Source organism: Haliotis rubra, unplaced genomic scaffold, assembly GCF_003918875.1.
Source record: "Haliotis rubra isolate DU_JTF1 unplaced genomic scaffold, ASM391887v1 Scf11, whole genome shotgun sequence".
Taxonomy (NCBI): domain Eukaryota; kingdom Metazoa; phylum Mollusca; class Gastropoda; order Lepetellida; family Haliotidae; genus Haliotis; species Haliotis rubra.
Window position 1 is genome coordinate 4,343,349 of NW_025765003.1, and position 105,070 is coordinate 4,448,418.

The 105,070-nt window shown below is 40.1% G+C and overlaps 3 protein-coding genes across 5 annotated transcripts; 2 read left to right on the plus strand and 1 right to left on the minus strand.

Moving 5' to 3' along the window:
* Positions 1-5,114: 5,114 nt before the first annotated feature.
* LOC124285567 (HEAT repeat-containing protein 3-like) lies at positions 5,115-32,184 on the plus strand. The gene is given in 21 exon segments (XM_046721821.1): positions 5,115-5,379; positions 7,171-7,343; positions 8,345-8,432; positions 9,215-9,318; positions 10,027-10,048; positions 10,050-10,137; positions 13,485-13,631; positions 14,728-15,105; positions 17,513-17,653; positions 18,141-18,271; positions 19,181-19,225; positions 19,916-20,012; positions 23,300-23,391; positions 24,603-24,665; positions 24,905-24,987; positions 25,547-25,683; positions 26,935-27,020; positions 27,367-27,428; positions 27,430-27,517; positions 27,771-27,944; positions 29,648-32,184. Coding segments are annotated over 21 exon segments (2,436 nt in total). The 5' UTR covers positions 5,115-5,241; the 3' UTR covers positions 29,747-32,184.
* Positions 32,185-33,591: 1,407 nt separating this feature from the next.
* LOC124285150 (exocyst complex component 2-like) lies at positions 33,592-68,594 on the minus strand. 3 transcript variants are annotated; one of them, XM_046721332.1, is made up of 29 exons: positions 68,531-68,594; positions 64,560-64,712; positions 64,052-64,222; positions 63,308-63,443; positions 61,694-61,737; positions 60,342-60,411; positions 56,662-56,786; positions 54,701-54,772; positions 53,944-54,089; positions 53,483-53,564; positions 52,565-52,667; positions 51,727-51,839; positions 50,093-50,170; positions 49,434-49,478; positions 48,271-48,401; positions 46,131-46,181; positions 45,228-45,397; positions 44,652-44,773; positions 43,773-43,846; positions 43,105-43,188; positions 42,349-42,473; positions 41,688-41,760; positions 41,278-41,394; positions 40,087-40,228; positions 39,174-39,229; positions 38,386-38,508; positions 35,921-35,982; positions 35,149-35,205; positions 33,592-34,696 (listed from the first exon to the last, which is right to left on the minus strand). In XM_046721332.1, the coding sequence occupies exons 2-29, from the start codon at positions 64,672-64,674 to the stop codon at positions 34,594-34,596; spliced, it is 2,790 nt and encodes a 929-aa protein (XP_046577288.1). In that variant the 5' UTR covers positions 64,675-64,712; positions 68,531-68,594; the 3' UTR covers positions 33,592-34,593. The 3 variants fall into 3 exon arrangements, with proteins under 3 accessions (XP_046577288.1, XP_046577295.1, XP_046577278.1); XM_046721339.1 differs by having other exon boundaries at positions 68,516-68,581; XM_046721322.1 differs by lacking the exon at positions 68,531-68,594 and adding an exon at positions 68,185-68,427.
* Positions 68,595-69,874: 1,280 nt separating this feature from the next.
* Positions 69,875-82,981, plus strand: LOC124285167 (ras-related protein Rab-2). Its single transcript, XM_046721352.1, has 8 exons — positions 69,875-69,975; positions 73,447-73,518; positions 74,446-74,513; positions 79,221-79,303; positions 79,812-79,904; positions 80,139-80,250; positions 80,420-80,488; positions 80,983-82,981. Exons 1-8 carry the CDS (start codon positions 69,930-69,932, stop codon positions 81,076-81,078), a joined length of 639 nt encoding a protein of 212 aa, XP_046577308.1. The 5' UTR covers positions 69,875-69,929; the 3' UTR covers positions 81,079-82,981.
* Positions 82,982-105,070: the final 22,089 nt, after the last annotated feature.

Sequence of the window (105,070 nt, forward strand, 5' to 3'; positions counted from 1 at the left end):
AATCAACATTATCACACTTTTATAGGCTTAACTGGGAATGGGTCAATGTTTTTACATGTGGAATTAAACCACCCCTTTTCCTCCATTGCAGTGTAGAATGTTAGTAAAAACCTGTGAAAACCAGTTGAGCACAATCTGTAGGTAGTTTGTTTTTGGTTACAAATTTTTATGTCTTTCATTTCTGTGTTATTGGATGATCTTATCACTGACTCAATGATGTTTCCTTTTGACATCGTTATGGTATGGCCAGACCAATTTCATTTCTTGTTTTACGGATCTGCCTGTTGTATTTTTTCAAGAATAAGAAAAAAAATTAAAATTAATTTTCCCAGCTCAAAAAATAAAATCATAAAATCCAAAAATGTAAACTTACAAAAAAAGTTTTTTAGATTGTTTTTGTCCCCATTTACACTTCATAAATTGCCAAAAGTAAAATACTTTGAGTACTTAGAAGGAATATTACTTTGACTGGTGATTTTATTTTTATTTTTTTTCCCTCCTGCCTTTAGGTTTTCTAAGGACAAAAATCTGTAAAACAAGAAATAAAATTGGCCTGGCCTATGATTTGATTTACATGTGTTTAGAAATCATTCATTGCTTTTAATGATTCCCTACATGCTTTGTCGTAACTAGTCCTAAAGATATTATGTACTTACAGCAAGAGGTATAGTGTGGATGATCACCCATACCCTGAAATTAAGTTCAGAGGAAGACTGTATTCCGAGGTGGAATTGGGGATTGTGCAGGGTAGCAACAGCAAGAGTGGGTTAAGAGTAATCACCCAATTGATTAGCAAATACTTTTGTCACACTTTACACAAGCTTCAAGTATTTGACAACAGATGTATCACCCAAGTCTTCAGTTTTTCACATGGTATCATAAATGGTTTTTTTCATGCTTGTAAAAATAATTACTGTACACAATGTATTTAGTGCCCTCATGTTGATGAGTGCCCCCACCCCTCTCCCTCTCTCCTTCCCTCCCTCCCTCTCCTTCCCCCTCCCCCTCTCTCTCTCTCTGTCTCTCTCTGTGTCTCTCTCTTAATCAATGCCCCTCACTCAAAACGCTAATTACATTAAATATGGTAATGTATGCTTTTTCATCACCCTGCTAGAAGCATGATTGACAATGAAATACAGACTAAAGTTGGCAAATGATGTTAAAATAATGGAGAAAAAGGTGTACAGTTCTCCCAGAATAAATGCACTTTTGATAATTATAGTGATGATAATTCTGCTTAGTAGTGCACTAAGTCTAAATGATGTATTTAATCGTAAATGGACTGTATCATTTATGAAATTCTGTGAATCAAGTCTAAAATCGAAGACATGTAGCAGAATATTTGGTTGAGCCTCCCATTTGTTCAGTGTTTGAGGAAGAACATATAGTACTGAATGTCAAGAACACAAGAACAGCCCAGAACACCTTAGTTTTGGAAGGTATTAGATCATTAATCACATTTTGTTTAACCTCATAAAACCCAGAATGGCGGAATACCTAGAAGTCATTTAGTGTATCCGGGATATAATCAGTAAACTTGTATTTCCGATGTGAGTTTTCTATTTTCCATTTGCCAAAATGCTGTGAGGAAAAAAAATATGTTGTAATGAAATCAATGTAACACTAAAATTTCAGCATTGAGTATAATTTTGAAAATGACTTCATTGTGCTACTTACATAATTTATAAAAAGAAATTTCTGAAATGAGATACAGGAAGGGGCATGAAATAAACATTCTTTTAGCAAGTTAATTCATTACCTGTTTTCAATTGTATACATTTATGTGCAACATCTCTGGACAGGTGCATCTGTATAGGAGTGATCTTTACGAGAGAAAAAATGACATAATTATGAAAACATACTTTGAATATTTGTCTTCCTGAAATTCTTAAAATACAAAAGATTCAAGTTTCAGTTTCCTAAAGTATTGCACAATATGATTTATGCAGGAGCGATATTTTTAGAAACTAATGACAAAATTTGTTTTGTTTTTGAGTATTTGTCTTCTTACCATCTAAAGATACTAATATTTCTTGTTTCAATTTGAAACAGTGTTGCACAATATGTTTTATGATGATGAAGGCTTACATAGATCATGGAATGCTGGAAATGGCATGGAAATTCAATTTGAATTTCCTGGGCCTGGAACCATTTTAGGAAATAGAAATTTATTGTAAAGACATTGAAAATACCATTTTAGGGTATTACCGGTAATAGTTTCTGTGGTGATATATTAGTTACGTTAAATGCTTTGAGCAAAGTGAACAAACGTTCGAATTAACTAAGTTTGTTTCATTCTTATTTTCCTGATATAATATCATGTAATATTGGCATTATTCCCTGGAAAATTCATGGATATTTTCAGGCTAATAATGTATCCAAACATCTGAACTGGTCCTTGAATGAATACTTATCCTTCCAGTAGATTAAGAACATAAACAGATAATACAAATAAGAAATCTCCTTCGGTCCATTGCAGTGCATTATGAACGGGGACCAGGGTATATGCCAAAACATCCATGCCAGCATAACTGCTAGCATTGAGTAAGTGTAGAATTTTCTTCAACATGCTTTACTGGATTAAAAGTATGTCAACAAAACCCAAATTTCTTGATAAGAATATAGACACCACAAAGATATATGACACACACCTGCATGGTAAGTACAAGCTTGCACTATTTTACATCCTTATAGTTTCAACATAAAGCTTCATTAGGTTCGTGCTTGAAAGGAATCATTACTGTCATCTTGAGATGAAGTAATATGAAGGGTTTTTAATACAATTGTTAGCACTATATGTATATTATTCAAATGTGTTCAATAAAGAATTATTTTCATACTTATTACTTTTTGTGTTTTGTGTTAGAATACTTCCAGTGGAGTTGAGAATGAAAATATGGCATTGAAGTATGTCTACACAAGGTAAGATAGTGTAGATGCCAACATTGGTTCTGATGCTTCATACACAAGGCTACAGTGTCAGTTTTGGCATCAAGTTTACCCCATTGAAGAATTATTTTCATACTTATTACTTTTTGTGTTTTGTGTTCGAATACTTCCAGTGGAGTTGAGAATGAAAATATGGCATTGAAGTATGTCTACACAAGGTAAGATAGTGTAGATGCCAACATTGGTTCTGATGCTTCATACACAAGGCTACAGTATCAGTTTTGGCATCAAGTTTACCCCAGCCACTTAGGGGCCGTTCATAATTTATGGCTAGGGGATGATGATGATTTTAAGGGGGGCCACCCATTTTGTTCTGGGGAGCTAGGGGGGTCATCAATTTTGTGGACACGTACTGGTGGGAGTCAGCAATTTTGTACATAAAATGTTTAAAATTATGCTTAGAAATTATGGGAAGGGGAGGGGGGTGATTGATTTTGTACATAAATTTTAGGGGGGGGGTCATTCACATTGTACATGCGTTTCCATAAAAATCATCATCACTCCCCCTAGCCATAAATTATTAACGGTCCCTTATATCAGTTGGTCTAACAAAACTTCCAAAATGCTTTCTTGGACAATCTCGCTTTTTCTTAGCAAGTGAATGAGTTCCATATTCCAGCTATATGGAGACAGTCTGTACATAATCGAGTCTGGACCAGACAATCCAGTGATCAGCAGCATGAGCATCGATCTACACAATTGGGATACAGTGACATGTCATCCAAGTCAGCAAGCCTGACCACTGCCTCTTACAAGTATGGGTTGCTGAAGACCAATTCTAACCCAGATCTTCATGTGTACTGTCAAGTTATGAGTCAGTAGTGTCCATGTAAGGCATCCATGCTTCGTGAGTGGGCTAGCCTTGTAAACACATGACAAGCAGTCACACGATCATGCACTTCCCTACACATGAGCTTTAATAATGAACCCAACATGAAAGCCTATTCGCCAAAAGGAGGGAACAGGTGGCCCACTTGTAACAGTGTAAAACAATACAGTCAGACTGAACAGAAGGTCTAAATAACCATTAATAACTAGTTCTACATCCACAAGAAAGGAGAAAAGAAAAGTTTCTTGAAGTCATTATTTACTGAAAGGAAGTCTAGTTCAGAACTGTGGAATTTTTATTGACAGGTTAAAAAACATCTCTTTACACAGAATTTATTATCAAAGGTTACTTTTCACACACAGCCATATAGATGGAAAGAACGTAGTAAAAGAGAATTGTTGAAATTAAACTGACTGGGCACCTATCTACCGATTTATCTTGGCGCTGGCAGCCTACAGAGAGAAGAGATGCCGATTTTGTCGGCAAAGATTGCATTGGGGAAGAAATGAGTGGGATAATGTGATTTTTAGTGATGAGACACAGGTCCAGATCGGGAAAGACAGAATAGTTATGTGTGGAGAGTCGGATGAGCGGTTGCGACCCGATTGTTTGGGGATTCGTACCGATCATGAAATTCGGACGAAATTCGAAGTTTTCAGTGATGTTGGGGGGTGTCGGCGTATGGAGTATGTTGATGGCAACATGAACACTTATAAGTACAATTGTTATTCTTGATAACCATTTGTGGCCTGTAGTTGCCAGGCATTTTGTCAACCGCAAATGGATTTTCCAAGAAGACAATGCCCCCTGTCATGTGTCCGTTCGGGCTAACCGTTGGAAACAGGAAAATCATATTCGGACTTTGCCGGACCTTTGGAAACAGGAAAATCATATTCGGACTTTGCCGGACCGTTGGAAACAGGAAAATCATATTCGGACTTTGCCGTGCCCTCCTCCCCAACACACACACACCTCAATATCCTTGAAAATGTATGGAAAACTGTTAAATATCAACTCAAAGCCAGATTAGGTGACATTAACTCGAGACAAGATCTCATTCGTGTGGTGAATGACATAGTTGGACTGGGCTTAGTCCCGTTTACATTCGTCGTCTATAATGACAGTTTGCCAAGACGACTCCGGGATGTCTTAAGAGCACAGGGTCATATCTCTAAATTCTGAAAATTTGAGGTGAGTACCTTTATTATTTGCATAGATACGCGAATTTTAAAAGGGGACCCGACTCCGCTAGAAATAGCCGTGACGTCACCGGTGCGAACAGACTTTTGGACACTGACTGTAGTTCAAAACTGCGGCTTGTTTACAGAAGTCCGCTCTGCATTACGGTCCTTTTACGTCAGGAAGATGGCGGCCACCAGCTGTCCATGTGCTTGTTTATAAACATGAAATGACATTTGGACATTTTCTAAACCCTGTCATGCAAGTTAGTGATCATATAGAAAATGGGAAAGTCGAAGAAAAAGAAATTCAGGGCTGCTAAAGCCGAACCAACGGGATTAACAAGCGTAAAGGAGATAGAAACGCAAATTGAGAATTTTGTTCCGAATGCACATGGCACAGTTTCGGATGTTATAGAACAGGTGGGTAACTAAGTAAAAGAATTGATGGAGACTGTTTTTGGTAGGCCTTGCGTAGGACTGTTGGAAATGCCATTGATACATCGATGAACTATGACACAGTCTGTAACTTGAAGATGAATGTAGTGTCAAGGACGGATCCATGCATTCACGGAAGCCGAGAGCCGCGATTGTTTCTACAGTCATGTTCCATGTCTTGTGTTGGAGCCAATGACGGCTCACGGCTAGTGAACCTTAGCAGGGGAGGATACAGCTTTTTGAGAAAGGGGGGGTGCACACTATTGAGAAAAGGGTGGGGTGCACACTTCATTTCCACCCGAGTTTCAATGGTCATATAACAAACTTTCGGGACAAAAGGAGGGGTGCGCACCCCTGCACCCCCCCTCTCGATCCGCCTATGCTTAGGTCTATTCCAGGTTAACAAGTATTTGTTGTACATGGCAATTTAAGGTACCTGTCAAAGTATTATGCATATCTGACAACTGATTTGCAGTATTTCATTTTGTCACTATTTCTGAGTTTAAATGATTATCAGGGTTTTTTTTAAACTGATACAAGTATCCTGGGCGAATACAAGAGCGAGCTGAGAATGTTTTCATCTACCTTCCTGTTAATTATTCCATCCCTCATGAACATGTTGGAGGTGGGGTAACCAATGGTGTCCACCATCATGATATTGCAGGAATATTGCTAATATTGGCATACAACCATACTCATTCACGGACTCATGAACTTGCTACAAGTGGCTGATGACATACCAGGGGAATCAAGTCAGATGGAAGGGGTGATTAGGGTGGTCCAAGGAGATTTGCTGCAGTTCACAACTTAATCAAGAAAATATTTAAACAGATTGGGCTTTTGGGTATTTTTCTGTATTTTATCAGGTTTTTGGCTAAGCATCCATGAATTAACAGGAAATAGTTCCAACCACTGAGAAAAACACACACGTTATGTAGAATCATAATATTATGTCAGTACTAACTATTAAAATAAAACACATTGCCATTCTTCTCCAGTCAAGACTTATTATTTGGCATGAATCTGTTTGGGTTGGAGAGATTATTCACTTCAGAACCAGTGTATGAAATAAGCCAAAACCCCAGCCAGACATCAGGGCTGTAACTTCAAAATGTTACTAGTCCAAAATGGATTTAACCAGACCAGACACCAAGATATGACTGAGATGTATATAACATCTAAATTTTTACCAGACCATCAGGCTGGCTAGCTGTAATTCTAGACCGTCCGTCTGAAATCTAACCCATCTCGGGCGGTAGGACAGGCCTTATTTCATACACTGTCAGAACAAATGAGAATTGTAAACAACTGAACAGATTAGCAGCCTGTCTGTTCTGGTTTTGAGACTAGATGTAATTCATACAGGGGTTATCTGTCCACATCACTTGCTGTTCAATAGACTGCACGTGCATAAATGATGACTATACCTGCGTCATCATCCTGTAGGTTACTGCTTTGTAGCAGGCTGTACCAGTGGTTTAGTGTTGGCGCTTTCCTCTGAAGACCCAGGTTTGATTCTCCGCCAGACTAAAAAGTGTGATGCTCCTTAGCATTCTCCATTATAACATGCAAGACTATAGTGGGAGGCAGTAAAAAAGAACCCTCTGTTCGGATTCAGTATTACTACTGGGTTATAAAATCAGGATTTGCCTGTCTATAGAGTTATCTCCCCTTAGTGCCATTCATAATCTGAGCACTTTATATGAGAATCCAGCTAGACTCTCAGAGACATTTGTCTTGATTGTTCATCATGTTCATTCATATTGGTTGTTGCAGCTTCAGAGTGTGAACGTTGAGACCCGAGAATGTGGCTGTTCCACCCTAGCCAACCTGGTCAGCCAGCCGGAGGTTATTCCTCTACTCCTACAACACAACATTGTCAAGATCGTCGGTCCCTTGATAGTAGATCCTAGTCCCCACATCAGACATGTATCACTGGGAGCTTTGAGGTAAGACATATGTTCTGTATACCACCATGTGTTCTTTATTCCAAGATATTAATCATGTTAATGAAAAGTAGTGAGAATAAACTTACATGTTACCATGGTTACAATATAAACATTGATTATGAGTAAATTATATAACTTTGCATGACATTTTCTGTACTAAGAGCTTTGAGGTAAGACTTGTCAGAGAGAGTTCTATGCTCAATAAAGTGTTCATTATTCTGAAATAAATTAAAAGTAATAAGACTAAACTTACATGTTACCATGGTTACATGCTGAACATTGGTTATGAGTAAGTAAATACTTTTATATGACATTGCATGCACTAGGAGCTTTAAGGTACCTTGACATGTGTCAGAGAGCGTTTGGGATACAATCAAGTGTTCATTATTCCAAGATAAATGAAAAGTAATAAGACAAAATTTACATGGTTATATTCTCCATATTGATCATGAGTATATAACATGCCTGAGTTCTATATACCCGTGAAGGTCCGGGTTAGAATGAACCTTCAGTGACCCATGCTTGTCGTAAGAGGCGACTTACGGGATCGGGTGGTCAGGCTCGCTTGCTTGGTTGTCACATGTCATCGGTTCCCAATAGCGCAGATCAATGCTCATGCTGTTGATCACTGGATTGTCTGGTCCAGACTCGATTATTTACAGACCGCCGCCATATAGCTGGAATATTGCTGAGTGCGGCGTAAAACTAAACTCACTCACTCACTCACTCTGAGTTCTATGTACAATCAAGCTTTCATTATTCTGAGATAAATGAAGGTAATAAGATCAAATTTACATGTTACCATGGTTACATTCTCCATATTGATTATGAGTATATAACATGTCTGAGTTCTATATACAACCAAGTGTTTATTATTCTAAGATAAATGAAGGTAATAAGACCAGATTTACATGTTACCATGATTACATTCTGAACATTGATTATTAAGGCCTTATAGGACACTTTGACATGTTCAGTTTTGATATTTTATGTATGTGTAGAAACCTGAGTGTAAGCGGCAGCCATGAGGTCTGTGAGGAGATGGTACAGAAGGATGTCCTTACACCACTTGTCGCACTCTTCCAGAAGGTGAGCCACACTTCATTCATTATGTCCTCAACTTGTGATGTGAAGACCCGGGTTAGAACTGGCCTCGATTTCTCAAAACAAACTGAAGGTTTTACTCAAATTTCAAACTGAGTTTGACAATTTGAAAAAGCTGAATTTTTAACTCAGCTGCTTTTTTAAAATAAAAATGACCAAACAACTTAAGTAATCTATCCACCAAACTCAACTTGTCTACTATGTTAGAGTTTAATATCGATTTCAGTTCATTCTGGAAAATGCATTTTCTGGCATTTTCTCTAATTTGAGTAAAAACTCTAACTTAAGTCAAAACTTAGACTTAAATTTGTTTTGAGAAATCGGGGTTTGGTCTTCAGCAACCTGTACTTTTGAAAGGCGACTAACAATATCAGGTGGTCAGACTTGCTGACTTGGTTGACACATGTCATCGTATCCAACTTGCATAAATCGATGCTTATGCTGTTGATCACTGGACTGTCTCGTCCAGATTTGATTATTTACAGACTGCTGGAATATAGCTGAGTGCAGCATTCTACAACAAAGAAACAAATATTATGTTCTGAACTCCCAACATTTTGTTCAAGGGCCCCTCAACATCAGTTTTTGTCTGAAGTGACACATGTTCACGTATTGTATTACGGACATTATTTGGTCACAGCTTATCTAGAAAATTAGAAAAACCACTCCCATTTGTCGCAATTACCACAAAACATGATCCCAACATTGCTTTTGATGCATCCATGCCTATGAGAATGTCCTTAGTACACATGGATGTCTGTCTTCAGTATGGTGTAGGCTGGCTGCCAAACAAGAAGGAGAAGAATGTCAAACATAACGACACTCCAGAGAACATCTACACAGAGGCAGTGCACCTGCTGTGGAACCTTTGGTAAGATGTCTCACATAGTTATTGGATTCTATTTTAAGAGTAAACCTAAACAGGACATATGTTCCCAATAGCTCCTAGAAGCCATGATACCACCTGTGCCCCTTAAATGTTTATTGGGGCGGTGGGGTAGCCTAGGGGTTAAGGCGTTCGCTCATCACGCTGAAAACCCAGGTACGATTCCCCACATGGGCACAATGTGTTAAGTCCATTTCTGGTGTCCCCCGCCGTGATATTGCTGGGATATTGCTAAAAGCGGCGTAAAACTAAACTCACTCACTCACTTAAATGTTTATCATACCTGTAGGTAGAGATATATATGTATAGAAGTATGTTTTATCTTTTGTCATGTTTTTACAAGCAATGAAAGCATTGAAACATGATCTGTCATCGTAAAATGTTCTCTGAACATTGTCATCTACTAACTATTTGGACTTGAAATGTACCAGCTTTGACGGAATTACAGTGATGCTAAACATTACTGCTTTGGATAATAGATGCAGGACGGTGGGTTAGCCTCGTCGTTAAAGCGTTCACTCATCACGTCGAGGACTCAGGTTCAATCACACACATGGGTACAATGTGTGAAGCCCATTTCTGATGCCCCAGCCATGATATCGCTGGACTATTGCGAAAAGTGGTGTAAAACCAAATTCATTCCCTCGCTCATAAGAGGTACAGTTTTTAGCCTGTTCAGGTTCATGTTTACAGTGAGAGCAGCGACATGGCAGTGAAGCGTGTTCAACAAGGAAACTCTAGTACAGTACCTGCTGCCATGTCTACAGCATGAACTGTATGGCTTCTCTACAGCCATAGCAGTAGGTAGGTACATCGTCAAAGTCCATAGTTAAGTCTAAATAGGCAATTTGTATATCATTGTGGTGAACGCCATGCAGGCAGTTTATATGCTTTGATATTCCAAGGTTTATATACCTTCTTATTCCCAAGGGGTTATATGCCTTCAGATTCTCAGGGGGTTATATACCTTCATGTTCCCAGGGGATTATATTCCTTCATATGCCCAGGGGGCTATATTCCTTCATATTCTCAGGGGGTTATATACCTACATGTTCCCAGGGGGTTATCACGATATGGCTGAAATATTGCTGATGTGACGTTAAATATTAACTCACTCACTCACTCCCAGGGGGTTATATACCTTCATATTCCCAGTGTTATATATCTTCATATTCCACGTTTTATAAACCTTCATATTCCCAGTGTTATATACCTTCATATACTCAACTGCCAGTTTAACATATTCAAGGAATACATGCCCCTCAGATTGAAAAGGTGGTGGGGTAACCTAGAGGTTAAAGCATTCGTTCATCATCTAGAAGACCCGGGTCCATTTCCTCACATTTCTGGTGTCCCCTGAATGCCATGTTCAGATTCTGAAAGGCACCAAACTCTGAGTATGTTTCTACAATTTTGTTTGATAATTTTCTCACCAAATCTGTGACTCACCATGAGGGTCCTTAAATATGAAAAAATTTAAACTTATCCTGTCTCATGGTATGCACCTCTCTTCTTCTTCTATGACCATGTGTGGAAACGTGCTGTAGGTTAAGTTGAATCAAAGCTTTCTGGCCTCTAACCACCTGACATCTGCCCCCACTCCGATAGCATGACCTGTCAATCATCTCATAAGCATGCCGGTTGCTCAGATGATCACATGACGCTCTGTGCCTGTCATTCTCTTTCATGTCGCTACACCGAGTGGACGTGTGTTGTTCTCTCAGTTAGACATTACTTGATTGTCAATATGGGCAAATCGAATCGAAGTTCTTCTAAGAAACGCAAGCATTGTGATAAGTGCAACAGAAAAATGTTTCTGTTGCAGATCCACAGACTTTGTGTGTGGATTGTATGGGGTCGCATCAGTGTTCTGTTTGTTCACACCTGAATGATGATGATTTTTCTGAATATCGACGGGTCGCATCTTCAACTTCTAAACGTGCTAAATCTGAACGCCGTTCAAAGAGAGCAGTTCATCGATCTAAATCACCGTCCCCGGACAAAGATATTTTAGAGGTGGCCTCAGACTCTTACTTGAGTGAGAATCTCCGTCGTCTCTTCCATCCTCAAACGTCCAGTCCCGTCTCCAGACAAGATTTTTCTCCTCAGAGACTGGTAGTGCTAACAACCTCTGCAGTGCAGTCTCGACCTTCTACATTGGTGACGATTTCACAGACCCCTAGTTTGCCTCCGGTGGTTGTTTCCAGTGCACCGCTTTGGTTGGGTGCTCCACCCCCCTCTGCTATGGTGGGTGCGCTTGGTCAAAGCGTTCACTCTCATTTGGCAAGTGCAGTAAGTTCAGCGCTTTCTACCACAGGGATCAGTTCGGCGCTTTCAACCTATGCGCCGCTTGCTTCCAATGCTGTGCTTTGTTCCAGTTCGGCACTCTCATGTCCTCCTGTTGTGGCTCCAGGCATGCCGATAGTATCCAATGCAGCGCTTTCTACACCTTTCCCGCACATCGCCCCACCTGCCTATGGACCGCTGCTTACTTCCAGTGCGCCGCTTGCTACCAGAGTGATGCTTGCCTTCCATTCATCGCTTACTTCCAATTCGCTGCTTACTTTCAATGCGCCGCTTACTTCCAATGTGCCGCTTGTATTCAATGTGTCGCTCTTACATGGACCACCGTTGCCTCCTTTGCCTGGTTATCCTGTATCACATAACCTCCCTCTACAGTGGCGGGTGTGAGTTCGGCGCTCTCTCTTTCTGTGGGGATCTTCACTAGTGAACTACCTTTTGTTGAATACACGGTCTACCACCTAGTGCGCCACTTGCTACCAATGTGGTGCTTCCTTCCTATGCGCCGCTTACAACTACGAAAGGGGTATTTCGTGCTTCATGATGAACATGATCAATTATACCTCCTGTATATTCCGGTATCTACGTCTACGGCTCCTTCCAAGCCTATTTAACCGGTATCATGGAATCCATCATCCGATGTTACAGCATCTCAGCCTTTTGATTTTGATTCCATTGTTTGGGCATTGGCCTAAGCACTGGGTCAGCTACTTCCAGTTCCGGCTACGAGCGCTCAATCAGCTGGCCCTCCGACCATGCCTGTTCAATCTCTTGATGTAGTCCTCCCGTCAGCTATGCCTTCTTCTACTTCGGATGGTACTTTAACATCCAAGGTTAGTGTTGATTCTGTCGAATCGTCTCAGTTGCTGATTTGGATTGCTGATAAACTCTGTCTACCTCGAAGTAATTCGCCAGTGGACTGGGTGATTTCGGTTCCATTACATTTCCTCCTCATCCCTGTATTACCCAGCTTGCTGCTTCTCTAGATGAGGCGTTTGACAACCTTCGGAAAGTCAAGGATGTTTTTTCTGCACCTCGTTTAAACTTGGCGTCTTCTCATTTCCATGGATTCTCCACTTTGATTGCATTCCCGCCTGTGGATGATGACATTGCTTTTTTGGGAAAGAAACCAAGAGCGTATTCTCCCTTTTTGGTGGAAGACCGAGAATTGTCGCATTTGGATGGCGCCATTTGCAAGATTTTGGCGCCCCTCAACATGGTGTAAACAGCAACGGAAGCGATGGCCATGTCTGTATCCAATGCAGTCTCTCCTCAACAAGCTTATGTTCAGGCCTCGATGGTTTTATTGCAAGGTCAATTTCAATTCGGCATAGGGGTCCTCTTCACTTATCCTCCTGGGAGGATAGGTTTTGCACGGATCTCTTCCGCCAACCCTGGTCTGGCAGGTCGCTCAATGGGGCTATACGTGAGGTAGCAACCAAGGTCGGACTGGATGCTCATCTTCAAGTCTCTGTGGAGCTGTTAAAGTTCCAGCGTTTACAAGCGTCCAGCCCGATATGTTCCTAACAACCCAGACTTGTGATCAGGACCTTCCAGTTCCTTTGGAGGGAGAGGCTCGTTCAGAGGGCGTGGCGGTCGTCTTCTCGACCAGCTCCCGGATCCGAGCAGTCCTCCGCGATGAGAGCCGACAAACATTGACTTACAGATATTTCAGCACGACTGGGTCCTTCCACCTCCAGTCGTGCCTGTCAAGGATTCCCTCGTAGGCGGAAGACTTGGGGTTTATGCCTGCAATTTGACTATCTTTGACAACCCTTATGTGCTTTCCACTTTGTCCAAGGGATTTCGACTTCTGGTAATAGGCAACTCGCCTCTTACTCTGCTTCCAGACCGCAGGACGTATCCCGCTTCTCAGACAGCTGTCCTACAGTCCACCATAGAGACTCTTGCGATGGAATCCCTAGGTCCGGCTCCTGACCACCCGGGGTTCTCTCACAAGGCCATCTATGGCCGACAAGTGAGTATGATTGCCGATGGTTTGGGGGAAAATGTCTGCATACTGTCGAGGAAATGATTTGTAGATGTTGCAATAAGTTTTTAGACCAGTGGAATGGCGCTACCGATCGAATCTAGCCCTATATAGGTGCTGTCAACGTGGCTGAAATTAATAAACGAATTAAAAAGGTGAGTTTTCGCTGTCTTGGGTGATCCATGATTTTGGCTTGGAATTGCGGAAGTTGCTGTTTTCGGTGAGTCGTGGCGTATAACTTTTGAAATAATGATCCGATTGTGACCATTTTTAGCTCATTTTGTAGGGAAATCAACTCGCTTTTGATCCGTAGGCCTCGACGGGGCCGTAAAAATAGTTTACGTGGTGAAATCTAACTTAGATTGAGGAGGGGTGGTTCCGTCGTTACATCCCTTTCCTTTTAAATAGTACTAGGGTAGGGTCTATATACCTATATGTCTTTCAAACGCTGTTTCTAAGCATGACACGCCCCAGTGGCTTTATCAAGATTTGGCGGTTATTTCCCCTTGCACTCGCGCAACCCAGGACTCTTCGTCAATGGCAAGAACTCCTGGGTCTACTGACGTCGGCCCAGGCCCTCAGGGCTCAACTCTTCACTTGTTTCTGGCTCCACACATGGTGGGCGATCCGCTTGCTCTGATCGTCCTACCTCTGGCACTCCATCCACATCTCCAATGGTGGATGGAAGAATTGAACAACTGCGGTGGAGTTTGTTTGAGGCCGTTCGTCCCGACTCACCACCTGTACGTGGACGCGTCTCTACATGGGTGGGGCTGCTCACCTTCTCGATCAGCAAGTGGCAGGGCAGGGCAGGGAAGACCACGCCTGTCACATCAACTTATTGGAGCTCAGGGCCGTGATTCTAGCAATCACGCATTGGCAACACCTTCTACAGTCAGCCACACTAATGGTTTGATCAGACAATGTGGTAGTCGTATGGACACATCAATCGGATGGGGTCTACAGGGTCTCCTCAACTCCTACAATGGACAAAACGGCTTTTCCAGTTGTTGGACTCTCTCAACATCACAGTTCGGGCCAACCACATCCCAGGAGTGAAGAACGTGATTCAGCGCTCTCATATCCTCCTGTGGTGGCTCCAGGCATGCCGGTAGTATCCAATGCAGCGCTTTCTACACCTTTCCCCTACATCGCTCCACCTGCCTATGGACCGCCGCTTCTCCTTCATCCATCCCCGAAGGAGTGGAAACTGCATCCGCAGGTGTTCCAGACTTTGTGCTTTCTGATGACGAACCAGACAGTGGATCTGTTCGCCACTCGCTTCAACCACCAGCTGCCTCTGTTTGTGTCTCCGATTCTGGATCCGTTGGCTTGGGGACATGACGCTGTAGCCATTCCATGGGATGACCAAAACGCGTACACGTTTCTGCCAGTGGCCCAAATTCCACACATACTACTGAAACTATGCACGACGCAGAGGATAACACTGCTTTTGGTCGCGCCATACTGGCCGGAAGTTGGTTTGTAGATCTACAAGGATTGGCCGATCCAAGTCCGGCACCACTTCCGATCGCGCAGATCTACTGATTAATTCTCACTCCAATCAGCTGCATTGGTCTCTGCTCACACTCCATCTTCACGCCTGACGCATTTACAGAAGGCGCTAACTGCTAAGGGATATTCCAAGCGAGTCGCTACAGCTATCACCACGGCGCATCGAACTTCCACCCGGTCACTCTATGATAACAAGTGGAAGAATTTTTAGGCGTATTGCAAAACGAAGGGTATAACATCTCCTACTATACTACTGCTTCACCACAGATGGTTGCGGAATGCCTGCAACATCTTCGAACTACAAAGAAGCTGAAAGGTTCTACATTATCTACATACCTGGTCGCCCTTAACACCCTTATTGCACCGGCTTCAGGCGTGAAGGTGTCTACTATCCCTGAGCTCCAGTCTCTCCTCAGATCTTACAAAGTTGCTGACCAATCCCGGAATTTCCGACCGCCAGCTTTGGACCGTTCCGTGGTGCTGAACCATCTTACGTCAGCGGACTATGAGCCCTTGGAGGAGAAGAACTTTGAACATGTCACCTTTAAGACTTCTTTCTCATGGCTTTGGCTACTGCTGCTCGCATCTCCGAGTTACACGCCCTAGATGTCTCTAGGGTGCGTTTTGAGAGGTCCAGACATGCTCAAGTATTTCTTAGTTTGCGGTGGGATTTTGTCGCCAAGAACTAATTGCCAGGACAGCCAGAGCGCACTTAACGATCCCGCCGCTGTCCACTATCTTGGGTCCTGACGAACATTTGTCACTTTGTCATGTTCGGGCATTACGGATATACTTGGATGCTTCCAAGGACCAATGTAGTTTGCGTAAAAGATTCTTTATTCCGCTGTCTACTGCCTCCAATTCTGCCTCCAAGTTTCTCGCACCACTCTGGCGTTTTTATGCGTTCCACCATCTTGCGCAGACCTTCCTCGACCCATGACGGCGAATCCTCACGAGACCCGGGCCTTAGCTTCTACCATGGCGCTCCATAGGAACTGCTCCCTTGCTGCCATCATGGGGAGATGTTTTTGGAGATCGGACACAGTCTTCACCTCCCACTATCTTTGAGATCTCTCAGTTACGGACGTGGAAGGTCTGCACCAGTTCGGTCCTCTGGTCTTGGCTCAGCAGCTGTCGTCGACCCGTACTCGCAGATGAGAAGCAATCCTTCCTCCCGTCGGCTTGCTCTATGTACATAAATAAAAGATATCGATGTTATCCAGATCTTGGTACTTTTTTCATTTTGGCATAGACCACCTCACCTAGGGAACTAGGCCGTGTCTGCACTGTCATAGATATGACTGGATAGACTGAGAGGCCAGTCTTGTGCTACATGCAGATGTGGTCAACACTCCGCTTACTGACCTCTACTCTCTGAGCAATTACGTCAGTGAAATGTTGATTTCCGATTACCTGGTAAGTTACCTGTGGTAAGTTAGGGGGATTGGTACTGAACGTTAAACGAGTTGAGCAACCGGGCTGTTCCTTCTTTCACCACCTTCCAGCGTGTGTCTGTGGAGGATAGTTTCGAAGCAGGGGCTGTCCAGATTAATGTCTTCGACTTCAATTTACTGGGGCCACTTGATAAATCACAGGGAGGCGAGGTCTACTTGCCAAACTGCGTCCGTTTGCTTGTGAAAAGTTGCAGCTCACGTTAAGCCGGGACTGCCCACTCCCTAGACTTTTTGTGCTGTGTAAGCTAAGGGGTTATCAGAAGCGGCCCATTGCAAGTTCGGAGTTAGCATATCGGGAGTTGGTGCTTTCTCCTGGCCTCCTTGTGTTATGCGACCTCACGGTTGTAGAGTTGGCACAGGGTAATCTGCGGCCCTCCATTCAACTGTGGGATAATGCATACCGTGAGATGGGATAAGTTTAAAAATTTGGAAATTTTAACTATAAATTGTATGTTTATATACTTATCCTATCTCACGCCATGGATACCCACCTGACCTGCCCCACATCACAGATTACTGGAAGCTCCAAGATGAGAATGACAGGCACAGAGCGTCATGTGATCATCTGAGCAACCGGCCCGTTTATGAGATGATTGACAGGTCGTGCTATCGGAGTGGGGGCAGAGATCAGGTGGTTAGAGTCCAGAAAGCTTTGATTCAATTTACCCTACAGCACGTTTCCACACATGGGCGTAGAAGAAGATAGGTGCATACCATGAGACAGGATAAGTGTGTAAATATATACAGTTGATAGTTAACATTTCTAACTTTGAGTAAGGAAAGTTTGCTGTTGCTCTGTAGATCATTAGTTATCAATGTGTGAGTAACTACGTACACACAGACACACACGCACATGCGCGAATGGCATTCCATAGGTAACTAATTACACAAAATAAAAATAATATGATGGTGTTTTCAGCTCAATGTCTCCATGCAGTAACAGAAAACAACAAGATGGCTGCCGAGTATTGTCAGACAGGCAATACATTAGCACTGCTCAGCCAGTTGATAACACCAGTTGAATCGGCTGATAGTATCCAGCTCAGCACACTTGTAACAGGTCAGTGGATATCTAGGCAGCAAAGCTTTGAAGGCAGCCCTGTTGAAAAAGCCATGGCTGTTATTGTTCAAATTGTAATGAAATGTTTGGATGAGTGTTTTTTACTCATTACAGTGCTCCTGTTTTCAAGATAATTAACTTTGTGCATTTAGCTTGCTGCATCTCTGCCCTTAGCCAATACTACCCTCATTAGACATCCTTTTGCCTTTAGACTCTGGAGGGGCAGTGGGGTAGCCTAGTGGTTAAAGCGTTGGCTTGTCACGCCTAAGACCAGGGTTCGAATCCCCACATGGGTACAATGTGTGAAGCCCATTTCTGGTGTCCCCTGCCGTGATGTTGCTGGAATATTGCTAAAAGCGGCGTAAAACCAAACTCAGTCAGTCAGTTAGACTCTGGACCAGGTTCTGAAATTCTTTGAAAATATGTTTCCTCACATAGTAAACTATCATTAGCAACCAGAGATGCAGTTGCACTTGAATCATTGCAGGAATCCTGATCAATATCAGCGACCCGCAGCAACCCCAGACCCCGATAGCATCCCTCGTCCACACACTAGCCACTGTCCTGTCAGTTGACGTCACAAACCTGATCGGGGAGGCGACACAGAATGGAAGTCTGGTAGGTGATGCTGTGTCTACTTGTGGCCCTTTTCTGGGGTCCCCCGCCGTGATATTGCTGGAATATTGCGAAAAGCGGCGGAAAACTAAACACACTCACTACTTGTGGCTATGCAGACCCGTGAAGATCCGGGTTAGAATTGATGTTCAGTAACCCATGCTTGTCAGAAGAGGCGACTAACGGGATCGGGTGGTCAGGCTCGCTGACTTGGTTGACACATGTCATCGTATCCCAATTGCGTAGATTGATGCTCATACTGTTAATCACTGGATTGTCTGGTCCAGACTGCCGCCGTATAGCTGGAATATTGCTGAGTGCGGCATAAAACTAAACTCACTCACTCAATGATCAAGTGATAAACATGGATCCATACCCAGGACCCTTCTGCCGCCAATGTTCATGTTAAGGTTTCAATTTGAATGTCAGTTCTAGGGTGCTCTCTTGAAGCGGCAATGTATCTCTCATGTAGTCAACTTGTCATGTTTCACACAGTCATGCATACGACACAGGATGCCCGGTAGCATAACCATGATAAAGTCTGTTCCCGTTATCTCAATACTCTGACTTTGCTACTAGCCCAATGGTTAAAGTGTTTGTTTGTCATACGAAAATCCAAGTTCGATTCCTCACATGGGTACAATGTGCGAAGCCCTTTTCTGGGGTCTCCCAATGTGATATTACTATCTTATTGTTTAAAGCTGTGTAAAACACTCACTCACTCACTCTGGCAAGGTTTTAACAGATACAAAATATTCATTCAATATACATAAACAAAACTGTAAGTAGACATAGATAATTTGCACTGCAAGTGGAAATGTGTAAAAGTGTGGTCAGTTTCAATATTTAGAAATAATTGAACTTGCAGGATGTGCCTGACAACTACCGATATACTGTGTTCTCATATTGCAGAGTGATTCTGGTGTTAGTGATGAAGCCAGCGTTGCACACCAAAGGGTAACTAACAATAAGTTATAGATGATCATGTGTAATGATTTAAAGACACTGTATGTCTGTGTCCCCCTGTCTGTCTGTCCAATATGGGTTGACATAGTTATTATCCCCCGCAACGCGTTTTGCAGGGGGTATTAAAATGGACTCTGTCTGTCCGTCCATCCGTCCGTCCGTCCATCCGTGCACATTTGTCTTTTCCGGAGCAGAACTCTAAAACCATTCACTATTTCTTCACCAAACTTGGCACATAGATTGGTCTGGTGGTGTACTGGTGCCTTTTGGTAGTTTTGGAATTCTGAATAAAATATTTTTGGCTTTTCCATGGCAACAAGTTTGACTTAGCCTGAAATTGGTGGTAGTGTTTTTTTCCCGAGCTGAACTTTAAAACCCTTTCAATACTCTCCTTCCACTTTTCTATATACACACCTTAATATTTGACATAATCATAACTCGAAGACATAATCATGAAGAGTATTTTGCCATTGCGGGGGATATTGATGACTTTGTCTTCTTGTCAAATCTAATTCTGAATCCCCAAAGGAAGTTGTGGCAGTAAGATGATGCCTTTTATCAACATTCAGTATTTATGATAGAGAACTAAAGGACAACTCAGCCTAGACTGATGTGAAAATATGACTACAATATGACTTGGAAGCTTGTTGAACATATCCTGCATGCCATATTTGTTGTCAGGGTGCCGAGCCTCAAGGCAAGCTGAAGGAGGTGAATCAGATTGTCTCCGCCCAGCAGACCAGCCTAGAAATTATTGCCAACCTGTGCTGTGTTGGGGGTAAGTTTAGCCAGATATTTAGTTGTTCCAGTGTCAGTTAGTTTCATTTTCCAGATGATTAATCGGTCAATGAAGGATGACATGGTGATGATGTTATTTCATTTCTGTTGGAGAATACATTGACTGGCTTATTATCCTGTTCCCACCATTGTGTTGCCAGGGTCATGTTTTCATCATTCTGTTCCTAAGGTCATGCTCCTGGCATTCTGTTCAAAGGACCATGTTCCTATCATTGTGTTCCTAGGACCATGTTCCTATCATTGTGTTCCAAGGACCATGTTCCTATCATTGTGTTCCAAGGACCATGTTCCTATCATTGTGTTCCAAGGACCATGTTCCTATCATTGTGTTCCAAGGACCATGTTCCTATCATTGTGTTCCAAGGACCATGTTCCTATCATTGTGTTCCCAGGATCATGTTCCTATCATGATGTTCCTAGGACCATGTTCCTATCATTGTGTTCCTAGGACCATGTTCCTATCATTGTGTTCCTAGGACCATGTTCCTATCATTGTGTTCCTAAGACCATGTTCCTATCATTGTGTTCCTAGGACCATCTTCCTATCATTGTGTTCCTAGGACCATGTTCCTATCATTGTGTTCCTAGGACCATGTTCCTATCATTGTGTTCCAAGGACCATCTTCCTATCATAGTGTTCCTAGGACCATGTTCCTATCATGGTTTTCCTAGGGCCTTGTTCTTATCATGGTGTTCCTAGGACATGTTCCTATCATTGTGTTCCTAGGACCATGTTCTGATCATTGTGTTCCAAGGACCATGTTCCTATCATTGTGTTCCAAGGACCATGTTCCTATCTTTGTGTTCCTAAGACCATGTTCCTATCATTGTGTTCCTAGGACCATGTTCCTATCATTGTGTTCCTAGGACCATGTTCCTATCATTGTGTTCCTAGGACCATGTTCCTATCATTGTTGTTGTGTTCCTAAGACCATGTTCCTATCTTTGTGTTCAGAGGGACCATGTTCCTATCATTGTGTTCTGTAGGGACCATGTTCCTATCTTTGTGTTCCTAAGACCATGTTCGATCTTTTTGTTCCAAGGACCATCTTCCTATCATTGTGTTCCAAGGACCATCTTCCTATCATTGTGTTCCAAGGACCATGTTCCTATCATTGTGTTCCTAAGACCATGTTCCTATCATTGTGTTCCAAGGACCATGTTCCTATCATTGTGTTCCTAGGACCATGTTCCTATCATTGTGTTCCGAGGACCATGTTCCTATCATTGTGTTCCTAAGACCATGTTCCTATCATTGTGTTCCAAGGACCATGTTCCTATCATTGTGTTCCAAGGACCATGTTCCTATCTTTGTGTTCCTAAGATCATGTTCCTATCATTTGTCTTCCAAGGACCATCTTCCTATCATTGTGTTCGAGGTGGTGGGGTAGCCTAGTGGTTAAAGCGTTATTTCGTCACGAAGGCCGGGTTCGATTCCCCACATTAGTACAATTTGAAGCCCTTTTCTGGTGTCCCCGGCCGTGATATTGCTGGAATATTGCTTAAAAGCGGCAGAAAAACCATACTCAGTCAGTATCATTGTGTTCCTAGGACCATGTTCCTATCATTGTTTTCCTAGGGCCTTGTTCTTATCATGGTGTTCCTAGGACATGTTCCTATCATGGTGTTCCTAGGACCATGTTCTGATCATTGTGTTCCAAGGACCATGTTCCTATCATTTTGTTCCTAAGACCATGTTCCTATCATTGTGTTCCGAGGGACCATGTTCCTATCATGGTGTTCCGAGGACCTTGTTCCTATCATTATGTTCCAAGGACCATGTTCCTATCATTGTGTTCCTAAGATCATGTTCCTATCATGGTGTTCCAAGGATCATGTTCCTATCATGGTGTTCCTAGGACCATGTTCCTATCATGGTGTTCCTAAGACCTTGTTCCTATCATTGTGTTCCAAGGACAATGTTCCTATCATGGTGTTCCAAAGATCATGTTCCTATCATTGTGTTCCGAGGACCATCTTCCTATCATTGTGTTCCAAGGACCATGTTCCTATCATTGTGTTCCTAAGACCATGTTCCTATCATTGTGTTCCAAGGACCATCTTCCTATCATTGTGTTCCTAGGACCATGTTCCTATCATTGTGTTCCAAGGACCATGTTCCTATCATTGTGTTCCTAAGACCATGTTCCTATCATTGTGTTCCAAGGACCATCTTCCTATCATTGTGTTCCAAGGACCATGTTCCTATCATTGTGTTCCAAAGACCATGTTCCTATCATTGTGTTCCTAGGACCATCTTCCTATCATTGTGTTCCAAGGACCATGTTCCTATCATTGTGTTCCTAGGACCATGTTCCTATCATTGTGTTCCAAGGACCATCTTCCTATCATTGTGTTCCAAGGACCATCTTTCCTATCATGGTGTTCCTAGGATCATGTTCCTATCATGGTTTTCCTAGGGCCTTGTTCTTATCATGGTGTTCCTATCATGGTGTTTCTAGGACCATGTTCTGATCATTGTGTTCCAAGGACCATGTTCCTATCATTGTGTTCCTAGGACCATCTTCCTATCATTGTGTTCCTAGGACCATGTTCCTATCATTGTGTTCCAAGGACCATGTTCCTATCATTGTGTTCCTAGGACCATCTTCCTATCATTGTGTTCCCAGGACCATCTTCCTATCATGGTGTTCGAGAACCATGTTTCTATAATGGTGTTCCTTGGACCTTGTTCCTATCATTATGTTCCAAGGACCATGTTCCTATCATGATGTTCCTAGGACCATGATCCTATCATTGTGTTCCCAGGACCATGTTCCTATCATGATGTTCGAGGGACCATGTTCCTATCATTGTGTTCCAAGGACCATGTTCCTATCATGATGTTCCTAGGACCATGTTCCTATCATTGTGTTTCTAGGACCTTGTTGCTATCTTTTGTTCCCAGGACCATCTTCCTACCATTGTGTTCCCAGGACCATGTTCCTATCATTGTGTTCCAAGGACCATGTTCCTATCATTGTGTTCCTAGGACCATGTGCTGATCATTGTGTTCCAAGGACCATCTTCCTATCATTGTGTTCCTAGGACCATGTGCTGATCATTGTGTTCCAAGGACCATGTTCTGATCATTGTGTTCCAAGGACCATCTTCCTATCATTGTGTTCCTAGGACCATGTTCTGATCATTGTGTTCCAAGGACCATGTTCCTATCATTGTGTTCCTGGAGTTGTTCCCAGTGTTCCCAGCAGGTTTTCCTCAGAGGCATGTTCAACACATTGCTCAATGTTCTGTCTTTCCACACAGATGATGACTGGGAGGATGTCAGCATCGACTCAGGCTCATCTGATGACATGGCTGTTGACATGAACATGGGGGAGGACGTCAGTGAGGAATTTGTAAGTATATTAACTTACAGGTACTAATTCTACTTTACCCAACGTAAATACGAGGGTCTTTTTTGTAGAGATCAGTAACACAAAGTCAGCTTATAGATAAGTATTTCAACATGTACCTTCTTTACGTGTCTTTCAGTGACATTAAATAAGCTGATGGAAGTAATTTATAGATATCAAATTCTGCAACATTTGAGTAAATTGTTTCTCCATCATCAGGTGAATGGGTGCTAGGATACAGATAGCTTATGTATGTAATGTAGCAACAACAAAAAGTAATGATAATGTACAGTCTAAGTAAACTTAGGCTCAGTATTATTCATTACACTGCAATACTGAGTCTAACAAAACCTTGTGGAAGGTCGTGTCAGGTAACCTTTTCAATGGACCAATCAGAACACAGCTTACCAAATCGTGACAGTTGACATTTGCACATACCTTTTGAACTTTTACCTTGAAAAGGTTTGTACCCGAGCGATTCGAGATGCTATTTTTCTGTATGATCGCTTCCAAGTGATGCACATGGAGCACGCCACAAGAGTGAGTAAACAGTCGCTGAGGAATAGCGTTTTGTCAGTATTCAAGGATGTCAGCTTGCGGAAATATTAGCTAATGATAGCCATGTCAACAGAAGCTCAAAAGCGTATATTCTGCAGGTCCTATATCTGTGTTTTATCGTGTTTTCATTTGTTATTAGATCAGTGTTGGCAATGGTAATGGGCGAAGAGAATATCCATTTTGTAAGTCCCGGCCAAACCCAAAATAGTAGCCGTTGTCTGATTGGTTAAATATGTTCATCCGTCTAAGCGTTTGATTGAATTTGGTCATAGGTCGCTCAAAGGTTACCTGGACGTGACCTTCAACAGTTTTTTGTTAGACTCAGTATAGCAGTGTAACGAGATAATACTGAGCCTAAGTTCTTAGACTGTGATAATGTAGGTCATACTAACAAGTCAATTGTTAATTAGTACTCACTATAGATTTTCAGGGCGATGGGGTTGCCTAGTGGTTAAAGCATTTGCTTGTCATGCCAAAGACCGGGTTTGATTCCCCACATGGCCCAATGTGTGAAGCCCATTTGTGGTGTCTCCTGCTGTGATATTGCTGGAATATTGCTAAAAGATGCGTAAAACTAAACTCACTCATTCACCCACTCACCCTATAGGTTTCAGACAGGCTCCAAAGATTATATGTGCATGTATTGTTTGTGCCAGAGTCCGGTTTGCGTGCCAACAGAAATCCAGGGCGCCCTGCTGAACGAAGATATCCTCACAAAGGTAAGCATACCCTTGGAGACGTCACCATGTGTTGGTCAACTTGCAGCAAAATGACCATCACAAGATCGCAGTGATTTGAGTGCCAAGATCTAGGACTAATTTCTGTCATAACATAATAACATGTAAGATTTCAATGATTATGATTGCGATAATGAAGTCCATCTGTTGGTGATGATTGACTGAGTGAATATGCTGGTGTAATTAATTTGCGCATAAATTTGTTGATGTTGATTTGTCAGGTTTTGAACAAGGCCCAACCTGTAGAGGAGAGCAAACAGATTGTGCTCAACAACTGTGTCGGGGGCAAGAAAATAGCAAACAGGTAGTTTAAATAACATTTTTGCAATATTCTGTATATTCTGAAAAACATCAGGACATTTCTGGTCTTTGAATAGCTGACCTTGATTGACAAGGTCAAATTCACTTGAAAAGACTTAAGACAGTTTCATTATATTTTGTCAGATACCTGGTTCCAGCCAGGTTCATGATTCTCGCTTGACAGCTGTGAATGATGGTGTAAAGCTTCGGGTTCGTATTGGTCTTCAGCAACCCATGCTTGCCGTAAGAGGCGACTAACATGGTTCACGGACTTGTTTAACACAAGTTGCATAGATCGATGCATATGATGTTGATCACTGGATTGTCTGGTCCAGACTTGATTATTAACAGACTGCCACCATATAGCTGGAATATTTCTGAGTGCAGCTTTAAACAACAAACACAACAACTGAAATAGACTTCAATGAGTAATCAACATTGATAATGGCTAGCAAGGTCCCTTGAAAATGACTGCTGATAGTATCAATGATAGCATTTTCCAGCAGAGTTACCGTTATGCGTCTGCTAGACAAGACGATGATACAGTGTGGTGTTTTGTGTAGTCTGCTGCGAGTCCAGACCCATGCCCTGCTATGCCTCAACAACATCCTCAACACAATGTCTGCCGATGCTCTGGGTGGGCTCCTACCGCTGCACAAGATGTGGGACGGGCTGGTGCAGCTCTCCAACTCAACACAAGGTGGGTAGCACTCACTGGGTAGTTCTTGGTGGAGGGTATGAGGTGTGAAGCCCATTTCTAGTGTCCCTTGCAGTGGCTTTGCTGAATATTGCTAAAACTAAACTCATTCATTCACTCACTGACTCGTCATATCAATCACTGGTTGATCTGGTCCACTGAAATTTCAGTACAAAACAACTGAAAGAATTAACCGAGACAGCAACTGCTTGTTTGCTATTCTCGAAGTATATGAATGAGTAAGAGAAAAGTAGAACTCTCTGGATAACAACTTCTTGTTTATTGCAATAGTGACATCGCTAAGTTCTCATACTCAACTACGTGTTGCTTATATTGAATGGAAAACACATATACTGTGAGACCTCGGATACCCGGATCCCAGATATCCGGAAACCTCGCCTTCCGGTCAATTTTTAGAGAAAACCAATCTCTTATGTCATAAAAGTGACTGTCTATAATGGATATTCGGTTTCCGTTTCCCGGACCCTATATTTTACAAACCAACCGGCTAAATCAACACAAAATTTACTCGCTTATCCGCATGAAGCTTTGATCTAACGCTGACCGTGTGAAGGGTCCCAGGTGTTTTGACACGAGACATAGTCTGCTATTCCGGATTAATGATCGGTCAGCAAGGTATTGGTGGTGATTAGTAGGCCTAGCTGACACATTGAGTTCTAACTGTTAAGTTGTTTATTCAGTCAAAGCAATAAAAGTGCAGTGTCTCGATATTCAAGTCAAAATGTCCGTCGTGTTGCAAAGCAGCGGCGCCCAGTGTAAGCAGTCCTCAATGAAAGACTTTTTCAAAACTGAATAATTGTAAAGGTATGATTGTTATGTTGTGATGCTGTTTTTTAATGTCTATACATGTACAATAAAGGCTTGACGATCATAAACATTTTGGATTATCCTAAACGTGTATGAAAACCAAAAATCCAGATATCTGGATGATTTACGTAAAAACAAATGTGTCCGGATATCAGGTCTCACTGTACACATTATGTGTGTGCAATAATTTTAAAAGCAACTTCAAACCCCTCATCACATGATCTATACTGAATGATATGCGACGTATCACACTCTCTGTTTCAGCCAAGTCTCACCTTGAGTTCAAACCCCTTATCACATGATCTATACTGAATGATATGTGACGTATCACACTCTCTGTTTCAGCCAAGTCTCACCTTGAGTTCAAACCCCTTATCACATGATCTCTACTGAATGATATGCGACGTATCACACTCTCTGTTTCAGCCAAGTCTCACCTTGAGCTGCTGGAGGCAGTGACCAGCGCCATGAGAGCAGTCATACAGAAACTGGCCCAGCTTCAGTCCCCCAAGGTGATGATAGTCTCAACATTACGTCTCACTTGTGTCAGTCTACATCAGCTTGTATTGTTTGGCAAAGACTTGATTGTTATAAGTTATGTAACATGGTGATAGGGCTGGAAGACTGGTGACAATGTGTGAAGCCGATTTCAATGTGTGTCTCCACCGTGATATTGCTGGAATATTGCTAAAAGCGTTGTAAAAGCATACTCAATCACTGGTGACTGTTGCATGAAGCAAATTCCACTCACTCGCTCACTCACTCACTCACTCACTCACTCACTCACTCACTCACTCACTCACTCACTCACTCACTCACTCACTCACTCACTCACTCACTCACTCACTGTTGTTTCAGTTCTCGGAGGTCACAATCGCTGACCTGCAGTTCCTGTTTGCCCTGAGCCACCAGGGCCGGGAACGCCAATGTCCGGGTGAACGCTGTTCGCTGCGTGGCCACTATAGGTGGACTTCTGGCCAAACTAACAACACCACACCCACTGCTGAAGGTAAGACCTAGCACTGAAGCAGTTGCAACTCCCATCCCCATCCACTGACTTAGCAACATAGTGCTGTGGTCAATTTGTGTAGGTGAAAGAATAGTTTGGTTCTGTAGCTAGAAGAAGCATAAAGGTTTGTAAATTAATTTGAAATTACTTGGTTAATTGCTTGGTTATGACTAAATTTGATTGTAAACAATCATTCATTCCCTCACTCATACACTCAAGATGGATTAATATGACTGATCTTTGCTATTGCCAGGACATAGGGCACTTCCTGTTGGAGGTGATTGGACGTGACTCAGAACTGTGGGTAGTGGCAGAGGCCTTGGACTCTGTGTTTGACGTCTTCGCAGAGGATCATATTGACCCAATCGTACGAGAGATAGCCCTGGTTGAAAAGCTGAAAAACTTCAGACCAATGCTAATATCACGGGTAAATATCTTAACAATAAAACAAATAAACCAAACCTGATTATTTACAGGCTTTGGAATATAGCTTAAATACCACTGAAAATTGATAGTGGTAATAACGGTACAGTGGCACATGTAACGTCACTTGCCCTTATAATTTTCCCACTATACCGACCGCTTTCTTGCTGATTTTTTAAATAAACAACATAATTAACATTTGAAAGTCAACTGGACACCAGTACAGTGTGATATACAAATTTGCTTGCCCGACAGAAAACAACGACTGGACTCGGACGTCGGGCAATGCGTTATTTCCACCCCTGCAGGGGTTAGAACATCTCCCATTTTCCCCGACTGGCAAGATTGACTGGTGCCTGATAGCAACTGATGTTGTTAGACAATAAATGTTCTCATTTCTTTCGAAATATTTGTTCCCAGACCAAGTTTGGTATAAAAACTTTCAATGTATCTGAATTTCTGGTTCCTACTATACATATCCTGCAAATATAGTTTAAAAGAGCCTTGTCTTGATTATGCTGACTCGGTGAAACAAAAACAGCCTTCAGAGCCAGAAGTAAGCATGACCTGTCAACACACAAAATGGTGCCATGTGCTCTAGTGCTATATGCTTATGCATTGTATACAAAAATATTGGGACACTCATTTTGATTACAAATTTAGGGACTGAACAAGTTCTTCCCATATGCATGCCAAAATCCAGTGATCACATGGTCAATTCCCAGATTCTGATCACTGGGTCATTCCCAGATTCAAACACTGACCATATTCTAGGTGTCAGCACTATACCATGCTGGTCAGTGTCACCAAGGTCGTAAACGTCAAGGAAATCAATTCAGGCCTCCCCTCCACATTAAGCTGAAATATAGTTCAAAACATGGTTAAAACTTACAAATGCTTGTTCACTTGTTAAAGTATGTACCATCATTAATGACACATAATGTGAGCGATTCCAGGTTAGTATTGGTCACAGGGGCTTGTAACCCTAAAAACTGCCATCAAGGTATATACTGTCACTGACGGGGTCTTAGCACTATATAAAAGGAAAGGGATGTAACGAGGTCAACACACCAGGTTCGTTTCAGGGCGAATTCAACAATACTCACTGTATTTATCCCATTTAAAGTTGCACACATTTCAAGCCAATAGATTTACCTACAAAATGACACATACAGCACAAAAATCAAAGCAGTACTTTGGGAGCTAGGGTCTTCGAAAGCTCGAAAAATCGTGAGTTCTCTATTCCGAGCCAAAATCCCCGCTCAGAATTTGTAGCGGTAACTCACCAATTTTCTTGTTAATTCACAGTATACACATACGACATTCAGCAAAACATGTTGACCTGATGGCACCTGTCAGCACGCCAGTCACCATTCTTTCGGAGATACTTACATCTCACTGTCATAATGAGTTTACGTACATTTATTCATCGCAAACAGAATTGTGTCATGCCCGTTTGCCATTGACGACCTTGGCCTTAAAGTGCCCCGCACTGAAAAGAGTCAGCGATTTGATGGGACATATTTTATTTTTAGCCAATGTGCTCCCTTGCTCTTTTAAGTGCAGGGCATACAGCTGGAATATTGCGGTGTTAGGCAGTAGACAACAACCAAACCAAAACAACAAATATAATGAATTGCTCTGTGAGGTTACAGCTGTAATGGAGGTGGTGATCTTGGTCCTCTATGTCTTTGTTTTCTGCTGCAGATAAACAGCGAACGAGGGAGACTGGGAGAACACGTAGCCCTCATCAGCATGGTGCGCACAAACCTGAAGCGATTTATTGACTACAAGGCCTCTCATTGAAACATCGCAGTTGGGTCTTTTGATGCATAACAAACTTTATTGCAGACTTTTACTTATCTTCTGTAAATGTATGGTACCAATGCCAGGATTTTCCCAAACACAGGCCAACAGTTTCATTGCATCTGTAATTGTTTTGAAAGAGTTTATTGTAATATAAGAAAATTATAAATATATCCAGTTAAAGGTTTTTAAAGGGCTCTTCATTATGTGCTGAAAGTAATGATATGGACAGTGGTGACTTCAGGGGCTGCATATTTGCTTTGAAATATTTATTAAGAAACGTAATACTATATATCTGAGCGTCAGCAAATCTGTTATGTAGCTTTTTCCTTTTTAAAAGACAAAGGTTATGAAGTCATTAAATGATCTCAGTTATGTCAATGATGTTAAGTTGTGTGCCTAAATAGAGCTTTCATTGATGTAAGATCCAACCAAGTGCTGCCTCACAAACATGTACATTTAGAGATGTAGTGTGTTTCTAATCGTCCGACTGAGAGGTATGCATAATACTTAAGGGCCCGTTTCACAAAGTTCTCAGAAGCCCAAGATCTCTAAACTTTTCTCATAGCATTCGTACTTCCTATGTTACAGCATATAAGGTACGAATGCTACGAGATAAGTTACAAGATCTTAGGCTTACGAGAGCTTTGTGAAACTGAGCCCAGTCACCCATTCAACAAAGCTGTCTTGTATGTTAACATGGACAGCCATTGTTTAGTGGAGGGAGAGAGCCAGAACCTGTAAGTGTTGGGAGTAGAGGGGTGGGGGGGATAGTGGTCAATGTTTCTAGATCCATCTGAATGACGAGTTGGTCAAAGTTAGTGAGTTGAAACGACATCAGGTTCAAGATTAATGAATAAATCTAATAATAATAATAATACATGCATTTATAAAGTGCAGCAATTCACAAATATGATGAGCTCTGTGCGCTAGCTGAGAATTCATCGCTGGAACTTGTAGTCCTGATCAAACAAGTATGTCTTTAGCCGTGATTTAAAAGAAGAGACAGTGAAGGCAGTTTTGATGGTATCTGGAAGACAGTTCCTGATTAGATGCAGCTGTGAAGGAAAAGCATCTTTTTCCAAAAGTAGACGATTTGATCTGAACAGAGAAGAAATGTTGACATACATGCTCATGTATGTGGCTGCTGGTATTAGCCTAAGCCCGATCCACAAAGTGATATTAGCACTAAGGTGATCGTAAATTCCATACTATTACACACACTTACGATTGTTGTAGCACTATGATCGCTGTGTGGGACGTGACCCTGGGCTAGTGCTGGTATTTGGTGCTGGCGCACTTGAGATACAACTTTGCAGTTCAACATGTATACACCATCAGACGCAGTATACTGACTTCAATGACCTTGTGTTATTCCCTAAATGCAAGCAGACGGCAGGTTAAAAAATGCCATCTGTTTAAATCTTGGGTATGATGCAGACGGGAGTTTGAACCACCAAATTCCAGTCTTAGGGCAGACACTCTGACCCACAGACCATGAGGCGGTCCATTGAGAGATAGTAATATGGCATTCTGCACACAGGATCACATGTCATAATTGTCCATAGTTGCCTTACATGCCGATCAGGGAAACAGTGCCGATACATACAGGACACTATTCTGTTTGGGGGCGGTGGGGTAGTCTAGTGGTTAATGCGTTCGCTTGTCACGCCAAAGACCTGGATTCGATTCCCCACACTCACTATTCTGTTTGTTTCCTATGATTTCAGTGAAAGCATGGACAAATGCATGTTGGGACATTTGTACAGGAAGGGCATTAATCATTGTATAATTATTCTATCATTCTGAAAAAATCTCCTATGAAATTGCTTTGCAGTCAAACTTCCAAGAATGTATTACAATGTGGGTTGACTGTTTTACAATTTTATCTTGTTGGTATTGTTTTAATGTATACAGTCAGAATGTGATTTGAGGGAATGCCTCAGTGTCCAAATGTTTACAGCTCTGAAACCAAATTTGGCAGTTCATATCTTAGAATTGGTCTAAGGGTTCTTAGACTCTGAAATTCACTTTGTTTTTATGTAGATTTACTTGTTTGGACAGCATTTTGGGGTATGAATAACACTTTAACTGCAGAACAGATGAGGCAGGCTCAACTAACACTCACTGTTTCTTAAGGTATTTTGTGTCCTGCCAACCAGGATTTGTTTTCTTAAACCAGGAAGTTGAGGAGGTCACGTCTTGTACTTCTCAGTGATGTCTTTGTTGTCAGACATGCATGGTCTGAGTGTGTCCTATGTACATGTACAAGCAAGTGGTACTAACACTGTGCTAGGAGGATGCCATGTAAGGTTGAAAGTTCAGTTAAGTGAAGAGGTAGGGGTGTTGTCATTCCCTTGTCGAGCATTACACCAAATTCTTTATACATGAACCATGTATAGGAATTGTTACATGAATGCAATAAAACCTTTCCCAATGTTGTGTTTTCTATCGTCTCATTGGCACATTGATGACCCTTCCAAATTGATACCGTGAAAATCTGGGTTGGAATAGGTCTTAAGCAACCCATGCTTGTTGTAAGTGGCAACATACAAGATCAGGTTCAAGCCAGCTTGGTTGACACATGTCATCGTATCCCAAGCAATGGTCATAATGTTGATCACTGGATTGTCTGGTCCAGACTTGCTTATTTACAGACCGGAGCCATATAGCTGGAATATTACTGAGTGCGTCGTTAAACAGAAAAACTTCCAATTGAGTTTCCATTATCACATGACACATGGATCCTCATGATGTTGATCACTGGATTGTCTGGTCCAGACTTGATTGCCACCATTTAGCTGGAATATTGCTGTTCCAACTGAGTTTCCATTGACATTAATGGCCCATCCACATTGAGTTTCCATTGTCTCATGGATGCTCATGATGTTGATCACTAGATTGTCTGGTCCAGACTTTTTACATACAGGAACATCGAATAAACAAACCTTGCCATGTGGATGACCTTTCCAGGTTGAATTTCCATTGTCCTATTCACATTGATGACCTGGAATGTGAACAGATTAATATCTGCAGCATTATTACAGACCAGCTCCTAGAAGCCTATGGTTATTGCAAAAGTAACCCAATGAGAACTGTGGTCATGCCGAGTCTCTTGGGTGAATGCCGGCAGGATTCATGCTCATAATATCAATTGACCCGTGAAGATCCGGGGTAGAATAGGTCTTCAGCAACCCATGCTTGCCACAAAAGGCGACTATGCTTATCGTAACGGGATCGGGTGGTCAGGCTCGCTGACTTGGTTGACACGTCATCGGTTCCCAATTGCGCAGATCGATGCTGATGCTGTTGATCACTTGATTGTCTGGTTCAGACTCTCTTATTTACAGACCGCCGCCATATAGCTTGAATATTGCTGAGTGCGGTGTAAAACTTCGCTCATAATATCAATCACTGACAAGTCTGGTCCAGATGTGATTATTTACAGACCAGGGCCCCGTTTCACAAAGTGATCCTTGCGCTACTTAGGTGATCGCAACTCCCATACTATAACATAGACTTACGACAGTCGTAACGCTACGATTGCTTTGTGAAACGGGCCCCAGCATCATAGATGGAATGTTGCTGACTGGGAGGTTAAGCAACCAACTGTTTTGCGATGATGTGTCATTATTCACCCATCAGTACCAACTAGACACACATTTATACATTCGAGGGTATATCTCAGACAAACAGTCAAATACTCTCATCATGTCTGGTCCAGACCCAGTTCTGTACAAGCAACCTTTGGATTAGCGGTAAGTGTGGCATTAAACAACAACACAAACATGTCAAGTAAACAAACAGTGGAAGCCCTGAAGTGAACAATGACAAAGAAGTATGAATGGCAATGAATATATGAATGTTTATTTATAGTGTTGATATTGCACATGTCCACACTGACACAGTATATTTACATTTTTGATCAAATTCTTTCAAACAAAGTCAGTCTGAAGTATGAGACGAGGAAAGTCAGTTGTGACCACCATTACAACAGGTGGGAATCGGTGTACGTAACATCGGAATGTGAATGACACACTTGCAGACCACTGACAAAAGCATGGCTTCCTTTGATGCAGCAGATGAAGTAGCACATACATTAACATTATAATGAGGCCACACTTTCACAGATCTTTTTTTTTCATGTTCAACCTACAATAGCTACAAAATTAGGATATATTTATATTTGCCATCTGCATTTGCTCAAATGCACTGTACATGGGAACAAAACCTTTAAGTCGCCTATAAATGTTACTCTACTGAAGACCTTGTATTTATTATGAAAATAGGCATTTTCTCTTTCTCTGACAATACCAAATGATCCAAAAGTTCATGGAATAATGAACAAGCTTGAATAAAACAATATGTTTCTTTTTTTTCCAAAATTGTCATCTGCTGGTTTTTGTAAATCATCCACAATATTCTTAAGAAATTATGGACTGTCGTCTAAATGTTTGGACTAAGTTGGGGCACTATGAAGATTATACAGAGACTGGCCTAGAAGAATGGCACTTGGGCCTGAACTAAAACAGGGCACTTTTTGTGTTGAAAATACAAGAATCTGCAAACCATAAAAAAGAAACAGTATGGCCTCATGGAACGAAACATAACAAGGAACAAAGCAATTGATTCCAGGCTGTCAGTAAAGCAATTATACAAGGACTGTACTTACTGTCTCACCAGATTGGAACAATAACATTCAGGATACATACACAATGTGTACAAAGCAAGGACTTCCTGTTCTATTTTGTTCCTTATTTGTTACAAACAGTATGTCATAGTTCTATCAAGTGAATGGCACATAAAACTGTTCTCCATCTCATGAACGTTTTGTATGTCAGCTCGTATCAATCGTAGATCATTGAGGACCCCACTGTACTTTCATTTTGAAAACACATCAAATGGAACTTCATGTGCGATTTGAATTTGTTCAGCAGTTCTTCCATGAATCTGAAACAGAAAAACATCAGATAGGATGATCATGTGACAAATTCAAATGTTGAATTTTTAAGTTCAGTGTGAAGAGGATTCAGTATATAGAGTCTGACATTTTAACATGTTGTCTAAGTCAGAAGACAGAGTGGTGGTTGTGTGAACTGAATCAATTGCAAGGTTGAGAGCAAGTTTAACTGATCAGTAACACTCCCATGAAGATTAGAACTGGTCTTCAGCAACCATGCTTGTCATAAAAGTCAACCAAAGGGATCAGATGGTCACGCTTCCTGACTCTCATGATATGAGTCACTATATCTCATTTGCCTAGATTGATACTCATGATGTAAATCACTTGATTGTGTGGTCCAGACTCAATTACTTACACACTTAGAGGTTGAATACTGCTTAGTGTGTCATTAAACAACATATACAATCTGCTCCACATTACATTGTCACATGCTACTCACTTCTTATCTTGTCCAGACAGCTGGGGAACACAGGCAAGGGCTTCCTTGAAACTGTTGCTGTTGGAATGAAAAAAAGACTGACTGAGTTTGGTTTTAAGCCGCTTTTAGCAATATTCCAGCAACATCACGGTGGGGGGACACCAGAAATGGACTTCACACATTGTACCCATGTGGGGATTCGAACCCAGGTCTTCGGCGTGACGAGCCAACGCTTTAACCATTAGGCTACCCCACCGCCCCGGAATGAAAAGAAGGGCAATAAGTAGACTAACATAAATTATGCATAATGCCAAACAAAATAAATCTAGCAGCCCTAAAGTTCATGAAACCGAGGCAAGTATGCAATGCTTCAGTTGATAAGGTGATGGTTTTCTCTAATACAAACTCCAGAGTCTGGTGTCACTTTCACTTCCTACAGTTCCAATGTCTGTCGGAACATTTGAGAATTCCTGCAGAAACTCTGTTATTTGTTAAACTGACATAACTTTCTAATAGGTATGAATCCAAGTGACAATACCCATGGAATTAAGAGATGTATGAAAAATACTGCATATGGTCTAATCTTTTTCACAGAAAACCTGATATGGGTGAAGAAACAAACAGTTGCTTCTGCAGAGAGAGTACTGTTTTACACTGGTTGAAACAATACTGGGGGAGGCCAATGTCAGTTAAGGCTTTGAACACTGGTACATCGCACTGTTTGCAAAACAGAAATGATTTCAGTTGAAGCTAACCACCAAGTAACATGGCATGGCCTCATGACATCTCCTACCTGATCTTCTCATTCTTGTATACAGCCACTGTGTCTTGAAGGGCATATAACTCCAGTCTTGCCTGAAACAAGTTGACAAAAACTTGATTTAAGGCTCGGGTTCAAATGTAAGTTTATGCAGCTTGCAGAAACTGGCTACGAGACAAGTTTATTACCTGTATGGACATCGCGAGACTAAGGGAGATAACCGCGCTATACATGTTAGTTAAGTTTTCACATACACAAGACTTGATGCATTGCAGAAACTCTTTAGAGGCCGTATTTTTACCGCCCAGGCTTATTTTTGTAATTCCAGACCGCACTTTTGTTAGTGAAGCTGCTCTTGTTAGAATTGTTAGTGAGCTTTTTATTAGAGGAAATATGGTTTACAGATATGTCACTGATAATGGGCAGACATGGCTGCAATACACAAAAGATGGGAAGAGCAAAGCATGAACATCTGAACAAAATCATCAGTAAAGTAAACATGGCTTGATCTTTCTCAAGCTGAAATCTTGAATCCATATCAGAGGTCTCATATTAATCATTTAACCAAATTCCTACTATATAGCATACATGTAATTTGTTTGTTGCTGAACACACAGCAATATGACAGCTGGCCTATAGAGAATGAAAGCTGGAGCAGGCAAACCAGTGTTTGATGTGAGCTACTTCCCACACCATCTGGGGTACACTGATCAGCTGATTCATTCAGTTACTCCACTGTTGGAGCTACACTAAACCCTAATCCAGACAGTGTGTGAGTGAGTCTAGTTTTACGCCGCTTTTAGCAATATTCCAGTAATATGACGGCAGGGGACACTAGAAATGAGCTTCACACATTGTACCCATGTGGGGAATTGAACCCGGGTCTTCGGTGTGACGAGCGAACGCTTTTACCACTAGGCTACCCCACCGCCCCTAATCCAGACAGAAACCATTAGGCAAATATTCATTGTCATGAGAGGCCTGATGTGCTAAGACCTTATATTATTGTTTGGTTGGTTTCTGATATCAACAAACCAAAACAACCTGAATTAAAGTGAGTGAGTTTAGTTTTACACCGCACTCAGTAATATTCCAGCTATATGGCGGTGGTCTGTAAGTAACTGAGTCTAGATCAGACAATCCAGTGATCAACAGCATGAAGATCGATCTGAGCAATTGGGAACCGATGACATGTGTCAACCAAGCCAGCGAGCCTGACCACCCAATCCCGTTAGTCGCCTTTTACCCTGAATTGCCAAATGGTATAAGAATTTATACCGAAACATCACCATTGTCAAAATAAAGAAGTTGATCATCCATAAAGTCTTGTCATCCCTGTACCACCAACCTCTAGAATCCCACTCAAAAAAATCAAACAAATTGTAAACCAAAAAAAAACAAGCATTGTCACTAAGGTGACATAATCCCCCGCCGCAAATTATCAAATCAAACTTATAAAGTAATGAAAGTTTAAGTTAAATGTCAACAAAAACATGACCAGTCAACCTCTCTTGATAGCTTGTTTTTTAGGTGTTCAAACACACACATATTTTCAAGACTGACTTTGACCTTGACATGAATGTCATAGTGTATGAAATATGCAAAAATAGTACTAAAGAAATTGCTTATTGAAAAACATTTAAGTGAAGTCTTGAAAGTCTGAAGAAAATCCAGTGAACCATTCTTGAAATATCTTGCTGACAATTCAGGTTAACATGCTGAAATCTTCAAAGTGTCGCTGTGACCCTGGATGAAGCTTGGTGTCAAATATGAAGAAACTCCAGTGAATGGTTCTTTAGGTATCTCGCTGACAAGCATAACCTGCAGGTTAATATGCTGAAATCTTCAAAGTGTCTCTGTGACCTTGAAAATTAAGTGAAGGTCACCAAAATTAACTGGGCGCTGCACCTTCACTAGATAAAGCTTTGTATTGAATATGAAGAAAATCCAGTGAACGGTTCTTGAGATAGTTTAACATGCAATTTTACATGCTGAAATCTTCAAAGTGTCGCCATGACCTTGAAAATTACGTGAAGGTCACCAAAATCGACTGGGCCCTGTGCCTTCCCTAGATAAAGCTTTGTATTGAATATGAAGAAAATCCAGTGAACGGTTCTTGAGATAGCTTAACATGCAGGTAAAACGTGAAAATTCCCATGTGACCTTGAAATGAAGGTCAAGGTCACCAAACCTGACTTGGACCTTTCTTAAACTGTGATGAACCTAGGTACCAAATATGAAAAGAATCTAGAGAACAGTTCTTAAGATATTCCAATTCGTACGTAGGGACGGATGGACGGAGCCTAATACTATATCCCCCGCTTCGCACTAAACGCGCGGCGGGGGATAATAATGTAATATGAAAGGCCTAATGTTGCTGATTCCTGGTCCACATTACAGGACTCTCTGACACAGAAAATTGCTGACATTAAAAAACAGCTACATTAATCCACCCATCAATCGTTCCTTCCTTCTCTACAAAGCACAGCAAGTGTTACCTGTATAGCCCCGTTGTTGTTGAAGCCTGGGCTACAGTGGATGAGCCTGGACATCTCCTCACACACAGACTCGGCAATCTTCGTCATCACTCGCAACACGAATATCGGAGATATACTGAACACCTGCAAACGTCACATCAGTGATCAGTAATAAATAATAAATAAACTTCATATCTATGTAGCATCTGTTCCAAAAAATTGATCAGAGATGCTCAGCTTAGTGAGGTGAGGTGAAATTGGGTTTAACGTCGTGCTTGAGAATATTTCGCTCATATGCATGCGTCTGTATGTGTATGTGTGGCTGGTTTTATAGTGCCAGACCACTGAGATACCATGCCGCAGTGAAGCATGAATACTCCACTCAGACACATTATACTGACTCCGAGCCGACCAGTCCTTGTTGTACCCATTAATTTCGAGCGCCAGGCAGGGACCAACAAGTACCATATTTTAACGTCCTTTGGTATGACGCGGTCAGGGATCGAACCCGCAACCTTCCGCTCTACGGGCGGACGCTCTAACTACTACACCACGGAGGCGGTCTCTCAGTTTAGTCATCTTGATCATTACAGACAAATTCCGACAGACATTTTTACAGCTTTATCATAACATGTTACAACAACTTGAGTTACGTTTCTGGTCCTCCTTTCACAAAGCACTAAGGTGATCGTAAGTCACTAAGGTAACCTTAGTGCAATGTTAAAGAATGGGAGTTAAGGTTAACCTTAGTAAAGGTTGCTTCGTGAAAGGAGCCCCTGGTAGCATAAGGTAGATCAGGGATTACTCACCTCTGCATGTACTTCAATCATACTCATTAGAATTTCCTTCAGGTAATGCCTCACACCTGCAACACAATCACATACACCTGAACATGTGTCAGAATCTCATCAACTTGACAAACTCTCTACATTGTTGCCACATACTGACCCTGGCATAAAACAATATGTTCTACAGCACTTCACTTGTCTGAACTGGGTAAATGGTATATATATCATCTTTTCAAAGGACACCTTGATATAAAAACTGTGATTAATAACTGTGTATATAGGAACCATTCATACTTTATGGCTAGCGGGGTGGTGATGTTTATGGAGAAGCATGTACAATGTGAATGATCCCCCCTAAAATTTTTGTACAAAGTAAGTGACACCCCAGCCCTCCTCCCCAACCGGCCCCTGCATGTCATGTACAAAATCAATGACAACCCCCCTAGTACATGTGTACAAAATTGATGAGCCTCCCTACCTCCCCAGAACAAAATGGGTGATCCCCTTAAAACCCTCATCACCCCCCAACCCCACCCTCAGCCATAAATTATGAAAAGTCCCTTAGAGCCTTTGATACAAATGTCAGCTGGAAATATCAGCACTGAAAATATATTAAGCCTCCATAGGAGTTTGTTGATTTTTCTGTGATTACTACAAGCATTCACATACTTGTGCTTCCTGTAGCCGTGCCAAGGGAGAGCACTCATTCCACATGAGCACTGCACCACTAAAGTACTTATCTCCAACATCATGAAATTAATGCAAAACATGCAAGCCTCACTAGTTCATATTAATACAGTGACTTGCAGCTTATCTCAACACATTGGAGTACTGGATTTTATAAGTCCACCAAAAAGCCTACCCAAAGTAACGATAAGCAAACCATTATTTTGAAACTTAAGTATAATACATCCTAAATATATGAATGACAAACTTGTTGGTCTTTTCCAGTGCTTCCATTCGAAGCCCCCACGGTACATGTTTGGTTCCATAGCTCCCACTATAGGGTCGGACTTCTGCTCAATGTATGCCTCAAACAGCTTTCTATCCAGGTCACGATACGTCTCCTGTGCAGCCTGCATAATATTGCAAGATATAACATTACCACAAGCATACTTGGGTCTGTGACTGGGACCCACATGGTCCACTATACACACAGTGAGTGAGTTTAGTTTTACGCCGTACTCAGCAATATTCCAGCTATATGCCGGGGGTCTGTAAATAATCGAGTCTGGACCAGACAATCCAGTGATCAACAGCATGAGCATCAATCTACGCAATTGGGAACCGAAGGCATGTGTCAACCAAGTCAGTGAGCCTGACCACCGATCCCGTTAGTCGTCTCGTACGACAAGCATGGGTTACTGAACATCAATATTCTAACCCGGATCTTCACGGCTACAATACACACAGGCAATGACAAAGCAGCAATGTGACAACAATGATCTTTGCAGGGATGACAGCTGCACTGAAATGATCATGAATGCCAGCCTGTGTATGCTTTGTAACAGACACTTTTGGTAGGGATATCTATATCTGCTTGTCTAATTATCTCTATCAAAAGTGGAGCAGTACACCTTGCACTTATATATTGCACATATTGTCCTGTAGTATATATTTCACATATTACCAATGGCATTTATTGCACATCAACCCTATATTATATATTGTACATAAACCTTATGGTATATATTGTACATAAACCCTATAATACCGGTATATATTGCACATATACCCTATAGTATATATTGTACATATGCCCTACAGCATACATTGCTCATATGCCCTATAGTATATATTGCACATATTACCTATAGTATATATTGCACATATTACCTCAAGTATATATTGCACATATACCCTATAGTATATATTGCACATATACCCAATAGCATATATTGCACATATACCCTATAGTATATATTGCACATATACCCTATAGCATATATTGCACATATACCCTATAGCATATATTGCACATATACCCTAAAGCATATATTGCACATATACCCTATAGTATATATTGCACATATACCCAATAATATTTATTGCACAGTGGTGACAGCCACAGGAGCATGCCTTCACATCTGGGTACATTCTATGCTGATGATGCTCAAGATTCTACCTTCGAGGCCTTCTCCATTTCCACATAGCCGTGTTTGTTGAGATTCTCTGTGATCCTAGGAATGACCCTCTCACATGTGTGGATGCAGTTACTCAACATGATCACCAGACGCTTGTCCTGCAACAGGATTCAATAATACTTACACTGCAAATAACACCCTATGTTACACTTAAACATGATCTCAATGCTTTTGGCACAGCAATATTCCAGCAATATCTTTACACAATGTGCCCACACTGAGAATTGAACCCAGGTCTTTGGTGTGATGGGCAAACACGTTACCCACTAGGCTACCACAACACCCCTTAAGTCAAATAAGTAACTTTCAATTAAAGAATGCTACTATCATCCAAAAGCAAACACTAGAAAGCATTACATCAAAGTGACCATATCTCAAAGAATCCACTCACTAGTGAAGGGATTGGATCTTCAAATTGTTCCAGCATCAAGTCCAGGCCAGTGGGATTCTTCATCTTTGTCATACTGTTGGATAAGACCACATTGTCAAAAGCAGCAATGGTGTGTCTGTTTATTTAGTGTGTACACTCTGAACCATCACTATGACTCACTTCTGTCCATGATCTTGAGACACTGACTCACATCTACACTCTGAACCATCACTATGACTCACATATCTGTCCATGATATTGAGACACTGACTCACATCTACACTCTGAACCATCACTATGACTCACATGTCTGTCCATGATATTGAGACCCTGACTCACATCTACACTCTGAACCATCACTATGACTCATATCTGTCCATGATATTGAGACACTGACTCACATCTACACTCTGAACCATCACTATGACTCACTTTGTCATGTCCATGATATTGAGACACTGACTCACATTTACACTCTGAACCATCACTATGACTCACTTCTGTCCATGATCTTGAGACACTGACTCACATCTACACTCTGAACCATCACTATGACTCACATGTGTATCCATGATGTTGAGACACTGACTCACATCTACACTCTGAACCATCACTATGACTCACATCAGTGTCCCTGATGTTGAGACACCAACTCACATCTACACTCCCCACTAATACCCACCTGTGTGTCTCCATCTTGTGCAGTGGGGGACTGAAGGCGAGTTGCTCCATACACTGGGAGAAGGCCTGCAGCAGTTGAGTACAAAGGGAGGTGGCTTCCTTCTGGATTGGCCGCTGACTGAATATCTACAACACATGGCATCAGTCCAGGGAGTGAAAGACAGTAGTGAGTGATTTGGGTTGTAGCAATATTCCTGCAATATCAAGGTGGGGACACCAGAAATGGGCTTCACACATTGTACCCATGTGGGAAATCGAACACGGGCCTTTGACGTGACGAGCAAATGCAGTAACAACTAGGCTACTCCACTGCCCCGTGTAAAGAGTAACTGTAACCAACACCTATCACAACATGGACTCCAACAGAAAGGGACTGCAAGATTATCTCCAACACCCCATCCAGTTATCAGAAGCAGGAAGTATTTTCGCACACTTACATATTTAAGGATCACCAATCTTTGCTCATGAATAACATTGAGCAGTCTCAAAAAAAAAAAATAAATAAAAAACACTTCTAATTTCTTTCTCAGTTTCTGTTTTGAATCCCCTTGCCCAACGTGGTTAAAAACATAAACAGACAAAATACAGTGTACATAGTCCATGCTTGCCACACAACTAGTTAAACATATTTGTGTATATATTAATAATAATAATAGTTCATTTATAAAGCGCATATTTCCATGCACAATGCATGCTCAAAGCGCTGAATACTGCAACCTCAGTGTACACAGTCCCTGTTTGAGTAGAATCTGCCTACCTCTGGCTCTCCCGGCTTGTTGAGAACGACCACCTCATGTAGATGTTGCACTGCCTCATTCACGATGTTCTCAAACAAGGCAGGCTGAAACAAACATTTCACAGCTCACACTACCTTGTTTCCCTTTGACAAACAGACCTGTTCGTTTCAACTTTTCAACAATATTTCATGCAAACTGAAATAGATACAGTACTGAAGATAGAAAATATGAGTGGAAGTACCTACTTATATAGTTCATGAACAACAGTCGAAGTATAGGTTTTATCTGCATGTACATTGTGTCACTAACACATCTGTAAATCTACCATGCACCTCAACTGTCCTACCTTAACACTGGCTTACAACAGGCATATCACTAACTGACTGAGTATTGTTTCAACACTGCTTTTTGAGGAATATTCCAGCAATATCATGGTGGGGCAAAACAATAATGTACCTATCCTGTACCCATGTGTGGAATCAAACCCAGACCACCATGGTGAAGAATGAACACTTTCACCACTAGGCCACCTGTCCACATAAGTCATAGAAAAAGACTGCACGGATCTTTCATACAAATAGATACACACTTTTATGACTAACACAAAGCAACTATATTGTCCCGTGAGCCATACAGTTAGTTATGTTATAAATTAACACACAATCCTGACAAGATGTCTTCTTCTTACCAACTGGGTTGTGCCACCGTACTCATCGTCAGTGTCCACTGCCCACACTTCCTTCGTGTGCAGCAACTTCACATCTGTAACATGTGCGTATAGAGGTCTTTGACAGGCATTCAAAAAGTTTCCACATGTAATGATCATGAAACATGGTGTCTTTATTTGTTTGTTTAATTTTGCACTCAACAATATTCCAACTCTATGATGCTGGCCAGTAGTTGATCAAGGCTGGACCAAAAAATCCAGTGATTCATACTGACTGACTGACTGAGTTTAGTTTTATGCCGCTTTAAGCAATATTCCAGCAATATCATGGCGGGGGACACCAGAAATGGGCTTCACACATTATGCCCATGTGGGGAATCGAACCCGGGTATTCGGCGTGACGAGCCAACGCTTTAACCACTAGGCTACCCCACCGCCCCAGTGATTCATACTGTGAATGATTCCCATTACCATGATTACTGGGTCACACAATTAAGCAAGTCAACCAGTTTGATACATTTGGTGGCCTCTTAGAATGAACAAAGAATAATAGGGACCACTTCTAATTTGAATCACCATGGTGATGAGTGAGTATGGTTTTATGAATTCTTGTAACATTACAGAGGAGAATACCAGAAATGGGCTTCACAGGTCTTGCAATAATGAGTAGTGCCACTGAAAAAGTAGGTTGATGAAGAATATGGCAACAGCAATAGACACAAGTATATGTTAGGGACTTCAAGGATGGGCTTAACAGTCAGTTCCCAGTCACTGTACCCAGTTCTCATTGATTAGGCTTTGTAGAAATGTAGGTTGTAAACAAGTCCCTGCATTCACGCTAATCCTGACACATTACACAGTAAACACTAGACACAGATTCAGACACGCTCACACACGCACCTGATATAGCCTGTTTGAGTAGGGTGAACATGCAGTTGGTTCGGAGGTCAAAGGCCAGTTCTTGTAGTGAGTTCATTGAGTTCCCAAGAGTGTCCAGGTTGGAGAGAGATGATGCACAAGACCTGAAACAGTCAGACACTGAGTGAAACAGTTGGATACAGAGTGAAAGAGTCAGACACTATGAAATGGTTGGACACAGTGTAAAACAGTTCGATACAGAGTGAAAATGTAAGACATGGTGAGAACCAATTGGAAACAGTGTGAAACAGTCAGACACAGAGGGAAACAGTCAGACACAGAGGGAAAGAGTCATATACAGAGGGAAACATATATAGAGTGAGACCTTCAGACACAGTGTGATACAGTGATATACAGTGTTAAACCAATACTCAAATACTGTCGGCACATTCAAGCATGAAACACCTTAGAAGGAATATACAATTGTAAAAACATATTAGCACTAGAATGTCAATACTGTTGTATATGTTTAAACTGATACTGTTGCATTGATAATGCATGTATTCCAAATATACCTTCCTAGGCATCAACTAATATGTACAGAAATCTCATAGCTACCTGATTTGCCTGACACTGTGAGGCAGCCACGCCCCTGGGACGTTGAGGGGTGTGACAGACCACACCCCAAATGTCTCCCGCTCTGTCTTGCCAAAACTCTCTAGGGATCCAGGTAGGAATGCAGCTCGGACGAGGTTGGCAAACAGCCCTATAATTTCTGCAATCATTTGCTGCAAAACAAATAAGTCGTTACCTGAAACTCCTTCCAATAGAGGATACCTGTGTCCTACTTGACAAAACTTCTTTGAGAGGCATTTTAGAAGTTGTAAAGAGGAAGGAAAACCAAGTTCTATGGATAGTCAACTTCTTTATTGCAATGAATGCGACGTTTCGGTGTAGGTACTAGCACCGTTATCAAGCATCACTGGCTTGATAACGGTGTTAGTACCTACGCCCAAACGTCTCACTCATTGCAAAAAAGAAGTTGACTATCCATAGCACTTGGTTTTTTACTTCACAACAGAAAATTGATGTGTTAAACTAAAGACTGACTGACTGACTGAGTTTGGTTTTACGCCGCTTTTAGCAATATTCCAGCAACATCACGGCGGGGGACACCAGAAATGGGCTTCACACATTGTGCCCATGTGGGGATTCGAACCCGGGTCTTCGGCGTGACGAGCCAACGCTTTAACCATTAGGCTACCCCACCGGCCCTGTTAAACTAAAGAAATGGATTACAGGTATGAAGCCATTTTTTGCACCTTTACAATGTAAATGCAAACCCTTTCCATTAGCCTAACTGATGAATTATGAACATATATGTCTAAAGTCATTAATATTGTCAAAGTTATCACCTTAAAAGCATAGTACATCAAAAGTTTTAATGACCTCAGATCTTAGAACCTTTCAATCTGCTTGGCTATGAAACTGGACCTGTGCTTAGACCTAGTGGAAACTTACCTTCAATTTTGAATGTTTACTTGTATCTATCTTGAACCCTTTCTCCGAACTCTGAAATGAATTCGTACTTCATTATAAGACTTATTTTGTTGGTTGTTTGATGCTGCAGTCGACAGTATTGTAGCTATATGAAGGCGGCCTGTACATGATCGACAAACAAGTGGTTGCATTTGACGAGTTAAGTCCAACACTGCTGGGGCGCATTGACACGTGGTTAAACAGGACACTGATCCTGAATGTCTGATCTGATTTACTTGTTTCCAACGATAAGTAGGACAAGCAGCCGTGACCTGGGACCTAGATTTTCGAAGCTCCCTTTGCGCTAAGATAGTCGTAAGTGCCATACATTAACATTAACTTACGACTACCTTAGCGTTAAGAGAGCGTCGAAAATCCAGGCCCTGGGACCTAGCCTAGCCTGAGTTGCCATTTTGTCATGATAAATTCAACTTATAAAAGTAACATTGCAAAGTCATGCCAACATTTATCAATTTCAAGACAGGGTTGAAATTCTGGGCAATATTTCTATCTCCCATCCCCCTCCTGCAAACACCCAAATTCCAAGAACATGGAACAACTGTGATGTTCTACCACTTTTAACGTCTACCACGGCTGAGTGAGAATGAGTTTGGTATGAAACAGTTTTCAACTGTATTGTAGCCACACCACAACACATCAGCATAATGTGGGAGAAAAGCTTGAAGTGATGCAAATGTCCGATGCTTACCACTTTAATAAAACCTTACAAAGCATGGCTATGGTGCTGATACACTTAATTTAGGGTGAATCTCAGATTTGAAGTCATAGGGTTCTGGCAAGCCTATGGGCAACAACTCTGCACAGCAAATTTTGGTTCCTGTAAGGACTAGACCACTTCTGCACTGCTACCAGTGAGTGAGTTTAGTTTTATGCCGCTTATAGCAATATTCCAACTATATCACAGAGGGGGACACCAGAAATATGCTTCACAAATTGAATCCATGTGGGGAATCAAACCCGGGTGTTTGGCGTGACGAGCAAACGCTTTAACCACTAGGCTACCCCACGCCCCTGCACTGCTACCAAGGAGTATCAGTTAAAGTCAGATTGCAATACACATGGACTACAACACAGTATGTAGTGATATGTGACTTGCCTAAACAGAAATGGCCACAACATACTCAAAACAGACAAACAGCATTTGTACACTGTATCACAGACTTTATAGAGACTGTATTGTTGTACGCGACCAAGCATCATACAAAAAACATGAGGACAGGTGAGGTGAAATTGGGTTTAACGTCGTGCTTGAGAATATTTCGCTCATATGACGACGTGCATGCGCGTGTATGTGTATGTGCGGCTGCTTGTACTAGCCCAGACTAAAGCTGGTTTTATAGTGCTAGCCTACTGAGAAACCATACCGCAGTGAAGTATGAATGAGTGAGTGAGTGAGTGAGTTTAGTTTTACGCCGCACTCAGCAATATTCCAGCTATATGGCGGCGGTCTGTAAATAATCGAGTCTGGACCAGACAATCCAGTGATCAACAGCATGAACATCGATCTGCGCAATTGGGAACCGATGACATTTGTCAATCAAGTCAGCGAAACTGACCACCCGATCCCGTTAGTCGCCTCTTACGACAAGATAGTCGCCTTGTTATGGCAAGCACATGGGTTGCTGAAGACCTATTCTACCCCGGATCTGCACGGGTCTGAAGTATGAATACCCCACTCAGACACATTATACTGACTCCGAGCCGACCAGTCCTTGTTGTACCCATTAATGCCGAGAGCCAGGCAGGGACCAACAAGTACCATATTTTAACGTCTTTTGGTATGACGTGGTCGGGGATCGAACCCGCAACCTTCCACTCTCCGGGCGGACGCTCTAACCACTACACCACGGAGGCGGTCAACATGAGGACACAAACACATTCTTATTACAAATACAGGGATTCATGTATGATGATATCCTTTGCTCAGGGATAGGTTATAGATGGAGTATATAAATTAGCATTGATTTTGAAGGTTTGTACACATTTGGATGCATTTAACATAGGGTCAGCATACAGTATGTGTTCTCTGACCGTATATAAAACATGGTGACAAATGAAAGGAATGGATTTTTATAACTGAATCTGCTGGTAACATTCCTACCTCCAGCTTCAGCATAAAATCTCCTGTGAAATATGCCTGTCCAAGTTTCCAGAAGTCGGGGAAGTTGTCCATCATGATGTCTGTGAGGTCCTCAATGTACAACACCTTCTGGGGGGTTCTGAACTTGACACCTGACAAAAGGCAAGGTCATCATGGGAGGTCACCACTGATCAAACAGCGACACTGTACACAACAGGAACTATTTCTTAATAAGGCCACTTATATGGCACTGAACCCTGTGCCACACAGGCATACCCTAAGCACATATAACTAGAAAAGATGAAAAAAGCATCAGCAATGAAGGAAGAGATGATCTTAAGGCCACATTTAAAGGCAGTCAAGGAAAGAGCACATCTGAGGTGAAGGGGAAGAGAGTTCTACAGCAGCAGAGTGTTTGAAGGATCTGGCACCAAATGTTTTCTGCTATTAGGGAGGTACAGAACAGAGGAGTTTGTCAGCTGAACAAATGTATGTTGACAACATACAATGGATTATAAAACTACAACTACAATACTGAACTGACTGAGTTTGGTTTTACGCCGCTTTTAGCAATATTCTAGCAACATCACGGCGGGGGACACCAGAAATGGGCTTCACACATTGTACTCATGTGGGGATTCGAACCCGGGTCTTCGGCGTGACGAGCCAATGCTTTAACCACTAGACTACCCCACCGCCCACTACAATACTGTAACAATTGTGAAATTATTCAGACTTAACAAACAAACTAACAGTAATGAAGCATCAGTGGTTTGTTCAATGGCTAATGATAACGCTGATGATACTTTGGTACTCTAAAAACAAATAATGCATCAGTCCAGTGCTCAAAGTAACAGCTATGCATCAAGACTTTGAAAGTCTTTAAAAACATTCACCCAATGAAGGAACAAGAAATCTCTGAAATTTCATGACAAAGAATAAAAGAAGATGTTATCCATACAAAGGTGTCATGTATTCAAGCTATGCATCAGTTTATCAAATATACATCTCATCTAACTTCTACGTGGCTTACCCTACCTTGACTCTGAGACAGACACACAGACAGACAGATGACAAGACCATGTTATGATTATGTATAAAGAGAAAAGATTTCAATATTGTTTGATCAAAACTGTAAAACAAATCTCCCAATTAACTAATATAACTTTTGACACAAGCTTTACCTGGTTGATCGGATGAGGAAGTGAAGCTGGACTCTCTGGACACACCTGTAACACATCATCACCGTTCATCACATCACAAGCATACAAGACAATCATATCTCTAAATTCTATGTCCTAATACCCTTGCCCCATCTTACCCCATTGATTCCTGGTGAAATTACTGTGCATCAATACTTAAGAACACATGCAAAAAGATTTATTCCTTCATTAGTAGATAACTGAATAGTTCAAACACATTTCTGGAACAATGTCTTTTTTCAAAGCATTCAAAGGAATGAATACACAATGCCATTTAGAAAGTGTAACATATGTTATATTTGGGATTACACTTTCTTAGTAAAGAACAGATTCTAGTACTTTTGTTGGGTTGAGTCCCATCCAGGATTCGAACCCACACACCCCAGAGTCAGGCATCTAATCGCCAGCACACAAAGGCAGCCACCTAACCCTCTCAGCCACCGTGGCTTCCACAAAGGAATGTTGACAGTTTCATCACAATGTTTCAGATAGGAATATTTCTGCTTGCCACATGCCATTCAAATTTGGCAGATTGTTTGGGGTGAGTTAAAGAGGGGCTAACAATTCCTGATAGCTGAGAGAAAACACAGTAGCCATAGACTAAGAAGCAATAGCTGGGTAGTTAGCATGTCATAACTTACTGGACTTGAAGTTGGAAGTACCAAGGGGAACGCGTAGTCTGCCAGACGACATATCCATGTCCCAGTCAGAAGCCTTGTCTGAAGGATAAAAATAATTCTATTTGCTCTATCATTTGTTTTAATCAACCATAAAGGTTTTGAGTTTATTGGCAGAATTATGTTTATCTTGTCTAGAGATACTGTATTTGTTCACAGGATACTGCATGTCTGAACAACCAGACCACGATGAGTAATGATAATGGCTAGCAAGGTCCCTTAAGGATGACTGTATCTGATAATTCTTTTAGGGATTTTTTCCATGGTTCATCTTCACAAGTATACTGAAAGCATACTGGCATCAGTATGCAGACACAAGGACCAGCACACAAGGACAAGCTTTTACCAGTGTGGCCCCAGTGTACAGACACAAGACCAGGCTTACAACAGTGTGGTACCTACCTGCCTCTAGGTGGTCCTCCTTACACAGACACAAGGCCAGGCTTACACCAGTGTGGTACCTACCTGCCTCTAGGTGGTCCTCCTTACACAGACACAAGGCCAGGCTTACACCAGTGTGGTACCTACCTGCCTCCAGGTGGTCCTCCTTACACAGACACAAGGCCAGGCTTACACCAGTGTGGTACCTACCTGCCTCCAGGTGGTCCTCCATACACAGACACAAGGCCAGGCTTACACCAGTGTGGTACCTACCTGCCTCCAGGTGGTCCTCCTTACACAGACACAAGGCCAGGCTTACACCAGTGTGGTACCTACCTGCCTCCAGGTGGTCCTCCTTACACAGACACAAGGCCAGGCTTACAACAGTGTGGTACCTACCTGCCTCTACACCAGGTGGTCCTACCTGCCTCCTTACACAGACACAAGGCCAGGCTTACACCAGTGTGGTACCTACCTGCCTCCAGGTGGTCCTCCTTACACAGACACAAGGCCAGGCTTACACCAGTGTGGTACCTACCTGCCTCCAGGTGGTCCTCCATACACAGACACAAGGCCAGGCTTACACCAGTGTGGTACCTACCTGCCTCCAGGTGGTCCTCCATACACAGACACAAGGCCAGGCTTACACCAGTGTGGTACCTACCTGCCTCCAGGTGGTCCTCCCCACACACAGACACAAGGCCAGGCTTACACCAGTGTGGTACCTACCTGCCTCCAGGTGGTCCTCCTTACACAGACACAAGGCCAGGCTTACACCAGTGTGGTCCAGGTGGTCCTCCCTACACAGACACCTACTTACACCTGTACCTACCTGGCTCCAGGTGGTCCTCCTTACACAGACACAAGGCCAGGCTTACACCAGTGTGTGGTACCTACCTGCCTCCAGGTGGTCCTCCTTACACAGACACAAGGCCAGGCTTACACCAGTGTGGTACCTACCTGCCTCCAGGTGGTCCTCACATACACAGACACAAGGCCAGGCTTACACCAGTGTGGTACCTGCCTACCTGCCTCCAGGTGGTCCTCCTTACACAGACACAAGGCCAGGCTTACACCAGTGTGGTACCTACCTGCCTCCAGGTGGTCCTCCTTACACAGACACAAGGCCAGGCTTACACCAGTGTGGTACCTACCTGCCTCCAGGTGGTCCTCCTTACACAGACACAAGGCCAGGCTTACAACAGTGTGGTACCTACCTGCCTCCAGGTGGTCCTCCTTACACTCATGCAGCAGCCCAATCAGCCACTTCTGCTGCTTCACCAGACACTCCCAGGCTGGGTCGCCATTATACTCAAGGCTGATCAGGTATCTGTGATAGTATAGATTCTATATTAGTGACTGAACAGCACAAAAACACCAGTCTCCTCTCCACCACCCACACATGATACTCCTTGCATTTGAATTTATTGGTTAGTGACTTTTCAAGCATGGATGTGTCTTGTCTTCTTTGGAGTTATGTATTACTAGATGATTTTGCTATAGTGTTGTAATATGTAAGTATGACCAATCACTATACTGTACTGTACTGCCAACCTGAATCCCTACAGAAATGCACACATGAGGTATGGGGATCTTGATTCCTAGCCATACACCTCAACACACCTCTCCACTACAGAGACATGCATGACATACTCCAGTTGAGTGAAGGGGTATGGGCTGACCCCCACATCCAACACCCCCCTCCTCCACAGAGACATGCATGACATACTCTAGTTGAGTGAAGGGGTATGGGCTGACCCCCACATCCAACACACCCCTCCTCTACAGAGACATGCATGACATACTCCAGTTGGGTAAAAGGGTATGGACTGACCCCCACCCAACACACCCTTCCCCTAGAGAGACATGCATGACATACTCCAGTTGGGTAAAAGGGTATGGACTGACCCCCACCCAACACACCCCTCCTCTACAGACATGCATGACATACTCTAGTTGGGTGAAGGGGTATGGGCTGACCCCCACCCAACACACCCCTCCCCTAGAGAGACATGCATGACCTACTCTAGTTAGGGTAAAGGGGTATGGACTGACCTGATCAGCTTCTTCTGCTCCTCCAAGCTGATGGTGGGTTCCAGCAGCTTGTTGTGCAGCATGCCCCGGAACTCACTGATCCTTTGCTCCACCTGCTGGTACACTAAACAACACAGACAAACGTGGTGTTTCACATCAGGTAGACAGGCAGAACAGGGCATCACATCAACAGACAGTTGTGTCACATCAACCGACAGAACAGTGCAGATAACAGAATAACTCCTAAAAACCAACATTTATCAAAGCCTTCATCACAATAGATGCTTAGGGTACGGTTACACTGAGCCATGACCCAGCTACGATCGTGAGTGAGTGAATTTACTTTTACGCCGCACTCAGCAATGTTCCAGCTATATGGGAGCAGTCTGTAAATAATCAGGTCTGGACCAGACAATCCAGTGATTAACAGAATGAGCATCAGTCTGCGCAACTGGGGCTATGATTGTGAACTCACAGAGGGTCGCAGTGAGTCATTCCCTTGATTGCCATTTGCGGTTACACCAAAAATCATTTGCAACTGAATTGCGACTGATAACAGAAAATTCCCCAGTTTTACTGCGACCTGATTATGAAACCACTTTCATTGGTTTTGTGACCTGTGCGATCCCATTGTCACCATATTTGAGACCTCTTGCGACTGTCATCAGTTGCACAACTTTTGACTGCCCAAAACACTCGCAAACCCCTTTGTGACTGATGGAGAGCAATTGCGACCAAAGAGACCATGTCTGAGACCATGGAGACCGCGTTGAGATTAATTTGCGTCCGTATTGCGAAGCTTATCGAGTGAACAGAGGCCAATTTCCACTCCAACCAAAATGCTGACAAGCTTTACAACTACCAACGTTTGCATAATAACAGAAGTATTTACAAAACCTATCCCAGCATTAATGTGATGATACACAATAGGAACATTACCTTTCTTAAACACACCAACTTCAGTGTCTGCAAACAGAGATTTAGCCTTCTCATAGTCGTTGATCACAATATTGTAGTCGCCCTGATGGTAAAAACAATAAATGTCAGTATTATCCCTGCATATGTCTCCATAGCAACAATACCATGCAATCATCTTACCACTGTCTTCATAGTGTGTGTGTGTGTGTGTGTGTGTGTGTGTTTATGTCGTTGATTTCCTACATGAAATGCAAAAGGGGGGTTGTTGTCATATTGTACATGCTACTCCATAAACATCATCATCACCCCTCCCTCCTGGACATTAATTATGAACGGTCCCCTAAATCATACTTTCTGACCATGCATTGTACAGGCTTGTTGGAGTATCCTGAGTAACGTTTTTGAGTAGCATTTAGAAGTTGGAACATACAATATTGAACAAACTTTATGGATAACAACTTTTTTATTTCGTGAGTGCCTACCCTTTGAATGTTTCTCTCAATGTTGAGTGGCAGATAGAAGAGGAATTTGAACTTCTGCAGGACACTGAGGGCGTTCCTGGTCGAGTCAGCCTTGTCCTTCCTCCCCAACACCTCCTGGAACAGCCCGTCGGCATACGACTTGGCCTCTGGAGTCAAACATCAACAGTCATGGCTCTGAATACTGTTTTAGGGTGATGTTTGCAGTATTACAGTTATATTATGCTAGCTTGTAAAAAATATGTTTGCAAAAAAAGAAAGGCATGCCCATCAAAGCAGACTACTTTCCTTGTCAGAGAATCCCACTTACAATCAAGGGAATTCCCTTTCTGTTCAGCAACATTTTAGCAACATTCATACATATTCAGGATCACGTACACCACCCTTCGATACCCGAAGCTGGGAATACAGTTTCCGATTCATACCTCAATGAACTGAAATAATACACAGTCAATCCTCAAGTGAAGCGTACTGGGAAACTGTTCTCCCCATGAATCCACACATTGAGTGTCCAAAGTTTTCAAAGCCACTGGGAAGATTTCTGAGCATTACTTAATTCTAATATTATGATTAATCTGAACTTGTGCTCCAGAACAATATTTTCATTTACATTTTCATATCAGATTACTGGTATAGACTTGATTATTGAGTGTGCACTGTCATATGTCATATGCCACTTTCCAAGTACATGACAGTCTAGGCAGCTGGGGACCTATTTAGTTTGAAATCCTAACGGAATATATCTGTATGAAGTACTCACGCATCAGCAGCACAGCATAGGAATTCATACAGTCACCACGAATATCATCTGTCGAAAATTTCTCATACATGGCTGAAACACAGTGGTGAGTGAGTGAGTATAGTTTTTTACGCCGCTTTCAGCAATATTCCAGCAACATCACGGCGGGGGACACCAGAAATGGGCTTCACACATTGTACTCTCAGAATAAGAGTCAATACAGTCTTCTTATTTTTCACCTCACTTCACTACAAATGCTGGTCATGTATTGTTACAATAACACTATGTTTGATTAGCTTCCTATATAAACATAGGACCGTAGGAAAGGTATCTTCCCATTCTGCAATGTACCAGTACTAACATATACTTTTCGTATTATCAACAATTCCAAAATTAGTGCCCTTTGCTGGCAAACTGGTAAAAACATGAATTTTTTTTTAAATTGTTCTTATTCTTAAAATCACTATTTGGTCCAAAGTTCTTTTTTCCTTTTAACAGATGAAGTTTAGGACAGCATTCAGTGCAGTATACTCAAACTAAAGCATCTTCCTGCATACTTGTCTACATATATTGTCCCTTGAGCAAGCCCATACAGATTTCTGTTTACCAACTTGGACACATCCCAAAACATTTCCGGTCTTGGATGTCCATGCTATCAAGTGCTAGAATTGCTCTTTCCCCATGTTATCCTTTATATAAACAAAAGCACTTTATATAAAAACCAAACAAAAAACAAAATCGTAAACCAGCCGATTTGTAGGAAATTGTCATACAGTGTGCAAGCAAAGATCATGGGGGGTGGGGGGTGGGGGGGGGTTTAAGTGTAGGTAGACTGTCAGGACATGACAGTGTTCAGATTTCCCTGGACAACAGAATAACCAAAACAATCAATGTAATCAACTACATAATTCCCCTATCTCACTACCAGCTACAGCAGGGAACTGCAGAGTGTCACCAGGTGTGAGACAGGTAGATCAATGGCTGATTGCATTAGTATCGGACATTACACAGGTGTGACAAAAGACCACAAAGTCGGTTGTTCACACCAGACAGATGGTCTCCACAGGTGGCCACTGCTGCAGGTGACATGAATATTCAAGAGGTCAGCCTCCCAACTACCATCCTAATCACCTACCACGACTAGCATGGGGGCCTACTTAACAAAGGGTTACCCAGAGGGCATTGTAATACAGGGTTTTACCAGGACAAGAAGCATGTGATTATTCATGAATACAGATTGAGCATAAATGCAAAATTTTACAGTGAGTGTCTAGTGGGACAGCAGCAATTATTGGTGTTTGTATCATAAATTTAGCCAAATTGTAGCTACAGTCTTACAAACTTATACATTTTCAGTGAATGAGTTTAGTTTTATGCTGCACGGTTACACTGAGCCATGACCCAGCTACGATCATGAGTGAGTGAATTTATTTCTACGCCGCAGTCGCTATTCTGCTATATGGCAGCGGTCTGTAAATAATCGAGTCTGGACCAGACAATCCAGTGATCGCCAGCATGAGCATCAATCTACGCAATTGGGATACGATGACATGTCAACCCAGTCAGCAAGCCTGAGCACCCAATCCCCTTAGTCGCCTCTTACGACAAGCATGGGTTACTGAAGATCAATTCTAACCTGAATCTTCATGGGTACATTTTCAGTATGATACTTAAGAAACATACTTGAGGTTCAAAGTAATAATGGTCGAGCTTCTTCAGTCTGATATTGAAATCACTATAGGTAATAGGCTTAAGGCTTCTGACCATGGGCAGTGACATTACGTCAGTTATATTCTTGGAAATCAAGTGAAGCAGGCCACATACACCAGCCTCTAATACCCTTGTTATGGCCTTGCATTTTCAAAATGTGAACCTAAGACGGCCTTGAACTCAAAACTAAACAGACACTCATAAATCTCTGACTACACGAAGAACACATAGAACCATACACACACCGCTCAGTTTTACTGTTACCCACTTACATGACAAACTTTCCAGGCAGTCTAAGATGGCAGTCAGGTTGGATCGAACAATTGCGATTGGTCCCTCTGATCTCTGGCTAGCTTTACGCTGCATATGAGCTAGCCCTGCCTTCAGGTCTTCAAAACTAACAAGGACAAATTAAATAAAGACATGTACAGTGTACCTACAAATTTAGTATACATTCAATTTCAGAATGAAGACTTAAACAAAGAAGTTTTAATTGCAGCTGTTCTGTTTCACATACACAAATAAATATACTGAATTATCAATAATAGTTCCAGATGTAAGTTTATGTACAGAATAAATAAGGTTTAATTGTAGAAAGATTATTTTCACATCAACATTTTTGCCAGTATTCATCAAATAGAATAAAGAAGGGCTGGCTATCAAAATAGTTCATAGAGATCAATAATGATTAACTAACTATCGATCGATTATCAATAAATATCAGAAAAGTAACTTTGAGCAAAAATGCCCAAAAAAGTGAGGTGAGGTGAAATTGGGTTTTACGTCGTGCTTGAGAATATTTCGCTCATATGACGACGTGGGTGCGTGTGTATGTGTATGTGAGGCTGCTTGTACTAGCCCAGACTTAAGCTGGTTTTATAGTGCTAGCCCACTGAGATACCATGCCGTAGTGAAGCATGAATACCCCACTCAGACACATTATACTGACTCCGAGCCGTCCAGTCCTTGTTGTACCCATTAATGCCGAGTGCCAGGTAGGGACCAACAAGTACCATATTTTAACGTCTTTTTGGTATGATGCGGTCGGGGATCGAACCCGCGACCTTCTCTCCGGGCGGACGCTCTAACCACTACACCACGGAGGCGGTCCCCAAAAAAGTCTTTAAAAATGAATATATTTAATATCACTGGTGAGTGGTGACATGTTTAAAGGTCACATAAACCCTAGGGGGTAAAAATACATCAATCACTAACTGGCATCGTTATAAATGAAACCCCGTCATTAAAACTACTCATTTCGACCTTTAATTGACTTAAATCGACCTTTTTGACAACAGTGCACAATTCTCACCCGCGAACGAAATTTCAACCAATCAGAGCGGCGCGCGTCTGTGACGTCATATGAGGAATAGCTTTGAGGGCCGATGCAGAATTCATCTACATTTTAGGGTTAAATGATCTTGTTTACAGGCTTGTATAAACCTGAAATCGCGTGACAATTGTTGTGGAAAATAAAAGCTATATGTTCTCACAATCTACTGTCATTTAATTTTGTCTCCTGCTTTGCCTAGTTTCCGAAGTTACAACTTGTTTTCATAGAGCGATTCTGTCAAAATCGATTGGTGTCGTTAGGCCCTATTTGTATAATGACTGATCTAAATTGATCCCATTTCTGTATTTTTTTTACCTCGATATTTAATCATGTCATGTAAAAATCTGTTTGTATTCTCAAAACAGTGTCGGCCCATACGTTTTCACATGCAATACAGTAATTAATACTCCCTTGTTGTAACCCGTGTTAGGTGGTATAAACCCACACATGTTATTTGTCATCATTCACTTGATGGTCAGTTAATGAATTTATAACAGGTATAATTAGTGGTAACACACTTAGATTACCCGACAAAGGTTCCCATTTGGCATTTCTTGTGTCTGGAGTAAATATTCAACATTATAAACATCGCATCAAAGGATTAACCGATAACACGCTGATTGATTAATTACTTTTATCTTACACAGCGGAATTGTCAAAAGGTAGTGTTTATGTATGTAGATTTACTAATCTATACTGAATACACTCTGTCGTGTCGGTGTTCGCGTAAAACAACGCCCTTCTTTCAAAGGACTAACCGGCAATACATTGATTGATTGCCCATTATTGGCTAACTAAATTACTGTTTTAAAGAAAGGACATTATGCAATTAGTTGCCAGGTGTGCTATCTTGGGTGACCAATGAGACTATACACCAATACCTGAAAAGATTTATCACTTTTCAGTATATTAAACTGTTAAAAGACACATCATTTGGAACAGTTTTGTGGATATTGATGGATACATTCCTCGAACAAGGTAATGGCCTGATATTGTTCCTATAACTTTAATCTGTTTTAATTTTAATATTTGCATTTTGATTTTATTCATTTGTCGTAGCATTCAACAGAATCATTGTGTAATGAGTCAGACAACATGCACTAGGGTGTGTGTGCTAATTATGATTCACATTGGCAAACTATAAAATGTCTAGATATTACAGTTCTGTTATAAATTCACTATAAGTATCAGCAGATCGCCTGCTTTTTATTATTTTATTTAGTTTCAAAATGGATACAAGTATGATAATAAACTAATTAGGATTATAAGACCAAATATAAAGACACACATTGACTAGTATCTACATACTGGTGAGTGGACATTAACCATGGGAATGTAGCAAGAAATTTATCGCCAAGAGTATTGTGACTTCGATTCCCCCACCTCGCCTCCGTGGAAGAAATCGTTATGTTATAAGTTGTGTCATGCAAAATCCGTTTGGTTATGATTCCAATACATATTTAACTACACAGTAGAAAGTAGTCTTGATTATCTAACTTGATGAAAACAAACTATAATCTCATTAATTCTAACAGATTTGTTTATTTTTAAAATGGCGGCACTCTGTCGGGAACATCCGCCAGTCTGAGGATAAATGGTATTTAGGTTTGTTTTCACCGAAGTTACAAAATCAAAACTACTTTCTACTGGTAGTAAAATATGTATTTTATTGATGGCCAATAGGATTTTGCATGACATATGCGTATAACATAACAATTTCTCTCGTGGCAGCGTAGGTGGGTGTCAATATAATACTACTTACAATATTATTGTTACTTCGACCACAACCTCACTTCCGAGGAAGAAATCGTTATGTTACAAGTTGTGTCATAGAAAATCTTTATGGTCATCAATCATATGCATATTTTACAACAACTAGTAAGTAGTTTTGATTCTATAACTTCAGTGAAGCGATCTGAACACAAGTAAGATATCGCTTCAGGCTTCCACAACGCCGCTTCAAGACTCACAAACATAACCGATTTAGCACTTAACCGCGGGTCCTGTGGAAATCTGCTCATGGGGACACCATCGCCTCGACCCCTAGGAGCAATTGACGACAAAGCAACGATTCGGCATGTCATCGTTGATGCCGAAATCATCAAAATGATGAGCGTGCTACACATTTTCTATACAACTAACTGAAAATCGTTCCTCATATGACGTCACTGCAGTGCTCTGGCGACAGAGTTACGTAACCTGTCTGTGGTTTCGTTGGCGGGCTAGAGGGAAGCAGGCGACTTTTTGGCCACTTTTAATCGCTCGGTATTAATTAACCACAAGTTTTTAAAGAATAAATTTGGTGTTCCGCATAAGACTAACCACAAATCTTTCATATGTAATGGTTAAAAGAGTAACAAAAAACAAAGTTTAGTGGTTCTTTAACAAAACAGCATCCTGAACAGAACTTAGAAGCATCCCATCAATAAAGACCTAACTTTGTATATTGTGAAAGCAAATTAAAAACTTATTCTATTACAAATGTTAATGTACAATATTCATAAATAGCACAATGTTCATATTGATAATCATTAATACTTTTTCCTATCAACAATATTTCTGATTATAACTAATTTTAGCCTTCCTTAGAGTAAAGATACTGTATAGCTACAACAATACCTTGCATTTTGGTGGTTTTCCAGCAAGTACCACTCCGGTGTAAAGTTCTCCAATGAAATATTCCCAGATGCTGAATTGAAAAGAAGCACTAATAAAGTACCTATGTCCTTAAAATCTTCTACGGTTATGTAATCACTATATTAACCATGTGTGAATAATGTAGGATATAAGCAAGGATATATGCTCTCGAATCTGACAAAGACTAAAACAATGAACTATAAGAAAATGTTATTGTAATATTAGCAATATAAAAGCAATATCAAGCTGGTGTTAATAAATAGTTTTTAATGTTGAATATATTACAAATGACCTACATTGTTGATGTAGACACACAGACCCATGTACCGTACTATAACTATAAGGGACCCTTCATAACTTACGGCTAGGGGCAGTGATGATGATTTTTATTGAGAAGCATGTACAATGTAAATGACACCCCCCTAAAATTTATGTACAAAGTAAGTGACCCCCCTGCATGCCATGTACAAAATCAATGACCCCCCCCCAATTTTTAAGTATTATTTCTTAATATTTTTATGTACAAAATTGATTAACCCTCCCATAACATAATGAGTGGAAAACCAACCCCCACCCCACCCTTAAAATCATCATCACCCCAAGCCATAAATTAAGAACTGTCCCTACTATTCGCAAGTTTGATTATATAGAGAATCTCACCCAAGTGTCTACTGATATCAATTATATCAACACAAGTTGATAAAGTTACAATACCCAAAGCTTGCCAAGAATATTTTTACTTTTATCAAAAAGTGTCGATATATTTGATATCAGAAGACACGAGGATGAGATTCTATTTATCATCAAAACTCACTCTTCATTAGTTTTCAATAAAATATTTACATCTCTGAACATGGTATTGCAGTGCAACAATGTCATAGCATTGTGACGTCATCAAGTTCAAGACGTCATAGCATTGTCAGGGCATTGTACAAAATCTACTGTCAAAACGATATCTCCAGTTTTGGATGATAAATTACAATCTCCTTAAAACTGTTTTGTCTGATGGACCCTGAGCAAACCTTGGCCACAGAATTTAAAAAATGAAAGATGCTTTCTAAAACAATTCAGTTTAACGTCTTTCCCTCCTTGTTTTGGAAATTATGATGACAGTGAAACAAAACTGCCCCAGAACACAGATATACCCTCGATAGTACACGCTCCTGGGTGCAGATGTCATGGCACTAAGAGTGAGTGAGTGAGTATGGTTTTACCGCTTTTAGCAATATTCCAGCAATATCACGGCAGGGACACCAGAAATGGGCTTCATCATGTCACTAAGAAATAACATGATGTATACAAAATCAACAACAACATGAAGATAGGTTACTCACCTTCAGGAAACATCTCCAACAGGTCTTCCTCAGAAATCTTGCCCCTGAAATAGATTCACGTGTAAGTGGACAGGGTTATGTATCAGGGTTTATTCTACCTGCTGTAAAGGTGTGTCTGTTCAGTGTTCATCCTAGTAAACAAATACAGACAATTATTGAAGAAAAACTGGGAGGAAGTGGGCAAACAGTTACAGTAACAAAGGCATAAACTTTTCTCGTAACGGACAGTCTCATATGAGTGAGTGAACAAATATTGCATAATGCTGCATCAGCAATCTTGCAGATATTCCAAGCAATCCAGTCCCATATGATCCAAGGCGTAAAGACAAGCTGAAGAGCTGTCATCACTTGTAGCTTGATGTGCAGAATCATGGATCATTTGAAGTCTGCAGTTCAAGTATAGTACCTGACAATGTAATATTCCAATCAATTTTCACATGAGCCAGAGATTGGCAAAGGCAGGAGCCATGGGCCATTTTGCACATTAGAATAAAAAATGGCCCATTGAAATTTGGATGTTTACTATTGATACAAGGGCAGTGGCCCATTCTAAATTCAGAAATTGGCTAATAATCCTGAAAATGGCCCATTGTCAAAGTTCTCTATCCCAATCCCTGTGAGCCATCTTTTTCTACAGTTTTGTTTGGAAAGAATAATAAAAAATACCATAAACACTTTCCATTTGTCAAAGATCCAGCTGTAAGCGGTCAGCTTTGTCACTACTAACATAACAAGTGGTGCAATTAAAGCAAAATGTAACATAATCTGTAAGTGATAAGAGCCAAGCCAACCTGCAAGCTTCTTGTATCATCTGCTGTAGCATATCCCAGAATGATAGACTTCAAAATTCTTTACAGGTAGCAACTCTAACCACCCAAACTGGGCTTCTTTGCGAAAATACATTCGTTATGCACTGCTTGTGACCCTTAAAAATAACAAACCGCCGCCGAAAGGCAAGCCAAAGCCAAAGCCTAAACCCAATGGCAAGGATGGCAAAAAGAATAAAAAAACTCACAGCTACCAAGACGAGGGCTACCCAAACTCTAGTCCGTTTGGGTTCAAATGAGAACAATGAATGATTATATATCTCAAAATAGGGATAAGTGCACAAAACATAAATAAGACACATGGTCCTGAAACCTCTGTACCCAACAGGATCTGAATCTGATGTGTTATGATCGATCTTGGAAAAAGTTGTTTAAGAAACCATCATGTAATATTGTGCTTTTTCACGCTTCACACCAAGGGGTGACAAATGTCTGGTGGAACAGCACCTGACTGGCTGGAGTTGCACCTGAATGCGTGCTGGTGCTGTTCCACCAGAGGTTTCAGGACCATGTGTCTAATTTATGTTTTGTGCACTTATCCTAATTTTGAGTTATTTAATCATATGTCGTTTTCATTTGAACCCAAACGGACTATAGATGTTGTTTACAGCCAGCAAGATATATCACATGATAGACTAATCTATCCCTGAATAAAGGAAGTGATAATTCAGATATACATTATTCCGAAAGATCAAATGCATTTCTACTCACTCCAATTGTGACATGATGTTGAGCTAGTTATTTTGATATGATGTCTGAAAGTAGGAGTAATAAATATGTTACTTACCTTTCCCCCTCATCTGAGATGCCAAGGGGATCATCTTCCTCCCGATCTGTGAGAGGAGACGATGCACGACCATGACGGAGATTGGAGGGCACTGTTTGAGATTCATCAGTCCACAGTGCGGATTCTTGAAGAGGGCCTTTAAATGAAAAAAATATTGATATCATTATAACTCTTTGTTCTGGTACTGGTGGCCGCCGCCATATAGCTGGAATATTGCCGAGTGTGGTGTAAAACTGAACTCACTCACTCACTCCCTCTGGTACTGGTGGAGCCTTACACAAACTATATGAATGGGATTTTTCCTTTTTGACTTAGTAAAGAAAATTCATCATGGTCTGTGATATTCAAACCCATGAAGATCCAGGTAAGAAATTATCTTCAGCAATCCATGCTTGTCGTAGGAGAGACAACTAAGTAACAGGTGATCGAGTCGTCAGACTCGCTGACATGGTATGTATGTCATCGTATCTTAATTGTGTAGGTCGATGCTCTTGATGTCAATCACTGGATTGTCTGGTCCAGGCTCAATTATTTACAGCTGGAATATTGTGGAGTATGACGCAATCAATAAACAAACAAACAGATTCAAACAGACACATATGCATTTGAATCCTACGGTCCATTTAAATTTTCATGACTAAGCAGAATATTTTGTGCCTGGTAAAACCTGCAACACCACACACTGTAGTAACTTCACAACCTATGTTTAACAATTTTCAGGCAAACTAAAGCAGTGTTATTCACCTGTCTGCAAGAAATATCCTCTAAACCCCACAGTACAGCTACCGATTCCTCCACTGCGAGTGACGACGATGACATCCCCCTTGCCTTTCCCTGGACCAGTGCGAGCAATGATTTTGCTGGAGGTCTTCCACTCAGCAGACAGAATGCAATCCATCCCACATATCCTCAGAGCTGGGAAAAAAATCATCAAGTCTAAATGATGTAACGCTGTAAAACTGGGACAAAAACACATTCTCAGCAGCATGTCCACAACTTCTTCATGTTGGAATAAACATACTGAATATCTTTGTTTAAAATGATCAAATAGATTTGAAGGCAAATGTCAGCAATATCACTGTAAGAGTCTTACAGTTGTGACCTGTGATCTTTGACCTTTAGTCTGGCGAGGACACACCATCAGTTAAGATCCATGCCATTATGAAAACAACATACAGTCACATCATTTTACGATATTCACTTACTTTTTTTCTGGTGTTTTTGTGATAATATATTACCATATAAAACTCACCAATAAAATCTTTAGGATCAGTTCCTAGGTTCTCTCCCCTGATGGTTATACGAGTTCCCGGGGGACCCTCCTTCGGGGAAACCCCAGTAACAAGTGGAGCAGAGTCTCCTGGCATGCTTGATGGTAGTGATTATCTCCCTTGTAATGTCATCACTTGGGGAGGAAAAAGGGAAAACATGACAAAAAACACCCTTTTGAAAATGTAGGTGCTGACACAAGCAATATAGGTTTAACACCACTTTTGAAGAGTATTCCATTTATATCACAGCATGTCAGTCCAATGTGGGAGAAAAGTAAAATATGTCCTGGACAAAACCCACTTTGGTGAAAGCCAGGAGCATAGGTATATTGCTGACAAACATCAAACAATGACTCCAACCAACGATCATATGGACACAGCTCTGCTAACTGGATTCTGGTACCTAGTATACAATAAACAGTTTAATTTGGCGCACAAACTGAGATGTATCTTATATTATATTTAGGATTACACTTTAAGTTAAGATTCTACTGGCAAACAAGGATAAGTTGGACCGGCACAAGAGAATCTGTTTACAAGAAGTAGGCGGCACATGGCAATGAGCAAACCCCTTTGGTTTGTGAAAGGTAGAGCAGATGTAGGCAAGTGCATGTGCATTGCATGACGATGAAATTGATTCCGCACGTAACTGCACACACCTTGCTCATAAGACTCTCACATCACTACACTTGATCGCGGACAACTGGGGCCCCTTCCCTAGCAATGGCAAGCGCCAGTGGGCGGCACTCATACATGCTAATACAGGTCAATTGTCAGGTCGGTGCTAAACTTAGCCTTGTTTGCCAGTAGTACCAGTACACTTTGGGGTTGAGTAACTTAGTCCCATCTGAGATTCAAACCCACACTCTCAGAGTGAGGTACCTAATTGCTGGCACACAAAGTCAGTGATTTAAAGGAGAATACGAGTGAATTGCAATAATTTGATGGGTGAAAGATAAAGTCATCAGAAACATATTCACAAATTTTCAATGAAAAATTATGTATAATTATGTTTTAATCGCGAAAACAGTTTCGGGAAATCTCAGCTTCGGCCATTATGCATATTTCGCTGGAACCCACGTGACCTTTCCGAGCGTGACGTCAAATGTGCCTGGAGTCCGCCATATTGCCAAAGACCAAGCGCTACAGTAGTACAAATCGTGTTGTTTCTGTCGTCTTTTTAAATGATACGATGGTGTATTGCGTTGCCTGGGGATGCTCGGCATCATTGAACATGGGAAAGAACCACCATTTCTTCCGTTTTCCTAGTGAAATGACAGTTTTCGGCAGGAGAAATGCGCCGATCATTCTGAGTCGGACGCATATGAAGGAGACATGCACGCATAGGGTATGGAAATCCCCAAGCTAGGCTGAAGAAGGAAAAAGTACCCACAAGATTAATTAATTATACTCCATCATTCCCTGTAACAACTTACTGTCAGTGGTATTTTTAACATAAATTAAATCAAGTCCGATTGCCAGTCAAAATGCCCCCGCTACAAAATGACCCAGCATATTTGGTCAAATTGCCCCAGTGGGGTAGTCAAAATGCCCCAATTTATTTAAAATGAATAAATATAGGCCATAAATGCATATGAACATAGAGATTTTCATCATCTTCTAAAATGCCAATCAAGCACATAAATGCATAGTTTTGTAAACTTTGATATTATGTTCTTCATATATAAGTATATACATAATTAAGTTATGAGTTTACAGATGAAACATTTATCAGAAATATTACTTCCTAATAACTTTTATATGAAGAACATAATGTCATAATAAGTTGACAAAAACTATGCATTTACGGCATATATTCAATCATTATAAATAAATTTGAACAAATTAGAATGAATGACCAAATTTGCTGGGGCATTTTGTAGCTGGGGCAGTTCGACTGGTACACATGAGATATATTATTATCAAAATCAGTCAGAGATTTCACATGAGCTTGAAAATGTTTCGCTATAACGTTCTTTTCGGTTTTGAGCCCTAAATGATGCAGTCAACTCAAAACATTGCCGAATAAAACAGCAAATCATGAAGTACTTGTTGCTTTCATTGTTTTCCATTTTGTCAAATTGCGCACGTCGGCATCAGACTTGCTATTTGTCAGTAGTGTGTGCAGTGAAAGTTGTTCTGTATTCGCATTGGCTGACAGGATGTCATTCTAAGGCTATGACCGAGTACCATAACTATTTCCATAACCAAACAATGGGGAAACATACGTTGTCCTGACTAGTATTTTATAATTCACCAGTTTTCGGGGAATAACTTATCTGCGTCGCGAAAATTATCTCTGCTCGACCAGGCTGGGACCTTGTATCGAGACTTGATACGTTATTAATGAGAACTAGGATCCTAAATTTTTTCAACAAAATAATTCCAGTGTAATTTTGAAGCAGATAATTTTTATTTTCCTTCGTCTGAAGCATAATTATTTTGTTTTTAAATCCCAGACACCCTACAGTCACCCATTTGACACCAAATGAACTGTAATCACATTTTTTTTTAAATAATTCTTAGTGACTGGTCATATATTTATAGGGGTGAGTTTGCTGGCTTGAACTGTATGACATTTTGCTGACAAATAGTAATCTTGTTAAATGACATGGTCTACTTTTAAATTTATTTTGACCTCAAGCGGTGCCTCGGTTTCGCTTGATTCTTCTTCTTCATCTTCAGTGGAAGACTGTCTTGCAAGATGTAAAATCGGATCGTATTGATACGGTCTAACATCCATTTCAGAAATGACACCAGGAACATCTTTTACTGCTTCAGAATCCACGGACACTGTTAAGTTGTGAGGTAAAATCAAAGAGGAAGCCATCAGCAACAGGCACTTATGACGTCATGTCACATGATACCCCTTCTGCTCATTAACTGTCGGGTGTTTCCGTAATAGGCGGAAATACGAGTACGTTTTTGTGTTTTTATTGCTATTTTACAAACTTTTGGTTCAATTTTAATCATGGAATGTGACTTTTAGAATATCCTTTACAGTATATCAAAAGTTTTGTTTTCGTTTGTATTCTCCTTTAAACCACTCAGCCTTCAATGAGGAAGCTGCTCTGAGAGTGTGGGTTCTGTATGAAACGGACATTAACTTTCCCTTCAATTAGCCTCCAATAAAACAGCATTACGAAAGCCGTTTCATCTGTGCAGCACTTGGGCTGTAAAATTTGCTGTGAAAAGCTCTATTGTTTGCTTTTAGAACTGAATAGGCATGAACCAAAGGCATTGTATCACATAGAAACTACTTAAAAAGTTAATGCACCATTAAATAACACCAAACCACTGACATAATGTCCTGTTTAGTCTATTCATGAAATGTATGTTTTGTCCATACATAGCAAGATATGTTTATTTTGGACTTATTTCATATATAGGGGTGGTGGGGTAGAGTTCGCCCATCATGCCGAGAACCTGTGTTCGATTCCCCACATGGGCACAATGTGTGAAACCCATTCCTGGTGTCCCCTGCAGTGATATTGGTGGAATATTGCTAAAAGCAGCTTAAGACTAAACTCACTACTTCATAAACATAAGATGTATATTATTGACTTGTGTCAATGTATGCCTGACTGAAAGAACAAATGCACTCACAGATGATGACGATTGATATTATTTCATTTCATCCAGTGCAGATAATGTGTACCATTATGTAAAAAAGTGATATTAAAAATACTTATAAAATAATACAGAATGCATTAATGAATTAAAATATATATTTAGTTTGAGAAATCCACCACATTTTGATATCAACTGGGAGTGGGATACTGTAGAACGTCACTTGTCAAAAATAATTTATCACAGTGCATTTAAATGAACAGCACTACAAATTTTTGACATATTCTCGCGATTAAAAGTATCGAGAGTTTTGCATAATAATTGACAGAGAGATACTTTATCCATGCATTCACATCAGTATGCATACCATAATGCCTATTACCTTCTATCCAAGAAACATATCAACACCTTCGATATCCGGAGTAGGCGGCGCTCATGAGAAGGGGAGTAACTCTAAATTGACAAGTGCGTCAAGATAAACTATACGAAGCGTCGTAAAAGTATCACATTCAGCATGGCTTTCAAATGTTTTCCGAGTCAAAAATATACACACAGAAACAAACACTCAAAGGAAAAATTAAAACGGATTCGTTTAAAGCTAAACTTTAAACCTGATAAGGCAGTATTTCTTTCAACTTTATATATATGGAGTGATATTTTCACATGGAGTGCTTAAATGGATTATGGACAAAACAGAAGGTCAAGAAGAGCGCAAAAACTGCTGGAGACTTCAACCAAAAACGACTACATATTTCAAGAAACATCAAATTTTGTTACAAAACAGAGCGTTCAACACCAAGTTACAGTTCGTCTGGTCTATTTTTAACCTTGTCCATTAGGACTAACGCCGACTCGTCACGCCATCGACCTGCTATCGATTCGTCACATGGTGTCAGTGTGTTAGACCTGTTTGTGGTGTTCACTCGTAGTTCGTATCTTAAAACACCACCCTCTCCATTTACTGTATACATCAAACGCATAATAACTTTCTGAGATGATAAGTATATACATGGAAGCCAGTCGTCTGCATCATAAAAGTGATGATTACATTTTTGTACATACATCAATCACAAAAAAATAATTTGGTGGCATATTTTCAACAAATATAAGAATATATTGACCAATAATTATTATAACAACAGGCAAATGTGTCCCGAAATATATACATTTCTTGCTTATCTTGTTTTATCAGTGTGAATTCATCGTACATCATATATTACCAACTTGCCTGAAGCAAGAGTCCTGGAGATCAAAGCGGTATATGTTGTTTTCGTTATTTGGGGGATTGGGAGAGTGGGGGGCGTAAAAACGTGCATCTAGCTACAAAGTCGCAATACCAAAGGCTAACACTATTTCTGCGTTTTCAAAATTATCTTAAATAGAATTATATTAATTATAAATATGAAAACAAATATTTAAAAAACAAGGCACATTACATATTGAATTTGTTAGAACATATTGTTAAAATACACTCTTAACAAACAAAATTCACTATTATGTTGAATTCAGTGGAGTTTGTAGTTATGTATTGTACGGGTATGTGAATACAAACCATGTTGTACGATTTGAAGTTGGTGGTACACGCGTCTCGATCGACGTTAATTATATATTTCACAGGTCACAAGAAATAATAGAATGTTATATTGTATCCATTGTGCCAACCTATCGAAGGCATTCATTAATGCCAACAACGCGTGTCACGTGATAATGTTACTTCCGGTAAATTTGGTGACGTCACGTGGCGTTGACATCATCAACACATTCACTACATTTCGCCCAAGATGTCGTACGCATATTTATTCAAGTATATCATTATAGGGGACACAGGTAAGACTGTTATTCAATCGTAGGTTTCACAACAATATATTAGCTGAAAGGCGTAATGTTTTCCTACATTTTAGCTTCTGTTTGCGTTGTACTGCGTCGATAATATTCTCTACCACAGCATCCATGATCCAAAATGGCGATGTGTAATGTTTTGGTTCACAGTTTCGACATGTGTACTAACTTCCGCATTGCGCTTCATCTTTATGTAATGTCGCTTGATAAACGTTACTGTATTGCTCGTGAAAGTGTTCTGTAATAACCTAGTGAAATGGTTATGTCGTTTCAAGCTCTGAAACCTTTTCCCAAGCAATGCAAATTAGCCGATCATAATGAGATATGGACCAGTCTGCAAACCACAGTTCAGAAAGTGTCATATCGCTACATATGAAAACGAGTCATATGCTAAAAATGGACTATGCCACCGAACATGGTTAATTTCACCTCTCCAATTACACTCGATTGTTCTTACTATTGCTTTAACAATGTGAGCAACGCTGTAGGCCTTTATAAATAGGTATGGACAGGAATATGTGAATCCTTTGTGGTCAGTGGTTTACTGTTTACTGGTGGTCAGTGAACTGTTACAAAGAAGACTGGGTAACTATAAACAAGTTGCTCACCCGCCTGTTGGAAAAGGCTTGATATGAAGCAAGATGTTGTTTTCAAGGATGGTCTAGCAGTTCACGTATCTGTAATGCACATGTATATTCCCAGTTCTGAATGCCTGTGGATTGAAGCAGTCGTGTCAAATATCAATGATTCATTGTCACTTTATAAGGTATATGCAGTAAGAAATGTCTGTTACTCTCTCATCATTACTGCAGGAAAGATAGTCTTCTACTGATCTTCATTGTAACAAAACTGTTCGTTTACACATCTTAAACTGGATCAGGACTATATCATAGAAGGATCTCTGGCTTAGCTTGCATTATGTTCTGATATGCTTAACTCTGCAAAAGGAAGAAAAAATATAGCCTCCAGATTTGTCTTTTTCTCCTTTTTATCATTTCGGTACATGTAAACCTTTGTAAAAAATATAGTAAGTAGGTAGGCAAATATTGTTGTCTGGTATATTGTTTAATATTTGTATTCATGTTAGGGAAGTTCATGTAAGATGGTTATGTGTCGTTCATTACATTTTTCATTGATGTCGAAGAATAATGGTAATAGTTAGTCATTTATGAAACCATTAATGATGTGTACATATAGCATACACGCTATGATGTTTTACAGACATCTGTTGTCAAGTTTTTGCTTTGTTTATTGTTTGATGCCACACTCGGCAATATTCCAGCTATATTGTAGATCTCATTTGTGAACTGTTAGATACAGATGTGATATTGCCCAACAGCTATCCTGGTTGAGCTTACACTATTACTTCTATCTATGTCAATGGGTGTAAGTCACGATATGGCTGAAATATTGCAGGTGTGTCTTAAAATCTTAACTCGCTCACTCAATGGGTGTGCAAATGCCAAGCAGTAATCATTATATCCACTTCAAGTATCTGTTTTTGTGATCAGTTAAGCATTGGGTTGCTTATGGTCATTTATTTAGGCTTATTTTGGCAATTTGTCCTTTAGCAAAACTGATAAAAAAATTCTTCTTTTTGTTGTTGTTAAATTTGGACTGATATCATTACTGTTTTCTTGTTATGCTTTCATGGTTAACTGTTACTATTAGATTATACTTGACATTGACATTTGCTATTACGATGAACAGACACCATTTTGAAAATGTTTATGCTCTCACTTTAAAATAGCTGGTGAGCTATTTACTGAATAAGACCATTCATTCATTCATTCATTCAAAATACACTGGCCATGAAGTATGGAACTAATTTGATCCTTCCATCTTTAATCATTGATAAAACATTGTCTTCACATGTTAGAAAAATCACTTTTTAGGGTTAAAACTATAGATAATCTACAAATTAGAACAATCCATTTGATTTTAATTATAGTTACTGCATGATTATGCTAATCCTTAATGAACCCTCACTTCACCATGATCAATGACATCATGAATGAAGTAACATTTATGATTACACTTTTTCAGTAAAGTACAGATTTTGGTTCTTTTTGGGCTTGAGTCCCACTTGCAGATTTGATCAAGTAGTTATTCTCAATTCTTATGACAATGTCAAGTCCAAAAGTTACTTTTACATTGATTACAAAAGGATTTCATATTCCCATTTGTTGTCTGTAATATTTCATCTTGGGACTCCCTTAGTCTCTACCGCCATTGACAGAGTGTTACGACTAATATGAGTCATGACATTGACAAGGATAGTTTGAATAGTTTTGAAATATGGCCTGTCCAAGGACTGGCTGTCCCAAAAAAGTGACTAAAGGTCGGTCTTACATATTTAATAGACTGTCCTTCACAAAAATAGACCATCAAGGATGGTGGGATGGGCTATATTTTGTACACTGCCCTTAACCAGCAGTCTTAATATTAAACATTGTCAAACAAATACTGTAGAATAATGTGTCACCAAATACTTAGAATGGCATGGCCCCTAGCCTACTAGGATTGAGGATTGCTAGCTTTAAAGTATCCACAAGCAACACTACCTCAGATACTGTCCATAATGTAACTGGATGAGCAAAACAACACATTGTTTGTATTAATTTCATGCTCTCATTCGTGATTTACAATAATCGTTTCACAGCTATTGGAATAGTTATTAAAGAGTCACAATATATGTCATTAGCTCATAAATGATATAATAACACTTTCCATATTTTAAGTAGGTGCACAGAAAAGAAGAACAGCATGAATATTGTAATATATTGGTCAGAATATTGTATGGAAGATGTAGGTGTGATCCATAATGTGATTGATCATGTTTTCATTATAAGGACAGCTGTTTAAAAATGGGCTGGTCTAACCATGTACTGGTTGTGGTTATCTGTTTGTATGGTAAACATGATAATGATATGTATGGTATCATTCAAATGAAATAATGTTTAATCATTTTCATTGTCATACAGAGATATTTTGATAGTTCTGGTGAATTCCTCGTTATACAATATCTCTGAAATATAATGGAATCATTCATATGTATTGTTGTATATATTCATGCTGTTATAACTTATAAAATGTAGATGAGAAAACCAGGATATGATGCTGGTATTAATACATGTGCATGAATTATTATGTATATCACACTTCCTGTTTCTGAAAACTGTGTTCATTGGGTCCTTACACTTACAAAGTATGCCACCATTTTCTTGTATGTATGCTTATTTACAGAATTAGGGCTTACAGCTGGGCATGCTATGAAAGTTTCTTTTGGTTACCAAAAGCAAACATCAGGCACATAGACCATTATTTCTTCTGGGGTATTTAGCATGTTCAGTGATTTGGTTGTTCTGATATTGTGAATATCTTTGCAAGATTTAAAAGACATCACAGTGAAAAAAATGTTTTATTGTTGAATTATTTGTTTTTTTATATTTCTTTTAGGTGTTGGAAAGTCCTGCCTGTTACTGCAGTTCACAGACAAGAGGTTCCAGCCTGTGCATGACTTGACTATAGGTACATAGATCTCAATGTAGATACTTTTCTAGACTTCACTATTCGTTGTCAATTCATTCATGCAGACATTTCTTTCATAAATTCTGCTTTGTCACTTTAGTGTATGTAATGTAGTCAGCCTGTTTTGAAATACAAGCTAAGACATCTCTCATTGGCTGTGTACAATCAACTCATACTGTCTTATTAAAGGAAGATCATGTTCCCAAGTTTCTGTCAAAGTTAGTTAGCTAACTTCTTTCATAACTTGAATGATGGACAAGTGAGTACTTAAATCTTAAGACAGCTTCCACACAATAGTGAGTAAGTGATCTGAGGTGCTACAAGGTGCAGTGTCCTGTCTCACCAAGACTATGTTGTCAGTTATCCTGTTGTGTCAGGTATCCTGTTGTGAAGTCCAACTGGCTGTTCCTTTTGATGATAGAGCATCTCACCTACTACTAGTATCGGTTTTATTGGTTCACTGATGTTAATCTCACCACAGACAGCATTCTGGGAAGAACTGATCCTCGGTAACCTGTGCGTGTCATTGAAAGCAACTTGAATCGTCTGGTCAGACTTGGTGACATTGTTGTCAGCACATCCATGACATGGATCGTTGTTTGTGATATCAGTCAATGGTGGAACTGCCTCTGCTCTGATTATGAACGTGTGATTGTCATTTGGCTCAGATACTGTTTGTGTGACATCAAACAACAAAAGAGACTCATGTATGAACCAATTTCTTGTCTTTTTTATCAGTAATAAAAAATTATGGACATGTAGACAATCTTAAGAATTGCCATTTTGATCCAGGTTGCTGTTAATGTGGCACAACTTCATTTCACAGCAGTGTGATCATGTAGTTTCATTCTCTGCATTGCTTAGGTTAATAATCCAGTGTTTGTTATACATTTGAAGCATATTTCCAAGAATCTTTATATTTTCTAGGTGTTGAATTTGGTGCACGTATGATTACCATCGATGGAAAACAAATCAAATTGCAAATCTGGGATACAGTAAGTATAATGCTTTACATATATAGTTTTCTGTAGTTTCATCAGTCTCATGATTGAAATGTGCTGACCAGAAACATCAGGGCTCGATTTATGTGCAACCTAAGATAAAAACCTAGTTGCAGCAGTCAAATTCCAGTTGCACTGTTTTTTATGCAATTTGTAATATCAGAAACATGCTATTGAATTATTTAGAGGTTTTATTCAGAAGTTTACCCACTCAAAAATTGACTTGCACCTAGTGCAAGTTAGACAAATAACTAGGTTGCATTTTGTAATATTGGGTAGCACCAGTGCAAGTAACAAAGCACTAAATCGAGCCCTGAACATGAAACAGTTAACTGGTCTGTGTTGCGTATGCTTAAGTAAATATAATAAAGACAGATCTGGCGAGAAACAGCTCAGTTTCCTTAACACCCACTGAATGCATATGAGATTTAGCTAAGTCAAATCATGATTGTCAAACACCTGTGAAGATTCGGGTTAGAATTGCTCTTCAATTAACCCATGCTTGTCGTAAGAGGCGACAAACAGGATCGGGTGGTGAGGCTCGCCTACTTGGTTGCCACATGTCATCATATCCCAATTGCTTAGATCCATGCTCCTGCTGTTGATCACTGGATTGTCTGGTCCAGACTCGATTATTTACAGACTGCTGCCATATAGCAGAAATATTGCTGAGTGCAGCGTAAAACTAAACTCACTCATTAAAAATGTATAAATTTGTAAGACTGTAGCTACAATTTGGCTAAATTTATGATACAAACACCAATAATTGCTGCTGTCCCTCTAGACACTCACTGTAAAATTTTGCATTTATGCTCAATCTGTATTCATGAATAATTATTTACAGACTGTTGCTATATAGCTGGAATATTGCTGTGTGCTTTGTTAACAACAAACCAACCAACCATGACTATCAAAACTTACTTGATCAATATTTAAAGAGATCAATTACCAGTATTTAGTGTAAGTTTCTAAACCTCAATGTCATAGTACAGAGAGCGTCAAGAAATAGTTTTTCTCTGTAAGTGTGATCTAAAGTTAACCCTTTACATGAAAAACGTCCGATTTATGGAGTTAACTTTCAATTCATAATTCTCAGTTGGAGGTGAGCCATGTAAATATGCTAAAACAATCACCTTCTGTCTAGTCAATTTTGAGTCACTTGCATACCAGCAAACATGAATTCAAGAATCCCCTTTGTATAAGAACATTGTGCAAATTTGCATAAGTGTCTTTTGAGCTTGCATACAACTGTTTCCTTACACACAGGGGTGTGTGGGGTAGCCTAGAGGTTAAAGCGTACACTCGTCACATCTAAGACATGGTTCAATTCCCCACATGGGGACATGTGGTGCCCACTTCTGGAGTCCCCTGCCATGATATAGCTGGATTATTGCTAAAAGTGTTGTAAAACTAATCTCACTCACTATATAAACTGATCTAATACAGACACCACCTGTATGAACTCAACTTGAAATAAGGCAAAGAGGCATAACATGTAAATGTATTGGTAATGTAACATTATGCACCACATAATGGTCATACGTGAATAGGTGCAAATTACAAGCTGGCATTTTAAACAGAATCATCTGAATACAATTTTTTACACATTGGTACAAAATACCCAGTAAACTGGACTTCAGGCAATAATAAAATATTTATTCCTCAAAGAAAATGTCAGTACCAAATGAGAGGGATTAGATGTGAGCAAATACTCAATGAGGATCACTTGCCATACTATTCTGTCTTGATGCAGTGAAGGTGGATATGACATTGTCCTCAAACATTACAGTAAGAAGTTTATGCATTAAAACTGCCTACTGAGGATGTGGCAATGCAGTTACCTGTGAATGGTTTAGGTGCTTATTTGGTCTTCAGCAGCCATGCTCAGGAACTAAGGTGTTTGCTCTGCTTATCTGATATTTGGACCCAAGGTTGTGTCATGGTATGAACTGTGTCGTGTGTATGTGTATCCTTGGATCAATATTCACACGTCCTCATTGTCAACTTCATCCACAACCTGTCACATCAGCCCAGCTGCTGATTCTAAAACGGCAGACATCTTTCCTGATCATGCAATTCTTATCTTCTCTTTTTGGACATGCTTTGAAATTTCTTTTGGGACGTTTTGAAAATTCTGTGTCCAAGTAGTGGACCTATTTAGTGTATATTCAGTATATGGACATATTTAGTATATATTAAGTATATTAAACATGAGGAGGAGGATTATGTGTTGTGAAGTACTGAAGTGGCAGTAACTGTTACAGCATTTCTCTGTAAGGAAGTAACAAAGCAGAGGAAGCCTTGTGTCATTTTGTCCCACATTGCATCCAAGATTCCCCCATGACTGTTATGGTATTGAATGTCCTGTATTTGACCCAGGATGAAATATATTACAAATTCTATCTTATGATGCTAACTTGAATCCTGACCAATGTGTTGCTATGTACAGAGTTGTGCAAAAAGTATTCGGACACTTGACTTCATTTCCATAGACTTACATGTTATTTCAGTGTAGCATAAATAATTTTCATGAAGTGAGTTTAGGGTGGATCTTTGTTAAATTTGACAGGCAAATTTGAAATCATCTCACATAATTTCAGTTGAATTCTCCGACCACTATTTAACTAATGACACCACATTTATCAGCTTACGTACGGTTCCACAAAGCACAATTGCATAGGCCGCCATGTTAAAGGAGTTCACAGCACTGTACAATTGTTGATTAAATTGTTGCCATTCGATAAATAAGCAACGTAAAATAAAACAGAAATTATGTGATTATAGATACAATGATTCCTCACAAATGTGCAAAATTTGACTTGTATCCTACAAACATTAAATTCAAGAACATTATTTATGCTACTCTAAATTAACATGTAAGTCTATGGAAATTACATCAAGTGTCCGAATACTTTTTGAACGACTCTGTATGTGACAATAAGTTGAATAACATTGTGAAAAACATAATCCAGACATAGCTGAGAAGATGGATAACTGTCAGATTATTTTGGAAATATCTAAGAAATTCCTGTACATGACACTGTGACATCTTTGTAACATTAAAAGGAAATGAGTAGGCATGTCAACCTTGGATAATGCAAATTGCCCCACTTGAATGCTTTCCTATTTCCTGTCAGTGTACCCATTCTTGGGATGACTGTTGAGCAAAAAGGTGCATTGTGTAGAGGTTGTGCAGGAACATATTGCCAATGTTACGTATTATGAGAGGCCTTGAAGATTTTGATAAACTAAGTTCATCATATTTTCTGAGTGTATATTTTATGAGTACCGGTAGGAAGCAAACATTTCCACCAAATTTATGACAAATATTCGCTGGTGAATTTCCTAAGAATAAGACTTGTTACAACTATGACTCACAGTCACAGACATGTTGGTGACTCACTGGAGACAAACCAACATGTGCAACAAGTGTATTCATGGAACATTATGGCTAAGGTGTGTCAAATGATATAAATAGGCATGTCAACGTCAGTTGTGTATAGTAGCACTGATAAGGCGCAGGCATATTGAAATATTACCTAAACTTGAGACTACAGCTGTTTAAAAGGGATTAAAATGAAAAAGTTTTTTTTTTGGTATGAATAATTAGTATTTTCCGATGAAATTTGTGATGTTTCATTGATTTGGTAATTAAGAATTGTAATATTGCAGTGTCTATGTAATAAGACATTATTTGGTCCAGAAGACCTTGTGTTGACAGATGTATTAGGCAGAGTTAAGTGGATCAGATAAAGAGTCCACAGAAATCCCCAAACTTGTCTGGTCCTGGTCCTTTTGGGTATTGATCTACCTTTTCTTGACCAGATTACTGAGAATGTACTTTGATATTGATAGGTCTTTAGGGATTACTGGCTCTGCTGAAGTGCTGATATGATATCATGCACTGCAAGGTCTGTGTTGTCATACTAAGTCATACTTATCTTAGCACAGTAAGCTATGAAATGTAGTTCCAATTTTGTGAGTCTGACAGTCCTGCTATTTGAAATATGATACATAGGTATTAAGTGTATATTAGAGTTGTATCAATCCCCTGCAGACAGGAAAGAAAATGACATCTTTAAATATGCCTGCTATTGACGGATGATGTTTACAATATTTCATTTGAGAAGTGTTTGCAGTTTAAGATCATTCAATTATATTTGTATCATTCAGCATGTTCAAGTAATAATGATAATTTATTTTATTACGTAACACATGGGCGTATCTTAAATTTGACTTCCTTAAATTTTTTAATGTAAATGTAAACAATATTGACTGAGATTGTTAATACAATATGTGAAATAGATTAACAACATAAGATAAGTCCAGATATACAATTAATACTTTTCACAACCAGACACTGTAATGTTTCGTTTTAAATGCACACACCCCTCTACACAGCTTGTGTGTGTGTGTTTACAGTATACTCAAGAAAATATGGTAATTGTAATATGAGATGAATACACCCACGTACCATTACAGTAGAAGCCCTCTATTAGAGGACGTGTAAATGATCATAAATTAACTAGCTTCTGTCGTGACCAAATTCTAGTGCCGATATTGAGAGCATGCCGGATTGGAGGGCTGCTGGTTTAGAGTCTAAATGTGTGTGTGTGTCATAATGAGCCTTTTTCTGTAAAATATGTTCTTTTCAGAGACTAGTTGTTAGTCTAAGCATTTTTGTTTTTTGTATTTTTCCAGGCTGGTCAAGAATCCTTCCGGTCCATTACAAGATCTTACTACAGAGGTGCAGCTGGTGCATTGTTAGTCTACGACATCACCAGGTATTGAACAGTTTACACTGTTTCCTTGGGGTCGCTGCTGTTGGCATAGATCTATGTCAGTAGTACTCTGATAGATCGCCTTTTATTATTAGTAGGTAGATCTATGTTTGGGTACCAGGATGGACATGCATACTTACAAAGGTCTCAGACTTTCAGTGATTTGGGTACATCTATCGTGTTAGCTGTCATGGATGGCTACAATTAGTTTTGCCATTTTTTAACATTAGGCATGTTAGCAGATTACGTTAACCTGACAATTTGCGATTAGTACTTCAAAAAAAATTAAATTTAAAAGGATTTCAGTGAATGACAAGATTTTCTGTTGAAAATTTTAGTGTTCATTTGGCAACCAAAAACAGGAAATTTAGCCATGATATAATAACGGTAATATTCTTAGAAACATGCACATATCTGTATTTTGGGTGCCCAACTGAACGCAGTATTTGGGTCACTTCTTGTGATAAATGTTTTAGACAGTATTATATGGTGTTTTGCCCTCTCTTTACAGACGTGATACGTTTAACCACTTGACCACATGGTTGGAAGATGCCAGACAACACTCCAACTCCAATATGGTCATCATGTTGATAGGAAACAAAAGGTAATCAATCTGTTCTGCTTGTTTTAGTAAACTTAAAACGTTTAAAAATAATCAGATTTATTTCAATGCAGCCATTTAAATTATTTCACTCTCTGGGCACATTGTAGATATTCACAGTCGGAAAGCTGGATTGAATCTCTTGATTTTTCCACATCATGTCCACACAAGTTCATACTTAGAATGTTGGGTTCATTATTCCTGTATGTTATAATTGGTCATGTCTGTACATTCCAGTGACCTTGAAGCAAGGCGAGAGGTAAAGAAGGAGGAAGGTGAAGCATTTGCCCGGGAACATGGCCTCATCTTCATGGAAACATCTGCCAAGACAGCTGCCAATGTAGAAGAAGTGAGTGCATTTCACATTACAATTTGTGTAACAGTTGAATTTTAATCTAAATTGTGTATTGATTTTTGAAGATGAAAAATTAATTACAAAGCTTGAGAAATGAAGTTTTAAAAAATATTCTTTAGGCTATGTTTGTTCAGCTCATACAATTCCAATTTGTCTTTTTCAGGCTTTCATCAACACAGCGAAGGAAATCTACCAGAAAATCCAAGATGGTGTCTTCGATATTAATAATGAGGTAATTGTCCTGTAATATTACAATCATGCTATTTCTCTTACAAGACAAAGATCTATGCAAATCAATCCAAGTAGATGTTTTTTCCACTGTTGATTTTTGAAAGTCACCCCTGAAAAGTATCCATGCTGCAGCTGCACGTTTTAATGGTTTGATTAAAGGCACAATTACACACATTTTGGACAATATTTTGGCCTGTATTATATATTGGTGCATACACTCTCAGTTTTGTTTCCTATTGATGCAATAAAAGACTTATCTCTTACGACATGACTGAAATCGATAATTAAAACTTTGCATTCATTCATTCAAACTTTTTAATTTAATATTGTAAACTAAATACATAAAAAAATGGAATAAGTTATATGGTAGCTTCACTGAGGGCTGATAGTTAGTATTATTGAGAGAAATGCATTATTTATTTTTAAAGAAGTGTGGTGTGAAATAATGCCTTTTAATTTGATACATTTCAAATGGACTGAATTATTCACTTGCAGGCAAATGGTATCAAGATTGGCCCCCAGCACTCACCGACCAACCAAAGTATGCCCTCCAGTGGCGGAGGTGGGGGACAGGGAGGTGGATGCTGCTGAGGAGGCTGCAGCACACAACACATGGACAAAGCTGATTGCCGAACGAGTATATTTAAGAAAGGGAGACAACACCCTATCATTGAGTCACCATGGGATGGTTGAATCTTCGATAATTGTAAAATATTTCTGTATGTCTGAGCCTGTAAAATATATATAGACAACTTTCGTGTTATGCATTTCTTTTAAAAGTATAACTTGTTTCATGTTTCATTCTGTCATGAATATAGACTCAGGTGTTGTTAGTGACACCTGGCATGTTACTGTCGTTTTTATTTGTTTTGAAGGACACTGCTTGGTGTTTTCACAAGTTTTTGTAACTCATTTGTAAGTCTTTCATTGCTAACATTGTTTTCTGTACCTCTTTTAGTTCGATGGTTTTATCATCTCCGATCTCTTGAACCTATAAGCAAACATCTTCATGACAATACTGACACGTACTCATCATTGTCATAACATTTCAAATATTAATTAGAATTGATTTGAGAATTCCAAGTTCAAGTATTTTTAACACTTTTGAAATCTTGTTATTTTCATTGACAAAGGGTAGCAGCTCTTGTAATGGCACTGGCAGACTTTCTATAGATATCTGTAACCTAAGAAGATATTATGGTGTTTGTAATACATGCACAAATTGTAATCATGTCATTGTTGTAAGGGCATTCTTCTGAAACAGTTGTCTGTTGAACTAAAACTGGTTGTATTTATTGGAGAAAATCATTCAACATGAGACACACTTTCAACGTCAATTCTGATGGTGGATATCTTTGTACTGTCAGTGTATTTGTCTTTCTTAAATATCTTCAAAGGGGAAAACTTTTTAAAGAGTTGTATCAGTTCTCATGTGCATGCCCTGTATGTTTAAGATTATTTTTCTGCAATGTGGTTGTAACACTCCCAGTGTTGTGACGTCACAGCAATGGAAGTATGTCACTGTAACACTCTTTGTGTATATGCTTTGTCTATTTGCTGTACAGAATGCTTCAAGCATGTAGAATACAATGCATTCCAATATCAGCTGAGCGATCATGGAAGATGTATTTAGAACATGTATACCACAATTTATCAAGTCACCGTCAAGGAACTTTGTCAACTGCTGAGGATGGAAACAAAAGTGTTTTTTCAAATGCAACTGTTCACCTTGGTGTAAATTAATGTTCTATCACCGTTAACTAGTTTCAGTATGTGACATGCACACTGGTGGTAGTACCTCAAGTTTTGGACCTGCTTGATCTATGATGTTAGGATCAAAGTCTCTAACTGAAAGCAACTAACTTTGCAAAGTTTTTAATCATCTTTTTGTTAATGATAGAGATAAATTTATTGACTATTTATTACATGAAATCCTTAACAGTGCTAATATTGATGTGCCAGTGGATACCTTAATCTTCCTAACTGTTCGTTCTCGGCAAGCTTTAAGCCTATGTAAACAAACACTTTGCTCTCAATATGGTCCTCTTCTCTTCAGGCCTTTACTTAACTATTGTCTCATCAAAGGAAGAAATGTGGTTTGTAGAAAATATTTCAAATCTTTGATATTTTGACTTTTTGGGTTATTAGCATGCCATTAAGAATTTCGTATTAGTCCAAACTTTTCTAAGGACTATTAAATAATGTTTAACAAGGGTTGTGAGAATGGTTAAAGATTGCAAGGCCTGAAAGGAAAAACAGTTCCACCTTAACATATATTCTTTGTAGATCTGTAGGAAATGGAGATCACTGCAATATTTATTGTCCTGTATTCCTGTAATTTACTGATAATTATTGTATGTTGACGTTGACTGTGTGATTGCACCGAGACTGACAACATCTGTGAGTAGGCAGGGATGGGAGATAACTCTGTGTCCTCCAAACCTGGTAGGTGGTGCACTATGTTGTGAAGGCAATAAAGGGTGTCCTTGGTGAATTCATTGTTTTGTGTCATCTTTCTTTTATTGAAGTAAGGTTAGTAATATGAACTTGATGGGGTGATATGAACTTACTGGAAAGTATTTTTATGGAACATGTGATGTGAGTTTTGAAGGAGTTTGAGTATTCTACACAATGTTCAGTTTCGTCAAATGATTTATGAACATGATGTGGCTTGTTTAAAGTCATGGAACTGGCATTATGTCTGACATTAATCCAGCCATTTAGCGCCGCCTTCACCAGATAATGTATGTGTTCACCCTGGGCTCTGATGAATGTCAAGGCACATTACCCATGTGGGTTTCACTAAAGTGCTAATCCTCTAAGACCTGCATCACTTCAGATTTTCTTGTCATATCAAGCTCCAGTGTGATATACCTATTACAGGTGTTGTTAAAGCAAACTCACTAATGTGAACACATTGCACTCAGCCAAAGTTGGCCTCATGAGCTAGCCAGAAACCTTTCATCGGGCCTTAGGTTTCTTCTAGGTTTGTTAGCATCATACCTGTGCTTGTGGGTGTTGTTACCCTAGTGGTAAACTGAGACGTGCATCAATTTGGGATATCCTCTCACATTATGGGGGCGGTGGGGTAGCCTAGTGGTTAAGGCGTTCGCTCGTCACGCCGAAGACCCGGGTTCGATTCCCCACATGGGTACAATGTGTTAAGCCCATTTCTGGTGTCCCCCGCCGTGATATTGCTAGAATATTGCTAAAAGCGGCGTAAAACCAAACTCACTCACTCACTCTCACATTATGCTGCAACGCTACGGTATAAGGGGAGCACTGTTGAAACTGTTTAATGCAGCTCAACTGCTCACTCACCAGTGTTGGTGTATTTACCTAACAAAAACTCAACTACAGCAGAATTGTGACTCATCCGAGTAACATAGCAGTATAGTAAAATGAGGTGTCCTGGTAGGCCTGCACACAGAATCTACTTCCTGGCCCTTGTTCTACAAAGTGATCTTGGTCACAGGGGCTTGTAACGCTAAAAACTGCCATCAAAGTATGTACTGTCACTAATGGGGCCTTATCACTATATCCTTTTATATATAGTGATAAGACCCCGTTAGTGACAGTACAGACCTTGATGGCAGTTTTTAGCGTTACAAGCCCCTGTGATCTTGGTGCTATGATGGTTTTAAGGTAATGTTAAAGTATGGCATTACGGTCACCTTAGCATTAAAATGGCCCTGGTGGAACAGGGCCCTGATTTACTCCTTACTGCTGGCTCAAAGTCCAATAGAATTATATGTGCTTAGTACGGGAGATGTCTCTCTAAGACATACAGGCGGGTGTAATCCTTACTTGCCAGAACACTACAACTGGGGCACCTGTGGTGTTGCACATCATTAGTACAGTGGGCTCCAAGGTGGCAGTCCACTTCCTCACCATTTCATATTTCAAGGGCATTTTCCTGATATGTCATCAACAATGTTTCATATTTTCTGTAATTTGAGGAGCTTGGTTGATTGAAGGCTCAGCCCAAACCTGGCTGTCATGTTTGGTTGGATCTTTTATTGGTCCTTGGTAGGGCTGTGCAATATTAACGGTACAGTATCTCGTGATACGATTATCACGATATGGTTCAGATTCTGCAATATATTGGGTCATCCAGAGTTAGCTCCTTTGAATTATCTGCCCTTGTTTTCCATAGCAACAAAATGTGCTCTAAAAGTGCCAAATATTCTAACAAATGTTTTGAGGGTTTAAATGGTTTCATTAGAATATGGAAGAATAAGGAAGGCATAATCTTATGGACAAATTCTACATTTAAATCGATTTTGGTTGATACTTTGTTGCGACATAACTGGAATAATTCAAATATTAAGATGTGGCATATAGCCTAGCAGCTTAAATTAAGTATTAAATCACCATGCAGCTAATGTTACCGAAATGTGACAGGGACATTGTCAACAGTCAACAAAGACTGAGAAGAGAGTTACCATACTTCTTGGAGGATTCTGTTTTTGTCAAACATAAAAGTGCCTGTTTGGAACTGGAATCAATGTTTGGAGTTTTAATATCATGTTTAATTATCTCATTTCATCAAATCATTACCAGTGGACTTGCAACACCTGTAGTGAGTGAGTTTGGTTTTATGCTGTGTTTAGCAATATCACTGGGGGGACACCAGAAATGGGCATCACACATTGTACCCATGTGGGGAATCGAACCCTGATATTGGGCGTGACGAGCCAGTGCTTTAATCACAAGGCTACCCCACCAACACATGTAAAGACGCTTCTTGAAGTAAGACATTTATAGTGACCCCTACTGAGATTTGCAACATGTCTTGATGTCCCCATTGCAGTAAGATACAGTGATTCTTAACAGGATTTGCAAGTTCTACAGAAAGAGACTGACTGCTTTTAAGCAATATTCCAGCAATATCACGGCGGGGGACACCAGAAATGGGCTTCACACATTGTGCCCATATGGGGAAGCGAACCCGGGGCTTCGGCGTGACGAGCCAACGGTTTAACCACTAGGCTACCCCACCGCCCCTACAGAAAGAGATCCCTGATGGAGTACACAACACATAGTGGCCCTTAATGGGATTGTCACCATTCGGAGATTTGTGTTAAAGATCACATATACTCTAGGGGGGTACAAATACATAAATCACTAACTGGCATCGCTATAAATGAAACCCCGTCATTAAAACTACTCACTTCGGTCTTTAATTAACTTAAATCGACCTTTTTGACAACAGTGCACAATTCTCACCCGCGAACGAAATTTCAACCAATCAGAGCGGGGCGTCTCTGTGACGTCATATGAGGAATAGATATGAGGGCCGATGCAGAATTCATCTACATTTCAAGGGGTAAATTATCTTGTTTACAGGATTGTATAAACCTGAAATCGTGACAACTGTTGTGGAAAATGAAAGCTATATGTTCTCACAATCTACTGTCATTTAATTTTGTCTCCTGCTTTGCCTAGTTTCCGAGTTACAACTTGATTTCATAGACGATTCTGTCAAAATCGCTTGGTGTCGTTAGGCCTTATTTGTATAATGACTGATCCAAATTGATCCTATTTCTGTGTTTTTTTTACCTCGATATTTAATCATGTCATGTAAAAATATGTTTGTATTCTCAAAACAGTGTCGGCCCATAATGTTTCACATGCAATACAGCAATTAATACTCCCTTGTTGTAACCCGTGTTAGGTGGTATAAACCTACACATGTTATTTGTCATCATTCACTTGATGGTCAGTTAATGAATTTATAACAGGTATAATTAGTGGTAACACACTTAGATTACCCGACAAAGGTTCCCATTTGGCATTTCTTGTGTCTGGAGTAAATATTCAACATTATAAACATCGATCAAAGGATTAACCGATAACACGCTGATTGATTAATTTACTTTTATCTTACACAGCGGATTTGTCAAAAGGTAGTGTTTATGTATGTAGATTTATTAATCTATACTGAATACACTCTGTCGTGTCGGTGTCTGCGTAAAAAACAACGTCCTTCTTTCAAAGGATTAACCGGCAATACATTGATTGATTGCCCATTATTGGCTAACTAAATTACTGTTTTTAAAGAAAGGCGGACATTATGCAATTAGTTGCCGGGTGTGCTATCTTGGGTGACCAATGAGACTATACACCAATGTGAATTACCTGAAAAGATTTATCACTTTTTCGTATATTAAACTGTTAAAAGACACATCACTTGGAACAGCTGCAGATGAATGGCATATCACTCGTTTTTATGGATATTGATGGATACATTCCTCGAACAAAGTAATAGCCTGACATTGTTCCTATAACTTTAATCTGTTTTAATTTTAATATTTGCATTTTGTTTTTATTCATTTGTCGTAGCATTCAACAGAATCATTGTTTTCGCCGTGAAGTGAAATGAGACAAACAACATACACTAGGGTGTGTGTGAGAATTATGATTCACATTGGCAAACTATAAAATGTCTAGATATTACAGTTCTGTTATAAATTCACTATAAGTATCAGCAGATCGTCTGCTTTTTATTTAGTTTCAAAAATGCATACAAGTATGATAATAAACTAATTAGGATTATAAGACCAAATATAAAGACGTACATTGACTAGTATCTACATACTGGTGAGTGCACGTTAACCACGTGAATGTAGCAAGAAATTTATCGCGCAGTATTGTCACTTCGACCCCCACCTCGCTTCCGTGGAAGAAATCGTTATGTTATAAGTTGTGTCATGCAAAATCCTTTTGGTTATGATTCCAATACATATTTAACTACGAGTAGAAAGTAGTTTTGATTTTCTAACTTGATGAAAACAACCCATAATCCCATTAATTCTAACAGACTTTAGCCCGTCACTTTACGATTTTCAAAAAAGGCGGCGCCCTGTCGCGAACATCCGCCAGTCTGAGGATAAATGCTATTTAGGTTTGTTTTCACGGAGTTACAAAATCAAACTGGTAGTAACTATGTTTTTACTGACCAATAGGATTTTGCATGTAGGGCGGAAATATGTATTGAGAAATTGATACCCGAGTTTCAATGGTCATTTAACAAACTTTCAGCACAGCAGAGGAATGCACCCCTGCTCTCTGATCCGCCTATGTAGCTTATAACATAACAATTTCTCTCGTGGCAGCGAGGTGGGTGTCAACATAATACTACTTACAATATTATTGTTACTTCGACCACAACCTCGCTTCCCAGGAAGAAATCGTTATGTTACAAGTCGTGTCATGGAAAATCTTTATGGTCATCAATCATATACATATTTTACTACAACTTGTAAGTAGTTTTGATTCTTTAACTTCCGTGAAGCGATCTGAACACAAGTAAGATGTCGTTTCACTTTCAGGCTTCCACAACGCTCGCTTCGCACTCACAAACATAACCGATTTAGCACGAACTGCGGGGTCCTGTGGAAATCTGTGCATGGTGACACCATCGCCCGGCCCCTAGGAGCAATTGACGACAAAGCAACGATTCGGCATGTCGTCGTTGATGTCGAGAAGTCATCAAAATGATGAGCGTGCTACACACTTTCTATACAACTAACTGAAAATCGTTCCTCATATGACGTCACTGCAGTGCTCTGGCGACAGAGTTAGGTAACCTGTCTGTGGTTTCGTTGGCGTGCGAGAGTGAAGCAGGCGACTTTTTGGCAACTTTTAATCGCTCGGTATTAATTAACCACAAGTTTTTTTAAGAATGAATTTGGTGTTCCGCATAAGTCTAACCACAAATCTTTCATATGTAATAGTTAAAAGAGTACAAAAAAACAAAGTTTATTTGTTCTTTAAAGTAAGCTACACATGGGATGACCCTAGATGGGACTTTGTGTTGAGATCCCACCTGAAGTAAGCAATACAAATAGTGACCTTGAATGGAACACAAGAAGAGATGTTGGAGTAGCTATGACTTTCTGACCCATTGTAGGACTGGCAACGTGTACAGAATGGTGTAAGCTACATACATGAGACCCCAAAATGAACTTGGAACACATGTAGCAGAGATCCCCACTGGAGTTGGCTACACACATAGGAACCCCTACTGGGACTAGTGTCTACAGTAGAAATACCTCATGGTTCCTCTAAACTGCACTTACATTGTTCCCTCACAGGACACCTAACACGTGTACATCCCTATTGAGGCTATACATGTAAAGACCCCTAAAGTGACTGGCAACACATGCAGAGATCCCAATGGAGCAAGCTACACATAATAGTGACCTCTAAAGGGACTATCAAGCTACACATATACTGACCTCTAAAGGGACTATCAAGCTACACATATACTGACCTCTAAAGGGACTATCAAGCTACACATATACTGACCTCTAAAGGGACTATCAAGCTACACATATAGTGACCTCTAAAGGGACTATCAAGCTACACATATAGTTACCCCTAAAGGGACTATCAAGCTACACATATAGTGACCTCTAAAGGGACTATCAAGCTACACATATAGTGACCTCTAAAGGGACTATCAAGCTACACATATAGTGACCTCTAAAGGGACTATCAAGCTAATCATATAGTGACCTCTAAAGGGACTATCAAGCTACACATATACTGACCTCTAAAGGGACTATCAAGCTACACATATACTGACCTCTAAAGGGACTATCAAGCTACACATATACTGACCTCTAAAGGGACTATCAAGCTACACATATAGTTACCCTAAAGGGACTATCAAGCTACACATATGGTGACCTCTAAAGGGACTATCAAGCTACACATGTAGTGACCTCTTAAGGGACTATCAAGCTAATCATATAGTGACCTCTAAAGGGACTATCAAGCTAATCATATAGTGACCTCTAAAGGGACTATCAAGCTACACATATAGTGACCTCTAAAGGGACTATCAAGCTACACATATAGTGACCTCTAAAGGGACTATCAAGTTACACATATAGTGACCTCTAAAGGGACTATCAAGTTACACATATAGTGACCTATAAGTGTACCATCAAGCTACACATATAGTTACCTCTAAAAGGACTATCAAGCTACACATATACTGACCTCTAAAGGGACTATCAAGCTACACATATACTGACCTCTAAAGGGACTATCAAGCTACACATATACTGACCTCTAAAGGGACTATCAAGCAACACATATAGTTACCCTAAAGGGACTATCAAGCTACACATATGGTGACCTCAAAAGGGACTATCAAGCTACACATGTAGTGACCTCTTAAGGGACTATCAAGCAAATCGTATTGTGACCTCTTAAGGGACTATCAAGCTACACATATAGTCACCTCTAAAGGGACTATCAAGCTACACATATAGTGACCTCTAAAGAAACCATCAAGCTACACATATAGTTACCCCTAAAGGTACTATCAAGTTACACATATAGTGACCTCTAAAGGGACTATCAAGTTACACATATAGTGACCTATAAGTGTACCATCAAGCTACACATATAGTTACCTCTAAAAGGACTATCAAGCTACACATATAGTGACCTCTAAAGGGACTATCAATCTACACACATATTGACCTCTAAAGGGACTATCAAGCTAATCATATAGTGACAGCTAAAGGGACTGGAAACACATGTAGAGAACTGCGCTGGAGTAAGCTACACATATAGTGACCTCTAAAATGACTGTCAAGCTACACATATAGTGACCTCTAAGTGGACAATCAAGCTACACATATAGTTACCCCTAAAGGGACTATCAAGCTACACATATAGTGACCTCTAAAGGGACTATCAAGCTACACATATAGTGACCTCTAAAGGGACTATCAAGCTAATCATATAGTGACATCTAAAGGGACTATCAAGCTACACATGCAGTGACCTCTTAAGGGACTATCAAGCTACACATATAGTATCCTCTAAAGGGACTATCAAGCTAATCATATAGTGACCTCTAAAGGGACTATCAAGCTAATCATATAGTGACCTCTAAAGGGACTATCAAGCTAATCATATAGTGACCTCTAAAGGGACTATCAAGCTACACATATAGTGACCTCTAAAGGGACTATCAAGCTAATCATATAGTGACCTCTAAAGGGACTATCAAGCTAAACATATAGTATCCTCTAAAGTCACTATCAAGATAATCATATAGTTACCCCAAAAAGGACTATCAAGCTACACATATAGCGACATCTAAAGGGACAATCAAGCTACACATATAGTTACCCCAAAAGGGACTATCAAGCTACACATATAGTGACCTCTAAAGGGACTATCAAGCTAATCATATAGTGACCTCTAAAGGGACTATCAAGCTAAACATATAGTATCCTCTAAAGGGACTATCAAGATAATCATATAGTGACCTCTAAAGGGACTATCAAGCTACACATATAGTGACATCTAAAGGGACTATCAAGCTACACATATAGTTACCCCAAAAGGGACTATCAAGCTACACATGTAGTGACCTCTTAAGGGACTATCAAGCTACACATATAGTATCCTCTAAAGGGACTATCAAGGTAATCATATAGTGACCTCTAAAGGGACTATCAAGCTAATCATATAGTGACATCTAAAGGGACTATCAAGCTAATCATATAGTGACTTCTAAAGGGACTATCAAGTTAATCATATAGTGACCTCTAAAGGGACTATCAAGCTACACATATAGTGACCTCTAAAGGGACTATCAAGCTACACATATAGTGACCTCTAAAGGGACTATCAAGCTAATCATATAGTGACCTCTAAAGGGACTATCAAGCTACACATATAGTGACCTCTAAAGGGACTATCAAGCTAATCATATAGTGACATCTAAAGGGACTAAAGGGACTATCAAGCTACACATATAGTGACCTCTAAAGGGACTATCAAGCTAATCATATAGTGACCTCTAAAGGGACTATCAAGCTAATCATATAGTGACCTCTAAAGGGACTATCAAGCTAATCATATAGTGACCTCTAAAGGGACTATCAAGCTACACATATAGTGACATCTAAAGGGACTATCAAGCTACACATATAGTGACCTCTAAAGGGACTATCAATCTACACATATAGTGACCTCTAAAGGGACTATCAAGCTAATCATATAGTGACATCTAAAGGGACTGGAAACACATGTAGAGAACTTCGCTGGAGTAAGCTACACATATAGTGACCTCTAAAATGACTATCAAGCTACACATATAGTGACCTCTAAGTGGACCATCAAGCTACACATATAGTTACCCCTAAAGGGACTATCAAGCTACACATATAGTGACCTCTAAAGGGACTATCAATCTACACATATAGTGACCTCTAAAGGGACTATCAAGCTAATCATATAGTGACATCTAAAGGGACTATCAAGCTACACATATAGTGACCTCTAAAGGGACTATCAAGCTACACATATAGTGACCTCTAAAGGGACTATCAAACTAATCATATAGTGACCTCTAAAGGGACTATCAAGCTAATCATATAGTGACCTCTAAAGGGACTATCAAGCTAATCATATAGTGACCTCTAAAGGGACTATCAAGCTACACATATAGTGACCTCTAAAGGGACTATCAAGCTAATCATATAGTGACCTCTAAAGGGACTATCAAGCTAAACATATAGTAGTGACCTCTAAAGTCACTATCAAGCTAACATATAGTTACCCCAAAAAGGACTATCAAGCTACACATATAGTGACATCTAAAGGGACAATCAAGCTACACATATAGTTACCCCAAAAGGGACTATCAAGCTACACATATAGTGACCTCTAAAGGGACTATCAAGCTACACATATAGTGACCTCTAAAGGGACTATCAAGCTACACATATAGTGACCTCTAAAGGGACTATCAAGCTAACATAATCATATAGTTACTCTAAAAGGACTATCAAGCTACACATATAGTGACCTCTAAAGGACTATCAAGCTAACACATATATAGTGACCTCTAAAGGGACTATCAAGCTACACATGTAGTGACCTCTAAAGGGACTATCAAGCTACACATATAGTGACCTCTAAAGGGACTATCAAGCTAATCATATAGTGACCTCTAAAGGGACTATCAAGCTAATCATATAGTGACCTCTAAAGGGACTATCAAGCTAATCATATAGTGACCTCTAAAGGGACTATCAAGCTACACATATAGTGACCTCTAAAGGGACTATCAAGTTAATCATATAGTGACCTCTAAAGGGACTATCAAGCTACACATATAGTGACCTCTAAAGGGACTATCAAGCTACACATATAGTGACCTCTAAAGGGACTATCAAGCTACACATATAGTGACCTCTCTAAAGGGACTATCAAGCTACACATATAGTGACCTCTAAAGGACTATCAAGCTACACATATAGTGACCTCTAAAGGGACTATCAAGCTACACATATAGTGACCTCCTAAAGGGACTATCAAGCTACACATATAGTGACCTCTAAAGGGACTATCAAGCTACACATATAGTGACCTCTAAAGGGACTATCAAGCTACACATATAGTGACCTCTAAAAGGGACTCAATCATAGTGCTAAAGGGATATCAAGTGACCTCTAAAGGGACTATCAAGCTAATCATATAGTGACCTCTAAAGGGACTATCAAGCTAATCATATAGTGACCTCTAAAGGGACTATCAAGCTAATCATATAGTGACCTCTAAAGGGACTTTCAAGCTAATCATATGGTGACATCTTAAGGGACTGGCAACCAATGTAGAGAGCTTCGCTGGAGTAAGCTACACATATAGTGACCTCTAAAATGACTATCAAGCAACACTTATAGTGACCTCTAAGTGGACCATCAAGCTACACATATAGTTACCCCTAAAGGGACTTTCAAGCTACACATATAGTGACCTCTAAAGGGACTATCAAGCTAATCATATAGTGACCTCTAAAGGGACTATCAAGCTACACATATAGTGACATCTAAAGGGACTATCAAGCTACACATATAGTTACCACAAAAGGGACTATCAAGCTACACATATAGTGACATCTTAAGGGACTGGCAACCAATGTAGAGAACTTCGCTGGAGTAAGCTACACATATAGTGACCTCTAAAATGACTATCAAGCAACACTTATAGTAGACCTCTAAGTGGACTATCAAGCTACACATATAGTGACCTCTAAAGGGACTATCAAGCTAATCATATAGTGACCTCTAAAGGGACTATCAAGCTAATCATATAGTGACAGCTAAAGGGACTGGAAACACATGTAGAGAACTGCGCTGGAGTAAGCTACACATATAGTGACTTCTAAAATGACTATCAAGCTACACATATAGTGACCTCTAAGTGGACCATCAAGCTACACATATAGTTACCTATGAAGGGACTATCAAGCTACACATATAGTGACCTCTAAAGGGAATATCAAACTAATCATATAGTGACCTCTAAAAGGGACTATCAAGCTACACATATAGTGACCTCTAAAGGGACTATCAAGCTACACATATAGTGACCTCTAAAGGGACTATCAAGCTACACATATAGTGACCTCTAAAGGGACTATCAAGCTAATCATATAGTGACCTCTAAAGGGACTATCAAGCTAATCATATAGTGACCTCTAAAGGGACTATCAAGCTACACATATAGTGACCTCTAAAGGGACTATCAAGCTGCACATATACTGACCTCTAAAGGGACTATCAAGCTAATCATATAGAATCCTCTAAAGGGACTATCAAGCTATTCATATATTGACGTCTAAAGGCACTATCAAGCTAATCATATAGTTACCCCAAAAGGGACTATCAAGCTACACATATAGTGACCTCTAAAGGGACTATCAAGCTACACATATAGTGACCTCTAAAGGGACTATTAAGTTAATCATATAGTGACCTCTAAAGGGACTATCAAGCTAATCATATAGTGACCTAAGCTAAATATAGTGACTATAAAGGGAATCATATACACATATAGTGACCTCTAAAGGGACTATCAAGCTACACATATAGTGACCTCTAAAGGGACTATCAACTATCACATAGTAGTGACCTCTTAAAGGGACTATCAAGCTACACATATAGTGACCTCTAAAGGGACTATCAAGCTAATCATATAGTGACCTCTAAAGGACTATCAAGCTAATCATATAGTGACCTCTAAAGGACCTCTAAAGGGACTATCAAGCTAATCATATAGTGACCTCTAAAGACTATCAAGCTAATCATATAGTGACTATAAAGGACTAATACACATATAGTGACCCCTAAAGGGACTATCAAGCTACACATATAGTGACCTCTTAAGGGACTATCAAGCTAACATATAGTGACCTCTAAAGGGACTATCAAGCTAATCATATAGTGACCTCTAAAGGGACTATCAAGCTAATCATATAGTGACCTCTAAAGGGACTATCAAGCTAATCATATGGTGACATCTTAAGGGACTGGCAACCAATGTAGAGAACTTCGATTGAGTAAGCTACACATATAGTGACCTCTAAAATGACTATCAAGCAACACTTATAGTGACCTCTAAGTGGACTATCAAGCTACACATATAGTGACCTCTAAAGGGACTATCAAGCTAATCATATAGTGACCTCTAAAGGGACTATCAAGCTAATCATATAGTGACAGCTAAAGGGACTCGAAACACATGTAGAGAACTGCGCTGGAGTAAGCTACACATATAGTTACTTCTAAAATGACTATCAAGCTACACATATAGTGACCTCTGAGTGGACCATCAAGCTACACATATAGTTACCCATGAAGGGACTATCAAGCTACACATATAGTGACCTCTAAAGGGACTATCAATCTACACATATAGTGACCTCTAAAGGCACTATCAAGCTAATCATATAGTGACCTCAAAAGGGACTATCAAGCTACACATGTAGTGACCTCTTAAGGGACTATCCAGCTACACATATAGTATCCTCTAAAGGGACTATCAAGCTAGTCATATAGTGACCTCTAAAGGGACTATCAAGCTAGTCATATAGTGACCTCTAAAGGGACTATCAAGCTAATCATATAGTGACCTCTAAAGGGACTATCAAGCTACACATATAGTGACCTCTAAAGGGACTATCAAGCTAATCATATAGTGACCTCTAAAGGGACTATCAAGCTAATCATATATTGACGTCTAAAGGCACTATCAAGCTAATCATATAGTTACCCAAAAGGGACTATCAAGCTACACATATAGTGACCTCTTAAGGGACTATCAAGCTACACATATACTGACCTCTAAAGGGACTATCAAGCTAATCATATATTGACGTCTAAAGGCACTATCAAGCTAATCATATAGTTACCCCAAAAGGGACTATCAAGCTACACATATAGTGACCTCTAATGGGACTATCAAGCTAATCATATAGTGACCTCTAAAGGGACTATCAAGCTACACATATAGTGACATCTAAATGGCTATCAAGCTACACATATAGTTACCCCAAAAGGGACTATCAAGCTACACATGTAGTGACCTCTTAAGGGACTATCAAGCTAATCATATAGTGACCTCTAAAGGGACTATCAAGCTAATCATATAGTGACCTCTAAAGGGACTATCAAGCTAATCATATTATAGTGACCTCTAAAGGGACTATCAAGCTAATCATATAGTGACCTCTAAAGGGACTATCAAGCTACACATATAGTGACCTCTAAAGGGACTATCAAGCTACACATATAGTGACATCTAAAGGGACTATCAAGCTAATCATATAGTGACCTCTAAAGGGACTATCAAGCTAATCATATAGTGACCTCTAAAGGAACTATCAAGCTAATCATATAGTGACCTCTAAAGGGACTATCAAGCTAATCATATTGTGACATCTAAAGGGACTATCAAGCTAATCATATAGTGACCTCTAAAGGGACTTTCAAGCTAATCATATGGAGACATCTTAAGGGACTGGCAACCAATGTAGAGTGACTTCTAAAAGGAGTAAGCTACACATATAGTGACCTCTAAAATGACTATCAAGCAACACTTATAGTGACCTCTGAGTGGACTATCAAGCTACACATATAGTGACCTCTAAAGGGACTATCAAGCTAATCATATAGTGACCTCTAAAGGGACTATCAAGCTAATCATATAGTGACCTCTAAAGGGACTATCAAGCTACATCATATAGTGACCCCTAAAGGGACTATCAAGCTACACATATAGTGACCTCTAAAGGGACTATCAAGCTACACATATAGTGACCTCTAAAGGGACTATCAAGCTAATCATATAGTGACCTCTAAAGGAACAATCAAGCTAATCATATAGTGACCTCTTAAGGGACTATCAAGTTAATCATATACTGACCTCTAAAGGGACTATCAAGCTACACATATAGTGACCTCTAAAGGGACTATCAAGCTACACATTATAGTGACTTCTAAAGGGACTATCAAGCTACACATATAGTGACCTCTAAAGGGAAGGGCAACACATGCAGAGATCTGTGTTACAGTAAGCTACACATATAGTGACTTCTAAAAGGACTATAATGATACACATATGGTAACCTCTAAAGGGACTATCAAGCTAGACATTATAGGGACTTCTAAAGGGACTATCAAGCTACACACATATAGTGACCTCTAAAGGGACTATCAAGCTACACATATAGTGACCTCTAAAGGGACTATCAAGCTACAGATTATAGGGACCTATTAAGGGACTATCAAGCTAAACATATAGTGACCTCTAAAGGGACCATCAAGCTACACATACAGTGACCTCTAAAGGGAAGGCAACACATGCAGAGATCTGTTTTACAGTAAGCTACACATTATAGTGACCTCTAAAGGGACTATCAAGCTACAAATTATAGTGACCTCTAAAGAGACTATTAAGCTAAACATATAGTGACCTCTAAAGGGACTATCAAGCTACACATATAGTGATCTCTAAAGGGACTTGCAACACAAGTACAGATCTGTGTTAGAGTAAGCTACACATTATAGTGACCTCTAAAGGGACTATCAAGCTACAAATTATAGTGACCTCTAAAGAGACTATTAAGCTAAACATATAGTGACCTCTAAAGGGACTATCAAGCTACACATATACTGACCTCTAAAGGGACTATCTACGTACACATATAGTGAACTCTAAAGGGACTATCAAGCTACACATTATAGTAACCTCTAAAGGGACTAGGGGCGGTGGGGTAGTCTAGTGGTTAAAGCGTTGGCTCGTCACGCCGAAGACCCGGGTTCGAATCCCAACATGGGTACAATGAGTGAAGCCCATTTCTCGTATCAAGCTACACATATAGTGACCTCTAAAGGACTGTCCCCTGTGCTTGATTACACACATATAGTGATCAATTACACATTATAGGAATATTGCCTATCAAGCTACACGTAAAACCTAAAGGGACTATCAAGCTACACATATAGTGACCTCTAAAGGGACTATCAAGCTACACATATAGTGACCTCTAAAGGGACTATCAAGCTAATCATATAGTGACCTCTAAAGGGACTATCAAGCTACACATATAGTGACCTCTAAAGGGGACTATCAAGACTACAAGATCTGTGTTAGAGAGTTACATATAGTGACCTCTAAAGGACTATCAAGCTACACATTATAGTGACCTCTAAAGGGACTATCAAGCTAACACATATAGTGACCTCTAAAGGGACTGGACCACCCTCTAAATGGACCATCAAGCTACACATATAGTGACCTCTAAAGGGACTATCAAGCTACACATATAGTGACCTCTAAAGGGACCATCAAGCTACACATATAGTTACCCCTAAAGGGACTATCAAGCTACACATATAGTGACCTCTAAAGGGACTATCAAGCTACACATATAGTGACCTCTAAAGGGACTGATCAAGCTACACATTATAGTGACCTCTAAAGGGACTATCATGCACACATATAGTGACCTCTAAAGGGAAGACCCTAAAGGGACAACACATGTAGAGATCTGTGTTAGAGTAAGCTACACATATAGTGACTTCTAAAGGGACTATCAAGATACACATATAGTGACCTCTAAAGGGACTATCATCAAGCTACACATTATAGTGACCTCTAAAGGGACCATCAAGCTACACATTATACCTCTAAAGAGACTATCAACACATAAAGTGACCTCTAAAGGGACTATCAAGCTACACATATAGTGACCTCTAAAGGGACTATCAAGCTAAACATATAGTGACCTCTAAAGGGACTATCAAGCTACACATATAGTGACCTCTAAGGGACCTCTATCAAGCAACACATACAGAGATCTGTTTTACATAAGTATAGTGACCCTAAAGGGACTATCAAGCTCCACATATATAGTGACCTCTAAAGGGACTATCAAGCTACACATATAGTGACCTCTAAAAGGACTATCAAGCTACACATATAGTGACATCTAAAGGGACTGGCAACACATGTACAGATCTACGCATATAGTGACCTCTAAAAGGACTATACAATATAGTGACCTCTAATGGACCATCAAGCAACACATGTAGATATCAAGCTACTGTTAGTGACCTGTAAAGGGACTATCAAGCTACACATATAGTGACCTCTAAAGGGACTATCAAGCTACACATTATAGTGACCTCTAAAGGACTATTGACTGACAACACATGTGACCTCTAAAGGACTAGTAAGCTACACATATAGTGACCTCTAAAAGGACTATCAAGCTACACATATAGTGACCTCTAAGTGGACCATCAAGCTACACATATAGTTACCCCTAAAGGGACTATCAAGCTACACATATAGTGACCTCTAAAGGGACTATCAATCTACACATATAGTGACCTCTAAAGGGACTATCAAGCTAATCATATAGTGACATCTAAAGGGACTGGCAACACATGTAGAGAACTGCGCTGCAGTAAGCTACACATATAGTGACCTCTAAAAGGACTACCAAGCAACACTTATAGTGACCTCTTAATGGACCATCAAGCTACACATATAGTTACCCCTAAAGGGACTATCAAGCTACACATATAGTGACCTCTAAAGGGACTATCAAGCTACACATTATAGTGAACACTACAGGGACAGGCAACACATGAAGGGATCTGTGTTAGAGTAAGCTACACATATAGTGACCTCTAAAGGGACTATCAAGCTAGTCATATAGTGACCTCTAAAGGGACTATCTAGCTACACATATAGTGACCTCTAAAGGGACTATCAAGCTACACATATAGTGACCTCTAAAGGGACTATAAAGCTACACATTATAGTGACCTCTGAAGGGACTATCAAGATAACCACATATTGACCTCTAAAGGGACTATCAAGCTGCACATATAGTGACCTCTAAAGGGACTATCAAGATAACCACATATTGACCTCTAAAGGGACTATCAAGCTGCACATATAGTAACCTTTAAAGGGACTGGCAACACATGTAGAGGTCTATCTTAGAGTTAGCTACACATTATAGTGACCTCTAAAGGGACTGGCAACACATGTAGAGATCTGTATTAGAGTTAGCTACAGATTTAAGGGACCCCTAGGGAACTGGGAATGGCAACACATGTAGAGATCTGTGTTAGAGTAAGCTACACATATAGTGACCCCTAAAGGGACTGGCAACACATGTAGAGATCTGTATTAGAGTAAGCTACAGATTAAAGTGACTCCTAAGGGAACTGGGATTGGCAACACGTGTAGACATCTGTGTTAGAGTAAGCTACACATATAGTGACCTCTAAAGGGACTATCAAGCTACACATATAGTGACCTCTAAAGGGACTATCAAGCTACACATATAGTGACCTCTAAAGGGACCATCAAGCTACACATATTGTTACCTCTAAAGGGACTATCAAGCTACACATTATAGTGACCTCTAAAGGGACTATTGAGCTACAGATATAGTGACCTCTAAAGGGACTGTCAAGCTAGACTTATAGTGACCTCTAAAGGGACTATCAAGATACACATATAGTGACCTCTAAAGGGACTATCAAGATAACCATATAGTGACCTCTAAAGGGACTATCAAGCTGCACATATAGTAACCTCTAAAGGGACTGGCAACACATGTAGAGAAGTGCTCTTGAGTAAGCTACACATATAGTGACCTCTAAAGGGGCTGGCAACACATGTAGAGATCTGTATTAGAGTTAGCTACAGATTAAAGTGACCCCTAAGGGAACTGGGATTGTCAACACATGTAGAGATCTGTGTGAGAGTAAGCTACACACATAGTGACCTCTAATGGGAATATCAAGCTGCACATATAGTGACCTCTAAAGGGACTATCAAGCTACACATTATAGTGACCTCTAAAGGGACTATCAAGCTACACATATAGTGACCTCTAAAGGGACTATCAAGGTACACATTACAGGGTCCTCTAAAGGGACTTTCAAGCTAAACATTTAGTGACCTCTAAAGGGACTTGCAACACATTTAGAGATCTGTGTTAGAGTAAGCTACTCATTATGGTGACCTCTAAAGGGCCTGCAACACATGTAGAGATCTGTGTTGGAGAAAGCTACACATTATAGTGACCTCTAAAGGGCCTGGAACACATGTAGAGATCTGTGTTAGAGAAAGCTACACATATAGTTACCTTAAAGGGACTGGCAACACATGTAGAGATCCCTGTTAGAGTAAGCTACACATATAGTGTCCTCTAAAAGGACTATCAAGCTACACATTATAGTGACCTCTAAGGGGACTGGCAACACATGTAGAGATCTGTGTTAGAGTAAGCTACACATATAGTGATCCCTAAAGGGACTTTCAAGCTAGACATATAGTTACCTCTAAAGGGACTATCAAGCTACGCATATAGTGACCTCTAAAGGGACTATTATGCTACACATATAGTGACCTCTTAAGGGACTATCAAGCTACACATTATAGTGACCTCTAAAGGGACTATGAAGCTACACATATAGTGATCTCTAAATGGACTATCAAGCTACAAATTATAGTATCCCCAAAAGGGACTTGCAACACATGTAGATATCTGTGTTAGAGTAAGCTACACATATAGTGACCCCTAAAGGGACTATCAAGCTACACATTATAGTGACCTCTAAAGGGGCTGGCAACACATGTAGAGATCTGTGTTAGAGTAAAGTACACATATAGTGACCTCTAAAGGGACTGGTAACACATGTAGAGATCTGTGTTAGAGTAAACTACACATATAGTGACCTCTAAAGGAACTGGCAACACATGTAGAGATCCCTGTTACAGTAAAGTACACATATAGTGACCTCTAAAGGGACTGGCAACACATGTAGAGATCTGTGTTAGAGTAAACTACACATATAGTGACCTCTAAAGGGACTGGCAACACATGTAGAGATCCCTGTTAGAGTAAAGTACACATATAGTGACCTCTAAAGGGACTTACAAGCTACACATTATAGTGACCTCTTAAGGGAATGGCAACACATGTAGAGATCTGTGTTAGAGTAAACTACACATATAGTGATCTCTAAAGGGACTATCAAGCTACACATATAGTGACCTCTAAAGGGACTGTTATGCTACACATATAGTGACCTATTAAGGGAGTATCAAGCTACACATTATAGTGACCTCTAAAGGGACTTGCAACACATGTAGAGATCTGTGTTAGAGTAAACTACACATATAGTGACCCCTAAAGGGACTGGCAACACATCTTGAGATCTGTGTTAGAGTAAGCATACACATATAGTGACCTCTAAAGGGACTATCAAGCTACACATATAGTGACCTCTAAAGGGACTATCAAGCACATATAGTGACCTCTAAAGGGACTATCAAGCTACACATATAGTGACCTCTAAAGGGACTGGCAACACATGTAGAGATCTGTGTTAGAGTAAGCTACACATATAGTGACCTCTAAAGGGACTATCAAGCTACACATATAGTGACCTCTAAAGGGACTATCAAGCTACACATTATAGTGACCTCTAAAGGGACTGGCAGCACATGTAGAGATCTGTGTTAGAGTAAACTACACATATAGTGACCCCTAAAGGGACTGGCAACACATCTACAGATCTATAGTGACCTCTAAAGGGATATAACACATCTAAAGGGACTATCAAGCTACACATTGTAGTGACCTCTAAAGGGACTGGCAACACATGTAGAGATCTAGGGACTATCAAGCTACACATTATAGTGACCTCTAAAGGGACTGGCAACACATGTAGAGATCTATCTTAGAGTAAGCTACACATTGTAGTGACCTCTAAAGGAACTGGCAACACATGTAGAGATCTGTATTAGAGTAAGCTACAGATTAAAGTGACCCCTAATGGAAGTGGGATTGGCAACACATGTAGAGATCTCTGTTAGAGTAAGCTACACATAGGATATCCCTGGTAGTGTTAGCTACATATATAGTCACCAATTCCATAAATCACACTTTAGTTGTTAAGTTAGTCTGATTTCTTCCTGTCAAATCATCCTTCTGATTTCGTTTAGAGATAGACATACGCTAATCTGCTTGCATGCACAAAGCCTTAGGTAATTAGTAATTGATGCCATGTTGTGAAGGATCGTTTGTGTAGTTATCGTAGTAACCGTTGCTAGGGTAGGTGTTTACACACAAACTCACACTTAATTTTGCTGAGGCTGCCAGCTGACCGAAGCCTTTAGTCCAGTCCAATTCCTTTAAACTTATGTGGGGTAGATACTGTAAATATGTTTTGTTTGTCTTATTTCTTTGTTGTTTAACACCGTACCGCAATTTCTGAGTTGTATGCCGGCGGTCTGTAAAAAATGAGTCTGGACCAGACAATCCAGTGGTTGAGTGAATGAATGAGCTTAGTTTTATGCCGCACTCAGCAATATTCCAACTATAATGTTGGTAGTCTGTAAAAAATCAAGTCTGGACCAGACGATCCAGTGATCTACTTCATGAGCATCGATCTACGCAATTGGGATACGATGACATGCGAACCAATTCAGCGACCCTGACCACCCGATCCCGTTAGTCGCCTTTCACTACAGGCATGGGTTGTAAAGACCATTCTAACCCCGATCTCCATGGGTCAATTGAAATATGTAAACTGCCATAGTAAACTGCACGTGTACGTGTAGTGGAGCATGCAATACAAGGTCTATAGAAACAATGGAAATGTAGTTGTTGGATTTGTGGTGAGAAAGGAAACTGCTATCTGTAATCAGCAACATGAATGATAGATATACAGGCGCGCGCTAATCCCCATGTAAATAAGTAAACCTTGTGACCTATTGATTGACGGTGGCAGCATAGGTTGTTTGCGACTTGTAACAAGTATTTGTCAACTAAAACACATTCCATTAACCACGTTAGAAGAGGTTATAGAAATAAGTGAGATAAAGTCTGACACGTATCAGTAAAGGTTTTATTTGGGCATTTTGCGACGTTTGATTCAGCTTCAGTGCTACTTGCGAATCTCCTACTCTCCCAGCCGATCGTCTTCCCAAGGGTCTGTCACATCCTGTCCAACAGCTGTGCTCCCTGGACCATAGTAGGGACGGTAATCAGTCTCACAGTACTTGAACCACATTATTTTGGGCCAGCACTCCCTGTAATGCAAACGCTCTCATTGAACAAGTTGAAGCTCGTTTTCAATTTAAATTGAGCCATTTGTCCCTTGCATATATGTATTTTTTTAGATACTATGCGTTATTCTATAGGGACGTGGAATGGGAGTGCGAAAACCTAGTTTTTGATTAATCACAAACCTTGAAGTAAAGGCGATAAGTGTATTTCGTTTTGTTTGCATTGCAGTGTGTGTCAAATATATGGTTTCATATATGTCACGCTCGCACGCACGCACGCACTACGCTCGCTCGCTCGCATGCATGCATATTTTGCTTTAGCATATACACACGGACACATACATACATGCATACATGCATACATGCATGCATGCATGCATACATATATACATACATGTGCATGTGACAAAGATGAAAAAATTGATTTAGCCATTCCGGCCATAGGTGATTTTCTATTTTCATTTAAAAAAAGAAGAAAAAGCAGGACAAGGGGTACGGGCATGGTGTGGGGCGTTGTCTCCCGTACACCCTGCACCCTGCATCCAACACACAAACGCCTCCCCTTGATCCGGCACCGTCCCTAGTATGGGTCCCTAGTATAGTGATCTACCTTCAGTTGTTGGCAATATATAGTCTGTTTTTATATTGTATTGTCATTTATAGTTAAAACATTTTAGATTTAATTACTAGATTTAAATATATTTCTGAGCTATTATAGTAGTTGTTTTACTATCCTTTGCAGACAAGTAAGTATAATATCTAACTATATTTTTATTCATTTATAAATTTACAACTTTCTAAGTCACGATATGGCTGAAATACTGCCGATGTGACTTTAAATATTAACTCACTCACTCTAATCAAAATGGAAAAGTGACAGTGAAACAGCAGTATTTGAAGCGATTGTAAAATCCTGGCTTATCCAACGCCTCAGGCAGTGTGAGCTGAGTCTTAGCGGTGAGAGAACGCCTCCCAGTTTAGAATGGGGTCAACGATTGCTGTCAAGATCGTACGAGTCCATAACCTTTACATAAAGTGTGTCAATCTCTGTCGCTGTGGAAGAAATATATTCGAGATATATGAGACAACGTTTATTCACATAGCATATACCATTGTTTAATTCATAGGAAATACCTATTCTAGGTTACAAATGGAGTAC

Bases quoted from the DNA above. Each gene is read 5' to 3' on its own strand.
- LOC124285150 (XM_046721332.1), bottom strand. From the start codon at position 64,674: ATGCCAGGAGACTCTGCTCCACTTGTTACTGGGGTTTCCCCGAAGGAG. The intron at 63,444-64,051 runs GTGAATAACACT...TTTCATTTAAAG, and splicing joins AGGATATTTCTTGCAGACAG to GCCCTCTTCAAGAATCCGCA. The intron at 45,398-46,130 runs GTAAGTTTCCAC...TTTGTTTTGCAG, and splicing joins GTAAACATTCAAAATTGAAG to CAAATGATTGCAGAAATTAT.
- LOC124285167 (XM_046721352.1), top strand. From the start codon at position 69,930: ATGTCGTACGCATATTTATTCAAGTATATCATTATAGGGGACACAG. The intron at 73,519-74,445 runs GTACATAGATCT...TATATTTTCTAG, and splicing joins TGTGCATGACTTGACTATAG to GTGTTGAATTTGGTGCACGT. The intron at 79,905-80,138 runs GTAATCAATCTG...TGTACATTCCAG, and splicing joins ATGTTGATAGGAAACAAAAG to TGACCTTGAAGCAAGGCGAG.